Below are 144,179 nucleotides of genomic sequence, written 5' to 3'. Positions count from 1 at the left end.
TCTTTATGAAGATAGGGCTTCCCTTTAGGACTCTTCCATAACAAAAGAGAAGAAAAAATGGATGAAAAATTTCTACCTTCATTTATTAATGAACTGTTTTTGTTTGTGAAATAGTGCAGAGCAAGGTTTTAAATATTGGTCATCATCACGTTGCAGTTTCGTTGCGATTGTTGATATCGCGGCAAATTAGGACAAATGTGGCCGAGGTCCCAGTTGTGATCATGGACAGTTAAAAAAAAATCTTGATGTTGCAACCGCAGACCGTTCTTGGTGCAGAGTGTGAGTTTTGGCACTTTCATTTTGCTTTCTCGACCCGTGCCACCTGTTTGTCTTGGTGTGTGAAGAGAAAAAGGTGACACCTGGAAAAAAACGGTTTCTCTGTGGGTCAGCAAGTTTTGGAGATTTGCTATTGATGAGTTTCTGAATGTATGGCAGAAGAAATTTTGATTTCATTCAATTGGGTCCACTGTGCAAGTTCTCAAGGTGCCTAAAGACTCATGCTTTTTTTTCTTCTTTTTTTTTCTTTTGTTTACTTTGTTGTGTGTTTGTTTGACTTATTTGTTCTTCAGATTTTGAATTTGGCTGAAAAAAATGAAATGTAATGAAAAGATTTTCAGATTTTTCCACCTAGATTGAGTTCATAGCTGGTTATGGAGGACTCATTGGGAGTTTTTGGTGATTTTGAATGAAGCAACGAATGTACACATTGCATTCTAAACACTGCTACGCTAATAATAATACTCGTCGATTTGTTTATTTACTGAGTTAGGGGTAAACTTTTTCTAATGTTAAGTTATATCATATTCATATCTAAACCTTTTTTAGTGGTTCTACCTTTTCTTAAGTGGTTGAAGAAATTTGGCTCTGAATAACACAGAATATTTAGTTTATTCGCACTCAGGATTATAATACACCATTCTTTCAATTCAATATATTCTTGCCACTTTCTTATGAATGCCTTACTGGAATTGCAGAGAATCTGCTTGTGGATGTGAAGGAGAACCAAACTTCAGTTCTGAACAAGATTGTAATCTAGAGCACGTTCTAATATAACAAAACCTCCCTTGTCTTATAATGGGAAATAGGCTCTATCTTTCAGTGTTTCTGGTTTTTGTAACAGTTTTACTTTCAATCTTTCATACAGAGCAACTGCAATCCTCTGACTCTAAAACCCTTCTAAGAATTCAACAGCAATTGAACTTTCCACCAGTTTTAAGCAGCTGGAACAAAAACACAGACTTTTGCAGCACAGATTCAACATCTTCTCTTACTGTTGTGTGCTATGAAGGCACCATAACTCAGCTGCACATAGTTGGTGAAACAAGAGCTCTACTCCTCCCTAGAAATTTCTCAATAGATTCCTTTGTCAGAACACTGGTTAGGCTTCCAAGTTTGAAAGTCCTCACTTTGGTTTCTCTTGGCATATGGGGTCCATTGCCGGGTAAGATTGCTCATCTGTCATCACTCGAAATAGTCAATGTGAGTTCAAATTTTCTGTATGGTTCCATCCCTTTACAGTTCTCATTACTGTCACATCTCCAAACACTCATTCTAGATGACAACATGTTTTCTGGCCACCTTCCTGAATGGCTGGATTCCTTTCCAGCCCTGACTGTGCTGAGTTTGAAAAACAACTTGTTCAACAGCTCCCTCCCAGATTCGCTAAATAGCTTGGAGAATCTGAGGATTCTTTCACTTTCTCATAACCATTTTTATGGACCGGTGCCTGATTTGGGCCGTTTGGCAAATCTTCAAGTGCTGGAATTGGATGATAATGCTTTTGGACCTCGGTTTCCACAGCTTGGTGACAAATTGGTTACTATAGTACTAAGAAACAATAAGTTCAGGTCTAGTATCCCTGATGAAGTGAGTTCATATTATCAACTTGAGAAACTTGACATCTCAGCAAACACATTTGTTGGCCCATTCCAGCTAGCACTGTTATCACTTCCTTCTATTACTTATGTGAACATTTCTGGAAACAAATTAACAGGAATGCTTTTTGAGAATCTGTCCTGCAATCCTGGACTTGAAGCAGTGGATTTATCCTCAAATCTTTTGACTGGGAGCTTACCAAAATGTTTAATGTCAAATTCCAATGACAGGACTGTCTTGTATGCTAGAAATTGTCTAGAGACAAATCAAAATCAGCATGCACTGCCCTTTTGCCACACTGAAGCCATAGCTGTGGGAATTGTGCCTGAGGGAAAGAAGCACAAACGAGTATCTAAGGAAGTTCTCTCCATTGGGATAGTATGTGGAACTTTTGGAGGAGTAGCAATTGTTGCACTGCTTTTCTTTATTATCAGAAGAGAAAGTGTCAAAAGCAAAATCAAGAATCCTCCAACAAAATTAATATCAGAGAATGCAGCTTCTGGATACACCTCTAAGTTAATCTCTGATGCAAGTAACTCCCTCACTCCTCACCCTGAAATGCACATGCCCTCTAACTAACTAACTTATACAATTTATGCATTTCTCAACTTGGAGAGTATTTTGAAAAAACTCACAAGCAAGTCTTTCTTAATTGGTGTGATGAATTATTGAACTCTGCAGTCTTGGCTATATAGCCTATTACCATGAGGAATAGGATTTTTGTGTAGCCAAAAATACTGAAGTTATATTATCACCATAGAAAATAGCTATACTTGAATTGTATTTATAAGTGCTAAAAACTATGTTATCTGTACGAAATTTGGTAATTTAACTTTAGATGCTTGAGTTTTGCTCAATTCTCCCCGTATTGGAAATATAAAATTGCATCCTGTCTTTATCTTTGTTTGGCATCCCTGAGCTTTTGATAAAAAAAAAATGATATTTTGCATCTGAAATCTACTGGTAATAATTATTGGAAGATTGGGATGATAAGAATTAAGAAGAAAGCCTAAGGAATATTCATTGATTTTTGACAATTATACCCCTTGACATTTCTTATTGTGCATAACGTTTACACCAACCTCCTTGTGGGGTACATGGTGTAATGTTTTTCAAACAATTAAGGAGGTTAATATAATGTATAAGGGATGTCAATGTGATGTTTTTCAAACATTTAAGAGGATTAGTGTAGGGGTACTAAAAGGAGGAGTATTCACGTAATCTCAAGAAGTGTCAGTGTAATTTACTCTTAATTTTTTTTTTTTGTTGAAATGTATTGATTAGTTGAACATAGGATAAAGTTAAACTCTAATTATGAATAGAAAACGCTAGCTCCCAGTAAACTATATGTACTACTAGGACTTCATAAACAGATGTTTAATTGCATGCCAAGTTATCAGAATATTACAGTAATATCAATGAAACGCCACAATGGTGGCATTAATTTCTTGAGAATATGATATAGAAGAATCAAATTTGATTCAAAAATTCCTTTCTATCCTTCCATATTAAAGATAGATGACAACCATTTATTTTCCCTATACTAAAGGGTATATATCTCAAACAATGAAGTTCGGAACAGTTGGTCTGCCTCCTTATCGAGTTTTCTCACTAGAAGAGATTGTAGCAGCTACAAACAACTTTGACTCAGCTTCTTTTATGGGTGAAGGTTCTCAGGGAAAGGTATGCTACTTGTTTTAAGTTAATGTCTATATTTATTATAGAGGATTATTTCCTTTGAACCATAAGCTTTAGTAAATGTGCTCTTGCACTACTTGTTTTGATGAATTAAGCCCAGATGAAAGAAGGGATTCTTCAGTCCACACAGTTTTGTAATTTGGTTGTTTGAATTATTTTGTCATAGGAAAATACAAATTGTTGATAAAGTGCTTATAACATGAAATTCAAAGATCAAAATGATTAAGAGGGCATTTGGAAGAACTTTCACAGAGCTTTTTTGAGCTTCTCTTATCAATTATTGTATGAACTCCTAAATTTAAAATTGAAGATGTGTGGTTAAGCTTATGATAATGGCTTATGGCCCTTCTATAAATTCCTTCTTGCTCATCAAAATAAGTTTATTGAATTAAGCTCTTATGATATAAGTTCTCATGGAAAAAAGCTTTTATAATTATATAAGGACTTAAATAAGCTATTTTCCCAAGCGTGCAATAAGTCCAGAGACAATTGGAAAGGTACAACAGAGGTGTTATGCCATATTAAAGAATTAATCTGTCTGTAAGTTTAAAATGTTATGACACATTACTTTTTCTATTACAAATATGCTATGGCTAATACATGCTGATCAGTTGATGTCATATATGATAATATACCATGCCTACCAGCCTGCATAAGGTAAGTACTTTATCCATGCAGCCATGGTTCAACTACATCACCATTTTATCTCTTTAACACTTGTTTGATTTGTGCTTGTTCTTAGAATTGTCTTTTTTATTTCTTATGTGCTTCAGATGCACAGAGGTCAACTAAAGGATGGTTTACTTGTTGCCATTAGAAGTGTAAAAATGAACAGAAGCTACAGCACTCAAGATTTCATGCATAACATAGAGCAGATATCGAAGTACAGGCATCGTCATTTAGTCAGTGTTCTTGGACACTGCTTTGAATGTTATTTGGATGATTCAAGTGTCAGCAGCATATTTGTTGTCTTTGAGTATGTACCAAATGGCACTCTCAAGAGCTGGATCTCAGGTGATTCTCAAAAACTATTTTCTCAGATAGGAGTGTGAAAATGGTATTATTCTAACAATAATTAGAAAAGAATGGATATTGAAATTTCTCTTGATGAAATTCTATTAGTAAAATCTTTCTCTATATATCACTTTCATGAAGTTCTAACTTTGTATCTTGTGAGCCAATAGCAATAAGCGTTTTCTTTGTTAAACCAGTCATTTCAGTCACAACATAAGATTGAAACAATAATTCCATTTCTTATATCCTCCACTTTAACATGTTATGTGACAGATGGACACTATAGAAAATCCCTGACATGGATGCAACGCATAGAAGCTACAATTGGAGTAGCAAAGGGCATCCAATTTTTGCATACAGGGATTGTCCCTGGTGTATATTCAAACAATCTCAAAATAACAGATGTTTTACTTGACCAAAATTTTGTTGCGAAAATCAGCAGTTATGACCTGCCTCTGTTATCTTACACGAGAAAGGTATGGACAAAATAATTATGAATGATAATGTGTTCTTTTCTGAGAAAAAGGAAATCATGTTTTACTTGTAAGTTTGGTCTCTTTTGTTTTGCTTGATAGAATGACTTCAGTTAGTATTCACCCTTGCTTATCCTTTCAGGTTGGGCAAGTTAATCCTTCAAGTGGATGCAGAAGTCCTAGCATTAAGAAAAGGTGCTTGATGGAAATTTAACTTGGTTTTGAGCAACATGCACGTGCACTCAGTTAATGAAAAAGAGGACTGATTTTGCTATAATTTTACATAACATATGCACGGAAAAGTTTATATTTGTGATTCCGATTACGAAAATAATTATGAAAGATGTTCACTGAAAGCATGATGTGATTTTGCAGAGTAAAACATGAAGACAAGTCTGATGTATATGATTTTGGAGTAATACTGCTGGAGCTCATTCTAGGAAGGACAATAAAGTCAAGGAATGTGGACACTTTAAAGGATCTGGTAATGAAGGAGATTCTTCTTTATTCAATATTTTCCAATATTATTTTCCTTTTTAGCCCTTCAATTAATTATTCAAAATTAGAGAACTTTGGTATATATGATCCGCACATCCAGGTAAGTACTAATCCGATGCTCAAGTCAGAGTACTTTGAAACAACCATCAAACTGAAAGTAGTTGATTTCCAGATAATTTTCTAGATCAATGGCGTATTTTGTTTCACAAATTATATTTATTTAATTTTCTGTTTTACTAGATTTTTCTCTAAATCACCTGCCTGCTATATGCTGCTACACAAATCTAAGACTTATAAGTAAGCATACTGTTGGTATGGATTTATTATGTTTGAATACATTAGCTCACTTTATTAATCAAATGCAAGAAGAGAGAAAATGAAATCAAACAAATCAGGGAGGAAAGTTTAGGATATAAATTAGCTATGGATGAATAAGACTTTTAGAATAAGCAAATTCAGACTTACATTCACAAGCCCAAAGTGTATCATAGTAAATGATTCATTTCATCATTTGCAACATTGTAGCAGGTTCCATTAACAATATCATTTTAATATTGCTGAACAAATCTATGTATGTTTGCAGTTAGCATGAACTTGTTATATTTGAATACATTATATTACGGAAAAGATTATCAAATGTGTGTGTGTGTGTGTGCATATAAATCTTCACATACAAGAAGCTGAAAATTAAAGATATAAATTAACTATGGATGGACAAAGCTTTTGGAATGAGTAGACTTTTCTGACTTAAGTTCACATGCTCATAGGGTATCAAAGTAAATTATTACTTTGCTAGATAATAGTAGATTTCATTAACTTGCAATTTTATGACTTTGCTTTCACTGATTGAATCATGTGGCAGTTGCAAGCAAGCATAACAACTAATGGTGAAGCTAGGAGGAGCATTATAGATCCAGCAGTTCGCAAGGCGTGCTTGGATCAATCATTGAAGACAATGATGGAGATTTGTGTGAGATGCCTAGTCAAAGAGCAAGCAGAGAGGCCATCCATAGAGGATGTTTTGTGGAATTTGCAGTTTGCAGCTCAAGTCCAAGATGCATGGAGAGGGGACTCTCAAAGTAGTAGTAGTAGTGACGGTTCTCCCATCTCACCTTTAGCATCTCGACCATTGAACTTCCATTAGTGTCAATACAAGGGTTTTCACTTTTTGGTTTTGATATATATGCCTGTAAGGCTAATGTTCAGTTGTTTACATAATGTGAGTTTTTTTTTTATCCGTGAATTGAACACGGTATCAAGACACTCACACACCCTATTTAACTAAGTGAACTAGACTCCCTTGGTTACAAAATGTGAGTTTCCAATTTACAGCATCATAATAGTATAAGACTATAAGTTCTTGTAACATTTTTCCCTAAAATACCTGAGCCTGAGAAAAAAAAATACTGATAGTGGTGACTTGGTGCTTACACCATGTAACTTAAGGTAATGAAATCACTTTCATGTAACTTTTAGTGCAAGTGACACAGGAGAATGGTCAAACTAACTAAGAGAAAAAGAAAAAAAAAATCATCAAATTCATCCTTATAAAAATTTTACCCTCTCCTAAATGTAAAAAAAAAAATGTAATTTCTCAAATATTAAAAATCATACTAAGTAGTTTTCTAAATATTATTAAAGAATCCTTCAAAATGGTCCTTGAATTTTACTAAAATACATCAATATAAGGATTAAAGTAATGGATATTCGATATTTAAGAAATTAATCATATAGTTTTATTACTTTAAAGACTAGTCTAGAAACATGATAATACTTGAGGGATGAAATTAGTCATTTATTATAATAAAAAAATCAACAATATTAAAATAATTGTGTCATGATTCATGAATGTTATAAGGGTCCATATGATTGGCACAACCAAGAGGATTTGGTTTATCCAAATTACGTACTCTGCAACTAATCCAAAACAATCTTACTATGAACTTTATTTATTAAAACTATATCGACAGCAAAGGCCTCCCAAAAGGAGGGTACACAAGAAGGAATAGGAGAAACATGGAGAATCATGGCTGAAGTTGTATAGTGAAAGAAAGAAAAAAGAAGGACACTTTTTGGGTAGTTAGAAATTAAAGAACCCTAGTCTCTGGAACACCAAGAATCATTCTTGTCCTTAGTATTTCTTCTTCCCTAACCAGATTCAATTCGTCTTCATTTGTTTCCCATTTCAATCAATTGGTATCACAACTCTTGTGGGTACATGGAAAGCGATAGGTTATATTCGGATTAATGAAAAGACACAGAACGAAAATGAAATAAAACCACTATTCTTTGTTTGGATATGTTACAATAAATGGAACAACATTTACTTCCTATCTCATTCCTCCCAAGTTGAAGAAAAAAATAAAATAAAAGTAAATAATGGAATACGTTCTACTAGTTTTCAATAGTTTTTATCCTCATTCTACCAATTCAACAAATGAAATATAATATCTTATTTTCTTCCTTCTAATTCTTTATTTCTCCTTTTATCCTTTTATTAATCATTTTGAAAATAATAAAATAAAATTATTTTTAAAGGAAGAAAATAAATATGGTAACAATACATAAAAAAATTATTTCTTTATAAGATCAATTGTTATTATTAAAATCAATATTAATATATTATATTATTTTATTTATTTAATCTGTATTATTTATTTTATGATACATATAATTATTTGGTTTTTTATTTTATAACTAATTATTTTTTGTTTAAACGTTATAATTAATTTGATACGAATGAAATTGAATAAATAATATTTTTTTTCTTTCTTAAGTAGAAATAACAAAATAATATTAACATGTTAATATTAAATGTTTTTTAAAAGCAAATGGGATATTATTATTGAAATATGTCATTTTTTAAGTATAAGATGTGACCCAACCACCATACAAAAAACTTGTAATAACAAGTTGGTACAACAACAAATACAATTAGCTAGTTATAAAAAAATTCTTAAAATAATTTTAAAAAAATAACATGGACAAAAGATACAACTCTTATTGACCTACAACCAACTCGACATGAGAATCTGCTCCAAAAGTTAGAAACTTACCCTAAAGAAAAAAAATACAAAAAATAAATTCGATAACGCCAAAGAAAATATATTGATGTTTACCAAAAACTAAAAGAAGAAACTCTTGCAAGGGAAAAACTCGTAATAGTGGTATTTAGAAAAGTAGAAGAAGGAACTCTTGTAAGGTGGTTTGATGTTCAAAAGTTCAATGTTCACTCAATAGATTATTTATAATGTATATTAAATATTTTAAAAAGAAACAAAATTAAATCTTCAAATTATTATATTAATTACTTTAATTATCTACTTGAATATAGTAATTACCTTAATTACTCTTTTAATATATCAATTATTTAAATCAATTAACATATCATTATAGATTTAAGTTAATACATCATATTAACCTTCTTTTTTTTAAGAAAATGAGTTTGCCCTTAATACTACTTTTTTTTTAAAAAAAAATATATTAAATGAGAAGATATATTGTTATGGGGTTAGTATAGAAGGATTTAAAAAAATCATACAAGAGTTCTTACTATAAAGTTTGGTATAAAAGGATTATTTTTAAATATATATATATATATATATATATATATATATATATATATATATATATATATATATATATATATATATATATATATATATATATATATATTAAATGAGTTTGTCCATGATTGAGTTTTACGTTTCCAAGTTTTTTATTTTGTCCTTCATACTAATTTAGAAATGATTGATTTTAACAAGGAAAAATTAAATGTGATTTCATTTTTGTTATTGATGATTTTGTTTCTTATTTTTATTGAATTTTATTTTGCTTTTTAATGAAAAATAAAAATTAATTATGCAAGATATACTTTTATCATTATATATTTATCACGTGTGTAAACATGATGATCAGCAATTATATTTTATATAATATATCCATCGATAATAATACAATTATACTATTTTTAAGAATGTAAATTAATTGACAGAGAATATTTTTGGAATGGATACCCATAATCTATAAATAAATACAATTGTATTATATCTAAAATCAACCTTGTCTTATTTCGTGCATATATATGGTTTTAGCTAGCAGCGTCCCTTCCTATTGTTGGTTGAAATAATTCCCTTAATTTAAATTTTGAAAAATTATTATTAAAAAATGATTTCTGTTCAAAAATAATATTTGGATATAAAATAAAATAAAATCACTTTTGAAATATATTACTCTTTTAAAAAAATTATATACTGATTGAAAAAATTTAATTTTGTTTCTGAAAGTCAATTCTAATTATTATAATATTAATTTAGAAACCCAAGAATCAACCTACAATCAATTTTAATTTTTAATTTTTCTCTTTAGAAAGTCAAGTTTCATTTTTAATTCGGTGCTATTTAATTTTTTATGAATTAGAATGTTATTAGGTAGGGTTACGGGTGGGTATAGAGATTAGTCCGCAAAATAAACAAACTATTTTTAAAGGTATGTATCTGGCACGTAAAAGTTTGCAAATAAACGGAGTAACGGACTGATCAGCAAATTTAAATATTAATTTGGAAATAAATATTTTTTATAAAAATATTTTTAAAAAAGTGAAAAATGGATAAAATTAAAAGGAAAACAATTATTTTATTTTTTAAGCTAAAATTTATTACACTAAAATACACTAACATTTTAAACATAACAAATTAATAATACTTGCAAATTAAACTTAGACGGTTAGTCGACGAGTCCGGGGATAAATCTTGTTAGATCCGTCGACTTAGTAGCCTGGACTAAAAACTTGATATCGCATACTGAATAACAAACTTTTTTCACTGAATATTAAACTCTTTTTTTTTATCAAACTTAACTTTATAGCATTCTTTTAATTCAATCTTAGGCAAATTTTCCAGTTTGGGCCTCTTTTACAAAGTATTTCCCAATCTAGGGCTGTTTTAAAACTTATTCCCCAGAGGTATTGTTTTCTACGTAGATGCCATGCAAAAACACCATCTCCATTGGCGCCTTCGGGGAGGAGGTGACACGTGGCATGTCCCCACTGCAACTGGCGACACAGGCAGTGTTGTCGCCACTGGTATTGGCGCATCCAGGAGGTTGCATGGAAGCATTGGTTTGACCAGCGACTTGAGCTTTGCAGGCTTCAGGTGTAGGCTGCAGCAGCTGCAGGTGCTCAGGCGTAGGCTCAGGAAGGCGCCATCCATGCTAGCGAGTTGCGCCTTGGAGGATGTTGCCATCCGTGGTAGCGCTTTCAGCTTCAACTTGGTGGATTTATATATCCCCAAGTGCAGACGAGAGTGAAATGCTTGTGTCGAGAAGGTGAAAAAAGAAGGTGCTTGCTTGTGTCGACGGAGAGGTAGTTGGTGCTGGAACTTTGTGTTCTTCCATTTTCTAAAAAACTTGTAAGTTATATATTGAATATATTTTGTATGTTTTATTTATGTAGATGTTTATATTCTGATAAAGGAATAGTTTTAGGTACTGTAAGCTAATAATTTTGTATAGTTTAGTTTCAATTATTAATGTTATATGCTACATTAGATTTAGTTTAAAAATTTTATATGGTAAATTAGGAATAGTTTTACATACTCTAAGTTATTAATTTTATATGGTAGATTAAGAATAGTTTAAATTCTTATATGATAGATTAGGTTTAGTTGAAATTTTTTATATAATAGATTAGAAATAGTTTGAAGAACCGTAACTTATTAATTTTAGATTAGCTTTAGTTTAAATTTTGTATATGATAGATTACATTTAGTTTAAATATTTGATATGATAGATTAAGAATAATTTTATGTACTGGAAATTATTAATTTTAAATTAGGTTAGAATGAAATTTTTTATATTACGTTAGTTTTAGTTATTATTAGTTTCATATGTTATGTTTAAATTATAATAGTTTTATGTACTTAAAATTATTGATTTTGTATGTTAAATTATTTTACTCGTAATTATTTGAATTCATTAATTTTGTATATGGTAAATTATATTTAGTTTAAATATTTGATATGATAAATTAAGAATAATTTTATGTAGTGTAAATTATTAATTTTAAATTAGGTTAGAATTAAATTTTTTATATTACGTTAATTTTAGTTATTATTAGTTTCATATGTTATATTTAAATTATAATAGTTTTACGTGTTTTAAATTATCGATTTTGTATGTTAAATTATTTTACTCGTAATTATTTGAAGTCATTAATTTTGTATATGGTAGATTACATTTAGTTTAAATATTTGATATGATAGATTAAGAATAATTTTATGTAGTGTAAATTATTAATTTTAAATTAGGTTAGAATTAAATTTTTTATATTACATTAGTTTTAGTTATTATTAGTTTCATATGTTATGTTTAAATTATAATAGTTTTACGTATTTTAAATTATTGATTTTGTATGATAAATTATTTTACTCGTAATTATTTGAAGTCATTAATTTTGTATATATATTATTTTAATTTTTAGTCGAAAATATAAATATTATTTTATATATTTAAATTTATATTTGTATGTAATTTAATTTATTTATAGAATATATATGAATTAGGTTATTTGTATAATATATTTTGTTATTGAAATTAAAAAAATATAATTTTTTATTTATGTAAAGTTGTGTTTGAATGTGATTTAATTTATTTGTATAATACATTTAAATTTCCGTGATTGTATATTATATTTTGTTATTGAAATATGTAATTTTTGAAATATTGTATATTACATTTAATTTATTATATTTTGTTATTTATTTTAAGTTGTGTTTGCATGTATTTGAAATTATTTGGAGAGTATATTTTGAAATTATTTTAATTAATTTTTTTGTAAATATACTTAATTTGTGTATGTATAATTAATGTATAAATTTTATCGTCAATTAATTGTATTATATTTTATTTTGTAGGATCAATGACATCTTCGTTGTCATGCTCATCAAGTATACAAATTAGGTCTGATCCAATTGATGGTGACGTTTTGTGGATGCAACCCAAGCATGTTTCAGAACATGTTTGGAATGGGGAACCAAACAGAAAATTACACATCAGACGAGTAGTCCCGACGTATCAAGGTGAAGAAAAAATACCAGAGGAAATTGTTCCTCTGCTTCGGCAATCTGGGTTTTATTGGATAATGAAGATGGGATACCTAAAGATAAATGCGGCCTTAATTAGTGCGTTCATTGAAAGATGGAGGCCCGAAACACACACGTTTCACTTGAGATGCGGAGAGGCTACCATTACACTTCAAGATGTGTCAGTTTTATTAGGTCTTCGTACTGACGGGGCACCATTAATTGGTTCAACAAATTTTGATTGGGCCGATTTATGTGAAGAATTATTAGGAGTCAGACCACAGGAAGGCGAACTTGAAGGTAGTGTGGTAAAATTAAGTTGGCAGGCTCACCATTTTTCTCACATAAATATTGATGGCGGTAACGTTGAACAATTACAAAGGTTTACCCGTGCATGAATCCTTCGATTCATAGGAGGTGTCATCTTTGTTAACAAAAGCAGTAGCAGAGTTTCCTTAAGGTACCTACAATTTTTACGTGACTTTGAACAGTGCAGCACGTATGTGTGGGGACCTGTCGTGCTTGCGTATTTATATAGAGAGATGTGCAGTGCCACCGATTACAAAGTTAAATCAATCGGAGGTATGTGCATCTTAATCCAAATGTGGGCATGGGAACGATGCACAACTTTGGCTCCAAAGAGGACGCCTCCCGTAATAGAAAATAAACCACTCGGACACAGGTTTGTCGTTTAAAAATTAGATTTGAACTGAAAATAATTAATGATGGAACGTGTTGACAATGATAATCAACATATTGGCAATGATGATCTTAGAGTTTTCCATTGCAAATTGGATCTCATGAAACGACATGAGGTAAGAAGATCGTAATGTATTGGTTAAATGAAATGTTAATATGTTATGTTTGAATGAAAATTGACAAGTGTGTTGTTATATGCAGTTTGTCTAGGAGCCATACACGGCAACTATGATGGCAGCGTTGCCTCCAATTTGTGTGGTTGGAAGTGTAGCCTGGTTTGCGGTGGTGCCACTGATTTGTTTCCATGTTGTTGAGTGGCACCAACCCGATAGAGTTTTACGACAATTTGGATTGCAACAACCTATTCTCGGGTGTCCTTCGCAACCGCAGAATCTCCATGGCATAATGCTCAAAGGAAAACAAGATGAGAATTGGTTCCACCTGTTGGCCCCAATGATTAGTCAGTGGAACAATCGAGTTGAGTTTAGGGTCGACGTTTATCCTCGATAGGAAGGCCTACTGGGTTTTAACTCGGACTACATGGTGTGGTATAGGCGTAAAGCAAAGATGTTTGTCGACCCAAACAATGCAAACACAACTACATTGGTATTTATCTGTTTTTCAATGTTTAACTTTAAATTATTTTGTTAAGCATGAGCATTAATTTCTTGACGCTAATAATTGTAGGGTGAAATTGTGGAGACTTTACAGTATATGGTGTCACCACAAGGGAGGAACACATGGACAGTTGATGATCTCGTGCCTTACGTGGAAAAATTAGCGATTATATCCAAAGAGCAAGAGAGAATCACTGAGCCAGTGTCACATGGTCCAGCATTAGAGCTTGAATTCCCAGCACAAGAGTTTCACATTCTTTAGTCAAGTGTTGAAACTCGGGGCATAGACAGACGAAGGGAGCTTGTTGAAGCGGAACAATATTCCCAACAAATGATGGAGCGTGGTCATGGAATGTATTACACACCAGCTACATTTTCCCAATATTCTTCACAGATGTATCAGTATCCTTTTGAAGGTCATCACACTGATACTTCTACGAGCGAACATTCATTCGGTGGTGTTGCGGAAACACAACCTCATTTTTCATGGCCCACTATGACTCCTTCACAACAACACGATGCCCCAATGGCAACACCTAACGCCCCATTTGCTCCGTAATGGAATGTACCCGGAGCAATACCTGATATGGGCGACTTATTAGGTGTTGATTTGCGTCAGGAGTTTTCTGCTGAGACTGAGCAAGCAGAAGCGGGGAGACAACGTGGCAGAATAAATCCTTATCGTCAAGCGCGAAGATGGGATCGACCATGTGGCACATCCTCACGACATCACGGACACCATAATGACTGATTTTGATGTCTCTGTGTAAATTTGTTGTTGTATGTATGACATTTGATTTTGACAGTTAATCTATCGCATCTCATTTATTATGCCTTACTAATGTATACAGTTTATGTGGCACATCAAACTATAATAATAAAGAAAGTTTAAAAACAAAACTAAAGTAGACAACCGAAAAATAAGTAGTTTTAGTAACTAAAGCCGAACACCAACGCCATATGTGCAGATACTCCACATTGACTAAGTCCATAGTTCATCATTGTAGATAGTTCTCCTTTAGTATCAATTTGAATACCCTTAACTACAACATTGGACTCCCCACTTTCACTCAACCTAGGTTTAGGGTTGAGGGGTTATGGTGTAGGGGTTATCGTTTTAGGGTTTGAGGGTTAGTGTTTAAGGCATAGGGTTAGGGTTTGGGGTTTATGGTTTTCGGTTTTGGGTTTAGGTTTAGGGCTTAGGGTTTAAGGTTTAAGGCATAGGTTTGTGGATTAGGGGTTAGGTTTAGGGCTTAGGGGTTACGGTTTGGGGTTTAGGGGTTAGGGATTAGGCTTAGGGCTTAAGGTTTAGGGTTTAAGGCTTAGGGTTATTTAGGGTTTAGTGTTTACGGTTTAGGGTTTAGGGGTTTTTGGGTTAGGGTTTAGGGCTTAGGGTTTAAGGTTTAAGGCTTAGGGTTGTGGATTATGGGTTAGGTTTAGGGCTTAGGGGTTACGGTTTGGTGTTTAGGAGTTAGGGATTTTGCTTAGGGTTAGGGTTTAGGTTTTAAGACTTAGGGTTGTGGATTAGGGGTTAGGTTTAGGGCTTAGGGGTTAGGGTTTGGGGTTTATGGGTTCGGGATCAGGGTTTAGGGTTTAGGGTTTATGGATTTATGGTTTAGGATTTAGGGGTTTGTGTTTAGGGTTTAGGGTTAGGTTTTATGGGTTAGGGATTAGGCTTAGGGCTTGGGGCTTGGGGTTTGGTGTAACGACCCGCCTCGTCGCTACGGTATCCACACTCTAATATTCGATAATTTCAATTTTTATAAAAAGAACTCCCTTAATTTTTTATTATGAAAATAGAAGTGATTTTGTCACAACATAAATTCATCCAACAACACGTCATTACTTAAGTGATTATGCATAATTACATAGAAACAATAATTCGGTACATGTCATACACATAACGAAAATTAAATATGTTCATATATATATATAATTAAAATTCCAGTTTTACATCTTTAACTCAACAAAATAAAACTTAAAAACCAACTACGGAGGAGTTGATTACAAAACACAACTCTCTCCCAAAATAACGCCAACGTCATCACGTCGGCTCGGCGGCTCCTCACCAGAATCTTACTCCCTACACCCTGCCACTGTCATTCTGCTCCCACGAACAAGGTTCATGATCATCACAGGTATCAACCACACGATACAAAATTGCAAGGGTGAGTTTATTATAAAAGAACCAATACCAATTCCAAATAACCACAATTAGCAAGGAACATAGGCAAACATGATAAGCATACACAACAATCATTATTCAACACTAATATGCAACAAATATTCATCATTCACATCCAACAATTACTCATCATCCATCCATGGACCCAATTAAGACTGCACAGAATGATGCATGCACCTAACTCAACACTCAGATGCAATGTGGTATGTACCAACAACAACCAAATATCAGGAAATAGCCTAAGCGTGTCCACACGACACTCTCACTTAGGGAACTGTGCTGAGTTTGTTGAGACCACCCGGTTGTGCACGTAACAGCCCCCCTCCCATAGGTGATCAGCCTGGGAGCCCAAAGGTGTTCCCTACCAGGTGATAGCCCCCTAGTACAAAGTACACTTGGCCACAGTTACTCTATTTCCTGTGTCGTATGAGCTATGATCACGGCCAAAAGTAAATGCCAAAGACCATGGACCAATTAAAGCACCTAAGCATCCCCTCAGGAATGCTTAGATTCTCTAACCACGCTAGTTACCCACGTCTGGGCCATCCGACAAGGTCAATGCACTCTACCCCCCATGACATACACTTCATACGACGTATGATCGTGGCCAAAAGCTAGTGCCAAAGACCTTGGAAGGTCAGTGCACAGTGCCCCCCACGATCATACACAACATCCAACGTATGAACGTGGCCAAAAGCTAGTGCCAAAGACCCTGAAAGGTCAGTGCACAAGGCCCCCTACGAACATACACAACATGCACATGCCAATGCATTTCCAACATCAATGAACAAATCGTATTTCCATGTCATTCACAACATAAATATCATCTCATCTCAATGACGTTATCAACAACAACAACAACCTCATTTCATATTCACATATTCATCAATAATAACAATTCATGTTGACATGGTCTTTATTAACAATGTCATCTCAAATCAATATCATCATAATCATCATTATCATCACATATCAATTTAAAATCCTCAATAGCAACATCAACAACAATTCAAACAAACACAACAATATCATTTCCACACGCACAGTCTTCAAACAGCCAAAACAATATCATTCATCACAATACATATATATATATATATATATCGCATTCCATTAGTTAAAACGTAATTTTCTTTGAAGAAAAATCAGCATGCAACAGGGACAGGCAGATATCCTCATAGCTAGGTTCCCTGACCCTAACTATGGTGTTAAAATGGTAAATTTTATAATAAACTCCCCTTACCTATAGTGAGCTACCCCACGGATTCCTCGTCGCGTCACTTGAAGATTCCTTTTTGTCCTTGCTTGTCGATTCCACACAAGCCTCTACCATGCCAAAACGAAGGAGACTTAGTATAGATTTAAGAAAACAAAGCTAGTAACAGTGCTCTGGGTCAAACACCCACATCACTACATGAAAGAGCTGAGAGTATTTCGAGTTTTACAAAGGAACATAATTTGGAAATTCCGACCACGCCAATGTGACCGGGGTTCAGTGTAGGTTACAAAAATAACATGCATTTCATGAAAGGATAATGTTTACAAAGTCTCTTTCTCTAAGGTTTTTCAAAGGAAGCATACGACATGCAATGGCGGTTGCAAAGTTAGAAAAGATGCAAAGACAAGATGAAACTAACAAGAAACAAGCATAGAACCATGGTTACCCCGAAAGAAAACGAAAGATCAGATTAGGGTTTTCGTTCTCTACCGAAACCGCAAGCCAAGTTGAAAGATTCCGCTTCGGTTGAAGGGTTTCTCTCGGTGTGGGTTTTCAATGGAGAACAATGATGGTTTGTGGTAGCTAATGGTGGCTGTGGGTGATGGAGAAAGTGCTTGGAACTTTAGAAATGGCTTTAGAAGAAAGAAAGAAGAAGGAATGACGTTTTTCCTAAGCTACACGAAAGCAAAGGCTGAAGTGCTTAAATAAGAGATGCTCTCGGGAACGGAAGCTTCTAGAAAACTCCAGACATCTTCTCAAAGATCCCAACGGTCAGATCATGGACAAGTGTCTTGTGAAGTTACAAACCAAATTTCGAGAAGATCCAACGGTTAACAAAGGCTGGGAAGCGTATTTACCGAGGCAGCTTCATGTAGTTTTCTCTAGAAGCTTCATTAAGAGGCTTCCTCTAGAAGCTTCATTAAGAGGCTTCTAGCACACTCCAGAGATCTTCTCAAAGATCCCAACGGTCAGATCATGGAAAGTTGTCTTTTGAAGTTGCAGACCAAATTTCGAGAAGATCCAACGGTTAACTAAGGCTGGGAAGCATTTTTACCGAGACAGCTTCATGTAGCTTTCTCTAGAAGCTTCATTAAGAGGCTTCCTCCAGAAGCTTCCTCGTGGCTTCTTTGAGAAGCTTTCTCAAGAGCCTTCTTTGAGAAGTTAGATCCTTATCTATCCACACCCCTCTATTAACTAAATTAACTTCCTTAAAAATAATTACGGATGAAAATAACGCAACAAATAATCAAACATCAGACATAATTACTAATAATATATAGATATATATATATATATATATATATATATATATATATATATATATATATATATATATATATATATATATATCAGGGTGTTACATTTGGGGTTTAAGGCTTAGTGTTTTGGGGTTTGGGTTAAGGAAGGTTTATGGTTTAGGGTTTAGGGTTTAAGGCTTAGGGGTTTGGGGGTTAGAGGTTATGTTTTAGGGGTTAGGGTTTATGGTTATGTTTTTAACTAACGAATTCATTAAGCCCCACAAATAACTATTGTACACGAACCAAAATAAGTAATGTTTTTAACTAACAAATTTATTCAACCCCAGAAATTGAATACATGGAAGAGAACTTAAACAAATACAAGTCACTCGACTAACATACATAAATCAATGATTTGAACAACTTCCACGCTCAGATTGCATTGGACAGTGACGTCTGTTATGCCCTTCGGCTCCACATCTACTGCATTTTTATCGGTGCTCAGATGGTTCGACCCAATCCATCTCATTCCTTATCCTTGTTGATTTTGGCCGACCTTTCGCACGAATTGTAGTTGGGTCAGGGATAAGTGTTCATGCGTCATTAGAAGGAGGAATAACCGGTTCATTCCCAAGAGGCCACCATTATGCGGAGTAAGCTTTTAAGATGTGCTCATTTGTATAAACAACATCTATATATTGGTAGTAGTTCAGGCTCACGTAACCACAAGCTGCAATAATATGTGAACATGGATAGTGAAGCATAGAATACCTTCCGCATTGACAATAATGACCATTCAAGTTAACTGCCCACTTTTTTTTGCCACGTTGCATAATAGGATTGAAGGTCTCCTCTACTTCAAACCTTGTGGAGTGGATATCATACACGCGAACGATGTGCGAACAAGCTTGTTCTTGATTTTTTCTAAGTTCTTTAACAAGCTTTGAACAATATACTTATCCTTCATTTAACTGTCTTTGGGCTTGGCGGCCACGTTCAACAAAGTACTTTCGACACCTGCTGTACGTTGATTTGACCAATGCTGTTATGGGAATGTTGTGACAATCCTTCAAAACCTTATTGATACATTCTGAGAGGTTGGTTGTCATGTGGTCATATCGACGTCCTTCTCTATCATAAGTCATCGTCCATTTTTCCTTTGAAATGCGATCAATCCATGTTGCTATGGCTGGACTCAGTTCACGAAATTTTTCTAAATTTTGATAAAAAAAAATGTGCTTGCAAGGAGTGTAGGCTGCATAAAATTAGTTATGAATAACAATTTTAAGTATATATGAAAGTTAAATAAACGTGACCATCAAATATAAAATCTTACCCAATTTCGTCAACATTTCTTTTTGTTTGGCATTATTGAATTTCTGATTGAAGTTGCTTGCTATGTGTTGCACGCAGTAGACATGATAACCGTGGGGAGGTTGTCAACCAAGTGCTTTGTTAGCGACAACGGACTTTATACTCGCGTGTCAATCAGATATCAGACAAATACCATTTTTATCTGTGACGTGTTCACGCAAGTGTGCCAAAAACCATGACCACGCTGTCAACGTCTCACCTTCGACCACCGCGAATGCTAGAGGAAGGACACCACCATTTCCATCTTGTGATGTGGCCATTAAGAGGGTCCCACGGTATTTGTCGTACAAATGTGTGTCGTCAACTTGTATGATTGGCTTACAGTACTTGAAAGCCTCTTTATATTGGCCAAAAGTCCAAAAAACTCTATGAAATTGACGGTGTTCATGACTAACCGTATTCCCAACGATAAAATCGTCATGTAGTATTTGAAAATATGATCCAGGAGAATGATTTTGCATGTGTGTTAGCCACGATGAAAGTTTCACATATGACTCATCCCAATCGCCATATTCAATTGCAATGGCTTTCTGTTTCGCCAACCAAGCTTTTTTGTACGACACCTTGTACGCAAATTCACTGTTAATCCTCTCTTGAATCAAAGAAACTTTTATTAATGGATCTTCTCTGATCATGCCTGTCAATAACATAACAAAATTTAAATGACAATTAACAAAAAATGAACATAATATGAACATAAAATACGTACCTACTACACAAGTGGCAATTAAATCTGAATCAAGTTTCTCGTGATCTTGTGTCATGGTCATATTCAGGCATGTGTGTGGTCCACCCCATTGTGTGACTTTCCACGTATCTGTTTTTTTTAGATAAAATTGCCCTCATATAGAAAGGGCAAGGACACTCTGCACTTTTATTCAAGCAATAAACCACATACTTGTTCGATTTGCTTTCAACAACTTTGAAACTTTGATGCACCTTCATAACATATTGTTTGACTGCATTTTTGACCGCATCTTTACTATCAAATTCCATGCCAACATATAATTCTTGGCCAACATTAAAGGTCAACGACATCTCCAAACAGCAAATGTCCTCCTTATCAGGATAACTCCAATTGATATTGTTATAATGTAAAGCATCATTCCAAAATGGATTTTCAATTCGTTGTGCACCTAACAGTTCAAAATAAAAATTCAAATCATACTTATTTAGCATTAAATACAATTGTCATCAAATAATAAATGTATTGTCCAATTTTTTTATACAGCAAATTATACCTTCTGCTGGGTGAACAATTCTTATTGGTTGAATCATGTCAGTGACTTCATCGTCTGTATCAGATATACCGTCAACACTGTCATCTTCGTCAACATGTAAATTGCTCATATTTGTTGATGGTTGTGTCTCATCATTAGATAAATAATTTCCACATGATGTAAGTGAATTTGCAGAATGAAACATTGAACCACCAGCCTCATCATTTTCTATGTACAATTCCAGAACTGACATTTGGTCTTGTTGTTTAAAACTTTCCAGCATCGTTTCAACGTCTTCGTCATCAAATAACACTTTCAAGTTCAACGTTTATAAATTTTTAACACACCAACAAACCAACCTAATCTAATTAAAAAAAATACTACAACTTCATATTAAAAAAAATTGTACTCAAAATACTAACTTCAAATAAATATGATCTACAAATTTTTTTTATTCAAAGTTCAAATGTTCATCAATTTTTAACACACTAATAAATCATCAACACCAACCTAATTTAATTAAAAAAATAATACAAATTTCATATTCAAAATATTTTATTTTGACTGAAAATATTTTCTTCAAATAAACATTGTTACACAATTTTTCTTTTATTTTTGACATTTAAACACACACTAACAAGCCTATCAAACATAAAAGCTAATTTAATTTTTTTAAAAATAAATACTTCATACCATAGAAATTTTCAAAGCCACGAAAACGAAAGCAAAAATCAAGTTGAAAGGGAAAGCACTGAAAAAATGAAGAAGGTGATGGGGTATTTAAACACCCTAAAACGCCAATGCTGGTGGCGTTTTCAGGTATTCTCGTGGAAACTGCACCTACGTAAGTCGCAGGAACGAATGACGCCTCCCTCTTGCAACTCGCAACCCCCAATGGCGCGTCCCAACCCTGCCACGCTGCAACCCAACCCTGCCACTGCACTCTGCAACGTTGCAACCTAGGGCTTTGTGTTTGACTGGCCATGCTCAACTCGCCATTGTTGTTGGCGCTTCCAAAGCCACGTCAGCAAAAGGGGAGGCACTGGTGGGAATGGCGACACCAGCGCCACGTGCCACGTCCCTGTCGAAGGCGCCAGTGGTGGTGGCGCCATGCATGGCATCTACGTAAAAAACAACACCTCTGGGGAATAAGTTTAAAAACAGCCCTAGATTGGGAAATACTTTGTAAAAGAGCCCCAAACTGGGAAATTTGCCTTCAATCTTATATTTATAAACTTCAATTTAAACATGCACTTAGCTTATACGTAGTCTCCTCTCAATAACAAAAGCTTGTACATAGTCTTGTGCTAGTTTTTATGTTTTTTCATTTTATTCTTTTTTTGCTTATATCTTTCTTGTATAAATGAAAAATGCATATTGAGAAGAAGACATTAAAGCCTTAAAAAATAAGGTCAAAATCTAACTTAAATAACCAGATAACATAGGAACCTAGGGCAATGATGATTATAGGCTTCAAAACACGCACCTAGAAAACAAATCACAGAACAATTTGCAAAGAAGAATGAAAACTATAAACTTCCAACCACAAGAGAGCGCACCAGTCACTGGAATTACCCATCAACAGGGGAGAATAGAATTGCAAAATTCTTCTTCTTCTTTCTCTTCCTCAATCTACATAAGTACATAACCATTGTTTCTCTATTCAGTTTAGCGAGAACCAGATTCTGATCAAACCCGAATTAAATCATCACTTAATTTAAAATAAAAACTTTCTCTGCTACTGAATAGTGTTATTGTGTGGTTAGTTGAGCCAAAAAGAGAAACATAAAGAAAAAGAAAAGAAAAGTTATGATGGGGAGGATTTGGGGTGATTCAGAAGAGGGTGGTGAATATGGAGGACAGTGTTCATGGAGTTTCTTAACTGGGAGGAAAAGGGTCGATTCTTCATCTAAGAGCAATTCTCAAAGCCAACTTGCCAAGGAGTTAATTGTGCCTCATCTCATGGCAATTGGTAGTTCAACTTTTTTTCTTTTTCTTCTCTTCTTCCTTTTATTCCCTGGTGTGTTAATCATTTTCAATTACTTTTTTCATCTGGGTATGTGTGGAAAAGGTTTTTTAAATTACATTCATGGTATATATTTCATATTGCAGGAAAATTATAGATAAATGCGATCACAACTGTGGTTGCAAAGTCTGGGGCAAAAATCACGGTCGTGGTAGTTATTTAAATCCTTGGATGTGGATCCGTTCAACATTTATTTCAACATATTGTTTTCACAATACCAAAATTTCCTGTGTTTTTCTTTTTTCTTTTTGGTTTCTAATTCTTGTTATGAGTACTTTTTCTCATAAGATTTTCCTGTTTGAATTTCTTCAGTTTTTGAGTCAAAGGATTATATATATATATTAAAGGAATGGTGGGATAATTATTTCACTAACGATGAAAAATAAAAAATTTACAACGCTGTCAAAACCGATCTCAATGAAAAAGTCATTACAAATGACGATAATAAAAAGATTTCTGACACAGTTTTTAGGTTTAGAGATAGGAGAGAGACACTCTTGATAAGTTTTTCTTTCAAATTCAATGAATTTCAAGTTTTCTTTCCATCTCTCTTCTTCCTCTTGACTGATCTTATGCAGTTCTACCGTCGCTTCAGTTTCTTCCCTTCTTCCCCCCTTACAGATTTTGTTCGGCTCTGCCGTCGTTTTTGTTTCTTTTTAATCATACTTACGTTTTAATTTCTAGTACACTTAATTGTTTTCGTTAATTTAATTTTGTTTAATTTCCTGTTTATCACTTAATTGTTTTTGTTAAAGAAGAACACACACACACACACACACAAGCATGTACCAAAAAAAACCTCTAGTGATAAACGTTTTTCTTTCTTTCAATATTCTAATTTTTGTGGTGGCCTCTACCTTGAGAATGGAGGCAAGCGAGGTGAAATTTCCTAATACTCCCTCCACATGTGTCTACTAGAATACACAAGGTTATTAGAATAGGCGAGAACCAAGATTGACAATAGGCTCTAATATCATGTTAAATTTCTGTTTAAACAAACTTGATCAATGTTCCAAACATGTTTCGCATTTTCCTTTTGTTGGTTTGTACTTTGATTGCTTGTTCCAGTTGTCACGGTTCTTTCTTTGTTCCTTTTTTTTTCTTGAAGTTTTCTATTTGCCAGGTAAAATTATCAATGTGCTTTGTTTAATTTAATGTGTCTAGGTAACATCTCATTTTTTATAAAATAAATTAAAAAGGATTTTTATTTAAAAACAAATAGAGTTTTAGAAAAATTTATGAGGTTTTTTATAATTATATAAATAAGGAGAAATAACATTATTAAAATAATGGTTTGAAGGAAAATAAAAAGAATATTTTATTTATTCGGAAATAAAATAGAGTTTTTTTTATAAAAAAAATAGAGTAAATAAAAGGTCGAGAGTACATTTACGGTCCTCTACCATGTGAATGCTATGACCCACCCAATAACTTTTCCCCTCTTACCTTCATGTACATCTGCACCACAAACACATAGGAGCAGGGAGAAAAAATAACTGGTGTCAAATGACATTAGGAAAGGCAAAAGAAAAAAATAATAAAAGCAACATATTGGTTTAGTGGCAAATATTTCAGTTTTCAAGTTCTCATACATTGATAATCTCTAGATATACATACTCAAATTCCTTGAGTTTTAAAAATATACTCTCTAACACACTTCCTTTAAACACACTTTTTATAATTGATTAAAATTTATTTAAAACTACTATTATGAAAGAATTCTTTCCTATACTCTAACAACTACAAAGTCAAAAGAGAATCATTATTTATGTGGGACCTATACAATTTGCCATTTTTTTGATAAATTTCAAGCAATAAAACAGAGTGTATTCAAAAAAGTATATTAGATAATATTTTTTTAGCATTTCTAATCCCTAAAACAGTATAAGCTGATTTGAGATGTTAATAAGTGTACTGTAATGAGACTTGGCCTTATCTCTATGTACATTAAATTTAGGCTTAATCATACTATTGATCCCTTAATTATATTAAGACTTAATTTGATCCCTCAATTATTAAAAGGTTTAATTTAATCTCTCAATTATTTTAAAGGAAAGAATTATATCCTTTCCATCAGATCTATTAATTATTTGACATAAATTAGAACTTTTTATATTGGTTGTCAATACAATTGATATAAAACGTTATATTTTTTAAATCAGTTACTTGACAATTAACAACCAATGTAAAAACATGACCTGAAGCTTAAATTACTTCACTAATGTTTGTGATGCCACTTGGACATTAATTTTATGTTATGACCTTTTAATTAAGTATTTTATGTCGGGCATTACTAGTTATGTTCGCTTTGTATTATGTGGAGTTGGTGACATTCTTCTTTTGTCTAGTTTTGTCTTCCTAACCTGTATGGATCAAGATGATGCAAGACACAACTTTGGGCACTCTGCAGGTATGGCTTGCAATTGTTATCTTATGGCAAATAAACTTATATGGCTTGTGTGAGTGAGTTCCTTGTTCCTTTACAACTAATGGGATATTGAATGTAAGAGCATATGTCATATGCAATAAAAACAAATTATGAAAACTAGACTAGTGGACCCGCTTTGCATGAGCTACAGAAATAAAAAATTACCTGTGTTTAAAATGCAAAAGAATCCAATAAAAAATGTAAAAGAAGAAAAGTAAGAATGTATCATGTGTTAACACATGTAATTGTATTTGGTGGCTAGACAGTTTTATTACTTTATATATATTATTGATAACTTGACCATAAATACTATATAGCAAGATTGTAGGAAATTTTACACTGTAGATTCTATTGGAACAAAACTATTTAATTGGGGAGGGAGTTATAATATTATTGGACTAAAATATGAAAAGATTGGAATTTCTAACTTAGAATAGTTTTTATTTAGTTGCCTAAATTCATTGCAAGATGTTTTGTGGTGTGAAAATAACTGTTTGATCCGTTTTCTTGTTTCACTTGCCCGTGTTTGCCTCTGCTTCTCATAGCTTGCATTCTTATCAATTCCTATTTACTTGTTAATCTTGGGTAAGTATTTATATTCAATTCTGGAAGTACATGGAATTTTCCCTTCAAATTTTTTAAAATTAAATATTAGTTAATCTTAAAAAGTTAAGTTGACATTAATTTGGTTCCAATATAAAGTGAGAATAATTTAGCTTTTCAATAATGAAAAAAAGTTACATAAGTTTTTAGTCCTTCTAGAATTTGAAATTTTGAGATTTAGTTCCTCTAAAAAATTATTTATTTATTGTTATTCCTTTATTTTTATTGTTCAAGGTTAGTTTTTTCTTCGTTCCTTTTTATCCAATTTTAATTCCTCCAAAGGACTATTTATTATAGCAATAAAAATAAACAAAATCTAAAAATTCGACAATTTTTTTTTTAGTTTTACCTATATTAATTCATGTTTGTAGGCAAAAGGCATTTGCGGGATAGATCATTTTTCTTGTAGTGTTAATTAAACTTGTTGTTTTTATCACTATAGTGCACGAGCTATTTTTTATGATAAATGACCAGTATAGGTAAATATAGATAAAGTGTATCATTTATTATAGATAAATCCAAAGCATTTCATATTTATAAACTTAACCAAAAGAATAATAAATTCAATGTAAAGTGTATCATTATAACGAAGTATTAAAATGAGTATAATTTATAATTTATATATTATATAAATTATACACACCATGTTGGTGTTTCTTGTTTGGCCGTAAGACAAAGGAATTCTTAATGTCATTATAAGAGGTTCATTTTCATGCACATTATGGTCAGGTTCAGCAACATTTGCACCTTCTAAACACAATTCATAAGCCTTCTAAATTTAAGCCTACAGATGATTTTACCTAACTGTATTCAGGAAAAAAGGTTCGTAAAGAAAAACAATTGAAGTAAACTCAAGGCTAACACGAGTCACTCATAAATGATTATAAACTTCAAAACTCAAAAAAAGACTCAAAGTTTCCTTAGTTGTGTACTACAATGAAGTCAATGTAACACCTTGACGAATCACATCAAAAAGAGAGGGATCCAGAGGTTATGCAGGTATGAGACAATACTACTGAAGATGACTTAAATGAATTAATTGATACTAACTATATAAACAAGATGCATTTACTTTTCGGTAGTCCATCACTTAAGAACTCCATAGTTAAGCACTACCTATATAAACAAGATGCATCTACTTTTTGGTAGCATATCACTTAAGAACTCCATAGTTAAGCATGTTTGGCTTGGAGTAGTTATAAGATGAGTGACCTTCTGGGAAGTTTCCTGAAAAGCGTGTAAGTGAGGACAAAGTACACTGAAAAGTCTTATATTGGTTTGTAGGAACAATGATTGATCCTGAAAGCAGCTGAAGTAGATTGTCGAGGTCTCTAAAAGGGCTACCTATATAGGGTTTTGACCAACGAGGAGTTAATTGAAGTGTCATCATGTGAAGTGTTATAGTGTAAGAGTTGCCAAGAAGTCAACAATTAGGGGCATTACAGTCAACATGCTCATTAGATGAAGATAAAACTTCGATACCAAAGAAGTAATCAACAACTAAAGTACAAAAGAGCATTGCTCTGGATGGAACAATTATGAGCAATTGTGAAGAATAACATTACTGCAACATACTCATAATGGAATTGCATTAGCAAGATAAGTTTATTCTAGACATCATATTTGAAGTTCTAGAAATGAAATTGATATGTTCTTGGTGGATATGGAAATCTTAAAAAAAAGAGCTTCAACTTTCATGAAAGAGTTATCGTCTGAAACAACCTGGATTATTGACAAAATTGAGCCTGAAGTTGCAGACAATGATCTGCCTAGATAACTTGATATGTGTGCACAAATTTGAAGACTTCTTGAGCTACAAAATTGAATTTGAGATGATCTCAGTGTCTATAGAAATCTAAGAGAAATATATACATCTTTCCTGAAAAAATTGATGATCAAGATAAAAATGTCACTTTGTCCTCTCAAATTAATGCAACTGTAATGCTTTGAAGATTGCTTATGTTGTAGTGGTCCAATTAACATGAGACTAGTGCCTGAATGTCTATGACAATGGTCTAATTGAGGACTATGAGAATGAGAACATCAAAATGATACTTTGAAGATAATCATAATCAAGACAAGAAAGTTCTGATATGACAAAATCAAAATGATGTATTGAAGTCAAGATCATGAAGGATTTGTGCATCAGAATGACGCAACAACATCATGTTTTCCACATGAAGCGACACACACAGAGGACTCATCAGAAGAGTGAAGTTGACATCAAAATAGGATACAAAGCAATATCACGTCATACATGTGCAGTCACAAAAGATAGTTGACTCATCAAAAGACTAAGGTTGATAATATCACATCTTCCATATACAGGAAGACACATAGAGGGCTCATTAAAAGATGTATGTTAACAACCTTTTAAGATACAAACAAAAGAAAGTTGAGACTTGTCCTTGAGAATATCTATTGTTCAATATCAGAATGAAGACTAAAGACACTTTGCGAAGTCTGAACCAAATTTAATTTAATTTCACATATGATTTAAGGTAATTATCTAACTTTTTTGGTATAGTGAACCTTGTTTTAATTCAATATTAAGAATTAACACCTACAATCTTTAGGTTGCTAGTTTTTAGAATCTCTTGATGTTTTTATGGAGTTTTTGCAAGAAATCGAGTCAAAATTACAAAGAGTTTTGCTTTCTTAAGTACGGCTTGTTGTGCGCTTAAGCGAGCCAAGATAGAACCAATTGGAGTAGTAATTGGCATGCCTCGCTTGAGCAAGCCTTCCTGATCACTTGAGCAAAAAGAACTTAGAGGATGAATGATGAATTCAAGCTTGCTTAAGTATGACATGTTATGCACTTAACTGAGATAAGTCAATGAAATACTTTTTGTCCCTCTATTGACTTGATTGCCTCACTTAAGCATCTTAAGCCTAAGCATCAAGATGCTTAAGCGAGGCTATCAAGTCAATGGAGGGACACAAAAACCTTAAGGGAGACATTTTGTATGCTTAAGCGAGTCAAAAGCTAAAGAAAATAAAAGCAGAAGGTCTCACTTAAGCGAGACATTACTCATGCATAAGCTAGGAGGCCGTGACAAGCCCAAGCCCATATTAGAATATAAAAGGCCTGAGGTGTGATTAAAGGGGCATGTTGGAACGTTTGAAGCAATAGTTCTCTGTGTGTGTGTGAGAAAGAGGGAGCACGATTCCTAGGGCTTTTAGCTTGATTATATTATGTTTTTGTATGTTGGATTTTTGAATTTGTAATCAAGTTATAAGAAACTAATCTCCTCATCTGTTGGGGTTGGAAACGACTGAACTCAAGTTCAAGTAATACTCTTCTTTTAGTATAGTTATTAAATTTTATTATTATTATTTTTCTTCTCTTAAAGCTTGTTCTAGATTGATCACGTATTGGTTGATCTTAGGAATCGATAGTCTAGTCGATAAACATTTGTTTGATTCTCGAAGTGAGAAAATTCTCTAATTGGGATTGATTCTAGATATAGGTCAATACCAATTAGGCTAAAGTCTGAACCAAGGAAAAAATACTAACACAATAGCAACAACAACCTTCACATGTTACCTATGCTGAAGTATGCTACTTTAGAATGATCTGCGTTGTGAAGAAGTGTTTGTATTAATGGAGTTGAGCTATCTACATTGTTATATCATGTTATCTTCATAAGAAGGAACCTACATAAAAAAAAATCCATTCCCAGCAACATCAGAATGCAATTCTGATGTACCTTCAAAAGCTTATCATATTTGTTCTTCAGAATGGAAAACTTCAAAATGAATTCAAATTTGTCAAGTCAAGTACAACTGGCATATTTCTACTTCTTTAAGAAGTTATTGTAGAGATAAGGGCCCCACTTCCAACAATTATTTTTTTGGACCATTTCAGACATGAAGGAAGTTTTTAAAGAGAGAGAAGAAGAGACCCAACTATCATAACGACTAGTTTGACCTGTGGGGTCTATATACTGATAAAAGACCACTATAGAACATGAGACAGAAGGTAGGAGACAACCTACATTGTGCAAAAATGTGATTCATCTCCTCTCTCCCCCTCCATGATCCTTTGTGATCCTTTTATGAGTAGAAATGAACAAAATAGAGTGAAGTACAATCAGAGCATCTATAAAGATCCAAGCTATGAGTATTGTTTAGCTGTAAAATGCCTTCAAGCACATTCTCCTTGTATGCAATCTGTATGTATCCCAAATTAACCAAGTGGGTTAAGTTTGGATGTGAGAGAAGTGATATAGGGAATCCATGGAAGGTGGGTAGCTTAGAAGGAGTCTCTAAGAGTGCAGCCTGAAAAGGCTAGAGTGAAATAATACTTATGTAACCTAAAGAGGTGAAATAAAATACTTGTATTGTCTCTCGATGTTGTGTTTGAGTGGGTGATCTCCAAGCTAAGACCTGTTGGAACAAGTGGCCTCATAATAATTAAGAAGGGGAGTTGAATTAATTATGAACGTGTCTTGACTAATTAAAAATTTATCCTTCTTAATGTTACTAGATTCAATTAGGCTTTACTACTAAGTTATGAGAAAGTAAAGAACAGAAACAATAACTTAGACAAAAGTAAAGCGGAAAAAAAAGTGCACAACGAAAAAGTAAAGAGCGTAGGAAAGAAGAAAGCAAACACAAGTTTTATACTGGTTCGACAACAACCCGTGCCTAGATCTAGTCCTCAAGCAACCTCTTGAGATTTCCTTTCCTTGTAAAAATCCTTTACAAGCAAAGGGCCACAAAGGATGTACCCTCCCTTGTTCTCTTTGAACAACCAAGTAGATGTACCCTCTACTTGAAGCGAGCCACAAAGGATGTATCCTCCCTTGTGTTCACTATTACAACCAAGAAGCTACCCGCTTCTTACACAAAATTCTCAGACGGTTAGTTCTTTGAATTCAGTGTTTGGGCAAAGAATTCTCAGACGGTTAGTTCTTTGAATTTTTTGTTTGGGGAATCAAAAGAATTCTCAGACGGTTAGTTCTCTGAATTCTTTTGGCAAGAGGGAGAAGAAATGAAGAATAAGAGAAAAACAGAAGGATAACACAATTTTTGTTTTTGTAGAATTTTCTTTTCTTCAAGGAAAGATTGAACAAAAACTTAGAATGAATTTGGCAAAGGTTTTTTTTGTGTTATTGTATATTGTATTGTGTATCTAAAATGCGTGTCAAGGTCTTATATTTATAGAACCTTGATACCTTTTGAGAAAACCATGTTAAGAGTTATTTCTCTTAATATTTTCTTCAAAAACATTCACTGGTAATCGATTATCATAATGGTGTAATCGATTACACAATGTATTTTATGAAAAGTTGTGACTCTTCACAATTGGATTTGAATTCCAACGTTCAGATTCACTTGTAATCGATTACTAATATAGTGTAATCGATTACACTATTTGAAAATCATTTTGGAACGTTGCAAAGCATTGAAACCAGTTTGAAAACTATCCTGGTCACTGGTAATTGATTACTACCAAATGATAATCGATTACCAGAGAGTAAAAACTCTGGTAACTTAGAAGATTTCTGAAAATCCTTTTTTAAAACAAAAAGTGTTCTATTTGATGTTTTTTGAAAAATACTTTTTACTACCTACTTTGACTTGGCTTGATGCTTCTTGATTTCTTCATTTGATTCTTGAATCTTTGAGTGGAATCTTGAATGCTTGATTCTTTAATCTTGAAACAACTCTTTGAGCTTTGGCATCACCAAAACATCTTGGTGAATCATCATGGTAGCTTTTCCTTTCTCCCCCTCCATGATCCTTCAATGATCCTTTAATTAGTAGAAATGAACAAAATAGAGTGAAGTACAATCATAGCATTAATAAAGATCCAAGCTATGAGTATTGTTTAGTTGTAAGATGCCTTCAAGCACATTCTCCTTGTAATCTGTATGTATCCCAAATTAACCAAGTGGGTTAAGTTTGGATGTGAGAGAAGTGATATAAGGAATCCATGGAAGGTGGGTAGCTTAGAAGGAGTCTTTAAGAGTGCAGCCTGAAGAGGCTAGAGTGAAATAATACTTATGTAACCTAAAGAGGTGAAATAAAATACTTGTATTGTCTCTCGATGTTGTGTTTGAGTGGGTGATCTCCAAGCTAAGACCTAGAATGGTGTTGTGGTGAGGAGATGTTGAAAGTCTAGCAATTAGCTTGCAAGGTGACAATCCAATAAGTTGTTTGTCTAGTAGTTAGCTAGTTGGAAGCCTAACAAGTTGTTGACAATGGTAAAAATCCAGCAGTTGGCTAGCCCAACATGTTGCTAGTTGTGTTAATGAAAATCTCGTTAATTTGAGTGAGAATTGGGCATAACCCAAGGTTGCGGTTAACCGGTATAAAAATTCATGTGTTGAATCCTTTCTTCCCTTTCTCTTTACATTATGTTATTTGTTATCTTATATACTGCATTTGCATCAGAACGTTTGAGCATCATAATGACATACACCATAATGCATACATAAGAAAAGTTTCACAACAAGCTTAACTGATTTGTAAAATTGAATGTCTAAACTAAATCATCTTTGGGATAACGAGATATGTTTTAAACCAGTTTAATTATATGCATCAAAGTATGAAATCTTTCATAAAAACATAAAAATGATTTTGTACATGATTACATAACAAGATCTATTCTATACAATGTCTTTCCGAGTACAACATTCAAAACATTAACTTTCTGAGTGCTGAATAATCATTACATAATTTGCTTTCATAATAACTAAAAGTTATATTCATTTATGTAATGATCTTTTGAACATGAACAAACACACATTGACATTAGTTTCTCCTAAACATATCAAATATTTAGTAATGAATGTTGTGACTAACCACTCAGAAAGCTTAGCTGCCTAAGTGTGTGGCCCTTTATGTCTAGACATTTTGAACATCAAGATACTCTTGAATAAAAGTTAAAAAAGTTAAAGTTTCAGCCAAAATTGACAAAGTGACAATTTACCCCCTTCTTGTGACATTCTGATAACTTCAATACTATCAAGAGTACATCATACAAATTATATTATATGTAATTCTATAATTATATATTCATCTTATATTTTTTTTGTTTTTTATTTATTATTTATTTAAAAATTTAGCCAGACACTCGGTGACTCTCTTGCCCTAGTTATTTTATAATTATCTTTCTTTAAAAATAAATAGTCTTATCAAATTAAAGGAGGGTTAGTTAAAATTAATATAACTTAATAAACTTTAGCTAAACATAAAATGTTTCTCAATTTCCTCTAAAAACAAATTTTTCTCAATTTATTTATCTGTGGGGAGCGTGTCATTTTCCCTCCTCATCTCATCCTTTCACAAGCACGCAACTTGTGCTGCTTAGCCGAATGCTACTCAGTGCTTCTTTTTCTTCTTCTTCTTCTTCTTCTGTTGCTGTGAAGTGAAACCATCAAGCATGTCTACGATGCTCTCTCTCTCCGCTTCTTATTACTCTTCTTCTCGTCTCTTGTGTCCCTTCTCTTCTTCGCGCAATCCTCTTCTCTTCTTCACGCGCTGCCGCCGTCGTCGCATTGCACTCTCTTGCACTCGCCGTCATCTTGCAGGTTCTCTTCGCCTAATTCCTCTTCCTCTTTCCAACAACAAAATTTTCTTTTTCTTTTCTTTTTTCAATTGTGAGTATCATTATTGTTTGATATCTTTCAGTTGCCGCGTCGGAGAGAGAGAATGGTGTCTTTACGTCTCCTGAGGTTGCCAAATCCTTCGACTTTGCCGCGGAAGAGCGCATATACAATTGGTATGCTTTTGAAATTAATGTTGAAATTAGTGGTGTGTTATTATTTTGACCAAGGTTTTAAATATCGGTCGCGGCAAATGGCGGATAAATGCGGTCAATACGGTCCCAATTGCAGTCGCAGACAGTTAAAGACCTTGATGTTGCGGCCCAAATCACGGTCGTGGACCGATAATTAAAACCTTGATTTTGACACACAGTGCAAAATAATCCTGCGTAGTGGAAAACGGCTTTTGCTGTTGTCGTTTTGCAGTGGCGAAAGAATTGGCATTCAAATTATTTGATTTTGATCCCTTGATGCTTTTGTATTGATATATAAAGCTTGGTTCTGGCTGTTTTGGAGTCATAATTGTTTCAATTTTGGTTTCTGTTTTTTTTTTTCTTTTGGCTTTTAAGGGCTCACACTTTGAAGCATGGATGATTGTGAGAATGTAAGTTATGTTTTGATTGTGATTATTGGATGCTAGGTGGGAGTCTCAAGGGTATTTTAGGCCGAGCTTTGACCGGGGAAGTGATCCTTTTGTGATACCAATGCCGCCACCCAATGTTACTGGTTCTCTGCACATGGGGCATGCCATGTTTGTGACACTTGAGGTTTCAATTTTTATTTTTTATTTAATTCATAGTTCATGTATATTACTATTACTATTAGTATTTATTTATGTACACTATGACATTTTCTGTATTTCGGTATTTCCCTATTGCTAAGGTTCCATTTTTTTTCTCTGTGATTTACTAAGGTAATTATAACAATGGATTTCTGATGCAACTCATTCAACTTTTGAAGTCATCAATTTTTTATGGTTGGTTGCTTGCTGGTTATGTGCACATGGAATTTAATATCAAATTGTGAAAAAAATAAGAAAAGATGTTATTCCTTCCTTTTCTGCTTGTTGCATTTTGTTAAGTGATGTTGAGTTGTGGTTTCTCTGTAAACTTTTTACACTAGTACAATACTACAAATGTGTGGGTAATATATGTATGTATTTCTCATCATGCATATTCATGTATCCGTGCAGGATATTATGATAAGGTACAATCGGATGAAAGGAAGGCCAACACTTTGGCTTCCAGGGACTGATCATGCTGGAATTGCTACTCAGGTTTGTCAATTGTGAGGCCAATTTTTGCCACCCATTTTTCTTCTCTCTCTCTCTCTCTCGCTCTCTCTTTGTCTGTAGGGTGCTCTGCATTTTGACTACAATTATTAAGGAGAGTTTAATGCTGTTCTGCTTATTCTGAGCTAATATTGTAATGTGCCTTGTAATGGATGTACATGACTATGATAGTTTAGCTTGTTAAGTTCTCTAATGTGTCAGCTTGGATTCCTTTTGCTTCTCTCATGCTTGTTATAGACTATTTTATTGAAGAAAAGAAATCAAGGAAATGTGTAATGTTAGCACTGATTTATTTTCACTATGGTTGGGTCTAAGACAAGCTGTATTTATTGGAGGATAGCATTGCCTATATGACTTTCCGCTACAGCTCTAATTTTTTGGATTTTTAAATGGCTTGCTATTTTTGTAGTTTTTCCATCCCTCATTCTTTTTCCTTACTATACAGTTTTATTTTGTCAGATATAATTTTATGATTCTTACTTTTTCTCCTTATTTCGTTCAGTTAAAGATCTTAGTTTTCCACTCAGTTTTATTTTCTTTCTCCCAGTTGGTTGTTGAAAGAATGCTAGCTTCTGAAGGGGTAAAAAGGACTGAATTGAGTAGAGATGAATTCACAAAAAGGGTTTGGCAGTGGAAAGAGAAGTATGTCTTCATGTCCTTGCTTATTTTTCTTCAATCTTATTTTTTGTTTTTGCACAGCCAATGGATTGCCCCTATCAAAAGATGTAGAATGGAAAAAATCTCATTATGTCCTATTACAAGAGATTAGAATCTGGAATATTATAAAGACTTAGGTGTATGAATTATATAAGAGGATAAATATTAAGTGATAAAACCTGTCTAAAAAAATTCATCTTTGGGCCATCCATTTTCACCTAAATCTGAATTATACTTTCCTCCTAATAACCTAGTTCCACTTCCATAATAATATAGTCTTAGAGGAATGTGATGTTGACCACTAATTAGGATTATCATTTCTCTTTATTTGACTCTTGATTTATTTTAGTTTATCTTGTTTCTTTATCTTTTCCTATCTTAATAAGATCTGGAATCTTGATTTTAAATCCTTACTTTATTAATTAGGATATTTTTAGATATGATCCTATTAATTAGGGATTTCTTTGTTTTATTTTAGATTTAATTGCACTTTTTGCCACCAAAGTTTCTCAATCCAGTGAATTTTGCCCTTCAATTTATAAAAAAGTTGTGATTTGTCTTAATTGTAGCAATTTTTCTACCCCAAGACAAACCATACTTTGTTAATTGAGGGCAAAATTTGCAAACAAAATCTTTGGGGAAAAATTTGCGAGATTGGGAAACTTTGGAGGCAAAAAGTGCAATTAAGCCTTTATTTTATCAATTAGAATCAATTAGGATAATTGTTAGCTATGATCTTATTAATTAGGAGTCTCTTTATTTTTGTTTTATCAATTAGTATAATTGTTAGGGATATCTTTGTAGCCTTTTTGAAGCTCAAATTTGATTGAAATTTTATCTACCAGAAAATATTTTCAGAAAAAACTTGTTAGTCTAGGAGGGGCTCCGTCGGAGATGAGTTTGCTTCTTGCTTTCACCATAGGACGCATGAAGGATTATTTCGTGTCTATGCGTGTAAGTTAATCCTATGCGAAGTTTCATAACAACTTAGTACAGAGTCAGCATGGCTGACATGGATTTAACAGCAAAACTGAATGCCTTCATAGAGCTGATGGTGGTCAGGCAAAGTGCACTAGAAGAGCATATGGCTGACCTTTCCATTATTATTTGAGGAGTGACTAAAGGCTCAGTCGGAGAGAACTCAGGAAACAAGCAGTGATAACAATGGAGGCAGTAAAGGTTCGGGAGGCAAAAAGGACTCACAATATGGAGGATCCATGGTTCCTCATTATTCCAAAATGGAATTCCCCACTTATGATGACACTGGGGATTCATTGGGATGTCTGAAACATTGTGAGTGATTTTTATAAATTAAAGGCTAGCTGATGGTGACAAGGTGGGATTAGGAAGGTTTCATCTAATAGGAGAGGTGCAGTTGTAGTTTGATCAAGTAGAAGGAGAAGAACCAGATCAAGATTGGGGGTGCTTTAAGGAAAGCTGTCATATATGATTCAGACCACCTGTGAGCAATAATCCATTGGGTGAGCTTTGTAAAAAGCAACAAGGTTTTGTAGAGAATTATCAACACTGCTTTAACTTGGTGCATTTGGTTTCATCGAAACAGAATTGTATTTGCAAATGAAAGGTTTAATGGTCAAAAGCTGATGGAGGATGCAATTTTCTTCTGCTGGAGTTGGCTCAAACATTTGGAAAAAGGATTTGATATTCCATTTCACTCATGGGCAAGCAACATAAGGGTTGGGTTTTGTAATCAGGGGGGGATTGTCCTATAGCTTTTTGATGGATGGATGTCTTTACTAATTCACACCTATGGAGTGTTAATTCTTGCAATAAAGCTTGAATTAGGTTTCCGTAGGTCCTCAAATAGTATGGACACAATGTACATATATCAGTCCCACTTGTACTAATCCCTTTATAATATTATAAATTAGTTTTGCTTACCAAAAAAAAAAACACTAGCTCCAATCCTTATTAGCCATAACTTTTAACCTCACCAACATATGAATCTTTTTACTGCTGGGCTGTTAGAATTAAGAATTGATATTGGGTTTCACCAACCATGAATTTTGGGTGTTGCCGTGAATATGGCTCGGGAGTTAGAATGCAAGCAAAGTGTCTCTTCAAGGGGGGTTGACACCACCTTTTACAAATGGGCTGTTTCTTCCACCCAGACAAGCTCAGCAACTAAAGAGGGTGGAGGGGACCACACAAATAAGCCTACTAGATCAGTAGTATAGTAGGTTCTACACCATTTATCAAAAAACTAATGAGGGAAAGAATGGTTGAAAGAAGAGCTAAGGGCCTGTGTTACAATTGTGATTAAGCTTATATGCAGTGGGACATAAATGTAAAAGGTTGTTTTGTATTCAAGTACTTGGGGAGGATGACAACTTAGACAAGGATGGCCGCAAGGAAACTCTTTTTAAAATTTGAATGTGAGCTTGAGTACACACTCAAAGTCGAGCTTGGAAGTGACAATGTAGACCGCTAGTTAGGATTATCATATCTCTTTAATTTAAATCTTGATTTATTTTAGTTTATCTTGTTTCTATCTTTTCTTAATAAGATTTAGATATCTGAATTCTTATTTGAGGTCATTATTTTATTAATTAGGATAATTTTTATATATGATCCTATTAATTAGGAATCTCTTTTTTATATCAATTAGGATGATTGTTGGTTATGATCCTATTCATTAGGAGTTTATTTATTTTATTTTGTCAATTAGGATAAATTTTAGTTATCTTTTGTAGTCTTTTTGAAGGGTAGGCTTGATTGAAATATTATCTGTGAGAAATGATTTTCAGAAAAACTTGTGTTAGTCTTGGACCGCTCTCGGTGGGACTCTCGGACCTCTTGGTGAGACTTTTTTAAGGACAAGTTAGCTTGCTTTCACCATAGGTCACAAGAAGGATTATTCCATGTCTAGGCCTATGACTTGATCCTCAGTGAAGGTTCATAACTGAATGTACCAAAACCATTTTAATATTTGAAATTTTGTTGAATATATTGTAGTTTGGTTTACATTCAATGTTCCTAGTTAGTTTGAACATAAATGGGGGCAAGATGGTGAAGATAAGGAATGACCTAGAACAGCTCTGATACATATACTGACTTGAATTGAAATGCTTGAATAGTATTGGAAAAACCCCAAGTTCTACATTGACTAGAGATAAAACCAAAATAGTGTATATAAGTGGGGGGCAACCCTCACCTCAGAAGTTGATTTTGTGAGGTTGAGTTAGACTCACCCAACTTCTAAGATGGAACATAAGAACCTACCCTAGATTTGTAATTTGGTCACATACCGTGTTATCCACGCACCAAGTCCAATAAGTGTTGAATGTGATTGAGTGTATTGGGAAAAATCCAAGTTCCACATTGGTTAGAGATAAGGCCAAAATAGTTTATATAAGTGGGGGACAACCTTCACCTCACGAGCTAGTTTTGTGAGGTTGAGTTATGGCCAAATCCAATTTCTAAGAAAATAGAAAGAGTCTTATTATTATTGATTGATTAGATAAAATGTCTCTTACTTACAAACATATAGGGATAAGGATATGCAAAAGTTCAGAAATAAGGATTTTAGGTTCTAAGGGCGGGTTTTATGTGTTGTATTTTGATGGGTGCCTGTATGGCTAATCTTCAGATGTAATTTCTCACTGTAACCTGTAGTACCATTGGTACTTCTAATTATCAATATAAATTATCTTTGCAGTTCAAAAAAAAATAAAAGGTTCTAAGGGGATTCTATCCTTATCAAGGTAATGATTATAGACCCATCTCTCTTATAGGGTGTGCTTATAAAATAGTGTCTAAAGTCCTTGCTAATAGGCTGGCTCTTGTTCTACCTCACATTATTGATGAAAGGCAAACTGCCTTTCTCAAAGGAAGGCATATCCTCCATGGTGTGATGATTGCTAATGAGGTCATAGCTGAAGCTAAATTCAAAAATAACCCCTGCATGGTTTTCAAAGTTGATTTTGAAAAAGCTTATGACTCGGTATCTTGGGGATTTCTAAACTATATGATGATGAGGATGGGATTTTGTGAAAGATGGAGAAAATGAATCTATGGATGTCTGTCTAGTGAAACTATATCAATTCTAATCAATGGCAGCCCCACTAGAGAGTTTGTGCCTGAGAGGGGACTAAGGCAGGGAGACCCCCTTGCACCTTTCCTATTTAACTTAGTAGCTAAGGGTCTTACTGGTTTGATGAGGGCAGCTGTCTCTAAAAACATCTTCAGCAGTTATCAAGTGGGGAGCCAAAAGGAAGAGATTAATATATACTGCAATATGCAGATGATACCTTGTTTTTTGGAACTGCAACTACAACTAATGTTAAAGTCATGAAATCTATCCTCAGAATTTTTGAGCTGGCTTCAGGGCTCAAGATCAACTATGCTAAAAGTCAATTTGGGTGCTTGGGTAAATCTGTGGCTTGGTGCAGGGAAACAGCTAATTATCTTAACTGTGGCCAGTTGGATTTTCCTTTTTCTTACCTTGGAATTCCAGTGGGGTCGACCTCTAAAAGCTGGAATGTTTGGCAGCCTCTTATCAGCAAGTTTGAATCTAAATTAGCAAAATGGAAGCAGAGATGCCTATCTATGGGAGGCAGGATATCCCTCATCAATTCTTAACAGCCCTTCCTATTTACCTATTGTCTTTCTTTAAAATTCCTAAAAAAGTGGTGCACAAGGTAGTATCTATCCAGAGGAATTTTTTATGGGGAGGAGGTTCTGAGGCAGCCAAGATTGCATGGGTAAATTGGGACACTGTGTGTCTTTCCAAGAACAAAGGAGGGCTCGGGATTAAAGACCTGTCCAAGTTTAATGAAGCCTTGCTTGGTAAGTGGGGATGGGAATTGGCAAACAACCAAAATCAGCTCTGGGCTAGAGTCTTGTTATCCAAATATGGAGGGTGGAATGCCCTATGTTCTGGTAGGGACAGTGCACATTTCTCTCATTGGTGGAAGGATTTAAGGTCTGTTTTCCACCAGCATCACAGCAACAACATCATTAATAATTTGAGATGGAAGGTGGGTGATGGGTTAAGAATCAAGTTTTGGAAAGATAAGTGGAGGGAGGGTGATTTAAGCCTACAAGATAAATACCCAAGCTTGTACCAAGTTAGTACTCAGCAGAACCATTCCATCAATTCAATGGGTCTTTTAGTTGATAACAGATGGGAGTGGAAGTTTCAATGGAGGAGAAATCTCTTTGATCACGAAATTGATATGGCAGCAGCTTTCATGGCAGACATTGTTGAGTTTCAAATCCAACCTTCAAGCAGGGACCTTCTCCTTTGGGGGCCTGATTCTGGTGGACCCTACTCCACAAAGTCAGCATACAACTTCCTGAAGGATGTTGACACTCAGGTTACTGAAGATAGTGCTTCCAAGATTATCTGGAATCTCAAAATTCCACCTAGAGCAAGTGCTTTCTCTTGGAGAATTTTCAAGAACAGAATACCTACCAAGGTTAACTTAAGGAGGAGACATGTGGAGCTGCCTTCTTATAATTGCCCGCTGGGGGATGAGGAAGAGGAAACTGTTGGTCATGTCATGTATTCATGCATAAAAACTAGGTATCTTTGGTGGGAGATTCTGAGTTGGGTCAATAGAGTGGGTCCATTCTCCATTGAGCCTAGAGATCACTTTAAGCAATTCTCTCTATGGAGTGGAAAAAGCTCAGTGGATAAAAGATGGCAAGTCCTATGGGTAGCTCTATCCATGACTATTTGGAAGCATAGAAATTCCTTGGTGTTCAACAACCAGAATTTTTGCTCCGAAAAAGTCATGGACGAAGCTTTATTTCACACTTGGTCTTGGTTAAATGGCATGGAGAAAAACTTCCATATTCACTTTAACCAATGGTCTACTAGACTGAAGGAAGAAATGTCTTAGGGGTGTTTGAGGTTTGGGTCTTCAGCTTATGTGATATACTTTTTGTAGTTGGGTTTGGCAGAATCTGCCTTTGTAATTACCTATCATTTTCAGTACATCTAGTACTGAAGTATTATTAATACTCAGATTTTTGCAGTGCAAAAAAAAAAAGGTAACTAGGTAACGTTAAAAGAATAAATATAACAAAATGAATCATTTTTTTTTTTGGAAGGCAGAAAATATATATATTATTAATATATAAACCAGTACCAGTGGTACCAGAGATAAAAGTTACAAGGCACCAAGGTGCTACCCTCCAAAATAACCATCCAACCTAAGCAGCAAAAACATACAAGCCCAACCCAAACTAGGCAACGGAATTTGTTATATTAGAAGACCAATGGTTGAAACTAGTACTAAAGTCTTTATCATTAGCCTTTAACCATGACCAAGCTAAAAAAATAGCATGGTCCATGACTTTATAGGGGTCAAAAGGTTTTCCTTGGAAAATCAAATGATTCCTATGCTGCCATATAGAGGTAGTTAAGGCAATCCACCACCCACATCTTGTACTATGGTTCACACTTGCCCCAAAACCATCACAGAATTGAGAAAAATGGTTAACAGGGTTAATTGGAAGGGGACCTACTACCCGGATCCAGCTCATAGATTCCCACCACAGGCCATTTGTCAGATTACAGTTGAAGAACAGATGGCCCACATCCTCCTGCACACATCCACACAAAGGACAGGTAGCTTCCTGAGTAATGGCATTTCTTCTTAAAAGATTGTCCTTGGTGGGGAGTCTATTTTTAAGAAGTCTCCAACAAAAGATCACTGCCCGAGGGGGGATTTTCAGCTGTTTAGGAAAGCTATAAAGGCAAATTCATGTATAGTGGCTTATCATTATCTAAGGGAGTTACATTTTCTATTTACTGCCATTTAATGTACATCAATCTGAATTATTATAAAAAAGAGATTTTGAGTGCTTCATTACTCAAACAATTTCATCAAATATTCTAATATTCAACTTGGTATTAGAGTGAACTCAAATAATTGATTAAAGGCCATTGACCGAATTCAATCATCTCTTGCCACTAGTGCTTCAACAATTTGTGTCTCTCAATCTACTAGCTTGTGTCTCTTTCTCTTAATCAACTAATATTCAATATCCATGGATAATTGATTTAGATGCTTCTTATCACATATTTGGTAATGGTTCTTCATTTTACTCCAAGTCTCCTAATATTCCTCAAGTCATTAGCGTAGCAAATGGATCTAAGGTTACTGCTAAGGAATTAGTCACGTTCCACTCTCTTCTTCATTGAACTTGAAATCTATCTTTTTTATCCCTAGTTGTCCTTTTATTTAATTTCTCTTAGCCAATTAACTCATTCTCTAAATTGTTCAGTGACTTGATTCTAATTCTTTTGTCATATAGGAATGTGGTACAGGTGAATAATTGGCCCATATGACATGAATCTCAAGGTCTCTATTATCTAGAATTATTAGAGTATTCTTACTTCCACTAATTAAAGTGTAATGATTTTTACTTAGTTATAGTTGACAACAACAAGCTAGCTAGGTTGTGATCCCCAACACGTTTTTCATTCTTCTTCTTTGATCTTCGATCCTTGGTCTTTATTTTTCCCTCCTCCACCACCTATCTCTGCTGTGATGATTACCGCTGGTGGTGGTGGTGGTGGTTTACCTTCGCCAAACGGTGGAGATGCACTGCCGATTCAGTCTTCCCCGATGAATACAAACTTCATATATTCCATTATAGAGAAGCTTGATGCAGTAAAGTACCTTTTATGGAAATCGCAGGTCCAACCTGTGATTCATGGTGTGATCGCCTTCATCACCTCATTCAGGAACTACAAATTCTGGAGCGTTTTGCGGCACTCGCTGATCGAGATGTTGGTCGCGTCATTGAGGCCTATTGCGCCTGGGAGCAACATGATCAATTGTTGCTCTCATTGCTTCAATATACTATTTCTACTCTGATGCTTTGCAAATTCATGGTTTGTGGTTGCTATGGGATAAAATCCACAATTATTTTCATGCTCATATGAATGCGAAGGCGAGGCAGCTTTGTACTAATCTTCGACTAATCTCTCTTGAAGTTCAATCTGTTTCCGATTTTCTCTCTGCAATACAAAATATCGTAGACTCTCTGATTGCTATAGGAGATCCGATTTCTGTGGAAGAGCATATTGATATTATCATTGAAGGCTTACCCGAAAATTATGACTCTTCTATTGTGTTTATCACTAATAAACTTGACCTTCCTTCTATTGATGAAATTGAAACCGTACTTGCACATGAATCTCAAATTGAAAAGTTTCGCAAGAAGAATGTTGCTTCCATTAATGTTGCGGCCACTTAATCTGCTCCTCTGATCTCTAATTTGGACACAGTGCAAGCTAATTTTGTGCAACAGACCTCTAATCAGAATCAAATCCCTAATCAGAATCAGTTTTTGAATTATCCCCAAACTGGTCAGAACCAAAATCAGCAGTCCAACTTCAGTGGTGGTCGTGGTGGTTGCTATGGTGACCGTGGTGGTCGTAGCTCAATTCAATTCAATGCTCTATCTGCTTCAAATTTGGATATGATGCTGCTAATTGCTGGCACATGCCTTCCTCCTCATTCTATGGTGCTTAACCTATCTTATGTTCACACCAATGACACAACCTATGTTTCCTACACAACAACAATATGCACCATCCCCTATGCAGTATGGTGCTGTGCCTATGCAATATGGTGTGTCCTATGCAGTATGGTGTTGTTGCTCCTCCTATGCTCAACAATTTACCTGCTCCACAACAGTTGCAGCACCAAACTTACTCGGGCAACACTTCTCAAGCTCCTATGATTGCCAATTATGCTTCATCACTACCACAGCCAGCTCCTACATCCTCCACTCCCCAAGCAATGCTTGCTGGAACCAGCACTAGTCCTTCTAGTAACTGGTATCCTGATTCTGGGGCTTCACACCATGTGACTTCTAATGTGCAGAACATACAGCAATGTGCTCCTTTTGAGGGGTCTGATCAAGTCATTATAGGCCATGGATAAGCTTTGCCTATTAAGCCTATTGGTTCTTCTTTCTTATCTCCTTTTAATTCTAATATTAGCCTTAATCTTCACCAATTACTGCATGTCCTTGCTATTTCTAAAAATCTGTCAAGTGTCAGTCAATTTGCTAAAGACATTTCAGTCTTTTTTTGAATTCCATCCAAATGTCTGTTTGGTGAAATCTCAGGGATCCAATGAGATACTTCTCAAAGGACGTCTCAGTTCTGATGGTTTATACACGTTTCCCAGCTTGCTGTCAAGTCCTTCTTCCAAAGTCAAGACAAACTCTCTTAGAACTAGTTCTATTTTACCACATGCTATTGTAAACTCTGCATCTGTACACTCTATTACAGCAAACACTTGGCACTCTAGGTTTGGGCATCCTAGTGCTGCTGTTCAAAAACTTGTAATGCAACTTTGTAAGATACCTTTTATCAATAAAAGTGAGCTTGATTTCTGTTGTTCATGTTGTCTTGGAAAAGCCCACAGATTACACTCCTTCTATCACTACTTATAATCACCCTCTTGAGTTCATTTTTAGTGATCTTTGGGACCAGCTCCCGTTTTTTTTCCTACTGTGTATAACTATTATGTTACCTTAAGTTTTGTAAGAGCAGACACAAGGGATGAGAGAGTGAGAGAGAGAATGAGAGTGAGTGGACCATAGTGGTCAGAGGGAGAGGAAAACAGAGGGAAGGGGAGAGACCGAGAGTGGATCCCAAAACGAATTATGACAACAATAAGCTTGGACAATCTCAAAGATATCACCATGTTAACTGGAGGGATAAGGATGCCATCACAACGTTTTACTTCACACGCTTCCATGAACACATAACAAAAAAGGATCTCTGGGCTCAGTTCAAGAAATGGGGGGACGTGAGGGAGATTTTCATCCCCAAAGACAGGAACAAAGGTGGAAGACGATATGGTTTTGTGAGGTTTAAAGGGGTATCCGACGAACTCAGATTAGAAAAACAGCTTGATAACATCATATTAGACGGACTCAAGATGTATGTTAATGTCCCAAAATACGGGAGAGGGAAGGTGAGGGTCGAGGAGCGTACCTCCAAACCCGGAATCTTGAAGGAAGGGCATAGCAAGGAAATGACTGCTGCGCGACATAGAGCAATGCAGAACAGCAAAAGACATATGCCAAGGTGGTCTCCGCTACCCAAAGGGATCACGGTCAGATGAAGCACCCCAAACCTCCACAACTGAGATACGTTGAATCCCACTCGTCACTCCACCTTCAAGTGGCAGCAGGGGAAAATAAATGATTCACAGACGCATGGGTGGTAGGCTTAAGAAATTGCGGGCTTTTGAAAGGATAGAGGATGACATACGTTGGGAGTTAGGCGTGAACGTCGTGCTGAAATATCTCGGTGATGACATGGTGCTCCTCCTTGGGATGGCGGGCAATAAAGCGGAGGAAATCATTGCCGAAGAGTATCAACACGGAACATCTCCGTTCCACTCGCTAGAGAGGTGGAATCCGACGATGAGACCGGGACACAGACTTGTTTGTGCCCAGTGTTGGGGTATTCCTATCGAGGTATGGGACATGGGGAACATTCGCAAAATCGTGGTGGGCATTGGAGACCTTGTAGAGGTCGACGATGATGTTGAAGACATGAGAAGGCTGGACAGGATGATGATGATGTTGAAGACATGAGAAGGCTGGACAGGGCTAGAATCCTCATCAGGACACCATGGAAACCGTTCTTCCACCACACTGTTGCAGTTACCATTGGCGGGGAGCTTCACCAAGTGAACATTGTCGAGGAGGGGGCGAGCGATGATGGGAGGCGCAATTTCTTGGGTCGAAGACCGTCAGACTCATCGGAAGAGCTAGATTCTGATGGTATTGATGGAGAGTCACTGATAGCCTTGCACTCGCCTCTGTACGAGCTCCGGCGTCAACCAAACAATCCAGATGCTGATCTGGTGTTCGCTGTCGACAACAATGGAGATCCCCTCACAGGCACCGGAACTCTCATTGGAAGATCGGCCAATCCATCGGACGTTAATCACTTCGACGATCTTGACGGCGGTCCTCCGATCGCAGTTCAGGTGCAGCTGATCTCGCGTTGGGGGAAGCCATTCACCCCTGACGGAGATACGGTTGCGGTCGCTGCCAACAATCCCGGGCCCCCATTATCCTATGGACCTCCATTCTAACACACAACGGATATTACCCAGGGAAGCTGGTTAATACCCCCCAATTTCGAAAATGGTGAGCGTACTTCGACCAAAAAGGATACGAAGTAGAAAGGTATAGGAAAAGGAGCAGAGGCAGTGACCAAAAATGGAGAAATACGCGTAGGTGATACACAAACAGGGAATGACCAGGGGGAAGGTGAATCACTGACAGGAATAGACGTACCCTTAGAAGATAAACAAAGGGAAGTAGCTGTTGGGGAGGTCAAATTTCAAACGAGTGTTGACCATGCAACCCCCATTGGGCTCCCCCACTCACAATCACCACATCAAAGCTATGATAAGGCACCTGTGTATTTTGAACCAGTGGGCCTCCCTCAACATTGTCGATCCAGCCCACTTCACCAAGCTAGGGACAGTGACCTCATTATACCACAAAAAGGGATCCGAGACTCCCAAGTAGCTGTGGATGGGCCAAATAATGGGGCGGGCTTTCCTGAATGCACCACTACAAACAGATTACACCAAAACAATGTTGGCCCAACATACCAAACAGTTGAGGGCAAAATGGAGTTGAAAGTGTTTGCCAGAAGAAAGGGGTGTAAACAGCAGGTGGCCCAAAAGGATCTTAACAGGGGAAAGGCCATAGAGTCAATCCTTACGGGATACAACTCTCACACAGAATCCAGGGGAAGAGCCATACCAAAACGATCAAAAGAAACCAACTCACAGATGCATGTAAAATCCATTGGACCTGATGAAGGGCAGATCGAGGAGGCATTAACCCAATGGGAACTTGCAAAAATCATGGGGGTGTCTATAGAGTCAGAGCAGACAACAATCATCCATAAAATTAAGGACATGGAGACCAGAGACAAGAAAGAGGCTGAGGAATTGGGTGACAACAAACCTGCATCATGAACATTGTCTCTTACAATGTTAGAGGGCTTGGGAGAGGGGTCAAATGGGCTGCAGTTAGGAGGCTCGTTACAAAACACAAAGTAGACATTTTGTGCATTCAAGAAACCAAGAAGGAGCAAATCGACAAACCTATGTGTCAAGCTCTGCGGGGAGACACGGATGTTGCTTGGGAATTCCAGCCAGCAGTAAATACAGCGGGTGGCTTATTGTGCATGTGGAATGATCAAGCCTTCAAAGTGGAAAGAAGAGTACAGGGTAGAGGTTACATTCTATTGGATGGGATCTGGACACACGAAAATCAGAGGGTATCCATAGTCAACGTATATTCCCCCTGTGATAGACAAAATAAATGTGATCTATGGGTATCACTTTTGCAACTAAGACAACAGGGCCATGAAGAAATGTGGTGCTTACTGGGAGACTTCCATAACATTAGACACCCTTCTGAAAGAGAAGGTGTGTTTCATAGGGGAGTGGAAGCAGCTAGTATTAATGAGTTTAATGAATGGGTATCTGACATGGAGCTTGTTGAAATCCTGAGCGTGGGGAGGAAACTCACTTGGTTCAAACCAAATGGGGCTTCGAAGAGTAAACTAGATAGATTCCTTGTATCCCATGAGTGGCTTCTTAAATGGCCAGACTACACTACCTCCATCTTGGACATGAATTTTTTTTATCATTGTCCCATTCTCCTTAGAACCACCAACACTGATTGGGGGCCAAAACCATTTAGGGTGTTCGATTGTTGGTTGAAGGATAAATCCTTTGATCAGACAGTCAGAGAGTGCTGGAGAAATGCTCAACCAAGGGGGTGGGGAGGTTATGTACTCAAAGAAAAAATTAAAAACCTCAAGGAGTCATTGAAGCTGTGGAACAATGTGCACTATGGAGATACACTCAAGAAGGTACAAAAGATTGAGGCAGAGTTAAACAGCTTGGAAGATGCAAGTTCTACTAGACAGTTAAGCTCTCAAGAGCTAATAACTCGCAAGAAACTACAGGAGGAACTTTGGACAGCAGCACACTCACACGAGTCCTTGATGAGGCAGAAGGCAAGAGTGAAATGGCTCAAAGAAGGGGATTGTAATTCTCGCTACTTTCACTTGATAATGAATTCCAGATGTACAAATAATGCAGTTAAAGGCGTATTGGCTAATGGCTAATGGGTAGATGATCCCAGAAAGGTAAAAGAGGAAATCTACAGATTTTTTGAGAACAGATTTATGGAACCTGAACAGCACAGAACAGTCCTAAATGGGACCAGATTTTCTAGGATTGGACAGCAGCAGAATGACATGCTGGTGGGAGCTTTCACCGAGGCAGAAATTAGAGTGGCTGTTTGGATTGTGGAAGCGAAAAAAGTCCGGGACCGAATGGTTTAAACTTCAAATTTATTAAACAGTTTTGGGAGTTGCTAAAGCCCGAAATCAGACGGTTCATTACTGCATTTCATGCCAATGGGATATTCCCGAGGGGCACCAATGCATCTTTCATTGCCCTGATCCCAAAGGTGAAGGATCCACATCATCTTAATGAATATAGACCTATTTCTTTAATAGGATGTGTTTATAAGATTGTGACTAAGCTCCTAGCAAGCAAGCTGAAAAAGGTGCTGCCACATATAATTAATGAGAGGCAGTCAGCTTTTACTGCTGGAAGACAGCTGTTGCACAGCGTTTTGATAGCTAATGAGGCGGTGGAGGAAGCAAAAAGGCATAATAAACCATGCCTAGTGTTTAAAGTGGACTACGAAAGAGCCTATGACTCGGTCTCATGGAACTTCCTATCATATATGATGTACAGACTAGGTTTCTGCCCTAAGTGGATTAGATGGATAGAGGGCTGTCTGAATTCAGCCTCTGTGTCTGTTTTGGTTAACGGTAGCCCCACAAATGAATTTAATCCTCATAGAGGCCTTAGACAAGGTGACCCATTAGCGTCCTTACTCTTCAATATAGTCGCGGAAGGCTTAACCGGCCTAATGAGAGAAGCACTGGACAAAAGTATCTACAACAGCCTCCTTGTGGGAAAAAACAGGATTCCAGTCAACATATTACAATATGCAGATGACATCATTTTCTTTGGTGAAGCCACAATGCAAAATGTGAGGACTATAAAGTCCATGTTGAGAAGCTTCGAACTTGCGTCTGGTTTAAAGATAAACTTTGCGAAGAGCAGCTTTGGGGTAATAGGCAAACCTGATCAATGGCTGAAGGAGGCGGCTGATTATCTTAACTGCAGAATTTTGTCCTTGCCATTCTTGTATCTGGGTATCTCCATTGGGGATAACCCAAGACATAGTGAATTTTGGGATCCCATTATCAGAAAGTGTGAGAGAAAACTAGCTTCATGGAAACACAGACATATATCCTTTAAGGGGAGAGTGACTCTGATTAACTCAGGCCTAACTGCAATTCCTATTTATTTTTTCTTTTTTCAAGGTTCCTTCAAAAATAATAGTCAAATTGGAAGCTATTCAACGCAGATTCCTATGGGGTGGAGGACAAGAGCATAAGAAGATTGCATGGGTAGACTGGAAGACAGTATGCTTACCAAAAGACAAAGGTGGGCTAGGCATCAAAGACCTTAGGACTTTTAACGCAGCTCTGCTGGGGAAGTGGAGGTGGGATCTGTTCCACAAGCAAAAGGAACCATGGGCCACAATGATCTACTCGAAATATGGTGGGTGGAGGTCATTAGAGGAAGGAAGATCGGGCACTCATGACTCAACTTGGTGGAAGGACCTACTATCAATCCACAACCAGCAGCATACCAGAGGTCTCAAAAAGGAAACGTCATGGAAGGTGGGCGGCAGTCAGAAGTTTAGGTTTTGGGAAAATCCATGGACAGTTGATGACTTGCCACTTATGGAGAAATACCCTAGGATGTATCAGATTTCATGCCAACAAAAGCAATTGATCATGCAGATGGGTAGTATCATGAATAATGGGTGGGAATGGAAGCTCATTTGGAGGAGGCCTCTCTTTGATGCTGAGGTAGCAATGGCAGACACTTTTTTAGGAGAGATTTCACAGCAGCAAGTGGATTCTCATAAGGAAGATACCTGGATTTGGAAATCTGACCCCTCTGGGGATTACTCAACAAAATCAGGGTATAACTTGATTCGAGGAGAAACTATGGGGGCAATTCAGAATTCTGATTTTGAGGATCTATGGAAACTCAAAATTCCAGCCTAAGCTGCAGTGTTTGCTTGGAGACTCATCCGAGACAGACTGCCGACAAAGAATAATCTTACTAGGAGACAGGTGACGGTAGAGGACATGTTGTGCCCTTTCTTCAGAAATAGAGAGGAGGAGGCTGCTCATCTATTCTTCACCTGCAGCAATATCCTCCCTCTATGGTGGGAGACAATGTCCTGGGTTAACTTATCAACAGCAATGCCACAAAGCCCAAGGGATCACTACCTGCAGCATGGACATAGTGTTGCTGGAACGAAAAAGTCTACAAGATGGAAGTGCAGGTGGATTGCCTTAGCATTCACAATCTGGCAACACAGAAATAAGATAGTCTTCCAAAATGCTACTTTTGATGGAGGCAAACTGATGGATGATGCGGTTCTCCTAATCTGGTCATGGATCAAAACAATGTAGAAGGATTTTGTAATGCATTTTAATCAATGGTCATCCAACCTCAAGGACGGGTTTAGAAACTAGGAGGGAATTGGTGTGTTGTTGGATCATGTAAAAAAATTTTACTATGTCTCCAGCTTGCTACAGCTTATAAGCTGCAATCCTGCTGGATGCATACCTACTCATATGTATTCATAGTACTACTGGTACTATTCAAGTTTATAACATAAGTATTTTTGCCGAGCAAAAAAAAACTGTTACCTTTGTTCATATACTAGGTATACCTGGAATTTTCTACTTAGGGCTAAATCGGATACACTTACTGTCTTCAAACAGTTTAAAGCTTTGACTGAAAAGCAATTTAATCTTGCCATTAAAGCAGTTCAAACAGACTTGGGGGGGGGGGGGGGGGGGAGTTCAGACCTTTTACCTCCTTTTTACAGCAAGAAGGCATCATGCATAGAGTCATTTGTCCTCATACTCATCACCAAAAAGGTGTGGTCGAGAGAAAACATAGACACATAGTTGTGCATGGCCTCACTCTCTTGGCTCAAGCTATTCTTCCTCTTACTTATTGGGACCATGCCTTTCTAACCAGTGTATACCTCATCAATAGACTCCCTACTTCTTCCCTCAAGTTTGAAATCCCTTTTGTAAAATTGTACAAACAGCAACCAGATTCACTTTCTTAAGGTTTTTGGTTGTGCTTGCTTTCACTCCTAAGACTTTATAACAAAAATAAACTTCATTTTCGGTCTCAAGAGTGTGGTTTTCTGGGGATATTCACCTGCTCACAAAGGATACAAGTGCCTTTCAGCAGATGGAAGAATTTACATTTCTAAGGATGTCGTGTTTAATGAGTCTAAATTTCCATATCCTGATCTTTTTTTTTCTTCTCCTACTTCTCACCCCTCTTTAGAGTCTCATGTACCTAATACTACTATTCCTCTTGTTTCTGTCCCTCAACCCCAATCACCTACTCCTTCACCTGTTGACTCTCCAGCCAACACCTCACACTCCAGTCAATCTCCTCCTTTACCTATTGACCCTCAACATGACTCTCAACCAGCACCTCCTACACCTACTAATTCATCTTCACAAAGTTCTGTCTTACCACAGGCACCTCTTATTCCATCCATTCCTCAAAACACTCATCCAATGCAAACAAGATCAAGTCTGGTATTGGGCAGCACAGAATTCACCCTACTCTTCTTCTTGCTCACATGGAACCTAAGTCTACCAAGCAAGCCTTGGCTGATCCTACATGGCTAGCTGCCATGCAAGCAGAATATGATGCTTTGATTAACAATGGCACTTGGTCCCTTGTTCCTTTGCCTCCTAACAAAGTTCCTATTGGCTGAAAGTGGATTTTCAGAGTTAAAGAAAACCCAGATGGCTCAGTCAACAAGTACAAAGCCAGATTAGTGGCCAAGGGGTTTCATCAGCAGTATGGAACCGATTATACGGAGACTTCCTCACCTGTTATGAAGCCCATAACAGTAAGACTTCTTTTCTCCCTAGCTGTCACATATGGCTGGCCACTTCAACAACTGGATGTGAAAATGCCTTTCTCAATGGCATTCTTGAAGAGGAGGGGTATGTGAAGCAACCTCTAGGGGGTTTGAATCTTCTACCAAATCAATGGTGTGCAAGCTTCATTAGGCTATCTATGGCCTCAAACAAGCTCCAAGGGCTTGATTTGATAGACTCAAAGAGACTCCTACTGAAGTTTGAGTTCATATCCAGCAAGTGTGATCCCACTTTGTGTACTCCAAGGGATCATCTACTATCTACATGCTAGTATATATTGGGAAACATCCAAGTCCCAAATCGACTAGAGATAAGGCCAATATAGAATATATAAGTGGGGGGCAACCCTCATCCTTTAAGCTAACTTTTAGGGTTGAGTTAGACTTGAACCCACATTCTAAGATGATATTAGAACTTATCTTAGATCTATTAAAAGGGAGTCACCCACCATATTATCCATGCTCGAAGCACAAACGTGTTGGGCGTGAGGGGATGTATTGGGGAAAACCCAAGTCCCACATTGGTTAGAGATAAGGCCAAGATAGAATGTATAAGTGAGGGATAACCCTCACCCAATGAGCTAGCTTTTGGGGTTGAGTTTGGCTTAAACCTACATTCTAAGAGTATATGTAGATGATATCATAATCACTGGGAATAATACTCCACTGTTGCAGCAACTTATCTCTAAGCTAATTAGTGTGTTTTCACTCAAAGACCTTGGCTCTTTGGATTATTTCTTAGGGATTGAAGTGAAACACCAATCTGATGGCTCTATTGCTCTCACTCAAAGCAAATATATTAAAGATTTACTGGCCAGAACCAGCATGTCAGAGACTAAACCTATTTCTTCACCTATGGTAACTGGCTGCAAACTCACTAAGAGTGGTTCTGACCCCCTCCCTGATCCATAGATGTACAGGTCAGTTGTTGGAGCACTTCAATATGCTACTATAACTAGACCAGAGATCAGCTTCTCTGTCAACAAGGTCTGTCAATTCATGAAGGAGCCTCTTGAATATCATTGGGTAGTAGTCAAAAGGATCCTAAGGTACCTCAAAGGTACTCTCGCATGGGGCTTCATCTGAAACCTGCTTCTGCCCCCTTCTCCATCAATGCCTTCTGTGAGGCAGATTGGGCCTCTGACCCTGATGACAGAAGGTCCACATCCGGTGCCTGTGTTTTTACTTTGGGCCTAACCTCATCTCCTGGTGGTCCAAGAAGCAGACAGCTGTGGCCCGCTCTAGCACAGAGTCAGAGTATAGAAGCTTGGCCCTAGTCACTGCTGAGGTGTCTTGGCTTCAGTCTCTTTTGACTGAACTTGCAGTTCCACACAAGCTGCCAGTCATCCATTGTGACAACACTAGCACTGTGTCACTTGCTCCTAACCCAGTCCTTCATGCTCGCACCAAACACATGGACTTAGACCCTGTTTTTTGTTCGGGAAAAGGTTCTGAACAAACTGCTTTAGAGTTGACACAGTTCATTGTAATGTGGCTTATTCTTTCAGATCAATGATAAAATCTACTTACATTTTCTCTCAAATTCTATCAAGAATCAACTTCTATGTCCTGTGTTGCTGGTGTTACATCTCCAAAGCTTCTTCATGATTGCGTGGGTCATCAAAATTTGTCAAAATTAAAGCAAATGGATGAATAATGAGTGTTTTGCAGAACTAGATGTTTTGTGTTATGCAGAACTAGATGTTGCCAATGATTAAATTACTACCTGTAAACTGTGAAGGCATTTCTTCATTGATATATTGTTATCTTCTTCCTCCATCCTTCTCATACTATTTGTTTACTTCATTCAGATATGGTGGAACTATCGCAAATCAGATCAAGAGACTCGGTGCTTCATGTGATTGGTCTAGAGAGCACTTTACACTTGATGAACAGCTAAGTCGTAAGACAGTTTTCTACTAATTAGAACTCTCGCTAACCCAGAAAGTATATGGGCACTTATTGGAAAAATTATGGTGATACAAATAAAGATAATTGGTGCTGTTTTGAATTTTTATAACTGTTTTCATTTAGATCTATTATTATTATTATTATTATTATTGTCATTGTCATTGTCATTATTATTATTATTGTTATTGTCATTGTCATTGTGATTATTATTATTATTATTATTATTATTATTATTACTATTATTATCATCCAATGTCTGTTAAATTTCCCTGAATTTTTCTCATCAATGTAAATCCAACATTGTTGTATTGTTAGCATTTGTTTACCCGTGCTGTAATGTATACTGATACCTTGCCTTATAATTTACGCAGAAGCTGTAGTTGAGGCATTTGTTAGACTTCATGAGAAAGGTTTGATTTATCAAGGTATAAACTGAAGCTACATTTTGGTATATAACTATATATTTCATTTGCACTTTGTTTTAATTTGTGTTTGATTTTGCATATTTTGAAAAAATAGTTGCTTATTTTGTCTAGTTTAGTGAGAGCTTTTTGAAAAATAACATTTATTTCCCTAAGAAACACTCTTACAAACATGCACGTAAGTAGTGTTTAGTCCAGTTTTCCTTTTGGCTTAAAAAGCTACTTTAAAGGTACAACTCATTCTTGAAGTTACAAGTCTAAATAAGAACCTTTAAAGTGAAGTAGCAGTTATTTGGCAGTTTTCATTTTTTTAGCTTAAAAAGAGATGACTTGAGAGAGAGCAAGGAGAGAGTGGAGAGAGAGAAAGAAAGGAGAGAGTGGAGTGAGAGAAAGAAAGGAGAGAGTGGAGAGAGACAAGGGTGAGAGAGAAATGTGGACATAAGCAATTGAAGTTATTTGGCAGTTTTCATTTTTTTAGCTTAAAAAGAGATGACTTGAGAGAGAGCAAGGAGAGAGTGGAGTGAGAGAAAGAAAGGAGAGAGAAATGTGGACATAAGCAATTGAAAATCTTCTCGTTGACAAAGAAAGGAGATATCAAACTAATAAACATCTATTTTGGTTTTTAAAAAGGTTTGATTTACACTTGACATTGATTTAGCTCCCAAAAGATTAGCAACATCATTATAACATTATAATCATTCAATTATGAAATGTGATCATGAAATAATCCTTTTATGCATAAACTCATATTGAAAGGGTAAATGTCATTTTCAATAAACTGTTTCTTCGAGTCAGCTCAGTTGATTAAATTGTGAGACATTCCAGCCTTCTCCTATTTACTCGTACTCTCTCCCCTTATAAGGTATATTATGAGCCTCTTGCACCAATGAGAGACTAAAAATTTCAACTTTTAATGTTTAAGAAACCTAATTGATATGTTTATTTTTTTCATTATTAAAAAGCTAAAGTATTCTCACTTTTATTTGATGGGAGAATTCTATGTACTTCTATAACAATATTGTTGAAAAGGAGAGCAGAGGACAAATTTGGTGAATACCGTGTCTAAGATACACAACGTTGACTTCATTATATAGACTCAAAATAATAAATACAATTGATTTATTATATAGACTCAAAATAATAAATACAATTGATTATAGAAGATTTTGTTCCTATGAATCAAATATTGTTTTCGTTATAAAATACAATAGTACACTAAATAAAGCATAATATATAATACAAAAATTATAAATAATAGTAATAAAAATATCATAAACTAAATAATAAAAATAAAAAAATAATACATAATACAATAAGCTAAGTAATGATAAAAAGAAATTCTAAATAGTATAATAAATTAGAAATATATATTATATATATATATGTTAAAAAATTAAATCGGTAAAGATATGTATGAATAATTCTAGGATACCGTAGAGATTTGTTCAAGATATCTGCCAATTGGTCAATAGAATTGGTAATTATAAAGTGGGTTTCTGTAATTGTGTGTTTGTATCTCACAAATGATCCTTTATTTATAGTGAGATTGGTTTACAATATATTCCCTAATAATGATTAGAATCCCTAATAATCAGCTGTGGATATTTCCTAATTACAAATCATATCTTTAATGCTCCCCTTAAGTTGGAGCATACATATAATATGATCCAAGCTTGTTATAAATGTTGTCAACATAAGGGCCCTTGAGTGATTTAGTGAACTTGTTTGCAAGTTGGTCACTAAAGCCGACAAAGTTGGTGATGATTTCTCCTGAAAGCACCTTCTCTCTCACAAAGTGACAGTCAATCTCTATGTGTTTAGTCCGTTAATGGAAGAGCGAATTTGAAGCAATGTGAATAGCATATTGATTGTCACATATTAGTTTAGTATCTTGAGTGTCTCCAAATTTTAGCTGTTGGAGAAGTTTCCTAAGCCATGTAATCTCACATCCAGCTGCTGCCATAGCACGGTAATCAGCTTCAGCACTAGATCTAACAACTGTTTTTTGCTTCTTGCTCCTACAAGGGATCAAGTTTCCTCCAATGAGAACACAATATCCTAAAGTGGACTTCCTATTTGATGGTGATCCTGCCCAATCAGCACTAGAATAGCAAACGATGACAGCATCACAATTTGTATGACAACATTCCAATGACTATCACATGCAAATGTGATATCTGGTCTAGTGACAATGACGTAATTAAGTCTACCGACTAGACGATGATATCTTCCAGGGACTTACAATGGCTCCCTTGACCTAGAAGAAGCTTCACATTAGGATCCATAGGAGTGCCTCTCGAGTGACAATCGAGCATGTCTTGGTCAAAATGTCTATAGCATACTTCCGTTGGGAAATGACTATGCCAGATGAGGATTAGGCAACTTCGATGCCAAGGAAGTACCTAAGTGGACCCAAGTCCTTGGTCTGAAACTAACTATGGAGGTGAGACTTGAGGCGGAGAATGCCACTAGAGTTATCGCCAGTGATGATGATGTAATCAACATACACAACTAGATAGATGCATAGGCCAGACGGTGAATGGAGGGAAAATACTGAGTGATCTGCTTCACAATGACTCATTCAAAACTCAAGCAGAGTGGCGCTGAAATGACCGACTAGGCATGAGGAGATTGCTTCAGGCCATAAAGAGAATGTCAAAATCTACAAACAAGGCGTGACTTGCCTGAAACTGTAAAACTAGAGGGTTGATCCATGTACACCTTTTCTTGCAAGTCCATCTAGGAAGGCATTTTTGATGTCCAACTGGTGAAGAGGCCAATGTTGGATGGTGGCCATAGTGAGAAAAATACAAACAAAGGTGATTTTGCCTCATGACAAATGTTGTTGCCATAATCAAGACCAAAATCTGAGTATAACCCTTAGCCACTAGACGAGCTTTGTAGCGATCAATTGTGCCATCGGGTGCAATCTTCACTATGTAGACCCAACAACATCATGGATTTGTTGGTAGGCAACAAAACGAGCTCCCATGTGTTGCTGGCATTCAAAGCAGCCATTTCTACCAACATTGCTTGTTGCCAATTATGGTCAGCCATGGCTTCACCGTAGACTTAGGAATAGACACAAAATCCAAAGAAGAGACAAAAGAAAAATAGAAAGAAGATATACGGTCACAATAGGCATATTTAGGATTAGCATTACGAGTGGACCGAATACCTTTGCGTAGCATAATGGGAAATTCAAGTGTTGGTGACGGTGGTGGAAGGACGTTTGGAGTAGGAGATGATGCTGGAGGATCAATGGGTGGCATTGCCAATGGTGCTTTTTTTTTGCACAGCAAAAATTTGATATTATTAATAGTTGATCAGTACTAGGTGTACTGAAATATATCAAAATATACAAAGGCATAAATCTGCCAGCCCCAACTACATAAGATATAACCACAATAGGTGGATACCCATACAGCAAAAGAAAACCCCTAGGACATTTCCTCCTTTAAGGTAGTAGACCATTGATTAAAATGTGTATGGAAATCTTTCTCCATGCAGTTGATCCAAGACCATGTGTGAAACAAAGCTTCGTCCATGACTTTTTCGGTGCTGAAATTCTGGTTGTAAAACACCAAGGCATTTCTATGCTTCCAAATAGTCATGGATAAAGCTATCCAGAAAGCTTTCCATCGGTTGTCTACATTGCTTTTTCCACTCCATTGAGAGAATTGCAGAAAATGGCATTTGGGTTCAATAGGGAAAGGACCCACCCTATTGACCCATCTCAAGCTCTCCCACCAAAGATGTCTAGTTTTCCTGCAAGAATACATGATATGGCCAGCAGTTTCCTCATCCTGATCACAAAGAGGACAGTTATAAGAGGGCAGCTCCACATGTCTCCTCCTTAGATTATCCCTAGTAGGTAGTCTGTTCTTGAAGATTCTCCAAGAGAAAGCACTTGCTCTTGGGGGAATTTTCAATCTCCAAATGATCTTGTAGTTGCTGTCTTCAGAAATAGAATTGGCCTCAGTATTGAGGAGATTGTAGGCTGACTTTGTGGAGTAATAACCAGCAGGATCAGCCCCCCAGCTGAGAAAATCCCGACTTGAAGGTTGGATCTGAAAACCTCAATGTCAGCCATGAATGCTGCCATCATATCAATTTCGTGGTCAAAGAAATGTCTCCTCCATTGTACCTTCCACTCCCATCTACTACCAATTAAGAGGCCCATTGAGTTGATAGTATGATTCTGCTGAGTGCTCACTTGATATAGGGTTGGGTACTTATCTTGGAGACTTAAATCATCCTCCCTCCACTTGTCTTTCCAGAACTTGATTCTGGTCCCATCACCTACCTTCCACTTCAAATTATTGAAGATGCAATTTCTATGATGCTGTTGGAAAACATATCTTAAATCCTTCCACCAAGGAGAAGAGTCAGCTCTGTTTCTGCCATAGCACAATGCATTCCACCCTCCATATTTGGACATTAATATTCTGGCCCAAAACTGATCCTGGTTATTTGCCAAGTCCCAGCCCCATTTACCAAGCAAGGCTTCGTTAAACTTGGACAAGTCTTTAATCCCAAGCCCCCCTTTGTTCTTGGGAAGGCAGATAGTATCCCAATTTACCCAAGCAATCTTGGCCACCTCAGAGCCTCCTCCCCAAAGGAAGTTTCTCTGAATTGAGACTAGCTTATGCACCACTTTTTTAGGAACTCTAAAGAAGGACAGCAGATAGATGGGAAGCGCTATTAATACAGAATTAATGAGTGTTATCCTTCCTCCCATGGAAAGACTTTTCTGCTTCCATTTACTAAGTTTGAGTTCAAACTTGCTAATGATAGGCTGCCACACATTCCAGCTTTTAGATGTTGTCCCCACTGGGATTCCAAGGTAGGAAAAGGGGATATCCAGCTGACCACAGTTGAGAAAAAGGGCTGCCTCCCTACACCAAACCTCTGATTTTCCCATGCACCCAAATTGGCTTTTGGCATAATTAATCTTGAGACCGGAAACCATCTCAAAGATTCTGAGGATAGATTTCAGGACTCTAATATTATCCATAGTTGCAGTTCCAAAAAACAGCGTATCATTTGCATATTGCAGAATATTAATCTCCTCCTTTTGTCTCCCCACTCGGTAACTGTGGAACAAATTTTTAGAGATTGCTGTCCTCATCAACCCGGTGAGTCCTTCAGCTACTATGTTAAAAAGAAAGGGGGCAAGGGGATCACCCTGCCTTAATCCTCTATGTGGCACAAACTCCGAAGTGGGGCTGCCATTAATCAGAATTGATATGGTTGCACTAGACAAACATCCATATATCCATTGTCTCCATTTTCCAGAAAAACCCATCCTCATCATCATGTAGTTTAAAAAGCCCCAAGAGACCGAATCATATGCTTTTTCAAAATCCACTTTGAAGATCATGCAAGGATTTTTTTTATACTTGGCTTCAGCAATAACCTCATTAGCAATCATCACCCCATGAAGAATATGCCTCCCTTTCAGAAAAGTTGTTTGCCTTTCATCTATTAGGTGAGGTAATACACGAGCCAGCTTAGTAGCCAGGATTTTGGACACTATTTTATAGACACATCCTATAAGAGAGATGGGTCTATAATCATGAAGAGTCTGAGGGTTAGTGGTCTTGGGTATGAGGGCTATGAATGAGGCATTGCTTCCTTTGGGGAATCTGCCATTGATATAAAACTCATCCAGGAACCTAGTAAAATCAGGTTTTAAAGTCTCCCAAAACTGCTTTATAAAATTGAAATTAAAGCCATCAGGACCAAGGCTTTTATCTCCTCCACAAGCCCACACTGCTGCTTTAATTTCCTCTTCAGAGAATCTAGCAATAAGGCATTCCTTGTCTTCTTGTCCAAGGGAAGAAAAGTGCACTCCATCCAGAGTTGGCCTATTTGGATTCTGCTCTGAGAATCTGTGTTTGAAGTGGTTTAAAACTGCAGTCTTAACTCTGTTAGGCTCTTGGACCCACTCACCTGCAATGAGCAGACCTTGAATAGCATTAATTCTCCTTCTGTGATTGATCACTCTGTGGAAATAAGCTGAGTTCCTATCCCCTTCTCTTAGCCACTTGACTCTTGATTTTTGCCTAAGCATGGATTCATAAGCAAGTGCTGCATTCCAAAGCTGTTCCTGTAGAGATTTCTTAAGCTCCACTTCAGCTTGAGATAAAATTGAAGCATTGCTACCAGCCTCCAAATCATTCAGCTCCTTCTTTAAATTCTGAATTTTAGAAGCATTGATAACACCATTTTGCGAGCTCCACTGCCTGATACATCCTTTAATGAACTTCAATTTCATCTTTAAGGCATAAACACCCCACCCACTAGGGTGATAATTGCCCCATCTATGAGACACCATTTTCTGAAAATCTTTGTCCTTCAGCCACCAGTCCATTATCTTGAAAGGTCTAGGCCCCCAATCAACTCCCAATCAACTGTTGGGCATAAAAGATATCACAACCTTTAACAGAGCGCTGTTGGGGAAATGGAGATGGACTATGATGCAGCAAAGTTCAGATCTTTGGGCTAAAATTCTGGATTCAAAATACGGAGGGTGGCGATCTCTAGTTGATGGCAGAAGCTCAAGCAATGGGTCCTTATGGTGGAAGGATTTAATGGAGGTCACACATGAACACCAGCTAAACAACATAATCCAACAACAAACAGTTTGGAAGGTGGGGTGTGGTGACAAAGCTAGATTTTGGGAGGATAATTGGGCTGGTGATGGGGAGATGCTAATGACAAAGTATCCAAGGCTTTACCAAATATCCAGCCAGCAACACCAAACTGTTCAACAAATGGGGAGACATACCGACACAGCATGGGAATGGAATTTTAGATGGAGAAGGCCTCTATTTGATTGTGAAATTGAGGCAGCTACCAGATTTCTAGAAGATACAACACATATTCATATTCATCCACATTTAACAGATTGCTGGAAATGGAGAGCAGATCCTAATGGACAATACACAACAAGGAGCGCCTACCTTTTGATGCAAGGAGAAGCAACTGAGGAAATTAATGATGGAGTGTTCACGGAGCTGTGGAAATTACAAATCCCACCAAAAGCAGCTATTTTTGCATGGAGATTGATTAAAGACAGATTGCCAACCAAGCTTAATCTAAGAAGAAGACAAATACAGCTAAGTGACTATCTATGCCCTTTCTGCAGGAATATGGAAGAGGATGCTTCCCATTTATTCTTCAACTGCCCAAAAATACAACCCTTGTGGTGGGAATCCCTCTCCTGGATAAACACATTGGGAGCTATGCCAGCCAATCCGAGGCAGCACTTCATTCAACATCCAAATGGTTTACTTGGGAAGAAACAATTTAGCAGATGGAAAGTTTGGTGGGTTGCCTTGAATCTCACAATTTGGCAACACAGAAATCAGCTCATTTTCTCCAATGAACCATTCAATGGCAGCAAGCTGATGGAGGAAGCAGTGTTTTTAGTATGGTCCTGGTTCAGACAGTTGGAGAAAGGGTTCACAGAGCATTATAATTGTTGGTCTAGCAACCTATCAGCTGCTTTTTGTAACTAGGATAGATGGGCTGGTTTTAAATATTGTAGTTATACTCCTAGCTTAGCTTTAATGGTGGACTAAACACCATCTCTGTCTCTATATGTATTCTTAGTACCCCTGGTACTCCCCTTATATATATATATATATATTACTTTTGCCGATCAAAAAAAAAAAAACTGTTGTAGACCTCAAAAGGATGGGGCAATGATCAGAAAAATCTCTATCAAGCACAAATTGGGTAGAATCTGGCCATTGGGACAGCCATTCATCAGATAGAAGAACCCTGTCCAGTCTACTCATTGCAGTTCCATTAGGTCTATACCATGTGAAGTTCCTCCCAACAGACCTGACCTCCTCCAAAGCCATATCGGAGATCCAAGAATTAAATTCAGAGATGCATGTTGAGTTCCCCACTGAATGAGATGAGCTGATCCTCTCATGCTGGTGTCTTATAGAATTAAAATCACCCACAATACACCAAGGGCCATCATGAAAAGAAGGTTTAAGGAGTTTAATCTCTTCCCACTGATCTCTCTTTCCCTGTAAATCACATGGAGCATATAAATTAGTGATGCAGACCCTTTTGTTTTCTTTAGTCCACATTCCTTCCAGCCAAATATAACCCCTTCCCACTACCCTTCTGTCCACCACAAAGGATTCATTATTCCATAAACACAAAAGACCTCCAGCTGCATTAGTAGAGGGGACAACCTCCCATGAAACATTAGCATCTCCCCATAAATATTGACAGAATGTTTTATCTATGGACTCCTTTTTAGTTTCCTGAATGCAGAGTAAGTCAACATTGTTGGCCAAGGTTAGCTTCCTAATGGTTGACCTCTTGACTCCACTACCCAACCCTCTAGAATTAAAGGACAAAATATTCATGATTCAAAGTGCTTCATTCCCATCACATCTGCTGGTGCATTAAAACCACTACTAATATTGGCCTCTTTCATCATGTTATCATTACTGTTATTATTCTCAACATAGGATACCCTCAAGTGTCTAACAATCTCCATGTGAAGGGCTTCCTCATTGTCTAAATAATCCTTGTTAAAACTGCTATTAGGGGCAGGACTGTGAGGTGGACATTGCAGCTTAGGAGTCAGCCCCTCTGGGTCTGAGATATGGATGTCCCTCCCTTTCAATTCATCTGTCATACTGTTTTCATTGATGGAATTCTGTGATACAAGCTTTTTTCCATTGTGACATGAATGTGGGCTACATTGTACATGGGTCTCGTGATTTACTGCTCCCCACTCCTTTCTTCTAACATACACCTTGAGGGTTGAAGAAGGCTTAATCCCCTTTTTAATTGGGCTTTTAGTTACCAAGCCCAGAGTCTGGTCCGAAACTTCCCCCTCCTCAGCTGCAAAGTTCCTTTGATAAGGGGGCGTTAAGTTTGAACCATGTTTGACCAGTGGAGAGGTCTCGGGACTAATAACTGAAGGTTCATCCTGCTTTGCCCAAAGGTTATTGGAATTTTTAAAAACAGTCTGGGGTGTGTCTTCAACGTCTACTTCCATAAAAAGCCTCTGTTGCTGGCTAGGACAGAAGGTCCTAGGTTCTGCCATGTCGACAGGTTGCATGTCCAGACAAAGTGGACCGTTGCATTCCTTTTGGCCCGCGTCTGGAGGTGTCAGGCCGACAGCAGTTGGCAGAGGCTCGTGACAGTGTTGGGAAGACACGTCAGCACCTGTCATGGTCTCCTTGCCTCTGCATGCAGGGTAAAGACCCACGGTCCGTCGTCTCCGGCGACGGTCCGCCATAGACGGCGATGACCAGGTAGAGGAACCGCTGACAGGACTGCCGAAGAAACGATCAGGAGAAAATCCATGCAAAATGTGGGTGTTCTGCTCCTCATCAGAATCTGCTAAGGCCGTGGAAAATGGTGATGGCGGGAATTGCTCCACCGCCGGCTCCCGCGATCCTCTTCCCCACCCAGACCCCAGCTCCTCACGCAAGTCCAGAAGGTATTGCCAATGGTGCTTGTGTCTGACGATAGTAAACCTGAAGTGGAGATGGAGTAAGAGCAACTATTGGCGCTGGAACAACAGGTGAAACCTCAAGAGGAACATTTTCAACGGTGGAGGAAAAGAAAGGAGTAGCCTAAAAAAAAAGTAACATCAGTAGAGACTAGATACCGTTGAATTTGAGAAGAGTAGCATCAGTAACCTTTTTGGAGACGAGGGTAGCCCAGAAAAGTACATTTAAGGGACTTGGCAAAAAGTTTGTTTTTACCCGGAGTGAGATCGTGGACAAAACATGTAATTCCAAAGACACAAAGGAATAGGGCGAAGGTCCTGTTGAGGATTCAATATGGAATAAGGAATCTGATTGTTGAGAACTAATGAAGGCATGAGGTAAATCAGATGCCAGGCTGTAAGAAGAGCATCTCCCGAAAAACGAAGTGGAGCATTATCGTGAAGAAGAGTGCATGCAGTTTCCACCAAGTGGCGGTTTTTGTGTTCAGCAACACCATTTGTTGTGGTGTATGGGCACATGATGTCTGATGAAGAATCCCCTGCGAGTTTAAAAAGGACTGAAACTAGGATGACAAATATTCTTGTTCATTATCAGTTTGCAAAATTTTGATTGAGAGGCCAAACTGATTTTGAATTTCAGCAGAAAAACTTTGAAAAATAGAAAAAACATCAGAATGATTCTTCATTAGAAAGACCCAAGTACAACAAGAAAAGTTGTCAATAAAAATTTCCTAATGTGGAACAGACTCTACTAGGACCATGAATATCATAATGAACTAAGGCAAAAGGTGGCAACACACTTATTGACATGAGACCAAAACTGGTACAAGTATGTTTACCTAGCTGACACAACTTGCATTGAAAGGACTTAACATTAAAAAGACTGAGAACTAAAAGATGCAATTTCTACAGATTCGGGTGCCCAAGGTGTTGATGTGAAAGAGTTGGAGATGCAGATGAGACACAGACAATTGGAGGCGTGAGCTGATATAATCCTCCAAACTCATGTCCTGCTCCAATCGTTCGTCTAGTGCATCGATCCTGTACAAGAACACATTTATTAACAAATAGGACCAAAAGATCAAGAGTGTGGGTTAGTTTGCTAATAGAGATTAAATTAAAAGGACAACCAAGAACAAATACGACATAATTCAATGAAAGTTGCAAAAGAGGATGTGTTTGTCCGATGGCTATCACAAGGGGCATTCAAAAATTGGCTTACCACATTGACTGCAAACATGATGTCTGGTCTGGTGTGAGGTAATTAAGTCTACCCACAAGTCATCGATATCTTCCTGGGTCTTTCAGTGGTTCCCCCTAACCTGGAAGAAGCTTGACATTGGGATCTGTAGGAGTACCACTAGGGAGACAATCAAGCATCCCTATCTCTGTAAGTATATCCAAAGCATACTTCCACTGGGAAACAACAATGCTAGAAGAGGGATAAGCAACCTCAATGCCTAAAATATTAGAGCGGCCCCAAACCTTTTGTCTGAAGCTGGTAGTGTAGATGAGATTTGAGCCGGGGAATATCGTTAGAGTCATCATCACCAGTAATGACGATGTTGTCAACATAGACAACAAGATAAACGCACTGGCTAGGTGGAGAATGTAGTGAAAACGTAGAATGATCAGTCTCACAACGAGTCATACCATATTGAATTAAGGTAGAACTAAAATGGCCAAGCCAAACACGAGGAGACTGCTTTAGGCTATAGAGAGAATGCCGATGGCACATGACATTTGATGTACAATTCCTTATGAGGTAAGAAAAGACTGAAATTGGGAAGACATGTATTCATGGGCATTATCGGTCTGCAAAAATTTAATGGTTGTCCCAAATTGATTCTGAATTTCATGTGAGAAACTTTGAAAGACAGAGAAAATATTAGATCGATTTTTCAGTAAGAATACCCAAGTACAACGAGAAAAATCATCAATAAAAGTGACAAAATAGTAAAATCCTAAAGAGGAACATACTAGATTAGGACCCCTAATATTAGAATGAACTAAACTAAAAGTTGATGCAGCACTCTTACTATAATGCATTTGGTGCCTAAAAAAGAAGAGTACCACTTAGAGAGATGAGAGGGAAAGGTAGAGAGAGAAACAAAGAGTGGGTGAGTGAGATCCGTGTTAGTTTCGTAGGTAGAGGACACAACTACAACAATGTGACGGTGAAAGATGATCGATGGAAAAACTCAGTCATGTTTGACTTGCGACAGGAAGGGAGACAAAACAGGAGAAACGCGTCGGTTATCTCCTCATTTTACTTTACACGATTCTTGGACGATGTGGGGGAGAAAGAGCTATGGTGGACGTTTAAGAAGTGGGGCGGCATAAGAGAAGTTTTCATTGTGCGAAACAGAAACATGAGTGGAAGGCGATATGGATTCGTAAGGTTTAAGGGCGTGGCGGATGTTAGGCTTCTTGAACGATAGCTAGAAAACATCATCCTAGGAGGCCTGAAGCTGCATATTAATCTACCCAAACACAACAAAGAAGAGAAGATAAAAGAGAAGCTTACAGAACCCAACAAGTCAAAACTTGATGATAGAGGAAAACGCAAAACAAAGGAGAATGCAACCATGTTCGAAAAAGGAAAAGAAAATGTTGTGGCTTGGTTCCAAGTGGGTGAGTCTTCAAGGGTGGCCCCAGATAAAAGGGTGGAGGCTTCGAATCGCAACGGGGCAAACTATGGCCCATATGCGAGTGTGGTTGTTAACAGTAGAAGGATTGAAAAAGAGATATAGAGGTGGTGCCTAAAGAGAACTCAAACAAAGGGGGTCCAACGGTACAAAGGTGGCACCCAATGGTACAATTAACGGTGCCGTTACAAAGAAAATCATGGTTGACAAAAGCATGGGTTGGGCATTTGCGGGACTTGGCGGTGTTTGATAGACTAGAGGAGGAACTTATGTGGAGTGGTGGAACAAAAGTAAAGCCAAAGTGTTTGGGTGGTGACATGGTACTGCTAATGGGCCTTGGGGAAGAGAAAGCTGTGGAGTTATGTAGAGAAGATGTTGACAGTGGGTTGCCGATGTTCCACTCATTGAAGAAATGGAGTCTAGGGCTGAAAACAAGGCTTAGATTAGTGTGGGTGGCATGTTGGGGAATCCCTCTGCATGCTTGGGACATTTTGAACATCAAGAAAATTGTAGAATGTATAGGTGATGTCGTCGATTTGGAGGAGGTGAATTAAGTAGGGCTAAAGAGGAGGTGAAATAGTTTTTTCAAAGTAGATTAATGGAACCCACAGATGATAGGCCAAATCTAGATGGGGTTGAATTTAAGTCGATTAGCCAGCAAGACAACTCTCATCTGGTTGCTCCATTTGAGGAAGGGGAGGTCAAGGCTGCTGTTTGGGAATGTGGTAGCATGAAAAGTTCAGGACCAGATGGTCTGAATTTCAAGTTCATCAAGGAATTCTGGAACGTAATGAAGATGGATGTTATGCACTTCCTTGGGGAATTTTATGCTAATGAAATTTTCCCAAGGGGAAGCAATGCCTTGTTTATAGCCTTAATTCCTAAGGTGCACGATCCACAAGGTCTCAATGAATACATATCTATTTCACTCATAGGGTGTATTTACAAGATCGTTGACAAGATCCTATCATCTGGGCTTAAGAAAGTGTTGCCTGGAATTATTGATGAGTGACAAAGTGCATTCATAGAGGGCAGACACTTAATCTACAGTGTTGTTGCTAATGAGGCTATTGATGAAGCAAGGAGATGTAAGAAAAGATGCTTAGTCTTTAAACTAGACTATAAGAAAGCATATGACTCAGTGAGCTGGGAGTTCCTCCTCTACATGCTAAAGCATATGGGCTTCTATGTAAAATGGGTATGTTGGATAGCTGGGTGTCTGAGATCATCATTTATATTAGTGCTGGTCAATGGGTCTCCCACCTCAAAGTTCTCATCACAATGGGGTCTTAGACAAGGGGACCCATTGGCACCATTCAAGTTCATTATTGTAGCGGAAGGCTTAACATGTTTGATGCGGGAAGCTTAGAAGATGTTTGAGGGTTTCTTGGTTGGAAGGAAGAAGGTAGAAGTCAGTATACTACAATACGCTGACAATATTGTGTTTTTTGGTGAGGCCACGATGACTAATGTTGCTGCCATCAAAACCATGCTTTGGAGTTTTGAGATGGTGTCAGGACAGAAAATTAATTTTGCAAAGAGCTGCTTTGGTGCTTTTGGGATGTCAGATGAGTGGGTAAATAACGCCGTTGATTTTCTAAGCTGTCGCTTGCTATCTGTGCCATTTACCTACTTGGGGATCCCCATTGGGGCTAACCCATGGCGAAGCGAGACATGGGAAACCATCATTGCAAAGTGTGAGAAAAGACTATCAAATTGGAGACAAAGACACCTATCCTTTGGAGGGAGTGACTCTAATTAAATGTGCTAACATCTATTCCTATTTTCTATTTCTCTTTTATTAGGGTCCCAATGGTGGTGGGTAGGTTGGAAAGGTTGCAGCGGTGGTTGTTATGGGGAGGGGGAGATGACCAAAAGAAAATATCATGGGTCAGTTGGGAGGATATCTGCACATCTAGGGAGAAAGGAGGATTGGGGATTCGAGATTTGAGGAAGTTTGATATTACGCTGTTAGGAAAATGACGTTAGAACTTATTTCATAACCAGGGGGAGTTATTGGTAAAGATCTTGAAATCAAAGTACGGAGGATGGAGACAGATGGTTGAAGAAAGAAAGAATCAAAAGGAATTGATTTGGTGGAAGGATTTATGCGCTGCGCGTGGGGCAATAGAGGAAGGCAAGTGGTTTAACAATGTTGTGAGGTGGAAATTGGGGAGCGGTAAAAAGATAAAGTTTTGGGAAGATGGTTGGGTTGGAGGAGGTGAGTAGATGCTGGGGAAACACCCAAGACTCTATAGTATTTTAGAACAACAACATCATGAGGTACATCCAATGGGTTGGCTGCGGAAGGGGTTTGGGAATGGAGTTTTAGACGGAGAAGGAACCTGTTGGAAAGTGAACTAGAGATGGCATCAAACTTCATGCAAGAAGTAGAAGCGATACTAATACAACCTCTATATTTTGATAAGTGGGTGTGGATGGTGAATCCAAGTGGGGAATATACAGCCAAAAAGTGCATATGGTTTGCTAAGTCAAGAGGGTCAGGTGGAGGACAACAACGATAAGGAGGTTTTTGTAGATTTATGAAAGATGAAAGTGCCCAACAAGATTCAGCATTTTGTATGGAGACTGGTTCGGGACAAGTTGCCAATTGGGAAGAACCTAAGGAGAAGGAATGTAGAGTTAGATGTTCGTTATGCTTAACACAACAGGAGGATACATTACACATTTTCTTTCACTGTAGGTGTTGCCTATGTGGTGGGAATGTCTATCTTGGGTACAAATCAAATTTGTTTTCCCAGCAAATCCAACATATCATTTCGTACAACATCCATACTGTCATCTGCCTGGGCTAATTCATAATAGGTGGCATACCCTGTGGGCTTCTCTCACCTGGTGTATATGGTATCAAAGGAACAAATTGGTCTTTTCAGGCGAAGCATTTGATGGACAGAAAGTCTTTGAACAAGCTCTACTTTTCTGCTGGCTGTGGCTAAACAATTTCGAGAGAAACTTCAATATACCTTTCCATTACTGGTCCAGCAACATTAAGGCTGTTGTTTTGTATAGGGGGGAGGGTTATACTAACTAATTTTTTGTTGTTGTTGGGTTCTCAGTTGTATTATTGGTTACTGGACTCTGTACACCAATATGTACTTCATCTGGTCCATATTAGGACACCATAGTTTGATGTATTGACTAGTATGGCTGAGCTGTACATATATCAGTACAACTTGTACTGTTTTACTATTTTATATATATTACATGCTTATTTTTGCCGATAAAAAAAAAGTGATGCAGCGGTTTTATTGACTCCATGACTATAAGACTGATGAACATGTTTTCACAATTGACACTCACATTGTAATGACTTAAGAGTAGAGAGACTAGGAACCAAAAGACGCAATTTGTCCAAATTGGGATGACCAAGGCACTAGTGAGCTAGATCTAGGGAGGCAACGGAGACGCAGGCAACCAGCAGTGAAAGTTGATACAATCCTCGAGACTCATGTCCTGTTCCAATAGTTTGTCCAATGCATCAATCCTGAACAAGAACAAAATTATTAACAAATAGGATAGAAAAGTTTAGTGAGTGAGTGAACTTGCTAATTGAAATTAAATTGAAAGGTCAACCAAAAACAAACAAAACAAAATCTAAAGAAAGGTTAGGGAGTGGATGAGTCTAACTAATGCCACAAACTTTTATTTGAGAAGCATTTGCGAGAGTAACAAAAGGCAATGAATCCGAAAAAGACATTGAGTGAAAAATGATTGGTTACCAGTCATATGATCAAAGACACCCGAATCAAGTATCCAAGTGCCAAGGGCAGAGGATTGGGAGACAAAGGCTATATGATTACCAGATTGAACCACAATAGTAATAGGTGAGGCAGGTTGCTTGGGAGTTCGGAATTGAAGAAAATCTGTATAATCAAAGGTGGAAATAGTCACATTGGTAAACAAAGTGGAACCAAATGGATTGAGGGATGTTTAAGATCCGCATCTCTTTCAATACTAGTGAATGGAAGCCCCTCGGCTGAGTTCATTCCACAAAGAAGACTTAGGGAAGGGGATCCATTAGCATCTCTTCTCTTTAATGTTGTTGCTGAAGCTCTAAATGGATTGATGAGGAATGCTATGGAGAAAAATTTGTTCAGAGGATTCCCAGTGGGCTCAAACAATGTGAGAATAAGCATCCTACAATATGCGGATGACTCAATTTTCTTTGGCGAAGCATCAATGGAGAATGTCAAGGCAATCAAAGCTATCCTGAGGACCTTCGAACTCGTATTAGACTTGTATTAGGCCTCAAAATTAACTTTGCAAAAAGCTGTTTTGAAGCAATTGGGGTGTCAAACCAATGGAAGCAAGTTGCAGCCAATTACTTGAATTGTAGTTTGCTGGCCATTCCTTTTGTTTACCTGGGCATGCCTATTGGGGCAAACCCGAGGCGATGTCAATTGTGGGATCCTATCATTGACAAATGTGAGAGAAAATTAGTAAAGTAGAAGCAAAGACACATTTCTTTTGGGGGGAGAGTGACCCTTATTCAGTCAATGTTAACATCAATTCCCATTTATTTCTTTTCTTTTTTCAGGGTCCCTAATAGAGTGGTGGACAAGCTGGTGAGTTTACAACGCAAATTTCTATGGGGTGACGGATATGAGCAAAACAAGATTGCATGGATCAAGTGGGAGACAGTGTGCCTCTCAAAAGAAAAAGGGGGATTGGGCCTCAAGGACATTAATACTTTCAATCTTGCATTGCTTGGCAAATGGAAATGAAATCTATTTCAACATCAAGGAAAATTATGGGCTAGGGTGTTGGAGTCAAAATATGTTGGTTGGAGGTGCTTGGATGTACCATCTCGAGACACCAATGAATCAATATGGTGGAGGGACTTAAAAATGACTTTACAACATTCGCAACAGGGCCTAGCTCTTCAAAATGGAACGTTGTGGAGGGTTGGATGTGGTGATAGAATCAAGTTTTGGGAGGACAACTAGGTTACTGGGGAGGAAACATTATTAGCAAAATATCCCAGATTATATCTCATTTCTTGTCAGCAAAATCAGGTCATCCGGTAGATGGGAGCTCATAAGGACACAAGGTGGGAGTGAGATTTCATATGGAGGAGGCCACTTTTCGACAGTGAGATTGTCATGGCTGATAGCTTCATAAGAGATGTTGAAAGTAAGATAATACAACCACATAGAAGAGATGAATGGGTGTGGAAGGCAGATCCAAGTGGGCAATACTCAGCACAAAGTGCTTATAATATGTTAAGGGGGAAAACATTAAAGGGGAATCATGATGGATGTTTTGAGGAGTTATGGAAAATAAAGATTCCAAGCAAAATTTTAGTCTTTGCTTGGAGGTTACTTAGAGATAGATTGCCAACAAAAACAAACTTGCAAAGGCGACAGGTTGAGATCAATAATATGTGCTGTCCATTCTGCAGAAGCATGGAGGAGGATGCAGCCCACTTATTTATCCATTGCAGCAAAATCCTTCCTATATGGTGGGAATCCTTGTCTTGGGTGAATATCCAAGGTGCTTTCCCGCAAACCCCAAGGCAACATTTCCTTCAACATGTAACTGGTTTGGCTGGTGGTTGGCTTTGACATTGGTTCATATGGCAGCAGAGGAACAAAATACTGTTTTCCAATGAAACCTTCAATGGCAACAAATTGTTGGATGATGCAACATTCTTACTCTAGACATGGTTTAGAAGTTTGGAGAAAGATTTTACAACCCATTTTAAGCAATGGTCAAATAATCTTAGAGCTGGTTTTGTGTATTAGCCGAGGATAGCAGCCATAGGATAAAAGTAGATATAGACTCTTGTATGTAGCCAGCTTTTGCTTCCTATCGAGACTGTATTAAGTCTGATATCCGAAACCAATTGTATGGACTATCACAATTATGTACTCTTTGTACCTCTGGTACTTCGATATATATATATATATATATATATATATATATATATATATATATTATATTTGCTAATAAAAAAAAAGAAAGTGGAATCGTTGTAGCTGCCGATGTGGGCCATAAATAATAAGGATAAAGGGCTTGAAAACTTTACTGGAGTGAAGGGAGGTCAGTGGTAGGGTCGTCGACGTTTGGTTTTCACTGAAAAATGGGCGTCACACCACTGTTTGGCTATTGGTGTGAAGGAGCAGTAGCTAGAGGGGTTGCCAGAGTGTGGGTGGTGCCAGAAAGCTGCAGGTGGGGGTCACCAGAAGAAGGCAAGGCTGGCAGAAGCATTGGAAGTTGAACAAAAAGGGAGGTTTAAGTGTTTGGCTGCTAGGTGTGAAGCAGTAGTTGTCATAGGGTTGCCAGAGTATGGGATGTACCGGAAAAGGGCAGGCAAGGGTCACCAAAGGGAGGCGAGTGTGGCACTTGGGTTGCCAGAAGGTGTGATGTGTCGAGGAGGTCGTTTCGAGACTGTTTGGTTGGAGCACGTGAATCTAACGCGCCAGAGAACAAAGGCGCGTGGCAGCGTGTTTAGTAGAGAGGGGGTTGCCGGGAAGTGGCGACAAGGGTCGCTGGGTCAAACCAGCGAAGGTGGGACACGGTAAATGTGAGAGGGGATCAAACCCTAATCACTGATACCATAAAGAATTTACTAAATGTGTCTGAACAACATCACACAGCTCTGAATTTATAATATATTTACAATGAATACAAATAAATGTGATTGCTTATTCTAAGCCTAATCAGCTAATAATTAGGGATTCTACCACTAATTCTAACAATATCAAGTTTCCCTCGACAGGTACACAAAACCCAGAGGTAGATCTCCTAATAGTGGGAGAACCAGCCTAATCGACATTTGAGTAGTCAACTACTTGAGCATGCATGACCTCTGTCTTTGTTGAAAATCAGAATATAATATTCTGATTCTATTAATAATAGCGGTTATGGGTACATAATACTTGACTTAGAGGAAACATAATATCCTCTATTTATGTATAACTAATGCAATCAACCTGTATAAACACACATCCACTATGTATTCAAACACTTGGTTTTCACTCAACTATCCCTCTGTTTTCTCCTATTTTAACATCTTGGAAGTAATTTATCTCTTTAGAAGCTAACTTTATTCTTTTCTCGTAATGACAATAACTTTGGTTTTAAGAGTGACTTTCAATTCAGCACCTGTTAGATTTTATACACATGTACATGTTGTATTCACATTTTACATTATCTAGAGGTGTATGACGTGAATCTCTTTGGCTTCTGCTTTCTTCAGGTTCGTATATGGTAAACTGGTCACCTACTCTACAAACTGCTGTTTCTGACTTGGTAAGTTACTTTTTCATTCGGATTTTACATTACTCTTGTTAGTTGTTACTACTTATTTGGTTCTTGAATGTCCGGATTGAACCTTTCCCTTTATGCTTAGGAAGTTGAGTATTCAGAAGAGTCTGGATATCTTTATCATATCAAGTATCGTGTTGCCGGAAGGTACATAGTAGATGGTTCCTTAAATTATTCAATGGTGTATATATATATTGTAAAAGCATATTGTCTGAGCCTTTGGGGAAACCTTTAAGTTGTTTTGATAATATTTATTCAAATGTAGATGTAGAGTTAACAATAGTGAACTATGGTGACCCCTTGCCACTATATGCACTGTCATAGCATCACACTTCACTGTAGCGGCTGCAATAGCGGCATTTCATGATGCTTTAGCACTGCTATGCTGATGGTGTCCAAAATCCTGATAATGGCCTCCAATAATAACATTAGAGAGGCATTTTGTGGAGCTAATTTTTGGAATTTGGATAAAAAATGCATTTTAGCTTGTAGAAAACCCTTTCAAAGTTCTTAAGTATCATGTCTCACTTGTCTCCTCTCCTACCTTGAGACCGTTCATTGACCACTGTGTGACCCTTCAGTGACTTTCTACCAACCCAGATAGCATTTTTTTTACTTATCTCTTGTTCTCATTCTCAGTTTTTTTTCCCCAGTTGTCTCTGGTAATCTTGTTCTCATAAATCTATGTTTTCTGTGTTTTAGTCTCTCTACTCTGAGTTCCTGTTTTTCCTGTTTTTCCTGTTTTTCCTGTTTTCTGTTGGTCTTTTTAATCCATTAGTCTATGTTCTCTGTTTATTGTGTGTCTTTGGCCGTCTACCTCCCAAAGAACCAAACCCATTCATTCCCTCTCTCTCTCTCTCGTCATGACATCCTTTGTTACTATTTACTTGTATGCTTGCTTAACAGCTAATAATAACCTTTAACTTTTTATTGTTAATTATGAAAATGTCAAGATTTTTAAGTTTTTATTTATTTATTTATTTTTATGTATAGTATGAATTTTTGTTTGTCATCACACCAGGATGCATGAAATTGAAATCTTTAATCTTCAATATCTATTTTAGTGATGACATAAAAACTGGCATCATCATCTCTCCATTTGAATTTGATTAATTTGTGTAGGTTTTCTTTTATTTTCATACTTTGGAATGAGATTTATTTTCTCTGTAGATGCACCTTGTGGATTTTCAATTACTGTTAGCATTGATGTTGTGGAGATTACTCATTTTGTAGGAGTGATTTCTTGACTGTGGCTACTACACGACCGGAGACTTTATTTGGTGATGTGGCATTAGCAGTTCATCCAAAGGTAGGATGAATTTAGTTAAACATATGCAGTAAATTTCGCTGTGTGCCATGGTAATTGAAAGCCATTTGTGTGGCATGCTTCCACAACACGTGGAGCATAGTTGAGCATTCATATTTTCTTTCCCTCTATGTATGAAATAGTACTTTAAAATGGAATTATTTTTAACCATCTTCTGGCTTGTATAATGTACTTTATATTTCGAACACGGACAAACATAATATTTCCATTTTTTTCACTATTTACTATTTAGTAATACTATAGTAGCTGATTTCATAAATCTATGAAATTCCCTAAACCAAATAATATATTTTTCTTATTATTTATTAAGAATTACTGTATAGGTAGAAGGGCCCTCAATAATTGCAAAACCTAATTTGTTAAAAATTTATTGGATTGAAACTATTTGCACTGGCACAAACATGATATATATATATATATATATATATATATATATATATATATATATATATATATATATATATATATGTATGTATGTATGTATGTATGTACTTGTTTAATCATTCATTTGCATGTGTGTTCACATATTTTGATAGATATAATGAGTAACGAGAGAAGTGATCACTGTAGTAAATTGAGACGATTTCCTTGAAGATTGTTTGGTATGAAGGAATCCTAAGTTTCAGTTATCTAGCATATATAGTCATATAGGACGTATTGAAGAAATGAGAAAGATAAATAGTGTGTGTTGTTTTAGGGACTGATAGGGAAAAAAATAACTATATGGGAGGAAGAATACTTCTTGTATATTAATTTAGGTTGGGTTGTCTCTAATTACGTATAAATGCAGAATGGAAAGTAAATAAAAGGGGGATCAGATCAAATCAGAGAGATTTGATTTTGACCCAAAATAATATCCGAATCAGATCAATTAGAATAATCTGATCTTGATCTTAATTATTCAATCTTCTAGAATACTAATTCAAAAACAAGCATACAGCTGTTGACACCCCACTCAAGTTGGTGCATAGATGTCGAGCATGCCCAACTTGCTTACAAGAAACTCAAAGTTGGGCCTAAATATCCTTTTGTAAGAATGTCAACAACTTGCTGTGAAGTAGGAACAAAGGGCATGCAAATCAAGTCGGCATCCACCTTTTCCTTTATAAAATGTCTATCAATTTCAATATGCTTGGTTTGGTTATGTTTAACAGGGTTCTAGGAGATACTAATTGCAGCCTTGTTATCACAATTCAGCTTCATTGGAAAAGTTATAGGAAGCTGGAACTCTTCTAGAATCCTTTTAAGTCATAAAATCATACAAACACCTTGGGTCATTGCCCTATACTCAGCCTCAGCACTGGTCCTTGCTACTACATTTGGCTTTTTGCTCCTCCAAATAACCTAGTTTTCCCAACATGTATCCAAACAGCAGTAGATCCAAATAGATGATAGGTTGCATCAAAAGCTCAGCTATCCATCCAACCCCTGAACACTTTGTTGAAGTCTCAGCCAAAAAAGGTAGCACAAGAAAATGAACCAGAAAAATGCTCAACCCCAATAACAAAAGAGAACACTCTGATGGACAGATACAAATGGTAATTCGCAGTGCTTTGAGAATAAATCATTACAGGGTGATAGCAGCTGGAGGTGGGGCACAGCTTTGCATGAGATGTCAGTTGGAGATTGACATTGATAGAGTATACAATAGCTTTGCAGTTATAATCACTTAGTTAAGTTTGTAATCACTTAGTGTCTATTGTAACAAAGTATCTGTTGTAACTAACTAACTGAAGTCAATTATGCTGAGCTGTAGTCTAGTCAGTATAAATATCCGTACCTGTACTTCAATAGCACTAATTTAATATCATTTTCAGTTTACACAAATCTTTCTCTCTTTATGTTCATCTTTTCAGTTTTTTTAGTTTCTTCAGACATGGTTGAAAATGTGGTGGCCACTACAAGTGGCTGGGTTCAATCTTGGATAGTGTTTACAGCAGAGAAAAAAGAAATCACAAAACAAAGGTACTGGGGGATTATCTCGCCTGAAAAGTTCACTGGTGGCTGAATCTAGATGTATATTTTGCTGTAAAATTCAACAGAAGTTTGGTGGCTGTTAAAGGTCACTCGCAGTTGTGGACAGTGGGAAGGGGTTGAAGCCAAGCTCTTTGGATGGGAGCTTGGCTGCTTGAGGCAAGAGGGAATAAAGCTACTAAAAATTAGAACCACATAAAATCAATCACCATACAAAGTGGTTCTGCATCTTGAGACTTGAGTAGTGGAATGAATTAGGTAAAGGAGGATGGTTTTGATATCATATCATATTGAAATGAGAAAGAAATGGGATGGAATTATTTAGTGAAAAGACACTCGACTTCATAGTTGCACGCACACACATACACATACAGTTCATGATAAAATTTACAAGGCTAAGTGGGTGATATGTCCTTGACACTAATTCATATCAACGCTAAATGTATTTAATGTGTGGTGCATGTGATTATTCTAACAGGATACATAAAATTCCAAATTCACCCATTTAGTTTATAATTAATAACGAAAATAATGGACTTTTAAATTTTCGTACATTAATAAAAAAAGAAAAAAAGTATATTTTGTACCCTAACAGATGCTTTGCCTTGGCAATTTAGATTCTTGCATATCAAACCAATTTATGTCTGACCTTATAATCTAAATTTCCCTGTACAGTTTGTTATCAGAAATTAATGTTTATGATATTTTGTCCTTTCAAATCCTAAAATATTCTATTTTCCACTAAATTGCAGGATGATCGATATTCCAAGTATATTGGTATGATGGCAATTGTACCTCAGACATTTGGCCGTCATGTTCCTATCATTGCTGACAAGGTATAGAAGTGCCAATTTGTTCAACTAATGTAGTTCTTTTTAATATTATTATTATTATTGTCGTGCTTGATTACTGATTATGCTGTTTGCTTTGATTTGTTATTAGAAATTCAATTTATGTAAAGATTGTTTAATGTTTACTAGACAATTAGAAGAGAATAATAAATGCATTTGTTGCTGTCATTTTATACGTATTGCTTTGGTGATCAGTAAATGAGTCTTTTAAGATGTTACTTTATGTATATTCTTGACTCTTTCCCCTTCACCTTTTCTCTAAATCCATGTTTTTTTTAATAATAGTATATGTACATATAGTGTTTGTGAATCAGGATAGAGGCAGAAAAGTGAAAACTCAACTCTAGGTATCCTTTTAGTACAATCTACTAATTAGGAAATTAAAATGTGAGTTGCTCATCGATGGATGCATAGTAGGTCTCTTAATAGACTTAAAGTTGATTGACAAGTAAGCTATCATCTAGTACGTTTCCAATGCATATGGTTTCTTCTGATTTTCTTATCTTCCATGCAAAGGTTTTGTTTCTTTGTGGTATGATTGCTGATTACAATTGGTGAGGGCCTTTTCTCTTGCTTTTTCCCAATCTGGATCTCTTTTGTAATTAGCTGTTTGAATTTCATATATCCTTATCATACATCAGTTTTCCTTCTTGTAAAAGAATACTAAGAGAGAAGAAAGGAAAGGAGGAAAGTATGTTTTCCCGTAATAGTAGTTAGATTTAGGCATTTCTAAAATATGTTTTTTACACTAACTATAGTTGAATCTATATTTTCAGTGAATGATTTACAGCATTTGTACCCATATCTAATCTTATCAAGATCATGCAATTTTCGATCAAATCAATTATCTTATCAAAGGCTAATATAAGGAAACTAAATATCGAATTACAATCAACAACTATATTTGTTTCCGATCAGCTGATTATTAGGATGTAATTAGTCCTGCAGTTATTTCTTCTCTCTATTGTAAATACTATGTAAAATACTTTAGAAAAACACACTTTTTGCTTTGGCATATCTAAATTAATGAACTAAGTCAAGTTGATGTGTAATACAATACAACTAGTACAATCCCAACCTGATAACACCCTGTATGTTCTAATAGCTACTGTTGAAAGAGGGAAATGAGAGACATAGAGCTGCTGAATCCGTGTGCTCGAATGACACCATGGATTTTGAATTATATTGGCTTATTATAATAATACACATAATTAGAGGAGATTTTGTTCCTCTAAATCAGTTAGGACTTGCCTATAAATCATCTATGCAGTAAATACAGAATATTTGAATATGATTTTCAGCAGCTACTTTCTAAATCTAACTTTTCTGCTTGTGGCAATAAAATTTCCTTGTTACAATTTATAATACATTTTTTAAATGTTGCTACTTTTGCCACTAATGATTTTGCAACCACTGTTTCATGGACAATTCTAAAGTGAAATTTTTGTCATTATTCGTCTATATTGATTTATGTTATGTGTCACAGCATGTGGATAGAGAATTTGGAACAGGAGTATTGAAAATTAGTCCAGGACATGATCATAATGACTATCTACTTGCTCGAAAGCTTGGTCTTCCGATACTTAATGTGATGAATAAGGATGGAACACTAAATGATGTTGCTGGGTTGTACAGGTATTTGTAGAACTATCTTATTAAGCTGTTGTTTACCATATGTTGTTGTGACTAATATATGCGAGCCACATCTGTCATAGTGGTCTTGATCGTTTTGAGGCTCGAAAAAAACTATGGGCAGAGCTTGAGGAGACAAGATTAGCTGTGAAAAAAGAACCACACACTTTACGAGTTCCCAGATCTCAGCGTGGTGGAGAAGTAAGATTTTCTTAGTTGATAACTTGCATTATTTTTTTGCTGATTTGTTTCTCACTTGGAACTTTTCTTCATATTTTTTAATCAGGTGATAGAACCACTTGTTAGTAAGCAGTGGTTTGTGACTATGGAGCCTCTTGCTGAGAAAGCTCTTCAAGCAGTTGAAAAAGGAGAACTGACCATAATTCCGGAAAGATTTCAAAAGGTTTGCATATAAATTTTTAGACATACACATCCAATCTTAGATGCATATAGTCAAGGGCTGTTTTATTGCTTAAAAATAATAAACAATGATTTTGCTTGTGTTGAAAATGTTTTTTTCATAGGGGCTTTCCCATGTCTCTAATCAATCTACCTAGTCTCAACACCCCCATAAAGAACTTATATTCTATTACATTTGGGGCCCTCACTTAAACTGTCACTTACTCTTTAGTAGAGATTTGAGTGATAAGGAAATTAGCCTACCATTTCCAAGTGAAAACACAACCTTATCGTCACACCAAACAGCTGAACTCACATGTATTAAACGACAACAAGGCCATTAAATGGTTGCATTTTGACTTGGAGGCTGCTGGTTCAAGTATTAGAAATAGTCATTGTGTGGTAAGGCCATGTACATCTCCACCCTCCCTGAAACTCACCAGGTGGCAGTATTGTACACTAGGTCATCCTATCACATGGGCTTGGTAGTCCATGCCCTATTTTTTATCAGAATAACTATTGCAGCATGCAAGATGTGGTTTGTTCCATTGACTGTCACATAAAGATCCCAATCCAGCAGTTCTGGTGGAATCAATAGGCTGATCAGATTGCTCAAAACCCAATGCTTTTTTGGCCATCATGAGGCATATCCACCCTCCAATACTCAGCATGTGTACAGGTCATTCTCTTTGTGAGTGTATAACTCCTTTATTTAGTATTAACTATAGTTAGTCTACCTTAGTTAGATATAAACTGTCTTAACAGTTGTAACTAACTTCTAACTGAGTCTCTGTAGTGTAAATACTTTCTGTAAACAGAGACTCAGTGGCTTCTTGTAATCTCCCATTCATAATATACAAGTTTTGTTTCTCTCTACATGGTATTCAGAGCACGTTGATCCTTTTTCATGGCTGCCGCCAACAATACCGAAGTTCCAGTTTGTGCAACTCTGTTCCATACACATCCTCCACATGGAGATGATGCTTCATCTTCGTTTTCAAATTCTGCTTCAGCTACATTTGCTCATCAAATTACAGAAAAACTCACTGATCAAATTTTTTTGTTATGGCGTGAACAAATCGAGCAAGTTGTTATCAAAGATCACAACCTTCATCGATTCTTAGTTTCTCCTCAAATTCCACCATGATTTCTAACTGATGAGGATTGCAATCTTGATCCAGTTAATCCAGAGTATAAGGCTTGGGAAAAACATGATCAGTTCCTTCTTGCATGGATGCAATCTATGTTATCGTGTTGAATGCTATCTCGCGTTCTTGGATTGATTCATTCCTATGAGGTTTGGGCTAAAATTCATGCCTATTTTCATCATTAGGCGCAGACCAAAGCTGAACAACTCAGGTCTGAGCTTTGAAAATCTTCTCTTGATAATCGTCCAGTTAATGAATATCTTCTACGCATCAAAGCTCTCATTGATGCGCTTTCGTCTGTCGGATATCTTGCTTCACGTCGTGAGCACATGAATTCGATTTTGGAAGGCTTAACTAAGGATTTTGATTTTTTCTTGACCCTTATATCTACACTAAGACCTAGCATGACAGTAGAGGTTTTCTTCCATGCTCAATCACAAACAGATCCAATGTGCAGTCTCATCCACTCGTGTACCTCTTTTTCTTTTTGGTATTGTGTTTTAGACAATACCTCACCCTCATTCTTGTGTGCTTTCTGTTGTTTCTGATAAAAATTTTGTAAAACAAAAAAAATAATACAATGTAATTTATGTTGATGGCAGATTTACAACCATTGGCTTTCCAACATTAAGGATTGGTGTATAAGCAGACAACTATGGTGGGGACACAGGATACCTGTATGGTACATTGCTGGAAAAGAGAATGAAGAGGACTATATAGTTGCTAGGAATGCTAAGGAAGCACTTGAGAAAGCTCACAAGAAATATGGGAAGGATGTAGAAATATATCAAGATCCTGATGTTCTGGACACTTGGTTTTCTAGGTAGTTTATTTTAGATATCTCTTTCAATTTGAGATGCATCTACATGACTTTCTTTTTGTACATAGAATGCTGTCATGTTGCTAACTAGTGTTTGTAAATGTATTTAGACATCCATTAAGTAGTATGCCGTAACATATTGGATTTATGCTACTGGACCTGCTGTGTCCTTTCGTACTTTATAGATAGATTGGACAAATTTTTGTTTTTATCTTTCTCTTAATTCTTTTTGCGTATATTTGTGCTTTTTATCCCACCCAATGCATTGAATTGTATGCCATTGCCCAGCTAATGACTGATAATTGGATTCATCTCTTTGAAGCTTTCATCTATCTTTATGTTCTGAATGACAATTTCACCTATACTGTCTCTTTACGTCTTTGTTCTTGATCTCTGTGCTAAGATTATTTCAGTAATGTTTTTAGTGGTGTTTCCAAATATACATGTTGAGGGATTAGGCATCTTTGCTCCTTTAATTTCCTCTTTTATCTTTGTTGTTTTTCATTTTGTTCTTATATCAATGGAGGATTCCTTATTCACCCATCTCTTTGTAAATTTTTGTTTTCATCTTTGTACATTTTTACAAATTCCTCCATATATGTCTATATTATTTTGCCTTTTGGGGTAAAGCTGTGCTAGCATTATGTATCCACATGATCTGTTTAGAAGTTTGAAGTTTGACATTATTTTTGCTCATGAATATCTTGGTGTTCTTTGAGATTTTCATTGTGACAATTGTTGGTGTTCTATGGAAGCATGCTTTGCTTTCCCTTAGGAGTTTCTATTTTCTAAGCCATCATGTTTATGTTAATTGTGTTGCTTGCCATAGCTCAAATCATTTGCTGAAAATATTTTAACTAATTTTTGGGCAAATCTTAAACCTGATGTGGTCATTTTCAGTTCTGAAACCTGCTCTACATGACATGTTAGATTTCTTGTAATTATTTTCCGTCAATCGTATGGACTAACTATAGATTCATATTTTATCAGTGCGTCAATCGTATGGACTAACTATAGATTCATATTTTATCAGTGCGCTGTGGCCTTTTAGTACCCTTGGATGGCCAGATTTATGTGCAGAAGATTTTAAGCGATTCTATCCTACTACAATGCTTGAAACTGGGTATGTGCTTCTGATCCTTCATGACAGTGAAGCTTTTGCGTATTGCTTTTAGCCTGTTGATATTTGAAATAAGATAAACTCTGGTGAAATTAGAAAAGGATAATTGAAAAGAAAGTGAGAGAATTTGTGAGATTTATGAATTCTAATATTATTCCCAACTGTTTTTTATTTTGCTCAGCAAAAGTAGATATATATATATATATATATATATATATATATATATATATATAAACAAACAAACAAACAACAACAATGCCTTATCCCACTAGGTGGGGTCGGCTACATGGATCAACTTCCGTCATAATGTTCTATCAAGTACCATACTTCTATCCAAATCATTAAGTTCGAGATCCTTTTTGATAACCTCTCTTATAGTCTTTTTGGGTCTTCCTCTGCCTCGAATTGTTTGTCTTCTCTCCATCTGGTCTACTCTCCTCACTACAGAGTCTACCGGTCTTCTCTCTACATGCCCAAACCACCTAAGTCTATTTTCCACCATCTTCTCTACAATAGGCGCTACTCCAACCCTCTCTCTAATAGCTTCGTTTCTAATTTTATCCTGTCGAGTCTTACCACACATCCACCGCAACATCCTCATCTCCGCTACACCTACTTTATTCTCATGTTGGCTCTTGACCGCCCAACATTCTGTTCCGTACAAAATCGCCGGTCTTACCGCAGTCCGATAAAACTTTCCCTTTAGCTTGATCGGTACCTTTGCATCACATAACACCCCCGATGCTTTTCTCCATTTCATCCATCCTGCTTGAATGCGATGATTCACATCCCCTTCAATTTCCCCATCATCCTGTATTACAGACCCAAGATATTTAAACCGTGTGACTTGAGGGATAATATGGTCTCCTATTTTCACCTCTGAGTTAGAAACCCTCCTTCTTTTGTTGAACTTACATTCCATATACTCCGATTTGCTTCTGCTTAGGCGAAAGCCATGTGTTTCTAGAGCTCGTCTCCAAGTTTCCAACCTCTCATTCAACTCCTCCCTCGACTCTCCAAGGAGGACTATGTCATCTGCAAAAAGCATGCATCTCGGCGCTATCTCTTGGATTTGTTCCGTGAGGACATCCATAATTAAGGTAAAAAGGTAGGGGCTAAGGGTTGACCCTTGATTCAAATCAATTGTGATGGGAAAATCGTCTGACTCTCCACCCTGTGTCCTAACACTAGTCGATACCCTATCATACATATCTTGGATAGCTCGAATATATACAACCCTAACCCCTTTCTTCTCTAGAGCTTTCCACAAAATCTCTCTAGGCACTCTATCATACGCTTTCTCCAAGTCAATAAAAATCAAGTGCAAGTCTTGTTGGTCCATGCGATATTGCTCCATCACCCACCGTAATAAATAAATCGCTTCCATGGTCGACCTTCCCGGCATGAAACCAAATTGATTCTCAGTAACTTGAGTCTCCTTTCTTAATCTCTGTTCGATCACTCTTTCCCATAATTTCATGGTATCATGAGCTTGATTCCCCTATAATTTGCACAATTTTGTATATCCCCCTTGTTCTTATAGATTGGCACTAACGTGCTTCTCCTCCATTCCTCCGGCATGCGTTTTGACCTCATAATTTCATTAAAGAGTTTGGTGAGCCACTCAAGACCTCTATCTCCAAGAGTTTTCCACACTTCAATAGGTATGTTGTCTGGCCCCACCGCCTTACCGTTACTCATTCTTTTCAACGCTTCCTTTACTTCCTGTTTCTGAATCCGACGATAGTACTTATAGTTCCGGTCCTCTTCTCTTGTGTCTAGACTGCTAGAGTCATATCCATATCCATCATTAAATAAGTTGTGGAAATACGCCTTCCACCTTTCCTTGATATCTTTTTCATGCACTAAGACTTTGCCTTCTTCATCCTTAACACACTTTACTTGATCCAAATCTCTAGTCTTCCTCTCTCTACCCTTAGCAAGCCTATATATAGATCTTTCTCCGTCCCTGGTGCCTAGAGCTTGGTATAGTCCGTCAAAAGCTTGGGCTCTTACCTCACTCACCGCCTTTTTGGTTTCATTTCTAGCTATCTTATACTTATCCCAAGTTTCAGAATTTTCACACCTAGACCACTCCTTGAAACACTCCTTTTTTACTCTAACTTTGCTCTGAACACTTTCATTCCACCACCACGATTCTTTACCCCTAGGTCCAAAACCTCTAGATTCACCCAACGTCTCTTTAGCCACTTTAATAATCTCTTGAGACATCTTGTTCCACATATCATTTGCACTTCCTTGTGATTGTCCACACCATCCCTCCCATATCTTTTGTTGGAAGATTCCTTGTTTCTCACCCTTCAAGTGCCACCATTTGATCCTTGGTGCTACCATAGGACTTCTTCTCTTTGTCCTATCTCTAATTCTTACATCCATAACCAAAACTCTATGTTGGGTAGTCAAGGTCTCTCCCGGGATAACTTTACAGTTCAAGCAATACTTCCTATCAGACTTCCTGATAAGGAAGAAATCTATCTGAGAACATGTCCCTCCACTTTTGTAAGTGATAAGATGTTCCTCTCTTTTCTTAAACCATGTATTGGCTATAGAAAGATCCAAAGCCTCCGAAAACTCCAAGATGGATTTACCCTCCCATTCATCTCCCCTAGGCCAAAACCCCCATGCACCCCCTCAAAACCTCTAGCCACGCTACCTACATGTCCATTGAGATCCCCTCCTAGGAAAACTTTCTCTCCTTGGGGTATATCTTAAAGTACCCCTTCTAGATCCTCCCAAAATTTTACCTTAAAGTGTTCTGCTAACCCAACCTGAGGTGCGTACCCACTAATAACATTAAAGGTGTCCTGTCCCACTACCAATTTTAAGGCTATGATACGATCTCCTACTCTTCTTACATCCACGACATCCTTCTTCCACTCCTTGTCCACAATAATCCCTACCCCATTTCTTGATCTGATTTTTCCCGTATACCACAGCTTAAATCCCGAGTTGTCTAATTCTTTCGCTTTTTCACCTGTCCACTTAGTTTCTTGTAGGCACATAAAATTGATCTTCCTCCTCACCATAACATCCACTATTTCCATAGATTTTCCAGTAAGTGTGCCTATATTCCATGTACCAAAGCGAATCCTTCTGTCATGAACTAGCTTCTTTACCCACACCCTTTCACGAAAATGTGGGAACCCTTGCTTACTTTTCACTACATCCGGGCGGCGATGCAGCCGCCCTTGCTCTTTTGACACTGTACTCGAGCCATACAGCGCGTTGCTTCCGGGCAACGACCTAGCATTCACATTATTACGTAATTGATCCATGTCGTAGAGATTCGACAAAGTTTTACGTTGGCTGTCGAAAGCCTAACACAACCCTCTCCTTTTATCCGGGCTTGGGACCGGCTAAGAATAACAAAGCTATCCTAGGCAGGATTATATATATATATATATATATATATATATCTAAGATGTTACAGAAAGCCAGCATCACCTATCCCCACCTAGTTACAAAAACCAGCCTTTAGATTAGAGGACCATTGGTTAAAATGTAGTACAAAATCCTTCTCCATGGCTTTGATCCAAGTCCAGATTAGGAGTACTGCATCGTCCATCACTTTGCTTCCATTAAAAGTTGCATTTTGGAAGACCACTTGATTTCTATGCTGCCAAATTGTCCATGTTAGAGCAACCCACCAGCATTTCCATCTTTTGGATTTCATTCCATCAGCAAACCCAGTTCCATGCTGCATGAAGTGATCCTTAGGGTTTTGTGGCAATGCTGTCACAAGGTTAAACCATGACAGTGACTCCCACCATAAAGGGAGGATTTTGCTACAATTGAAGGATAAGTGAACAACCTCCTCCTCTTTATTTCTACAGAATGGACACAACATATCATTTACCAATACCTGTCTCCTTCTAAGGTTTGTCTTTGTTGAAAGTCTGTCTCTGATTAGTCTCCATGCAAACACTACTGACTTGGCTGAGATTTTGAGTTTCCATAACTCCACAAACTTAGAATCCTGAATTTCCCCCATTAATTCTCCCCATAACAGGTCATATCTGCTTTTCGTTGAATAGTATCCGCCTGGTTCAGGTTTCTAAATCCAGTTATCTTCCCTTTGAGCTTTTTTCGCTGCCACATTCCCATACCGCCGCCCTTAGTTCTTCCTCAAGGAAACTTCCCACCAACATGTCATTTTGCTGCTGTCCGATACCACTGAATCTGGTGCCATTAAGAACTGGTCTGCACTGCTCAGGTTCACTAAATCTGTCATTGAAGAAGCTGCGGACCTCCTCTTTCACTCTTATGGGATCTTCTACCTATGTGCCATCAATGTGTACCCCTTTGACTGCATTATTTGTGCGTTTAGAGTTCATCAACAGATGGAAATAGCGTGAGTTGCAGTCCCCTTCTTTAATCCATTTTACTCTCACCTTTTGTCTCTTCAAAGACTCATGTGATTGTGCTGCTGACCATAATTCCTCTTGTAGTTTTTTCTGGGTCATCAGTTCATGAGAGGTCAGCTGTCTATTAGTGCTTACATCTTCCAGACTGTTTAGATCTGCCTCTATTCTTTGTACCTTCTTGAGTGTATCTCCATATTGCTCCCTATTCCACACCTTCAGTGCCTCCTTTAGTTTTTTAATTTTTACCTTGAGTGCATAACCCCCCCAGCCCCTTGGTTGTGTGTTTGTCCAACACTCCCTGACTGTCCAGTCAAAAGATTTGTCTTTTGGCCAACAGTTAAACACTCTAAATGGTTTTGGGCCCCAATCAATGTTTTTAGCCCTAAGCAGGATGGGGCAATGGTCTGAAAAATTCCTTTCCAAGATGAATTGGGTGCAGCCTGGCCATTTGTTGATCCATTCATGGGAGACAAAAAATCTGTCTAATTTGCTCGTAGCAGCCCCATTTGGTTTGAACCATGTGAATTTTCTCCCCACACTAAGTATTTCTTCAATCTCTAGGTCAGCTATCCATTCATTGAAATCAATGATATTGTTGGCTTCCATTCCCCTATGAGACACACCCTCTCTTTCAGATTGATGTCTGATGCTGTTAAAATCTCCCAGGAAGCACCACAATCCATCAAGACCATGATGTCTTAGTTGCTTGATTGATTCCCATAATTCCCTCTTATTCAGATTATCACATGGGGAATATATGTTTACTATAGTTGCTTTTTTGATTTTCCAGGGTCCAAACTCCTTCCAGTAGGATAAAGCCTTTTCCACTTTTTTTTTTTATCAATAAAGATAATATTATATATATAGAATGAAGTACCAGAGGTACTGATAATACAAAAAGAGACCATACAAATGGTTCCATAGTCAGACATTCATATTCTGAGAGGGAACCAATCTATGGATGCAATTTGCATATGAATTTACATGTATAAAGCTCATAACTATGCATCCCTTGCTGATACATAAAACTTTGTGGAAAATTACTTGACCATTGATTAAAATGCACTGTGAAATCTTTCTCAAAACTCCTAAGCCAAGACCATAGTAGGAATATTGCTTCTTCAAACAGTTTATTAGCATCGAAAGTTGCATTAGAGAACACTATACTGTTTCTAAGCTTCCAAATGGACCATGTTAAGGCTAACCACCAGCATTACCATCTATTAATCCTTACTCCAGTAGCTTGAACACCCAAATGTTGAAGGAAATGTTGCTTTGGGCTTAATGGGAAAGCACCTTTAATGTGCAGCCATGACATAGTTTTCCACCAAATGGGTTGTACTTTATTGCAGTGGAAGAATAAATGGGATGCACCCTCCTCTTGAATTCTGTAGAGAGGACATAGTGTATCCGTGAGCTGTACTTGTCTCCTCCGCAAGTTTTGTCTTGTCAACAGTCTGTCTCTTATTAACCTCCACGCAAACACCGCGATCCTAGCTGGAATCCTTATTCTCCATAATTTCTCAAAACACTCCTCCTGACTGCCAGCTGCTGCTTCTTCTCCTATCATATTGTATGCGTTGCGTGTTGAGTATTGGCCTGCTGGATCTCCAGACCACTCCTAAGCATCTGAACCCTGTTGCTGTATTGTCTTATCTGCAATATATCTAAGAAAATTAACCGCTGAAGTAACTTCATTGTCAAACAATGCCCTTCTCCAAGTAAGATTCCACTCCCACCCTATGTCTTTATGCATTCCCATCGATCTTATGAGTTGATGCTGTTGTAGTGATATTAAATAGAGTCTAGGGTATTTCTCAGCCAAAGATTCCTCCTCCCCGGTCCACTTATCCTCCCAGAATTTGATTTGATCTCCGCTTCCCACCTTCCACTTCAATCCCTTTTGAATAAACTGTCCTTTATGTGAGCTGAAAAGAGCCTTTTGTAAGTCTCTCCACCAAATGGATTTGTGGTCCACCCTATCCACTTCAGCCAAACCTCACCAACCTTTGTATTTTGATTCCAACACCTTAGCCCATAGCTCCCCTTTGTGTTGCATAAGATTCCACTCCCATTTTCCAAGTAATGCCATATTGAAGCTGTTGATGTCCTTTATACCCAAACCTCCCTTCTCTTTTGGCAGACACACTGACTCCCAGCTGACCCATGCGATTTTGTGTTGGTCGGGTCCTTTTTCTCATAGGAATCTACATTGTAATCTCACCAACTTATCCTCCACTGATTTAGGCACCCTGAAAAAATAAAAAAATAAAAAATAGGAATCGAAGTTAGGATTGATTGTAGGAGTGTCACTCTCCCCCCGAAGGATATGTGTCTCTGTTTCCACTTTGCTAACTTTCTCTCGCATTTGTGGATGATAGGATCCTACATGTTACATCTCCTTGGGTTTGCTTCTATGGGTATTCCCAGGTAAGTGAAAGGAAGAACCAGCAAATGACAATTCAAATAGTTGGCTGCCTGCTGCTTCCAAAGATCAGATTCACCAAAAGCTCCAAAAGAACTCTTGGCAAAATTGATTTTAAGGCCTGAGACAAGTTCAAATGACCTTAGAATAGCCTTGATTGTTTTGACATTCTCCATATTCGCCTTCCCAAAGAAGATTGTGTCATCTGCGAACTGTAAAATGCTAATCTCCACTTTATTGGAGCCTACTTGATAGGCCTTGTACATATTTTCATCCTTAGCTTTCCTCATCAAACCATTCAACCCTTCAGCTACCACATTAAACAAGAACAGTGCTAGCGGATCTCCCTGCCTTAATCCCCTTTTGGGAAAAAAACTCCACCGTAGGACTACCATTGACCAAAACAAAAATGGATGCAGATTTTAAGCACCCCCCAATCCATTTGATCCATTTGGAGCTAAAGCCTATTCTTTCCAGCATGTACAACAGAAATTCCTAGGAGACCGAATCATATGCCTTCTCGTAGTCGACTTTGAATATGGGACATGATTTGTTGCTCCTTTTGGCCTCGTCAATCACCTCATTTGCAATGAGGACACTGTGAAGTAAGTGTCTTCCTTCGATAAATGTAGATTGGGTCTCATCGACAATAAAAGCCATCACCTTCTTCATTCTATTGGCCAACACCTTAGCAACAATCTTATACATGCATCCAATTAGGGAGATAGGTCGATAATCATTCAAAAATTGGGGGTCAGCCACCTTAGGTATCAAGGCTATGAAGGATGCGTTACAGCCCCTTGGGAAAACACCATGGACAAAAAATTCATCTAAGAAGCGAAGGATGTCAGGTTTAAGAAGCTGCCAAAATTGCTTGATAAATTTGAAATTCAAACCATCGGGTCCCAGGCTTTTGTCACTCCCACAATCCCATATGGCCTGTTTAACTTCCTCCTCTTGGAAGCAGGCAATCATCCTATCATTCTGGTGCTGACTTATTTTCTGAAAATAGATGTCATCCAATCTAGGTCTGTGGTAATCAGATTTTAGAAATCTTTTGAGAAAAATGCTCTAACTTCCTCCTTTACCTTAGATCATGAACCCAAGTTCCACTAACCATGACACCCTTCAGATAATTATTCCTACGATTTGCATTCATCATCAAGTGAAAATATCGAGAATTGCAATCTCCTTGCTTGATCCATCTAACTCTCGCCTTTTGCCTCAACAATGATTCATGAGCTTGGGCAGTTGTCCACAGAGCTTCCTGCAGTTGTCTCAATTTCAACTCTTCTTGAGTAGATAGCTGTCTTTGGCTTGTATCCTCTTCTAGTTTGTTTAGCTCCTCTTCAATCATCTTGATCCTCTTGAGAGTATCACCAAAATGCTCCCTATTCCACATTTTCAGTCTTCGCTTCAAAGTCTTTATTTTTTCTTTGAGGACATATCCACCCCATCCTGGTTGCTGATTGGAGGTCCAGCAGTTGATAATTGTTTCCTTAAAAGATTTGTCTAACAATCAGCAATCTAGGATCCTAAAAAGTTTAGGACCCCAGTCTACTGATGTAGACCTGAGCAAAATTGGGCAGTGGTCTGAGAAATTCCTAGGTAGAGTGGATTGAATGCTTGCAGGCCATCTCTCTAGCCACTCGGGAGAAAGCAAAAATCTGTCAAGCTTACTCCTGGATGTCCCGTTTGGTCTAAACCAGGTGAATTTTCTCTCCAACCATGGCGGCTCTACCAACTCCGGGTCATCTATCTAATCATTGAACTCCTTGATGTCATTAGTCCCTGAACCCTTTTGGCAGATCGCAAATCTCTCAGCAAGATCCCTGATGCTATTAAAATCACCCAAGATGCACCAAAGGTCCCCTGATAAAGACTGTTTCAGCTGTTTGACCTGGTCCCACAGTATCCTCTTATTTTGTATTTCACAAGGGAAGTAAATTGTAAGTATACTAATTTGTTGAGCTTCCCTCACCCACTCTCCTCTCAAGAAAATAAAGCCACTGCCAACAACTTTCATTTGTAGTTTAAATGTTTGTTCACTCCACAAGCATAAAATACCACCTGCTGTAGTAATAGCGGTCTGCATCTCCCAGTTGACTTCAGCATCTCCCCACAATGACTGCCACATTGTTTTATCAATTGACTCTCTCTTTGTCTCCTGTATACAAATCATATCCACATTCTCCTTCTTGATCAGTCTATGAATAGCTGCCGATTTTACATCCCTCCCTAATTTCCTGACATTCGCAAATCTCTCAGCAAGATCCCTGATGCTATTAAAATCACCCAAGATGCACCAAAGGTCCCCTGATAAAGACTGTTTCAGCTGTTTGACCTGGTCCCACAGTATCCTCTTATTTTGTATTTCACAAGGGAAGTAAATTGTAAGTATACTAATTTGTTGAGCTTCCCTCACCCACTCTCCTCTCAAGAAAATAAAGCCACTGCCAACAACTTTCATTTGTAGTTTAAATGTTTGTTCACTCCACAAGCATAAAATACCACCTGTTGTAGTAATAGCGGTCTGCATCTCCCAGTTGACTTCAGCATCTCCCCACAATGACTGCCACATTGTTTTATCAATTGACTCTCTCTTTGTCTCCTGTATACAAATCATATCCACATTCTCCTTCTTGATCAGTCTACGAATAGCTGCCGATTTTACATCCCTCCCTAATTCCCTGACATTGTAGGATATTATATTCATGGATAACCATTGCTATTTCCCAACCTTTCTGCTTCCTTCTTATCTCTATCCTCCATTTCCTTTAATCTGTCAATAACTGGATGCAGATGATCACCTTCTATAACCCCTAGTTTTTTGGCCTGATTCTAGATGTCGGAAGCCTCTTGAAAGTGCAGTAATTCATCAGTTTCCTGTATGTCTTCGTTGAGAGCTGCTTCCTGTGTTGTGGAATAATTTGCTTCCTGTGTTGTGGAGTAATTATGGCTCATGGCAGCAGTCCCCCCTTGTGCCATTCTTTGGAGATGCTGGGTTTGGGATTTATCGAACCTCATGAGTGTCGCCTTAGTGGATGAAGGCTGACCCACAACAGCTTTCTTTTGGGACCATCTTTTTCTTGCATACACCATGCAGTTGCTTCCATATCCTCCGATATTATTTTGCAATGTTGGGCCCAAAGGGTGTTTGTACTGTGGGGGGTGCAGATACAAAATCCCTTATTATTATTTGGGCCTCCTTCCTGCCCGTTAGTGACCTCCCACTCCACATGCAATGTTTTTTCACACACTTCCACCTGGGCCTCTTTAATTTTGAAATTGCCTGCCCCAGATTCATTAGCTTCTGCCACGTTGCTTGTAGATGCCACGTCACCATCTGCTTTATCAAATACCGTCAATACGTCTGCTTCCCCTCTTGTTTCTCCCTTACCTTTCTTTCCTTTAACGTGAAACATATATCCCCCTCCTGCAGTGTTTATGTCCCCGACACACTTCACCATTCCCTGTGCGGTTCGCATGTTAGCGGGGTATGTAGCCGTTGAGTCTGCCCTGCAATTTCTGGTATGATCTGACGAGTGCTGGTTGTTGAATGTTGGCTAACACCATTTCCCAGTGGGTAACTGCAAACACGGGAACTGCTGGGTAATAGGATTGTTTGATGGACATCGTCGACATCGTCATTCCTCGAGTCAGGCACCGATGTTCCACCCCTATCCTGGTCGTTGGTGCCACCTAACTTCGTCGGAATGGTCCACCTATCATCTCTGTGGTTCCGGGAGTTGCTTGATCTCCGAGTAAGATGCCCGAGAGAGCTATCGTTGGAAACAATCTCTTCCGACGACCCACTCAGGCTACAGCGTCTTCGTCGACAATCGTGGCTGCCTCCTCCACTTTCCTCGACAACAAACACCTTAAAGCTTTCGCCGCTTATGTGAACATCAACTGTGTGGTTGATTATCGGTCTCCATGGTGTCTTTATGAGCACCCTAGCCCTGCCAAGCCTCCGTTTCGCCTCTGTGTCATCATCCACATCCACCATGTCCCCCATTGTTACCAGTATGCGCCTAATGTACTTCAGGTCCCTAGCCTGAAGTGGTATGCCCCAAACTTGGACCCATGTCAACTTGAAACCTGTGCGTAAGGTTGGGCTCCATTTCTCCATTGTATAGAATAGTGATGCCCCTCCATGTTGTCCGCCATTCGTGAGTTGTTTAGCTCCCTGTCAGTAAGTCAAAGTAACAGGATTAGCTCGTCGCCTATATACTTAGGTGATATATCCAATCCAGTTTCCCATAACAGCTTGTCCTCAACTCTATCGAACATGGCAGGATTTGTTAGCCGCCCTATCCACACATCCTTCAGCCAGTTGGTGTCGTTGGGGTCTATGTTTAGGTGAATTGAGGACATGGAACTTTGATGTCCTTGGGAGTGGCTGTTGTAAGGCGTCCGTGGCCCCTTAGGGCCAATATTTATTCTCAGTGCCTCACCATATGATCCCTGGTTTGTGTGATATTATTTATGAATACGGTCAACTACAACTTGGTTACTGTCTTCTCGATCACGTGGCTTGTTTCCTGGATCCCTCTGCCTTGGCCCCTCCCTATTGTACCTAGAGATGTTCACATACATCTTCAACCCCCCAATGATGATACCATCAAGCTGTTTTGCCAGGTGGTGAGTGTCTTTAACCCCTTTGAATCTGACAAATCCATACCGTCTTCCATTATTATTCCTTTTGTTGGGTATAAAGATTTACCGCATGTCGCCCCACTTTCTGAAGTGATGCCAGAGCTCCTTCTCGGTGGTGTCATCGGAAAATCAAGTGAAGTAAAAGGATGATATATCCTTTTTATCCCCTCCAATTTGAAATGTTGGTTTGCCGGTTTCTTCCTCTGTTTCCTGGGTCTTCCCATCGTGAGATCCCCTTAGAACTTACTCTGTCTCTCTCTACTAGTTGGCCTCTAATCCTAACCCTCTCCCACCCAGTATTTCTCTCTCTCTCGCTCGCTCGCTCTCTCTCTCTCTCTTGCTCTCTCTCGCTCTCTCTCTCTCTTCCACTTACCCTACGTTCCACTTGGAAAACTTGTTCATTCCAAATACATAATAGTCCTCCAGTTGTATTTATTGCTGGTTGAAATTCCCATCCGACAACCAAATCTCCCCACAAAGCCTGGCACGTAGACTTATCATTTTGTTCCTTCTTGGTTTCTTAAATTCATAACATGTCTACTTGATGTTTCTTGACCAACCTCCTGGTTGCAGCCCATTTGACCCCTCTCCCAAGCCCTCTAACATTGTAGGATACAATATTCATGATAGGGTGTTTCTGTCTCCCAATTCCTCGGCCTCCTACCTGTCTTTGGCCTTCATAGCTTTAATTTTGTTGATGATTGTGGCCTGGTCTGAATCGCAAGATACCCCCATGATTTTTGCAAGCTCCCATTGGGATGATGCCTCTTTAATCTGGCCTACATTGGATCCCTCAGTTTCTAAAGACAACATTGGATTATTTTGCATGCCTTGTTGTGATGTGCCTCTGTCCATGGATGAGTAGCCCGTAGCTGCTGATGCTGTGACCATGCCCGATATGGGGTCCTAGTGAGGAAGTGGGTTAACAACTCCCAATATGTGGTGCTTCTCACTTTGTTGGGCCTCCTTCTGTTTGCACCCCCTGGTCTTAACATACACTTTCCACTCCCTTCCTTTCTCGGTTGTTTGATGGGATGGGCTGGCATTGGGGTAGTGAGTTGGTGGCTACGGTGTGATTAGTAAGGCCCACCTCAATAGTTGGCCCAGCCTCAGTAACTTGAGTATCATGTGCCACTTTGGAAGACATTAGAGGCACGTTGGGGGTTTCATGGTGTGGTGGGCTGGCATTAAAAGGTTGTGATGTTATGAATGTGGTGTGGTTAGTAAGGCCCACCTCAGTAATTGGCCCAGATTCAAAAACTTTGGTGTTATGTGGCACTGTTGAGGTCATAAGTGACCCGTTGGGAGTTTCGTGATCATCTCCCCTTTGTGCAGCAGCTCTTTCCTTTTCCACGTATCCTGGGCCCCCCTTAGCTGCTGACGACGTGGCTTTGCTCCCTTTTCCTTTCTTCTTTGGTGACTTTCGTGTACTATCTTTCCCGATATGAGCCACTGATTCTACCTCAGAACGCGTCACAGGGTTCTACTTCTTTTCCTTCTCCGTTTCTGACCGCGCACAAATGTCGATATTGGGGAGATGTGCCCAGCTGTCTTGTGCATTACCCACTGGATTCTCCATGACACGAGGACCATCGGGTAAAGGCGAGAGCTGTTGGTTGTCGGCAACAACAATCCAGTCGCCGTTGAGGCTGTTTGGCCGGTGCCGGATATCGGAGATTGTCGCCATCGCTGCGCACAGTATTCCGCTGTTGTTGTCGTCGAAGTCAAGCTCCTCCGATGAGTCCGTCACGCCTCGACGAAGGGGGATGCGCGTTCCGGCGTCGCTCCACCCTTCTTCGACTATATGCACCGTGTGGACCTCCCCGCTGATATGAACTGCAACTGTGTGGTGGAATAGTGGTCTCCATGGAGTTCTGATAAGGATTCTGGCCCTATCTAACCTTCTCAACTCTTCAACATCATTGTCAACCTCGATAAGGTCTCCAACTGCAACCATGATTTTTCGAAAGTTCCTTATGTCCCATACTTCTAGGGGGACTCCCCAGCATTGGACCCATACCAGTCGATGACCCGGCCTCATCGTCGGATTCCACTTTTCTAGCGATTGGAACGGAGATGTGCCGTGTTGGGATTCTTCCAAGATAATCTCCTCTGCTTTGGAGACCGATAGCCCGAGGAGGAGTATCATGTCATCACCGATGTATTTCGGCACGACATATACTCCTAGCTCCCAGGGTATGTCTTCCTCAACTCTTTCGAAAGCCCCTAGATTCTTTAGCCGGCCCACCCATGTGTTTGTGTACCATTTCCTTTCCCCCTCTGCAACTTTGAGGTGAACCGACAAATGGGACTCGACGAATCTGGGGTGTGGAGGTGCCTCCTCTGCCCGACGTCTGTTTTGGTAGTAGACACCACCTTTGCGTAAGACATGAAAAGGGTCCTGTGGCGTATTCCCATGTGTCGCCATCTGCCACTTCATTGCTGTGTCCTTCCGATTGGGTGTTATGTTTGGCGGTATGCTCCACGAACCTCACCTTTCCCCTCCCATACTTTGGGACATTGACATACATCTTGAGTCCCCCTACTATAATATTATCAAGTTGTGTTTCTAATTTGTGTTCATCGGAAACCCCTTTGAACCTTACAAAGCCGTATCTTCTGCCCCCTTTGTTCCTATGGTTGGGGATGAAGATTTCCCTTATGTCCCCCCATTTCTTGAACTGGGCCTAGAGATCCTTTTCTGTTATGTGTTCAGGGAACCTCGTGAAGTAGAACGTTGTGATATCATCTTTCTCCCTCCAATTTTCATGGTGATACCTTTGAGTTTGTCCAAGCCTAGTGTCGATGTAATTCGTTTTGGGGTCCTCTCTCGTTCTCTCCCCCTCTCTCTGTTTGCCTCTCCCTCTGATCACGGTGGTCCACTCACTCTCCCTCTCTCTCTCTCTATCGCTCTCTCATCTTTTTATCCAACTTCTTAGTTTGTGATCATCTTATTCCCAACTGTTTTTAGTTACACTGTAGTTTATATAGAGCTGTGAGACTTGCACAACAAGCTTCTAGAGTTAGGTGCCAGCTGATTCTGAACTGAGTACAATACTCAAATACCACCCCCCTCCCCCCCACACACACACACAAACTTAAGATGGGTGAGCTTGAACACCTTCAGTTTGTCCCTAATGAACTGAAATCTTGTGGATGAGAGGGGCTTTGTGAGAAGATCCACCCACTGATCCTGAGCTGGTATGTGAATTAGAAAGCTTGTTGCTGAGAACCTTTTCTCTGACAAAAAAAGAGATCAATCTCCATATGTTTGGTCCAGGCATGAAGAATAGGATTATGTGCTAGTGCAACAGCACTTTGACTTTTATTGTCACAGAGAATGAGAGGTTTGGAAGAGGGCACGCCAAGTTCTTGAAGTTAGGTTTGAAGCCACAGAATATCAGCCAAAGTCTGAGCTAAACTTCTGTACTCTGCCTCAGTGCTAGAGCGAACTACCACTTGTTGTTTCCATGACTACCAGGAGATCAGATTTGGACCTAAGAAGATGGCTGCACCTGAGGTGGATCTCCGATCATCAGGGTCAACTTCCCAATCAGCATCACAGTAAGCATGCAGACTGAGAGGCTGATGAAGAGAGGCTGGTACAAATCTGAGTCCAAAGTGCGGAATACCTTTTAGATATCTGAGGATTTGCTTTAGCAGTCCAATGGGATTCCAAGGGTTTGGACATGAACTGACAGACTTTGTTTACAGCAAAGCTAATTTCAGGTCTGGTGATAGTGGCATATGGAAGGGCCCCCACCAGTGACCTGTACATAGTGGGATCTGAGAGAAGATCATTACCATTTTTAGAGAGCTTCAAGTTAGTCACCATAGGAGAAGAAATGGATTTTGCCTCAGCCATGTCAGTTTTGTATAGTAGATCACTAATGTATTTGCTTTGAGTGAATAACACAGAACAAGTAGGTGTATGATGAACTTCAATGCCAAGAAAGTAATCTAGTTGACCAAGTTGCTTTAGAGCAAAATTGGAATTCAGGTGACGAACCAGAGACTGGATGAGATAATTGGAGCTGCCAGTGATGATGATATCATCAACATACACCAAAAGATACACCACATTTCTGTCCTTTTTGTAGATAAAGAGAGAGGGGTCTCATTTACTGGTGTGAAAACCATATTGCAGTAAGGTGCTTTGAAGCCTCCCAAACCATTGCCCGGGGGCCTGTTTGAGCCCATAGAGTGCCTTGTCCGGTTTGCAAACAAGAGATTTATCTTGGGAGGAAAAGTCAGGAGGCTGTTGCATGTAGATGGTTTCCTGATGGAGCCCATTGAGGAAGGCATTGTTAACATCCAGCTGATGTAGTTTCCAGTGATGACTAAGTGCCAAGGTGTGAATCATGGTAGAAGGTTTGACCACTGGAGAAAAGGATTCATTGAAGTCATACCCCTATACTTGATGAAAGCCTTTAGCCACCAACCTGCTTTGTACCTGTTAATGGAGCCATCAGGATTCTCCTTGATCCGAAATATCCATTTACAGCCTATGGCTTGGCGGCCAGGAGGAAGAGGAACCAGGGTCCATGTCTTGTTACTAATTAAAGCATCAAACTCAGCTTGCATAGCACTGTACCAGTTTGGATCCTGAAGGGCCTGTTTGACAGACTTGGGCTCAGTGTGTGTGAGAAATAAAGATGGATGTAGACGAATTTGCACAATTCCAGACTTAGCTCTTGTTTGCATGGGGTGAGAATTCTGAGGAATGGGATATTGGGAGGCTGACTCAGGTAGACTCAGAGGAAGTTGGACTAGACACAGTGGAAGTGGAAGAGGGATCAAGAGGAGAAGAGGAAGTGGGAACTGACTGAGTGTCAGAACCAGAGTCAAGAACAGGAGTGTGGGAATTTTGAGGAATAGGAGAAGTGGGAACTGACTGAATGTCAGAACCAGAATCAAGGACATGAGTTTAGGAAGTTTGAGGAGAAGGGGAAGGGGAGTTAGGTACAGTGTTTGGTAAGGGAGTGACAAGTGGAGGACCAACAAGGGGAATGTTTGCTAAAAAGGAGGACATGTATCTAGAAAACAGATTGGTATAAGGAAACCTGGTTTCATTGAACACCACATCCTTGGAAATGAATATTTTCCAGTAGGAGACATGCACTTATAGCCTTTATGGTTTGTAGAGTATCCTAGAAAAAGACACCCATGAGACCTACAATCCAGTTTGTGAGATAGGGCCTGAGAAAAGGAAAACAGGAACACCCAAAAGCTTTAAGATGCTGATATGTGGGAATTTGACCAGTTAAGACTGTAAGGAACAGAAAACTGCAAAGAGGCAGTGGGTAGTCTATTTATAAAGATGAACAGCTGTGATAAAGGCATGATCCCAAAACTTTAGAGGCATAGACGCATGACTAAGAAGCGTAAGACCTAACTCCGCAATGTGGCGATGCTTCCTCTCCACTACACCATTTTGGTGATGAGTGTGAGGACAAGAAAGTCTGTGAATAACCCCTAAATCTGTGAGAAATTTGTTGATAGGTCTGAACTCTCCCCTCCAATTAGTTTGCAAGGCTTTAAGAGGGTGATTATATTGCTGCTCAACCATGGTTTTAAACTGTTTAAAGACAGTGAAAGTGTCAGCTTTAGATTTTAAGGGATATATCCATGTAAACCTTGAGTTGGCATCAACAAAGGACAAGTAATAGCGAAAACCACCAAAGGAAATGATAGGAGAAGGTCCCGACAAATTTCTGTAAACAAGTTCCAAAGGCTTATGATAAGTGGTGTTAGACAAGGGAGCATGCAATATGTGAGATTTGCCAATAGCACAAGCAGAGCAAAAGAAAGTAGTCTCTTTATTTGATGTGGGTATATTACAATTGTTCAATACAATTTTGAGAGTATGATCATTTGGATGTCCTAAGCGGACAAGCCGCAGAAATTTAGAGCTAGGAGAAACAGCAGCGGTTACACATGAAGTTTGTAAACTAGAATTGGTTGCAACAGGTGTTTGTAATCTAGAATTAGAGACTAAACAATGTGCTGGATAAGACAGCTTGGACTGAGGCTGCTAGTGTAGGCTTGGAAACTGGTATAAACCATCAGGACCCACTGTGCCTTGAAGAAGAACCTCTTTAGTTGCCTGAGATTTCACAAGACAAAAGTCACAATGAAACTCAAAGAAAACTGAATTATCCTTGGCAAAACGACTGACACTGATTAGATTTTTGGTGATACAAGGAACATGAAGTAAATTGTGTAGAGACAAAGAGACATTGGACTTAATAGGTGATTGAAAGTAAGATGAACTGGAGGAAGAAATGTGCAAACCGTGGCCATTACCCCTGTAAATTTGGTCTGGACCTTCAAAAGAGCCAAGTTGGCGAATATTGTTCTGATCAGCTGTTACATGATACAAGGCTCCTAAATCTGGGAACCAAGTACTGTTATAGTTGTAGGACATGGACCTAGTATTCCAGAGTTGGTAATCATAGCACCAACATTATGGTGGAAGTTGATCCATGTAGCCGACCCCACCTAGTGGGATAAGGCGTTGTTGTTGTTGTTGTTGGTAATCATAGCACCGGGCAGATTTTGTGCTTGTTGTTGAGGCTTTGAAACTGCTGAGGAAATTTCCCTTACTTTGGCACCATTCTCCATGAGTTGACAGAGGAGAAATTGTTAGGCTGATAAGCTCCATAATTTTGTGGTATAGAATTCCAATTGCTAGGGTTCGAAGAAGGCTGAAACCCTTGAAAGTTGCGAGGCATTTGAGGTTGATAGTTCTGATCGTATCGATAGCAGTTGGAGGCAGGATGTCCAAGTTTGTAACAAACTTGACATTGCACATTGGGATAACGACCACCACGACCTCAGCCACAACCATTCCGACCATCGCGACCACGTCTGGAGCTGCAATACCCAGAATATGAGTTGTAGTTCGAATTAGCATTTTCAGATGCAACATTCGCTTGAGCAGAAGATGACTGTTGCTGTTGCGACTTCGAGGAGGGAATTTCCATGAGATTGAGTGAAGCGGTTTCAGAGGCGAGCTTCTTCTGTGATTTTTCCAGTCGCATCTCATGCGCAAGAAGAGCTTCCATTTCCTCAATTTGCATCAGTTGAAATTTGCTCTCAATTGCGGAAATTACAGAGTTGTTGTCAGAAGACAAACCTTCGAGGATGACATCAACATGTTGCTCTGGTGTAATTGGATCTCCGACGGAAGCTAGCGCATCAGCTAGGGCTTTGATGCGCAAGAGGAATTCTGAAACATTTTTGCTATTAAGAGTAGTGGACCGCAATTCTGCACGAAGTTGACGAGCTCCTGCTCGAGTTAGCTTCTGAAAGTGATCATGAATCTTTTCCCAAACTTGAAAGGAGTGAACAGATCCTAGAACGCACGATAGAATCGAGCTGGAGAGAGTTGATTGTAGTCATGCTAGGAGCATCTGGTATTGTATTTCCCATGCTGTGTACCCAGGATTCACAGTGCCAGAGTTCTGATTGGCTTTATTTGCATATCGAAGAGGAATATTCAGACACACCTAGTAACGGTGTAGTTGATGCGCTTTGATCACTGGTTCTACTTGTTGTTTCCACAGCAAGAAGTTTGAATCGGTGAGCTTCTTAGAAATCGAGTGCGAGAAAGCTGAAGATGAAGAGAAAGGAGTAGCAGAAGGAGGAAGAGGAGACTCTGCCATTGAAGGATCTTTTTGGCTCTAGATACCAAATTAGAAAAGCATAATCAAAAATAGAAAGAGAGAGAGAATTTGCGAGATTTATGAATTCTAATATCATTCCCAACTGTTTTCAGTTACACTGTCGTTTATATAGAGCTGTGAGACTTGCAGAGCAAGTTACCAAACTTCTAGAGGAAGATTCTAAGGCTTGCACAGCAAGCTTCTAGTTAGTTAGGTGCCAGCTGTCAAGGACAGCTGGATAACTAGCTTACATATTCTGAACTGAGTACAATACTCACAGGTGGGTTTTGCATATGAATTGTCTTCTATGATGTTTCTTTTATAGTTATTTTCAGAACATAAATTATGCATATAATGTTGATTTTGGGTGATAAGTATTAGTAGTTTTTTTCATATGTATGTGTTGGGAGGAGAGAAAAATGTGAGGCATGGTGAAAACCTGTGGCATTTACATGACAGTGACACAATCATATATAGCTGATTCAACTATATATAGGTGATACAATAATCACAAGGATCCCTAATATCTTAACTACCATAATTACATCTCCCTAATATATTTACATGTACTCCAGCAGTATGCAACCTGGTCTGCACCTGTCAATGCTTAAAGGCCCCAATTCTCTCATATGAGCAGATTCAACTCCCTCTCAACACCCTTTCTTATTTGTAGGAAACATGCCTTAACCAAACTATATCACATAACTAACTAACATATCTAACAAGTAGTTAACTAGCTAACCTATTGTAACTAACTACCAATAGGGGTTACTTAACATTTTGTGAGAATATTGTTGCTCAAGCATGTACTATTTTAACCTTGTGTATGTATCAGGTTTTATACAATTTCATTTCATATTATAAATTATAATCCATTTCCCTGAGAATTGTTTCCTTAACTGAAGTTGTATAAAGTGATGCTGCTTTTTAACTTTTGACAGGCATGACATATTGTTCTTTTGGGTGGCAAGAATGGTGATGATGGGGATTGAATTCACAGGGACTGTTCCATTTTCTTATGTTTATTTGCATGGACTAATTAGGGATTCACAGGTGACTTCTAGTTATATATATTTTTTGTATTTACCATGATTTTAGCTAGATTGCTTTCCTCTGTTTTATGATATTAAATCTTGTATTTTATTTAATGCTCAAACTCTTGTGATTTGACAAACTTTATGCTGCTATTCCTTCATGAAATATATGAAGGAACAATTGAAACTTGGCATGTCATGTGTCTCCATTTTGCTTTTGAATATGCAAAACTTAGTTTCAAACTTGGCATGTCATGTGTCAAGTATCAATGTTCATTGGTTCTGGAATCTGGATTTGTTCAATTATGAAACTAGTTAGGTCTGGAATTTCCCAGAGCTCTCTAATCTTATAGGGTTTAGCTTGCGATGTATCTTTATTTTGACTTTTTCTCTTGGTTAATGCAGTAGTTTTCCATTCAGATGCAATAATTAAAAAAAATGTCTGACATCAGCTAATTGTATTAGAATCTTTATGCTCTGTTTTTGCTAATTGTATTAGGATCTTTATAAGTATTAGGCACCATATGCATTGGCTTTAAAACTGTTAAAAGAAAGTTGTATCAATTTGTCCTGGCCACAACATGTGTGACTTATTTGTGCATGACGTTAACAAGATAAACAGTGTGGGGTTAAGATTTTGTCATATATTTATCATTGCTTTTTTATTTATTTTTCTGAAGAAATTGTTAATATGATTAGAAACTGTAAATAAAGGAATTACTGTTGTGATTAAAACATATCAAATCATATATTTCACACTCCCCCTCAAGCTGGAGCATATATGTCATATGAACCAAGCTTGTTACAAATGTGGTAAACCCAACAAAAATGAAAATAAAGATGGTTCTGGTTGTGTGGTTGCGTCGAAAAACCTCAATGGCATCCAACGGAGGCTCGTAGTTGCAACGGGTGTTCACCCGTAAATAAAGCAAAGCACACCCTTAGGTGGAAGGAGGCGATTTCAGTGTGACGCTTGCTGGAGATGTGTCACGCATCGTGTGCGTCAACTTCTCTCGCTGGAAAGGGGTCACTGTGGCAGTGTGTTGAGTTGGCTGCGCACGTGGATGGCGTGGTGTTCTTGAAAGGTCGGTGATGCTGACCGACAAGAGAGCAGCATACTGGCGGCCAAACAGGCCCAACAGTGGGCATGGGTACTGTTCACTCGCAAAGAAAGTTGCACACAAAATGCATTTGTGCGAGGGACGTTGGTGAATGCCGTTGCAGAAGCAAAGTCCAAAGGAATCTCAGTAGCCATGAAGGGAGAGGCGACGGTGGTCGCTGGTGGTCGTTTTTCGATAAGCTGAGAGAGAGAGAAATAGAAAGAGAGATAATTGATATTATTGATCTCAAAAGTTGATTTTAGTTAGTTACAACTGAGGTATTTAAAGACCTCTGAACAATAACTAACTCCTAACTAATCCTAACAGAATGCAACTACCTGGTCCTAGTAAGGTGCCGATAGTGGAAACTAACAGCCCTTATAACTTATAACTTCTATACTGCTGACTAATCACTAGATGGGTGCTGTTAGCAAAAGCTAACAGCCCTTACAATCATGATACAAAACTGTTTTTACAGTTATGCATTTGCATACTCCAATACCCCCCCCCCCCCCCCCTTAAACTCAAGGGGAAGAGTTTTCAAGAGAAACACTCTTCACATTGAGTTTGCCTTGAAGAGCTTCAAATCTTGATCCAAAGAGAGGCTTAGTCAGAACATCAGTCCACTGATCCAAAGCTGGAATATGAACAATAGAGAGCTGCATGGCCAAAATCTTTTCCTTGACAAAAAACGCATCAATTTCCATGTGTTTAGTTCTGCTATGGAAAACTGGATTATGAGCAATGGAGACAGCACTCTGATTATCACAGAAGATAACAGGAGTCAGGACTGGTGAAAGGGACTTGTAATTCTGTTAGCAAAGCATGAATCCAGGTCAACTCAGTGAAAGTCTGAGCTATGCTGCAATATTCAGTTTCTCTGCAATCGAGTTGGGAAAAGATTGAGAAACTGGATTTGAAGGAGCAGAAGCCATGAACACACAGCACAGGACCTTGCAGAAGAACAATGCTTACTAAAAAATGGCTCTGATACCATTTTCGATAAGCTGAGAGAGAGAGAGAAATAGAAAGAGAGATAACTGATATTATTGATCTCAAAAGTTGATTTTAGTTAGTTACAACTGAGGTATTTAAAGACCTCTGAACTGTGAAACTAACAATAACTAACTCATAACTAATTCTAACAGAATGTAACTACCTGGTCCTAGTAAGGTGCCGGTAGTGGAAACTAACAGCCCTTATAACTTCTATACTGCTGACTAATCACTAGATGGGTGTTGTTAGCAAAAGCTAACAGCCCTTACAATCATGATACAAAACTGTTTTCACAGTTATGCATTTACATACTCCAATAGTCGTCAGCGAAAGGATGCCGAGACAGCTGCCAAACAACAGCAAAAGTGTGCGTATTTCACGAATGTTTGTGAAGAGAAGGAATGTAACCTTAGAAGGGCAGAGAAAAGGTCCTCAGCATTATTCCTCTGTGCCCCTGCGGAGTACGACTTTCATTATTCCTCTGTCAAGAATAACCTAAGCTCTTATAACATGTTAGAATGTGGATTTGAGCCTAACTCAACCCCAAAAGCTAGCTCAAAAGATGAGGGTTGCCCCCCACTTATGCACTCTATCTTGGTCTTATCTCTAGCCGATGTGTGACTTGGTTTTCCTCAATACTTTGCAAGCATTCAGTTTAAATATTTAAGTTTGGAATCTTTTTGTCCTTTGAGTTTACTACTCATCCCTAAAGAACCTTAGGAACAAATATTACTAAGTCATGTAATTTGCTTCATACTTTTCTTGATTCTCTGTTAAAAATGTGTTATTTAAGATCTTATAAACTGTAAAATAAATGTTACAGCAGCAGTCTCAAAATTGCAGTTGGAAGTAAAATAGGGAAACACAAAGTATGCAAACCTTTCTTATTTGCCATATCATGAAATTTATGTATTATCTTGAGATATAAATTCGAGACATCCTATTGATTGAAATTCTTATTTTAGTGTATGAAAAACTAGAAATTGATTTGAGAAAATATAAAAGGACTTTGATAGATTTTCTGGCCAAGAGCATAAATGAGTGACATACTCAATTATGTAATGGTTAGGTTTTTGTAAATATTTTTCAACAAAATGATTGTGTAAACATGGTCAGGTTTTAAACTTACATACTTTCAGTGTATGAAATCTTACCTTTTACAATTGTGATTTAGGGTTTTACTTATATTGGTAATTTAACCCTGCTTCAAACCCATGCCATGTCTGTAAAATGATAGTCTAACACTTCTATTATTTTCAGGGGAGAAAAATGTCCAAAACATTGGGAAATGTAATAGACCCCCTTGACACTATCAAAGAATTTGGTACAGATGCTTTGCGATTCACACTAGCTTTAGGAACAGCTGGCCAGGTTTGTTTTGTTGTATTCTAATTGTAGACCAATGTTTATTCCTTGAGGAAGTTGATTATCTTATTATGATGCGGATGATGGGATACTGTTTTGTTCTGCCAGGACCTTAATCTGTCTACTGAGCGGTTGACCTCCAACAAAGCCTTCACAAACAAATTGTGGAATGCTGGCAAATTTATATTGCAGAACTTACCTAACGAGAATGATACTTCTGCTTGGGAAGAAATATTGTCATATAAGGTAAGTAGCAATCTTAGCATCCAAGAGTTAGATAGCTACCTCCATCCCCTCCTTTTGATGATTTGTTTATGTTTAAAAGGATGACCCCCAGTTAGCACTTTCTTATTGCATTACTTATATAAAAAAAAAATTCTCTACTTTTTCTCTTTAGATAAAAGAAGAAATTAAGATGGGGGAGAAGAAAATTACAAAGAGAAGTGAAGATAAGAAATCCCCCTTTACAGAAAATAAAGAGAAATGAATGTAAAAGTGTTGCCCAAGCCCTCAACATATCTGCTATTTTGAGACCTCATTTAAATGGCCATGTTCCTTGCACTAGATAGAATCTGAAAGCCTACTTTTATCCCATACCAAGTGGTTATGCCATCAAAACCATTTAAAAAATACTAGTTACACATCAACTAATTGCATCAAAATCTAGCATCTGTTGCACATCATAACAAAAGTTGGCCTTTTCTACATTGTTACCTTGTGGCCTCAATGTAGCATATGAAGTGAATATGTGAAAGTGAAACAAATAATAAACAACAGTTCCAAGAATGAAAATTTGTGAGTACTAGTATAGTTTAAAGGTTGGGTCTTGTGTTTTTTGTAGTATTGGGTAAAAGAGGCAGCCAAGTTAGTATGGTCAATTTATTGAGACACTATCATTTTAAGAAAGGAAGTTTAGTTAATATTGGTATTGCAGTTCCTTCTAGTTTGCCTGATGTTTACTTAATATTTGTCCAACATATTCTGACGTAAGACTCTTTTTATTGTGTTTAGTTTGACAGTGAAGTCACTGTGGTTAATCTTCCTTTACCAGAGTGTTGGGTGGTAAGGCAATTTTTTTTTACATTTTTTATGTTGCTAATTTTGCTCAGCTCTGAAAATCTTGATTTAAATTTTTAGGTATCAAAACTTCACTTGCTCATTGACTCTGCCAGTGCAAGCTATGACAAATTTTACTTTGGAGAAGTGGGACGAGAAACATATGATTTCTTTTGGGCTGATTTTGCTGATTGGTATGTTTCTTTTATACTAGTAGTAATATGTGTTTTTATTTCTATATGGTGATCTTTGTGGGTCTTTGCCTTGATTTTGAGTAATGCTCTCTGATCTTTTAGGTACATTGAGGCTAGTAAAGAGCGTCTTTACCAGTCTGGAGCTGGAGGCAAGTCTGTTGCTTCAGTGGCACAGGCTGTTCTATTATATACTTTTGAGAACATACTCAAAGTGCTGCATCCTTTCATGCCATTTGTAACTGAGGAGCTGTGGCAGGTAAATTTGGTGCAGACTCTATATAGTGCATCACAAGCAAAATTATAGTGATGATTTTCTATGTTCCTACAATTTGTTGCTGTAAGTTTGGTTTGGCTTATTAGGGAACATATTTACAATGATGATTTCAACATTGAGTTAAACTATGGTTTTTCCCATATAAACAAATATGAATGGCATTGAATCTGAAGAAACCTATGTTTGAATCACAGTTAGGTTTCTTACCTTCTCCCCTATGAGGAAAATTACACATATTCCTACTAGGGTTTCATTTGAAAATAAATACTTGTGTTAATGTGTAATTAGTAGTGTATGAATTTGTTAGAATGCAATTAATTTTTTAGGCTTGAGCAGTCATGCATCCAGGGGAATATCTATTCATTGGAAAAATTGTATCATAGGAAATAGCATAAATTCTTTTTTAGTGTCTTGTAAACAGGAGATGCATTTACTCTTAATGTATAAAAATACCATATGCTGAGTGTTTACTGAAGCAGGTTCAGTATACTTTTCCTCTAAATCTCTGATTTTCTAAATTCAAGTTGGTTCCAGAGCTGGTTTTGACCCAGTTCTGTACAACTGTTCATCGATAAAAATTTATCAGCCATGCATCTTGTTAAATATGATTTGATATGATTTAATCTTCTGTAAATAGGGATCTTGTATAGCTGATAAATTAGGGATTCTTCTACTCATTATTTCTTATGTTATTTATGTATCCTTACTGATTATAAATAAAGATTATTCATGTGTGGTAAAACACACAACACAGTAAATACTTTTTCAATATATGGATGCTCTGCATAAGTAAGAAAGCAATTTCACTCGAGCAATTCCATTCTATTTCTTTATATCTATCTGTCTTTAAATTCAACAGTATTTTTTTTAAAATATTAGTTTAAGTTCAGTGATTATATGGTGAAATTTTTATTATGTTTTGATTTCTTCTTTATCAATAGGCACTCCCTTATCGAAAGCATGCTCTTATTGTATCGCCTTGGCCAGAGACTCAACTTCCAAGGAACACCTGCTCTGTTAAAAAGTTTGAAAATTTCCAGGCTTTGGTGTGTTCATATCTACATTTTCTTCTCTCATTCATCCTATTCAATACTTATTTGGAACATGATTCTTTTACAATCATCGTACTGCCGATGTTACAGAACCATGCCAGCTTTTGATCAGTTTTTTTCTTATTATTTAGGTTAGAGCCATCAGGAATGCTCGGGCAGAATATTCTGTTGAGCCTGCAAAGCGGATATCAGCATCTGTGGTTGCAAACAATGAAGTTATAGAATATATTGCTGTAAGTGTGATAAATCCTCATTTCTCAACCCCCAATCTTTGGGAAAATTTAATTGAATTGCAATTTTATTTATCATCTATTTTTTTTAGTTTTAATCTATAAATCATACTAATTATGCTTTTGATATAGTTTTTGGACTATTTCTTCTTTCCATCTACCTGCTTACAACATGAACTGCCACATTTTTGGACGAATTACTTCATTACTTCATTTCTAAGCAACATGAGAACTGTTGTTACCTTTATGAAGTTCTTAGATTTTGTCCTCTGCTCTTTGCTCGAGATATACTTAGTAATGTTTTGGTGTATCTTATGTTTCATCAGGAAGAAAGAGAGGTTCTAGCACTTCTCTCTCGGCTGGATTTACAAAATCTGCATTTTACAAATTCTTTTCCAGGCATGATTTCTACTACACTTTGCACTCCCTGATTGGGAATTGAAATTTCATTTTTTTCCTCATGTCAATTTTTTGTTGGTTCCAAATAAGAACTGGTGGCTGAACCAATTTCATGTAATATGATTCAGGAAATGCTGATCAGTCAGTTCATCTTGTGGCTGGAGAGGGACTAGAGGCTTATCTCCCTCTGGCCGATATGGTTGATATTTCCGCAGAAGTTGACCGTCTTTCAAAGCGCCTTTCCAAGATGCAGAAGGAGTATGATGGATTGATAGCTAAACTCAATTCTCCTCAAGTATGAGACAATATATTTCTTACCTTCTGTATACTGTTTATTTTTGCCTAAGCATCAAAATCAGGTAATATAGGAAGACTCAAAATTCGTCTTAACACAAAAGTGGGTAAAGGTAGAAAATGAGTTTATCAGATTTTTTTTAACACTATTTGGGAAGATAATATAAAATCTAAATCAAATATTTAGATATAACTGAAGTGCTGGAGTATTATCTGATAATAATTTTTGTATAACAGCTTTTAAGCTCTTTTAGAACTAGCTTCAATATTTGGTTTCTCTTCACAAATATGCCAGGGCTAAGATCTATATGCAGACGGGGTCAGTTGGTGACTTTTGAGTAGCTGGACAAAATATCAGGGACTTCGGAGGATTTCCATTCTGAATACTGATTGCTCGCTTCTCTAAACTTTAAATATAGATAATTACAGTAATGAAATTATTCCATTTTTAACTTTCATTGGTTCAATATCTATATTAAATGGTTAATTTTGGTAGTATGCATAATGTTAGTTATGGTGAGGTGCCCATCGTTATTTTGGCACTATACTAGAATAGTCTATGTATAGAAATAGAATGCTAATGACACTCCGAACTCCTTCTAACTAACATTGTTTTTCCAACACTCTTATGATTGGTAAAATTTATTGAAAATTATCAATTTTGGTGAGTCTCACTTTTAAATCGAGAGAGAAAAATTAAATGAGAGGTGAAACTTACCACTTGGTAGTTTCCAATAAATTTCAACCGATCACAGAGTGTATTAGAAAATGTCACCAGCATTTCTCATGTATAGAACTTTTCTGAAATGTTTGCACAAAAGTAATCTTTGTCAATTACTTATTGCTATAACTTGTATAGTTTGTAGAGAAAGCACCAGAAGCTGTGGTCCGTGGGGTACGAGAAAAAGCCACAGAAGCAGAAGAGAAAATCAATTTAACAAAGAAACGACTTGAATTTCTGAACTCTAATGTTCTAGTTTCACAATAGGCTTGATCAGGGTTGCCTGCACGTTCCAGCTATCGATTAGTGCCTATGGTATCCAATTTCATGCCCTGCTATGAACAACCAACATCTTGGCTTCTGTTTCATGTTGCATTAAGTGCCCTATTCGGATCACCAACAAAAATCCCAGCTCCTCTACTATGCATCATCGCAAGCTGATATGGATCTGATGCCATTCCCTTCTCTTTTTTGTCTATAATACCAGGGATTTTTAATCTTGCTAGAGGGATGAACAAGGAAACACAAAGGGATGCTGTGACCATCAGATGAGCAACAATGTTGTAAATGTAGAGTATAGCTAACTTTATTCTGCAACTGTATCCCAAGACTCATTATCCTCAATTGTATTATTACAAATTACATACTAGGTGTCATTGCAAAGCACCAGGCACAGTACTGACGCCTGTGTTGTTGATATTGATACTTTATTTATAAAAAAAAGGTTTCTTGGATTTTTTTTTCAAAGCAATTGTGAAAAAATAATACCTTCTACAAAACATTTTAGATTTCCTCGGATACCATCAATATTGTACAATCATGTAAAATAAAAAAGGCCAAAATCTTTTAATTTATGATAAATTAACAAATTTTGTTTTGGGTCTCTAATAATAAAAAATTGTGGAGTACCTAATAAAACAAAAAAAAATTAATCCTTGATAAATTAACATTTTATTTTGTCTCTAATAAATTTTGTTCATTTATATTATAGTCCCTTTGAAAAATATTGGATAGGAACTGATTTACAAAATTTATTAGAGATCCAAAATAAAATTTCACTAATTTATAATTGAATAAAACATAATATCAAGGATTAAAAATATTTTTGTTTTATTAGAGCATCTTTACTGTAGGGTTCTTGTTCTTGACACAAGGTCCCTAGGTATAAAAACCGTTCTTCAAAGAACTACCACTGGAGCGGAAGGGAGATTCTTCATGGTGGAAGAGAAGGGTTTCTCTAAAAGAACCTAACATTTTCAATTAAAAAAATCAATTGTTATTATCTTAGTATAATTGATTTAAGAGGGGAAAATTAATAGAATAAAGCAAATGAAAAGAGGGAGGAAATTTCACAACAATCCAATCCATCCCAAGAACAAATTACAAAATAAAAAACTTGACAGATCTGGAAGAACCACTCCTATTAATAGAAAGAATTTTTGTTGTCGTTAATCACCGTGCCTGCATGCGAATCTCCGTTGTCGATTGTCGTTGGCGCGATCTAGTTTGGACTTGTGACCATTTAATAGGGAGGTCAGAGATTCTAATCCAAATCGCCAACTTCCTCCCTACTGTCGTATTTGCTGGGAAGAAAAATCTTCATTTTTGTACGAAAATGTAATAACTCGCTATCATCCAAGGTCCGTTGAAAAAACATTATTGTAATCTTCTTTCGATGTTAACAACACCTGAAAATAGTCTCGTGGTATGTCAATAAGAATTGATCATTGTACAATTTTTAAACGTAGAGCTTAACCTCCATACGGATTTATCATTGTACAATTCAATAGGGAGGTCAAGGATTCTAATCCAAACCGCCAACTTCCTCCCTACTGTTGTATTTGCTAGGAAGAAGGGTCTCCAGTTGAAAAAAACATTACTGTAATTTTCTTCTGACATGAACAATACCTGAAAATAGTCTTGTAGTACGTCAATAATCTTTGCCCAATCCAGCTTCATTTTTTATTCCAACATACAAAACCCTACCCTTTTGCCTAGCATAGTTATCATCAAAGAGCCCTTCCATGGCTTACATCAATCACTAAATTCCTCGTCAAATATAGGCAACTCTTTAAAGTGTTCCACATCCTCCTTCATGATAGGGGCTGGAGGTACCTCCTTATCAGGATTGTCATAACACCTTCCATCAAAGGCAGAAAAAGGAACTACTCCCTTTGCTACTAGCAATTTTTCCTTGTACGAGTCACCCTCCTCTTTGTCATTCTCTACCTCCATCTCCAACGAGTCATCGCCTTCATTAGTTTTCCTTTTGACCTTTTGGTTAATTCATAGAGAAGATCATCTTCCTCTTTCAAAGAAACCCCAAAAACTAGTAGAACTCTCGTTTACCTTCACCTCCATTTTTTTGCGTGTGTGAAAAAGTAAATGAAAATCCTAGATTCTTAGTGGTCTTCACATAACATAAACTTTTCTATGTTAAGGGTCTGGTATAATCTTAAAAAGTTAGTTTAGCTAGTTTATACTGTTATATAGTTTTTAAGAGTTTCTTTTTTATAAAAACAATTATACCTTTCCGATTACTTTTTAAGAAAAGATCATCTTCCTCTTTTGAAAAAATCCCAAAAATCTTAGTAGAACTCTGATTTTCCTTCACCTCCATTTTTTTGGTGTGTGAAAAAGTAAATGAAAACTCTAAATTTTTATTGGTATTCACATAATATACACTTTTCTATGGTAAGGGTATGGTATAATCTTAAAAAGTTAATTTAACTAGCTGATTATGTTTTATAATTTTTATGAGTTTCTTTTTATAAAAACAATTACATCTTTCCCATGATCATTATATCTAACAACTACTTGACAATATATATAACTCTTAATTCCTTAGGAAATATATAGAAGCTCAAAACTCCATATATATTCAGTTGAATAAATCATCATGTTTCTGGCTTCTATTTGTGAAATGCTGTCGATTTTTTAATCATTTAAAATTTGCAAAAGAAAGATTAGAAAGAATTGAAAACTTCGAAGAGGTAACCTTTAGTTAATCATTAATGTTACACTTTGGGTTTTTATCAAAAAAATTTATCCCTTTTCTTTAAACTAAAATACACTACTACAATCAATAACTTCTTTAACATTTGAAGCTACTGTTTAGTGAATGATTAATTTTTTTTTCAGGATTTAGTTATTGATTATTATCCAAAATTTATATGTTACTCTATTGGCATATATACACATTGGCTTATAAAAATAGATAAATTTATGCAAAGTAATGACAAATCTTACAATAATTTACATAAATGAGTGAACATTTTATAATTGTCAAGATGACTTTGCCTACCTTTATGTCGAGGCTATTAAGAAGAATAAACGTTGATGACGAAGAATATATGCGAGAACACGTGCATATCACAAAATTTGAATTTTTTTTAATACTGAGAAGAAAAAAAAACAATTTTTGTGAAGTTCTAAAGTCAAACGCCATGATTTTTCACCAATTGTTCATCTAATCTTCTCCAAGTATCATAAGTTATCACTTTAGAGTGTCTTTAACATTTCTTTTCTTATTAAGGCACGTAATTTCTCTCGTATTTTGTATCTAGATTTATTTCTTTTATTTATAATTTTTATTTTTGTCAAATAATATTACTTAAATTTAGTTAATTTTAATTTCATTTAAATATAAAATCTTAATACAACATATGACATTAAAGATATTTTAGATAAATTAAAATATAATAATAATAATAATAATATTTATTATTATTATTATTATTATTATTATTATTATTATTATTATTATTATTATTATTATTATTATTGTTATCTTAATTGTTTAAATATCTCTTTAGTCCTTACAATTTAATTCGTTTTGGCTTTTCATCCTTTAAAAAAAATTATTGTTATTCTTTATAAATTATGTTTGTTTTGTTTTTCATTCTTATGGTAGGTTAGATAATGCTTATCTTAATTAATAGTAATTTAATTTTAAATTTTAACACATAAATGTGGTGACATATATCCTGTCTCAATAGTTTATACTTTATGGCAGGAAAAAAAATTCTAAACAAGGTATTCAACTTAAAAGAAGATATGAATACAACTAAAAAAAATTAAATTAATTAATACCAACTAATTAAGAAGGTATTCAACTTAAGCAGGGAATACGTAAAAAATGAAATCTAACAACACAACCATTAGTATTAATTATACCAACTAATAATGTTCTGTAAAGAATACAGCCGATCTATATCCATAATATTACAGAAACAAGAGCAAAGGTGCAGCACCATGCTAAAGAAAGCAACCACCAACAAGAGAAAATGCACTCGGTCCCCTTTCAAGACGTCCAAATTAAAGATAATTGCATAAAAGTAAAAGAGAAAAGTAAGAGAAAATTGATTGAGGAATTTTGTGAAACATTTGGTATATGTAGAAAATTAGAGTAATTTCAATGAGTAAAATTGTTGGGATTTAATTTTATTAGACTTTCTAACATGTAATCACTATGCATTTATATTTAATTAAGTTAATGTTATCATCAACCCATAAATTTATCCAAATTTTAATTCATTAAACAAAAGGATCTAAATCCCTTGATTATACTAGTTGTAACACCTTAAATTATTTTTTTTTGAAATTTTACTTCAAAAACTATTTAAATAATAAATATTGTAGAATACGTGTGGTTAATTTATAATTTCTATTTCTAATTAAGTTGGCAAAATATCTCATCAATTGTTCTTTGTTTATATATATATATATATATATATATATATATATATATATATATATATATATATATAAAAAAGATAAAACAAAATAAAGTAAAATAAGTGTATTACCGGGAAAGCATTAAGTGTAACGCCCTGACAAAATACCATGCTTCTTTTGATGACACATGTCCTAAAAAGAGGGTTTTTTCGCATTCTATTTTTATTTCTTTTTTCTTTTATTTTTCAAAAATTTTACACATTTTTTTTCTCTTGGCCTCACCCCTTCCATCCTCTGTCTTTCTCTCTTCCGTCCCCACTCTCCTTCTCTTCTCTCTCACTTTCTTTTTTCTTTTTCTTTTATTTTTCAACCACTTCCTCCTTTTTATATTCTATAATTTATAAAAATTATATTTACATAAAAATCATCTAATTAGTTAATATATTTCTTATAAAAAATTTGACTCTATGTTTAATAAGTTCATATACTTAAAATTTGGTTGAATAATAATTATACAATAATGCTAATTTTTTACATGAATATAAAATAAAATATTAAAATTAATTTTTTAAATATACTTTCATTACAAAATAGCTCTAAATTTTTCTTATTAATAATATAATAATTAAGTTACTTTTAGTTTATTTAATGGAAAAATCTAAAGGATCACGAGAGACAATAATGTTTCATTCACAACAAATAATTCTGATAAAATTTACTTTTACTAAATGGTATAAAATATTTGTTTTGAATAATATTTATATCATGAAGTGTAATTTTTTATACCAAACATTAATTTAGATCAAATTAGTTATTTTGACTCTGTTTAATGAGTTCATATAATAAAATTTGGTTCATTAATATTTATGCAATAATGTTATTTTTTTTAAAATGAATATTAAATAAAAAAATATTAAAATAAATTTATTAAAAATATTTTCATTACAAAATTATTTTAAATCACTTCAATAATAACATAATAGTTAAATTAATTTTAATTTATTTAATTAAAAATATAACAAGTATCATTTACGGGGACAATTTTGTTTCATTCACGGGAGATAAATCTTTCAAAAATTAATTTTACTAAGAAATGGTATAAAAAAAATTGAACAATATTTATATCATGAAGTTGAATTTTTTATACTAAATATTAATTTAGATCTAATTAGTTAATATATTTCTTATAAAATATTATTTTGACCCTATGTTTAATAAGTTCATATACTAAAATTTGGTTGATTACTATTTATACAATAATGTTATTTTTTACTTGAATATCAAATAAAAATATTAAAATCAATTTATTAAATATATTTTTATTAAAAAATAGCTTTAAATTACTTTATTAGTAATATAATAATTAAGTTTATTTTATTTTATTTAATGAAAAAGATCACAAGTACCATTCTTGAGAGACAATCATGTTTTACTAAGAAATGATTAAAATATTTTTGTTGAATAATATTTATATCCTGAAGTTTAATTTTTTATACTCCACATTATTTTAGATCTAAATAGTTATTTTGGCCCTATGTTTAATAAGATCATACACTAAAATTTGGTTCATTAATATTTATAAAAAAATCATTTTTAATTAGAAACCATATAAAATAATTTTAAAACAATTTCATAAATATTATCCTAATTATGTTTATTTCAATGAAAATATCTAATATCATTATTTTTCATTTTGACATATAATATCGTTATTATTTTTTTTGAGAAAAAAATGTTATGAACTGATAATGTAAAAAATTCTACACAATCATCTAATCACAATTCATCATATATAATAAGTTTGTTGATTTTTAAAATAATTAAATAATGATTTATGATTGCATGACAGTGTAAGATTATTTTATGTTGTCAGTGTATAGATATTAAACTTTTTTTTTTGCCATTTTGAAGAGCTTTATTAGCTAATTATGTTTATTTCAATAAAAACATTGAATTTTATTAACATATGTATATGTATTTCGAACATGTGTTACAACAAGAATGACTCGTGGAAATGCATGTGCACCTGGCTAGTTACTGGTATAAACGAATGATGTGATATTTTAACGATGAACTGAAACTTATGTAAACTAGTGATGATGTGATTAAATAATTTATAATTTAAAAAATATTATATAAATGGTAAAGAGTCTTTTTCTTCTCCTTCACAACCTAAACCGCTCAACAATTTTCTTTATTTGAATTATATTGGATACAATATTATATATATATATATATATATATATATATATATATATATATATATATATATATATGTGTGTGTGTGAATATAAAAAGTATATAATTTATTATATATTTTCATACAATTACTGTTGTCATTCATTTTTTTTTTACCCTATTTTCCTCAAGAGAAACAATATTTAATTCATTGACAAAAGTATATCTATCATCATCCTTTCGAAAAAGTATCAATCGTTATCTTTTGTTTGCATATATTAAAATGTTATTAAGTACAGGAATTTTTTTAGAAAAATAAAAAAAAACGAGATAGTAAATGTTAATACAATAAAAATATAATCAAACATTTAAACCAATTAAGTGCAAAGGTCCATTAGGAAAACTTCGATGGTGTAATTTGGCTATATTATATATTATGATATTAAAATTTGAGTTTAATGTTCACGTATCTAAAATAATTTTATATTATTATCCATTATAATTCACTGTTTAAATTATTTTAAAATAATTCTTTTAAAAATTAATAAATTTATCATACATAGTACATTATAATCCGATGATTTTGTAACTTTTTACATTATCAAGGCATAACACTTTCTCTCTTAAAATATATTACATGAATTATTGATTTGGTAAAAAGATAAAAGAGAAGATAAAAGTGATTGTATTAAAAATATTTTAAATAACAATTATATAATTTATTGTTAGCTTAAATACATTTTTGGTCTATGTAAATTAGCATTTTTTATTTTTAGTCATTGTAAGTTTATTTTTCTAATTTTAGTTCTTGTACGTTGATATTTTTTCAATTTTGATTTCGGTAAGATATTCTGCTCATTATTAGTCCTTATAAACTAATACAATAACGTATATAATAATAATGTTTCTAGTAAGTTCATGTAATAATAGTGCAAATGGCTCTTACCATCTTTGGCATATTTGTGGTATGTTAAACACCCTGCGTCGGGATCCCGCCTTTGGAAGGGAATTTGGAAAGCTGATGTTCTAGAGAAACTTGGGTTCTTTCTTTGGCAAATTGCTCATGCAGCATTGCCAACAAACTCCTAGAGGTTTGCTTGTCACTTAACCGACCAACCAGGTTGTGGAAGATGTTCTGCTCAAGAAGAGAACATATTTCGTGCTTTAAAAGATTACCCCCACTCGAAGGAGTTATGGTCTCGGATCAGAATATCCGGGGTGTTGTTAGGTGCACCCAGCATTATTGCTGGTGCACCCAACATTTGAAGTGAATGGGCGAAAATGTCCTTCACTTAAAATATAAATTTCCTCCCTTCGCATTATTGTTTACCGCGTCTATACTCCTCCTTGCGCTGCTTCCTTTTCTTCTCTGCGCCTTCGACCTGTTGGCTTGTTCTCTTCTTGAGTGTGAGCATTGGAGGACATCCCCTTTACTTGTTGGTTTCTTTTCCGCGCATTAGCTGCTTCTGTTGAGACGTCTCCGCCACTTCTGCCGTCAAGGTAAGCTTCTCCTCCTTCGTTAATGGCTGCTGTAGGGTGAAGCATGGTGGTTGGTTCATATAACGCATACGGATAATCTAATCCGTATAATTCATACAGATCATGTGATCCATATAACTCATATGGATCATGTGATCCGTACGTTATTTTTTAATTAATTGAAAAATAGTTAGTTTATTTGTAATTTTAAATATAAAAATTTAATATAGTTTTAAAAATAATTATTGTTTGAAAAAATATGTTTTCAATTATGTTTTTAAATGGTTAGTTTATTTGTTAGTTTTGTTTTAAAAAAAGGTATGAATTTTAATTGTAAATATATTAATTTTGTATTTGTTTACAAATATTTTATTTGTATGAAATATAAATATTTATTTTTTATTATTAGTTTGTAAATAGTTATTGTTAGTTTATAAATGAAAAATATAGTTATTGTTTGCATTTTGACCAAAATATATGTACGTATGTGAAAATTTTCAGATTATGATTAGAACTAGAGGTTTAGGGCGTGCCTTAGGCTGAGTTATAGGTAGAGCCCTGGGCAGAGAGGATAATCTTCATTTAAATGATGTTCCCCAGGGGCGAAGGCCCATAGCATCCACACGTAGGCAATGGAAAGTTGTTGCTGCTGAGGATGCTTCTCGCGTGGATGACGCAACTGAAGATGTATTCCAACATGCTGAAGAAGTTGTTGATGATGTTGAGGCCAGGTGGGCCGCGTGACCCATTAGTGTTGACTGCCTATGGTGACCATGTTGCAGTCATTGTATGGAATGGAGAGGTATTTATAATTTTAAATGCATTATATTTGATAAGTATTTGTTATTATTGTTAAAATTATTTAAATTTTTTTCAGGAACGTCCTGAATTGAAGTTATCCTCCCATGGAAGGAAGGTTCAAAAATTTAGGAGGTCTGCTGCTGAAATTGAAGGACTAGTCGCTGCCACAGAATTAAGTCCTTTGATCGCATGTTCATTGGACACTAGCGGTCGAGGACTCATATCGGCTTTTGTGGAGAGGTGGTATAAAGAGACAAGCAGTTTTCATCTTCCAGTAAGAGAGGTGACCATCACCCTCGATGATGTGGCCTCTCTGCTTCATCTTCCCATCATAGGCGCATTCCACATCTTCGAGACTTTTCATGTTGACAAAGCGGTCTTGATGTTGATCGAGTTACTTGAAGTCTTTGGAGATGAAGCTAGAGCTGAGACAATACAATGTCATGAGGCATACATACGCCTATCATGGCTACGAGAGATTTATCAAAGTAAATGTGAGGTCGAACATTGGACTGTAGTAGCTCGTGCTTATTTGTTCCATTTGTTAGGTTCCACTCTTTTTGCTAACAAGAGTGCAACACATGTACGATAATTTGAATGATGCTTGTAAGAGCGACAACCGATAGCTTGCTGGATATATCACACTATTACAAGTAATTATTGTCAATTATTGTTATTTAATCGTTTTTAATATATTTTTAATATGTTCATTTGAAATTTGTTTTCTTCTGATCTAATCTATGTAGTATTGGATTTATGAGCATTTTTCATCTATTGTTGAGGCTTTTACGGACCCAGACTATGATGAAAGGTCACCACGTGCCTGCCGGTGGACTTATACGAAGGCTTCTACGAAGTCATTACCAGCATCGACATATCGAAAGCGTCTAGATCAACTAACAACTGCTGATGTTTGATGGATGTCTTACGGTGACCATCGGGCAGTTCGAGAGTTTAATATCATTTCATGTTTTTTTGGACATATCTGATGGGGTCCCGTTGTCATTATACACTGACCAGAGAGGGTGGTGAGGCAATTTGGGTACGTTCAGACCATTCCTCCACACTCTCCGGGTTCAAGGTTATCCTTGGAAGATATTGACGACAGATGGATGCATTTCTCTGAGTACCTTGCACCAGTGGGGCAGATTTGTGTTGTGCCAGAACAATGTGCACACGACTACATGGAGTGGTTCTACCTAATTTCACACCCATTCATGAGACCAACATAGCCTGGTGATCCACCCAGACATCCACCTGTCATGCAAGATGGGACATATGTGGAACCAGAGATGCCTAAGATCCCGTTGGCGCTAGCATCTGTGGAGGAAGCACCTGCACAAGGACCTTCTAATGTGGAGCATCCTAGACATGTAGTGGTAACATTTTAATTCATGTTATTCTTAATTTATTTTCATTTAATTATGCAATATGGAAATACCTTATCCGTTGTTGTCAATGTCATAAGATGCTTGTCAAGCAATTGCATAAAGGTTAGAGCAGTTACTCAACCTAAGGATAGTCACTGAAGGCACAGAAGCACATGATGTGATGCAAAACTGCATACAGATTGCTAGGAGTGTCATTGTGGATGGCAATGTATATGTCAAGTCACGATGAAGGCAACGCATGGATCACGCATGAACATTATGTTAATCAATTATAGACTATGTTTATCATTTTATTTTGTCAAATTTATTTTTTGGTGTTGCCAATTTTATTTGAATTGTTTTTAATATTACTAATGCCAAACGTATGTCATTTAACACCAAAGCACAACACTAAACCTTGGTTTACACGTGGCGGTTAACTCTAACAACACACATAACAAAATCTAAGTAATATATTAATGTAACAAATAATTATATATTAATGTAGGACATTACAAAGTCAGTGGAACCTAAATGTTCACTCTTCACTTAAATCAACATAGTCTACATCATCAAATTTCTATACTGATGCATTCTACTAATATATGGAATTGGTCACTGCTTTACCTGAGGATGACACTTGCTTGACCATAACAAAGCTAGAGGCGGTGAGAGAAAACGGTCTCTTAAATAAACTTGTTACACATGCACAAACAATTTTAAGTTATTATAACACAATTAATTGCATAAATTAAAAAATAGGATTATGATGAACCTACCTGAACAAAATGATTGTCATGCACGTGACCAATACATATTATGCGATGCACAGAAGAATCTGTTGGTGGTTGACTTCTAAGAGGAAAGAACGTCATGCTTTGTTGCAGAGACAACGATACAAGGATTACATTATACCATGATGCAATGACATATCCCATATCGGTTATATTCATCTACTTATGCATAGTAATCTGCATGAATCAAGTATACATATGACATTTATTTAAAGTTAATTCTAAAAAAACAAAACATTAATTACATACCATGGATAATCGATCAACAAGTAGGGACCTCTTTAATTCCTCAGATCCATGTGCCACCAAAGAGGTTGATATACTCATCAGACCATTTGGCAAGTTCTTTAAGCAAATGGTTGCACACCAAGGACCATGAATCTTCACCCATATCTAATAAAGCAGCAATTGCACGATATCTAAAGTTATCGTCACCTTTGACATCCACAATGTTTTCAATGAAATCGTGAATGAACGGATGAAATTGATCCAACATTGGCATGGTCCTTCTTGGAATGGCCTGGTTAGAAGATGATGCACTACGCTTGACTAAAGAATTACTATTTTGCACAGAATGTAAAGCATCAACATACTCCCAGTAAGATGGATCACGCTTTATTGATCTTTGGTTTTTGGTCATTGATTTCTTCTATGCACCATTAGTGTTGACCTTTTCTGGAGAAGGACACATAGAGTTTTGATCAGGGTAGGCAATTTCCCGAAGTTTACTCTTTAGAGTTACTTTGCCACAAACATCAAGCTCCTCAAATCGCTTGGATATGGTTTTCATCTCTTCCGTTATGGTCACTTGGGGCTCAGATAACCCTTGGTCTGAAAAACTTAGCCTCCGCCAAAACATATGGATTGAATCAAGTGGGATGGTACCAAGAACATATTTGGATAGCTCACATGCACATGAAAGACCGTGAGTAGTTCTCATCACACACCCACAACCAGAAGGATTCTTGCCAGCATAATGTACGCGCTTATACTCAGCAACAATTTGATTTAAAGCATATCTTGAAACTATGCCAAGAAGCCTCTTGTATAAGGTAACTTTAAAAACATGTCCAACCACATGTGTACTTGTTTCAAAGGATGCTTTAATTTTAGTGTGTTGTAGCCTAATCATGTTGTTCATGGCATCCCAAACACTACATAGGTCTCCAATGATATTTTGTAATAATCTTTTTAAAGCTCAATGAGCATATTCAACCCTACATTTCAAATACACAAAAAACAATAATTAAAATCCATCAATTCATTAACCCTAATAAAAAAACATTAACATTTTCATACCTGTTTGTTGTGTTTCTTAACTGCATCACCTTATTCGTCTAGGCTTTAACAAATTTTTCCTTGTGGGGAATTATCCATGTTTCGTTAACATAGTCAACAAACATTCATCATGGTGAACAAGCAATTTCAAACTTCTTAAGGCAATCATCGAACTGATGCTTGAAACAATAATCAACCAAACTCCCCCAGGCATCCATGACATACTCCCATGCATTTTTTTGACCTATTAGGGATTTACATTTTGCCATGACATTCTTGTCGATGTGAAACCTGCACAACAAGTTAGTACACTCAGGGAATACAGTTTTCACTGCATTCATCAATGTTAGGTCTTTGTCGGTCACAATAACTCCAGGTAGGGAATCACGTTTTAGAAAAAGACCTCGAAACCGTTCTAGAGCCCATACCACATTGTTAACACGTTCATCCTCCAGATATGCAAAACCAGTAGTGAATGTCATCCTCGTTGGTGTCACACCAACAAAGTCAAGTAACGAGAGTCTGTACCTGATTGTTTTGTAGGTACTATCTATCAAAAACACCAAATTACATGCATTGCATAACTTTACTGCATCAGGGTGACACCAGAAGATATCATGTACCACATCTTTATCCTTTAATCTATGCCAATGAATATATTAATCTCGTTCAAGAAGTTTCATTCGATGTTGCATTTCAGTATCACTTTCTCTAATGGAAGAACAGTATGCACTTCTTGCATTGTATATTTGTTTGATTGTTGTACAACTATTGGCATTGTGCTCCTTCAACATTAGCATAATGTTTTTTGGTTTCACCATTGACTTTATCATATCAGCAATAATTGTCTTTCCATTCTTAGTAAATCGACCAACATATGGATGTGCAACTAATGACTTGGCCAATTCATGATTATGACTCCCACACATCAACTTCACCATCCAACCTTGCCCTCTAGCCACTGGTTTCCCACGAAGCTTGAAGGGACACCCACATTTCCTACTACCACTATCTCTTCTAACAAAATCTTTCTTCCTACACCTATACTGACCACTCCTTTCACAACCAATTAACACAAATGAAGTTCTTCCTCTCATATCAGTGTTTGTGTCTGACCTCACAATCACCGCCACAAATCCATTTTCATAAGCAAATGATCAATGTGAATCATGTATGTTTTGATGATGTCTAAAAAAAATCACTTGATTGTCATCATCAAAAAGGGGGAGAATGTGAATGTATGTATACATGATTTTGATGATGCCAAAGAAGAATCAAACAAGGTCGCTTCAAAAGGATAAGCACTGCTTCAAGATTAATACAAGATTATTTCAACAAACAAAGTCTTGCTTCAAGATTTCTTCAAGATCAAGCCTTGCCTCAAAACAAAGGGTTTCAAAGACATGCAAGGCTCTGGTAATCGATTACCAGGAAGTGTAATCGATTACCAGAAGGGAAGTTTGAAAAATAGTTGTTGAAAAGGGTTTTGAATTTGATTTTTGAACCTATAACCGATTACTAGATGTTTGTAATCGATTACCAGCAACGAAACTCTTGAAATTCAAATTCAAAAGTCATGACCCTTCAATATATAACTGTGTAATCGATTACCAGGGAAGAATTTCAGAAAAAACTTTTTGAAAAGACACATCTCTTCAAACAATTTTGAAAAGGCACAAAGGGCCTATATATATGTGTGTGTCTGACTTCAAAAAGCAATGAGAGAGATATTCCAAGAGAACTTCATTGCCAAATGCTTTCTCAAAAGAAACTCCTGAGCAAGCACTTGCAAATCCATTAAAAGTTCATTCATGGACTTCAATTGTAATATCATTCTCTTCAAGAGAGAATTCCTCTTCTTTCTTCTTATACAAAGAGATTGTTTAAGGGACCAAGGGTCTCTTAAGTTGTAAGAATTCTTGAACACAAGGGATGGGTTGTCCTTGTGTGGTTCAGACTTTGTAAAAGGGTTTTACAAAGAGAAAGGAAAATCTCAAGTGGCTTGCTTGAGGACTGGATGTTGGCACAAGGGTGTGGCCGAACCAGTATAAAAATGAGTTTGCATTCTCTCTTCCCTTATCTCATTTATATTATTGCAATCAATTTTGTCTTGCATGTTTAAAGAACATTATTAAATTGATTGTTGCTTCTACTTCTGCATTCTGAGCCTATCATTTAAAAGGGGGTTAAAAGTTTGTTAGTGGGAAATTAATTCACCCATTCTTAAGTTATTGAGGCCACTTGATCCAACAATCGAGCCCACTACAAAATATCATCTCGGATAACAAACACCTACAACGCAAGCCACACAATTTTAGTCTTCAAATGGACATTCATTTTATCAAATTATAAACAATAAATCACATTATTACCTGAGAAGTATTGAACGCATCCGAACAATCAATATGTTATTCTTCATTCACACCAGCTTCATGTTCATTTTCATCATTCATATCAACTTCTTCAGACATTATATTGTCATACATCCATTGATCTTCGTCTATCTTAACAACAAATTTAAAATTTTCCACATCACAAACAAACAACACCTAACCGCACCATACATATACTATCACACAAAACTCTACGTAATTCTTTATTGTATACCATTTTATTAGAGGTGTCAGGCCAGGTTCGGCGGGTTGGCCCGGCCCGTTCTCCAAAAAAAGCTGGGCTAAAATTTGAGACCCGTAAACTGTTTAGGCTCGCCCTGTTTATCCTACAAGCCCGACAGGCCAGAGGCGGGCCGAGAGGGGCAGCCCGAGGACTAGTGCTTTTTTTTAAAAAAAAGATTATGGACTCTAAAATGGCCCAAACACACTCTCGCAGTCCAAATGGCCCAAATGCACGCAAGTCAGACCAGACCCTCACGGCCTCTTGAATTGAATCTCATTTCTCATTCTCTTGAATCTCTTCTCTCAAGACCCTCACCCTCAACCTCGAGCCCTCACCCTTCTCTTTCGATTTCGAACCCCAAGGTCATCTAGATTCTAGATATTGAAGTTTGTGATAGGTTTTATTCTTTTATTGCTTACTACTAGTATATTATTATTTTTAGTTATAAAAAATTATAAAGAGACAAGAGTTAGATTCAAAATTGATATTACCAACAACGATAAAGGACAATGCTAAATTGATGTTACCAACAACAATAAAGGACAATACAAAATATGGAATAAATAAATAAATAAATTGGCGGGCTAGCGATGGCCCGCAGGCCAACTTGAAATGGGCTGGGTTGGCCCGTTTATGGCGGGCCAAAACGGGTCGGACCAACCCTTATTGACAACCCTGCATTTTATAAACACTAGAATTCATAACCATATATATTAAAAACCAACAACCCTATATAAATAATAGCATACAAATTATTTCAAATACACATATAAACAAATAATTTTTATTTTAAAAAATTAAATACTAACATATTTATAATTTAAACGAATTAAAAATTTTAACAAGTTTTAAAAATTTAAAAATCCGAATAAACCATACGGATCACTTAATCCGTATGGTTTATACGGATCATGTGATCCGTATAAACCATACAAATTAAGTGATTCGTAAGTTCAAATTTAACTTACGGATTACATAATCCATATAAAAAATAGGGATCACATAATCCATAAGTTAAATTAAAACTTACGGATCACTTAATCCATATGAAACAAAAACCAAAACTACAATTGGGGTACCTTCGACAATGTCGCAATCGAACCAACCACCGCAACAATCACCACCGACTTGTAACACTTTCACCTTGGCCGAAGCGGCACCTCTCTCAACGGGAAAAACCAACACCAAAGGAGAAACCAAAGAAGAAAGCAAAGCACGCGAAACGTAAGTGGCAGAAACAGTAAACGAAACTTATTAAATGAAGAAGACGCAGGGGTATTTCTAGAATTATCAAAAATTGTTGGGTGCACAAGTAATAATGTTGGTACACCTAGCAACACCCGAATATCCTCCGGCAAACTCATTTTGGGTTTGGATCTGCACACTTGGTGACCCCAACAAATGGACGATTCAGCAGGTACTAACCATAATTCCAAGTTCCAGCTAGGAGATTCATTTATGCATTCGCCAATGGTCTCTTGGACACCCCCTTCCCACCCAGCGATGAAGCTGAAGGTGAATGGATCTGTGGATTCTGGGATGGGATTGCAGACGGAGACCCCTTTCTTGCAGAGCTGGAAGCTCTCCATAATGATCTTATGCGAACCTGGAATCTCGCATATATAACAACGACTAGTGGAGGCCATCACATCGTAGGATAACTCCATAATAGTTATGCATGTGCATGCAAATAGGATTTGGAGCACATAGTCTCTCATTCAGAAAGACTGAAATCCATGAGATCCGCGTACATTCAATTCTCCTCCTCCGTGAGCCAAGGATATATTTCTTAGATCACGAGATCCGCGTACTTAAGTTTTTTCTACTGAAATATATGACGTGAAATTGCTTACATAAGCACTGTTATTTATATAAACAATCATTGTTTAATAATACTATATCATAAATAATATATTTTCAATTATCACAGGACCCACAAAATTAATTTAAGTATTTACTTTAACAATCTTAACATTGGAGTGAATTTTTGTTTAAAATACTTAAATCTATATGAAATTATAACGACTACAAATTATGATAAACAACTCATAAGTAACTATGCATTATAGATGCAATTAGAGAGACTTAGTAGTTATATCTTAAGTTTTTCTTTTTTAGCTTTCCCAATTTACCAAAAAAAAATTGAAAGAGAAGGAAAGAGACTTTGGTTCTATTCCCAACATGATTAATGGTCAACAACAAAAGAACTAAAATTACATAATTTTAAAATGGAAGAACCAATATTGGATAAGAATTATAGGAAAATTACAATTTAGTCAAAATAAAAGTATAAAAGGATGAAACACTTAAAATTTGACTTATCAGTCCTTTGGTTCACGTCCACTACTATGAATAAATTGATGTTTTTACCACCTAAAATTTGGCTTGCGTCAGTTGACTATCGCAAATATTTATACAGGTGTATAAATTTCATTCAATATTTGAGTCAAATTACGAAGTCAATAATACAAACCGTCGTTCCAAAATTAAGTTGATAATATAATGTTGGGTTGGGCAAGAGATCAAGCATCATGCAAAGTCTACGCAATTTAAAAAAAGCATAACACCTTTACAAAGCGAATCATCATTCAGTAACAATTGATGCATACATGAAGAGAAAACCAACATGAGAAAACTCCATTATGTTAGTTAATTTCCAGTACATAATTCTTTAACATGTTGAGTCATGGAAAAGCAAAAACCATCATCTGACCTTCAGCCGAATGTTGAAATAAGGAAGGATTTATAAATGCTCATGAACTTGGCCACAAATGCTGCCAATGTAAACAAAAAACGAGAAAAAAAAAAAACAAAGTGGTCAGCAAGCAATTTTTGTTAGGCCAACTCGTATTAGAATTTATATTCACTTTGCAATTGTATAAATGCATTGCTTTAAACAAGTAGATTTATTGAGCCCACAAAATAAATATAAACAGGTTCAATAAAAGAATTCATAATGATCAACCATAAGATGTAACTGTCAATCTGACTACAACATTAAATAAATACCTTCAATGTGAAAGATCGCCTTCTGTCCAAGACGCATCCTATATTCCTGGTTCGATGAAGGGGAAAAATATCAGGAACCATTTCGAAAAGTAGGAGGTGAAAATGGCTAGACAATATCTTCACTCTTCCCCTTGGTTTGGTTGAGATCAAATAGGTAAGAAAGGAGAGGAAATTTTCAGAATTGTGTGGGTCATCTTTACCACACTACTTTAATTCAAAAATTTCTTTTCAATTCTCTGTCCTACACGACCAAACTCACCCTTCAGTCTTCAGTCTTCAGTCATTAATGTGTTATATAATAGTTATTTCCACACTAATAAGTAATGACTAATGAGGAAAATAAAATGGGGAAAAAAGATAGATGAATGCTTATACCAAAGTGCAATAGAATCACACAAAGGAGAATCAGTTGGTTAGGCTAACAAATTAGGAAAAATAAATATAGCAGGCCTGAACTCTTCTAGAAGACACGTTACAATATTAATTCCAGATGCTGATATGAAAAATAATACTGATAAAGCACTTACATAATATGCAGCCCAATGACATACTTCATGCTTTAGTTCTGCATCCAGTTTCCTCAATAGCTCATAAAGAAGCCTCTGAGCCAACAAATATAACATCAAAGTCAAGAAAAAATAAATAAATAATTTACAGGCGGAGTTGTAAGGAACACATTTACCTTCAAAATTATCTCTGGAGGAATGCAATTGATTAGCAGCTCATAGAGCTTTCCTCGAACTTGAAACAACCTAAGGTAGATGAGACAGACAGAGATGAAAGAGGCATTGTACACCACATAAGTCACTCAGATAACTAAATAAAACATGAAATTAGATTACTACACCAGTCAAAAGGCAATCCATGAACCAGACAATTTTCAAGGTTCAGTTGAACATTCAATTTATCACGGTCAATTGTAACAAAGCAAACCTTTTTGGGCTCTGTTCCTTCATTATGTCAGATGCAATTTCAGAAATATACTCTTCCCAGTCCATTGGAGGAATTGTTTGTTTGTTAGTGAAAGGATACCTGCAAGTATCACAGATTCACATGTGACGACAATATGCAAAAGAGACAGAAGTCAGTAGTTGACTATTTTCCCCTTAAAGCAAAGCTTTGAAAAGGAGATGAACTTACTGTTGGACACGACAAGTCTCAAATGACAATATGGCCCTCCTTAAATTTCGATTTGATTTCTCCACAATGCGAGCAGCAAAACCAGGAGGAAGTTGCAGCCCTTCCTTCTTACCAATGAATTCTAAAACTTCAACAATCTGCCATATAGATTTACAAAGATTCAATACAGATGAATATTGAATTCAAATAATGGGTAAGCTAAACAAGATCACTATATATTATAGTACATTTTGGTGGATGCCAATCTGTTGCATAATACTACCTCCATTCCTAATTATAAGACATTGTTGACTAACTCACGCATATTAAGAAAGTTGGTTAATTTAACTATTAACATTAAATTTGTCTGTAATTGTATTTGTTTTCAAAATTACCCTTAAATATTTAATGCATGGAGAGAGAATAACAGTAGTGGAGCTTTAATTTTTAAAACTGAACTCTTCTATTCTCCAATCATCATGAGAGAGAGAGAGAGAGAGAGAGAGAGAGACGGAATTCATAACATTCATTAAGGGTATTTTGGTAATAAAAAAAATAAAGCAATGGACAATTAGAAAAAAGTCTTATAAAAATGGACAAAGAAATTTCAAAACAATGTCTTATAAAAAGAGAGAGGGAGTATATCATAAGGCCTTGGATGCCATTAAAATGCCTTTGGCATACCCTTAAAAGCAACAAGGAACAAAAGGTGAAAATAAAAATAGATTGAGAGACAAACAACCTAATTATGGCTAATCCAAGCTTTTTTTAGTTTTCAAGGAAGTGTCAGGCCTAATCATAATGTTTAGTTTTTTTTTTTTTTTGATCAGCCAAAATAATATATATATATATATATATATATATTAACAAGTACCAGAGGTACTAAAATACAAGCTACATTCTGGTCTAGTCAACACCATAACAGATTGGTTGATGAACCAGAATAAACATATAGTAAGACTATTACAATTAATAAGCCTAAATTCGAATCCTCATCTACGAAGAAATTCTTCACTTAGGTTTGATGACCACTGATTATAGTGGGTGGTGAAGTCCTTCTCTAAGTTTTTGAGCCAAGTCCATAGCAGAAACACTGCATCATCTACCAATTTGTTTGCATTAAAGGCAGAATTGGAGAAAACTATACTATTTCTATGCTTCCAAATAGACCATGTCAGTGCTAACCACCACCCTTTCCATCTGTCCAGCTGTATCCCTTCATATGCTCCATATATATGCTGCAGAAAATGCTGTTTTGGGTGATGTGGAAAGACACCCACCAGATTTACCCAAGACAGCATTTCGCACCATAAAGGAAACACTTTGCTGCAATGAAAAAACAAGTGACTTGCGCTCTCCTCCATTGTTCTGCAGAAAGGGCATGTAAAATCTTGTAATTCAACATGCTTTCTCCTCAAGTTGTCTTTGGTTGGTAACCTATCTTTAAGTAACCTCCACGCAAACACAGCTACTTTAGATGGAACCTTCACCTTCCATAACTCCTTGAACTCACCATCCTGGTCCTCCTGCATTAAGTCCTCTCTAAGCACAGTGTATGCACTCCTAACCGTGTACTGGCCACTAGGATCTGCCACCCATACCCACTGGTCAGCACTGTTGGCCCGAATTCTGTGCCCCTGGATATCTTCTAAGAATGATACCGCCAAATCTATTTCGCTGTCGAACAATGGTCTCCTCCATTTAAAATCCCATTCCCACCCTGAATCTTTGACATCTCCCATTTGCTGAATGAAATGATCTTGCTGAAGAGATATACTGTGTAGCCTAGGATATTTCTCTAGTAAATGGGTCTCTTCCCCTATCCAAGAATCCTCCCAAAATTTAAATTTGTCCCCACGTCCTACCTTCCACACTATCGATCTATTCAGCACTTGACCCTGTTGAGGGTGCTGAGCTACAATCTTCAAGTCCCTCCACCATGTAGATTCATTATTGGCTGACCTTGCTTCACTTAGATTCCTCCACCCCCCATACTTTGACTCAATTACCCTAGCCCACAGCTCTCCCTGATTCTGAAAAAGCTTCCATCTCCATTTACCCAACAGAGATTGTATTAAAAGAGCTGATGTCTTTGACCCCCAAACCTCCATCTTCTTTTGGTAAGCACACCGTTTCCCATCGGATCCAAGCAATTTTATTTTGCTCCGACGCCCCTCCCCATAGAAAATTCCTCTGTAGTTTTATTAACTTATCCTCCACCTTTTTAGGTACCCTGAAAAAAGAGAAAAAATAGATAGGAATGGATGTTAGCACTGAATTTATTAAAGTCACTCTCCCCCCAAACGACAAGTGTCTTTGTTTCCATCTCACTAGTTTTCTCTCACATTTAGTAACGATAGGGTCCCATGTCTGGCATCTTCGCGGATTGGCCCCAATAGGTATACCAAGATATGTAAACGGAAAAGACATCACGCTACAATGGAGGTAATTGGCTGCACCACTTATCCACAAATCCGACACTCCAAAAGCCCCACAACTACTTTTAGCAAAATTAATTTTTAAACCCGAAGCAAGCTCAAAGGCCCTCAAGATAACTTTAATAGTTCTAACATTCTCCATAGATGTCTCCCCAAAAAATATTGTGTCATCTGCATACTGGAGGAGACTAATGTCCACTTTGTGTGTGCCCACCAAGAATCCCCTGTATAGCGTTTTCTCTATCGCTTTGGACATTAATCCATTAAGTCCTTCCGCAACAATGTTGAATAGTAAAGGTGATAATTGATCCCCCTGTCTGAGTCCCTTTTGGGGTAGAAACTCTGATGAAGGACTGCCATTAACCAAGACCGAGACCGATACGGATTTTAGACATCCAGCTATCCATTGGATCCATTTGGTGCAAAAACCCATTCTTGTCATCATATAAGTCAGAAACTCCCAAGACACAGAATCGTACGCCTTCTTATAATCGACCTTGAAAATAATGCATAGCTTTTGACATCTTTTGGCTTCTTCAACCACCTCGTTTGCAATCAGCACACTGTGGAGCATATGTCTACCTTGTATGAATGCTGACTGTCTTTCACTAATGATGAGATGCATAACCTTCTTCAGCCTGTTAGCCAGGACCTTAGCAAGTATCTTATAGGTACACCCTATCAAAGAGATTGGTCTGTAATCATTCAACACTTGAGGATCCGCTAGCTTCGGAATTAATGCTATAAAAGATGCATTCAAGCCCCTCGGAAAAACTCCATTGACATAAAACTCATCAAAAAATCTTAGGAAGTCTGATTTGATGATATCCCAAAATTGTTTGATGAATTTAAAATTAAGACCGTCCGGGCCCGGGCTTTTATCATTTCCGCAACTCCATACTGCCCTTTTGACCTCATCCTCTGAAAAACGCTCCACCAACATGTCATTCTGCTGACTGCCCATGGACTGAAAGCAAATACCATCCAGCCTTGGTCTTTCTTGTACACTTTCTTGGAAACGTTGTGAGAAAAACCTTCTGATTTCCTCTTTAACTATTGCCGGCTCATCCTTCCGTGATCCATCAATCAGCACTCCATTCAGACAATTAGCTCTACGCCTGGAGTTTATCAGCAGATGAAAATATCTAGTGTTACAGTCACCCTCCTTAATCCACTTGGATCTCGCCTTTTGTCTTAGTAAAGACTCGTGTGCCTGAGCTGCCTCCCATAACTCCTGTTGAAGCTGCTTTCTGACTATCAATTCATTGTGATCTAGCTGTCTGTCATCTGATTCTTCTTCCAGCTTATTTAAATCATCTTCAATCTTCTTGTATTTCTTGAAGGTATCCCCAAATTGTTCTTTGTTCCACACCTTGATCTTATCTTTGAGAGTTTTAATTTTCTGTTTTAGCACATATCCCCCCATCCACTCTGATGGTTAGATGTCCAGCTATCATGTATCAATTTCTTGAAGGAATTATCTGAAAGCCAGCAAAGCACTCTTGGATCTAAGCAGAACAGGGCAATGATCCGAGAAGTTCCTATGTAGTGTGTGTTGGGATGACCCGGGCCATTTAGAAATCCATTCAGGGGAAACCAAGAATCTATCTAACTTGCTCTTAGTAGTACCATTTGATCTGGACCATGTGAATCTCTTTCCCACCGATGGCACTTCTTCAACCTCCATGTCCGCGATCCATTCATTAAACTCCCTGATACTTCCATCCATCGACCCCCTTTGACATGAACCCAATCTTTCAGCAGGTGACCTGATATTGTTGAAATCCCCTAAAATGCACCAGTATCCTCCAGGATTTTGATCCTTCAGCTGCTTAACACTATCCCACAGTATCCTTTTATTTTGGAGATTGCACGGTGAGTAGATGTTAACATGTACTGGTTGTGTCTCCTGGCGCCACTTCCCAATCAGCAATATAAATCCAGCACCTGTAATTCTGCTTTCTACCTTAAAATGTCTGTCATTCCATATACAAATAATTCCACCTGCTGCATTAGATGCTGGGTATGCTTCCCAGCTGATTTCTGTATCCCCCCATAATGCTTGGCACATTGACTTCTCAACATTCTCCTTTTTTGTTTCTTGTAAACATAACATGTCAACATGATGCTCATTGACCAGCCTTCGGATTGCTGGCCACTTAACCCCCCTTCCAAGGCCTCTTACATTATAAGAAATAATATTCATTGAGACCGCATCCTGCTTCCCAATCTAACTGCCTCAATTTCATCTCTTTTTTCCATTTCCGCTATCTGCTGAACGTAACTCTTCTGTGGCATTTCAGTAGTTACCCCAATTCTGTGGCCAAGCTCCAAATCTTTTTTGCATCTTGAATAAGATTTCTTTCATGAGTTTCTTCCTCTAAACCTTGGTTATGTTTTCCTGCATGATTTTCTTCCTCCGACTTTACTTGTGTTAGAGGTTGGGCTTCCTGCGCTCTGTTATTACCTTGGGCTCTTGCTTCTTTTTTATCTTTCTCCTGCTGCTTTGGGTGTGAAAGCGTGTCCGCTGAGTTTATGACAGGCCGTAGTTCATGGGCAGCTCCCCTATGGGCTAAAATCTTTTTGTCACCACGCTTTCGTGAATACACCAGCCACGAATTGTTTTGGCCTGTTAAGTGACTTTTTGGGCTTGGTTGGTGGGGAGAACATATCTTAGTGGGGGTGTAAATATCACAGCCCAAATCCGCTACTCCTCCCACTTCCTTGTCACGTGACTGGTCAGCAACAGATTTAAAACTTCTCTTGTCTTCAACGTTCAACTGCGCCCTCCTATTTCCCTTTTCGTGAAAGTTCTCTGAGTTATCAGAGATGCCACACTTCTCATTGTGCCAGCTTCCCCCATTTAGGTGCAAGGGTGTTTGGTTGGTCTCCGCCTCCATCCTATCACTCATCTGCGACACTACAAAATCAGGCCGCACTGTGTCAGACTGTGCGTACACCTGACGGGCATCACCGTTGTCCTTTGGGCAATATCCACTGGTTCCCTTCTGTGTATCCGCTCCCACCATGCCCAGGTTAGTACCGTCGGCCAGATTTTCTGGTGACTGTTGCATTGCGGCGGTCATCCACTTCGATGCGTCCTCTTCGTTCTTGCCCGTCGCGAGGCCTTCTTTTGAGTTTTCCAACACCCCTTGCAAGCCGTCGTTCCACCGCTTTTGTGATTCATCTCCCCCCATGGTCGATGCGCGATCCTCTGTTGGAGTTTCGGACGATCGTTGCATATCGCCGTTCGGCGGTGTTTTTGCGCTCGCCGACCTGAGATCATCCACCTTCCCTTCCCCCGACACACTGACACCCCCCCTAACTTCCCCGAAGGTACCCGCTATGCTCAGGGTTCGCATCATGTTCCTCCATGCCTTCAACCTAGCTTCACGCGACGTTCCACCTTCGCTTTCCTCCGATTGGATCTCCTCAGAAGAGCTAAATTCATTCTGCCGCCAGCACTGGCATCTGGCGCATGAAACCCCACTTTCTTCCACTATGTTTACCGTGAAAATCTCCCCTTCTATCTGAACATTGACCACATGCTGTATGAGAGGCTTCCACGGCGTTTTGATTAGTATCCTTGCCATGTCCAACTTCCTTAGATCCTCTACATCGTCGTCAGCCTCCACCATTTCACCGATGGACGACACTATCTGCTTAATATGAGGTATATCCCAAGCCATCAAAGGTATACCCCAGCAATGAACCCATGTCAGTCTGTAACCGGGCCGCAACTTTGGGTTCCATTTCTCCAAAGAAATGAACAGATCGCCCCATCCTGTGTCTTCTTCCTCCATGACTTTCATCGCTTTTTCTTCATTAAGACCCAGGATCAAGACCATATCATCCCCAATGTATTTCGGTGATAAGTTTTCTCCGATATCCCATAACATCTCATCCTCTATTCTATCAAACATAGCCAAGTTTTTTAATCTCCCCACCCAAGCCTCCTGAAGCCATTGCTGCCCTTTCAGCGAGATGTCGAGGATCATTGTTGACCGCGAGCTGTCTCCAGTATACAGCTCCTTAGCTGGTGTTCTCCTCTGTTTTGTTATTGGGATATGTCTCCTTACGACCTCCGCATACGACCCTTGCTGTGCTCCCACGTTCAGGTCTGGTTTCATACTGAGGTACGTGTCTCTATTTACCTCCTGTTGTTGGTTAGACTCAGCGCGTCCCCTAGCCGTTGTTTGTGACTTGTCCCATCTTGCTCTCCCAAATTTAGGAGTGTTGGCATACATCTTTAACCCTCCAAAAATCATACTGTCTAGCTTCTTCTCCATCTGATGCACATCTTTCACCCCTTTGAACCTTACAAACCCGTATCGCTTTCCATTTCTGTTTCGTTTCCGGGATATGAAAATCTCCCTCACGTCTCCCACCTGCTTGAAGTGAATCCACATATCCTTTTCTGTTGCGTCGTCGGGAAATCTAGTGAAGTAGAAGGAAGTTACATCCTGCTTGTCTCTCCAATTTGCTCGCATGTAGCTGTGATGGTTTCCTATGTTTTTACGGTCGATGTTCAGACACGGGACCTCCGTCGTTCTCTCTCTGACACTCTCTCTCCGTTCTCTTCTATTCCTAACTCTCACCCACCCACAGTCTCTCTCTCTACTGTTTCTCTCACTCATCTCTCTCTCTCTTCGTTCTTGTACCAAGATGACGTGAGTAAAATACTGATCCCCTTTACATGATGCTAATCATAATGTTTAGTTGATTACCAAAGGAAATTTTAGCATTGTTTGATAATTAAACATTTGTAAATTTCTCACTGGACTACTGGAGAACTTGTCACGTAAGTTTCAGAAATTAATGTTGCTATTCTTCATTATATTTACGAAAGTGCAATAAAAATAAGAATAAAACTAAGAATTAACCTACTATAATGCTCACAGCAGCAACAAACAACCTGGTAGAACATCATTCATCTACTGAAACTGACTACCAAGCAATAGTATATAGAAGAATGAAACTACTTTGATTCACAATTGTGTCAGAGAAAAACAACCGCCTCTTATTGCAGGAAATTGCTTTTCTTATAGAAACTCAAACACAGACACAAAGGAAACAAACTCCTTACTTTCCTTGGCCATTGTATATGTTGAAAATATTTACCTGTTCTTCACTTGGTGCATTTATTCGCACATTGAGACATCGAGAGCGGATTGCTTCTGTAACTCTAGAAGAACTATTGCAACATAGAATTAATCTGCAATAAGCACTGTATTTCTCCATGGTTCTGCGGAGAGAATGTTGGGCTTCTCTAGAGAGTTTGTCAACGTCATTGAGCACAAGTACTGATAAAGAATACAAAATCAAACATTGAGAATTTTTTTAAGAAAAAATATAAAGATGAAAAATGCTTGTAATCTTCACATTTATTATACAGGACAAGGTGGAGAGATTGCTTATTCGACAATTGATATGGACAAAAAAAGGAAGAAGAAGAAAAAGGACTACAGTACATAAATAAATTAGACACTACAAAACTAAACCACACAGTACACAATCAAGGAGAAAATTGAAAGATAGCACTTACATTTGCAAAAAAAAAAAAAAAAACACTCAAAAATATATGTTTAACCATGCAAAGGTGCACTTTTCTATTTGCTTAAAACAACACGTGTAGAGGTTAAAAACAAAGACTTTCAGTTACCTTTAAATCCTTTCTTCCCCTTAGTATCAATTGGTCTGTTCTTAGCCATTTCTTTGATTACTTCCTGAACAATGTATCTGTCCTGAAAGCCTGCATCACTCGGACTCATTTCAATGTGATTGGCACTTGATAATGTTGTCAGCTCTAAATCAAGAGATCTACTCCCAGCCTGAAACCAATCCTCAAGCATTTCAAAACAAAAAACAAGCAACTAAAAATCACCAACAATTCAGTTTACTATGTAACAAATCCATCCATTGGAATACAATTCAAATTTATGTCACAGCACAAAGGATATCAACATAAAGTTGTACTAGAGAAGGGCACATATATGTAGTTCACTTGATACATCTAAACGAAAAAGAGTCTAAAAAAATGTATGTTTGTGGGGTTACATTGAAGGCATTTACTATATACCAAGCCATGTCCTACAGTTAAAAAGTTGTAGTCAAAACCAGCTCCTCCATCAGAATATTTTTCACAACAAAACACATTTTTAATTTTGTAAATATAATAAAACCTTGTAAAAACACATATTAGAACCAAGGAGGTCTAGCTCAGTTGGCTGAGCAAGGTGTGTGAGTATTCTAAACCCCCTGGTACCATGTTCAATTCTTACGGATAAAAAAAACATATTAGAAACATGATACATCAGCAAAGTTTCTCGGGTGCCCTTCCCTTCTGTCAAGGCACCATAACCAATTAAGCTATTGGCAGCCACTAATCAAAAAGGGTACCGTTAAAATCATAAAAAGCCGAAAATCATAATAACTAATAAGCCACAAAAAAATGGAAGAAGCTTACATCCACTTTCCAGGTCCTATTATCCACCTTCACCTGCAAGGTCAAGAAGGCCAGATTAGAAAGAAATCAAAATGAGGTCAGCAAGAAGAAAATAAACTACATTATACTCCAATACACATTTTTCTTTTCGTTGTTTTTGCAGTGACACTCTAAATGACTTGAAACAAAAATAAATAAATATATAAATAAACGAGAGAGAGAGAGAGAGAGAGAACCTTTTCGGCACCAGGTCCGAACATTTGGCGGAGAAGAGCCATGATTAGGGTTTTCTTGCCGGAGCCAGATGGGCCATAGAAGAGTAAATGGGGGCAATCCTGTTCCGTTACCTGCGATAACCCAAACAAAAAATCACAATAAAAAAATAGAAAAAAGGGGATAAAAATGGTTGATTTGATAGAGAGAATAGCATACCAATTTCTTGAGATTGCGAGCGATGTCGGTGTGGACCATAACCTGGTCGAGGGTTTTGGGACGATATTTGTCCACCCACAACATCTTCTGCCTCTTTTGTTTGTTTCTGTTTCTTCAACTGATATCGCTGCTGAGTGCTGAGAAGTGAGAAAATACACCTCTGCAGTGGCTGTGGAGGGAAAGGTAAGGCATTATATACCCTAGTCTGGTTTTCTTTACGGGTGAATTATCAATTCTCAAATTATTTTAAAAGGTTGAATTTGATCTCCATTTTAAAAGGAAAGGTATTATTTTAAGAGAAATTTAATCCTTAAACTTAAAAAAAAAAATTAGATTTGGTCCTTTTTTACTTAGATCAAATAAAAGTTTTTTTTATATTTAAGGATCAAATTAAATCTTTTAAAAATTTGAAAATAAAATTAAACTTTTTAAAATAAATTGAGTCAAATTGATAATTAAGCTAACTCAATTTTATCTTAAGCTTAATGTCATTTTAGTTTCATTATGTTTTACAATTCTTTTGCTTTGGTATAATAAATTTTGAAAGTTTGTTTCTCATCCTTTATACTTTCGAATTGTATCATTTTGATTTTTTATTTTTATTTTTTTGTTAGAAAAGTTAGTATTCGGTTAACTTTTAAATTTTAAAATAATTTAATGTCATTTTTGTTTAATTATGTTTCGTGGTACATTATGTTTTAAAAGTTTGATTATGATCTTTTATGTTTTCAAAATGTATTATTTTTGTCTTTTTTTCAATTTTTTTGTTAGGAACGTTAGTGTATGTAGTGTTTTAAATTTTAAGATAGTTAAATTAACATAGTAACAATTAAAAACCGTCACTATTTTTTATTTTAAAAAATTAAAAATCACTAAGTAAATGGAGAAAATATGGATTTAAAATCACAAACAACAACCTTCACTCTCTCATCACATCATCATTATTATTATTATTCAATTTAATCATTTAATAACAATAATAATTACATTCATAAATTATTCTCAATCATATTAAGTAAGGACCCTTTCTCCTTTAGTCACTCATCCTTTTGTCGTCGACCCAAAAAGATCATTGTCTCACCTTTGCTTTTGTCTCCTCCCCTACCACTCTGCACAATCGACATTGTCGCCTCACTTAACCACAACAATAGCCTTATCATCGTCGCTAACAACAGTATGTTGACGAAGGTGAAGGAGAAAACTAATAGCGCTCGGTTGTGGATGAGGTTTGACCAATTGGGCCAATCAGAATCATCTTCTAATGAAACGTATTGTTTGGCCCCTCTTTGCATTGCTCGTCTTCACCCGACCTGGTTGTAGATGTTAGATGGAAAATACTCTACTTGTCTGACCCAATCGTGCGCGACAGTGGAGGTCTTTGCTCTCAGACCTCACAAACAATGACATTGTGACTTCCTCGTTCAAATCTGGGTTAATTGACGAGTTAGGGTCATGTTTTTATCTTTTTGTCGAAGACAGCTCTAGCTTTGATATCCCCTATTTGTGTTTCCAATAGCATAGTTGCATGAAAGATTTTGGTTTTCCGGTGAGGAGTATAAGAATTCTTTGTGGTTGTAGCGAGATTATGTGTTGAAGTCATTTGATCTATGTGGTGCTGCATTTTTTACCTTTTCAAATCTGAAAAAGGTTGGAGGAGATGATGATATTTATAGTTGTCTATTTTTTTTAAAAAATAAAATAAAGATAGTAGCAGTTTTTAGCCACCACTATGTAAAGTTAATTATTTTAAAAGGCTTAATGTCACTTTTGACCCATTATGTTTCACAATTATTTTGCTTTGATAATTAAGTTTTAAAAGTTTTTATTTTGGTCCTTTATGTTTTCAAAATGTATCATTTTGGTCCTTTTTTAAAATTTAAAAGTTAACAAAACACTAACATTTATAATGAAAAATTGAAAAAAGTATCAAAGTGAAACAACTGTCAAACATAATGGACCAAAAGTGACATTAAGTTCATTATCATTCCTCCTCTTGAAAAATCCTTGGACTAAAATCCTTTGAAAAATCATCCACACCCATATTTTGCTCTACACACCCTCTATTGTTTTCTTTTATAAAAAGAGATATAGGTTAAATTAATGAGCAAATTACACACCTCCATTGTATTTGGGGTTTTTTACACTTGCAACCCCTATCTTAAATACACCCCCTAAGTTAACACCATCAACTAATACAATTAGTGTTTTGTGACAGGTGAAAAATAAAAAAACGTCCACTTAACTTTAACAGTCTACCTATTCCATGTCCATTTGTTGGAATATCTGAGAATCTAAAAGGGGTTGAATAGATTCCTTTTTAAATCATTACCTATTCATGGTTTATGTTCAATTAAAATCACACCCCTTAAGTAATCAAGGTTTTCTCATAAACTTTGTTAAGAAATATTAACAATACATTGAACACAAGAACCTTTGGAGAGAAAAAAAGTTTATGGCCTACTCATATCAATTTCACTATCAAGATTGACTCATAAAACTAAGAATTAGAGAAGGAGAATTACACACAAAATTTATACTAATCCAGTCCTCAAGAGGACCTACACCCAGTTGTTCTAAGATCTCTTAGAGCATTCTATTATTAGAGAACCAAGGTACAAATACTATGCACATGCAATTTCCTAACAATATACTTTTCCCTTGAACCCTACAAGAGAAAATTCAAGAGTTAAAAACCTATCAACTTATAAACCATTGGTAACCATAACCAAGCTTAAAATCTACAAAGAAAACCAAAACTTGATTAAATACACCTTGATGTGCAGATCACAACATCTTCAAGCTCTTCCATAGATGATTAACTCATGATGAATGATGAGTGAATCTTGATCAAATTGATTCTCTTAAAGAAATGCAAAGTAGTGTTTGTCGGGTTATGGCATCAATTGTCTCGTGGTGGAGGCCCAGGTGAATCCAGTCACAGTCAACTCGTGGCGCTTGGGCTGTTACGCTCTTAAGAAGAAAGAGTTGTGCCCTGACTATAAGTTATAGTTGTTGGCCTAGTGGTAAGCGATCAATCCAACAATTGGTATCAAAGCCAAGGTCACGAGTTTGATTCCAAGTAAGGCAATTGCTGAGGGGAAGATTGTTTGTCGGGTTGTGACATCAATTGTCCTATGGCGGAGGCCTAGGTGGGTCAAGTCACAATCAACTCGTGGTGCTTGAAATGTTACACTCTTAAGTAGAAAGATTTGTACCCTAACTATAAGCTATAGCTTTTGGTCTAGTGGTAAGCGCTCAATCAAACAAGTAGATCCCTTTTGAGAAAGAATTTTCTAAAAGATAATATCATAACAAAAGTCACTAATGAGAAAGAACAAGTAAGGGTATTTATAATTTTAACTAACAAATAGATTTAATCGATAGCCAAAAGTTGTAATTAAATCATTCAAATATCCCTTGTTCTGCAATTCCAGAAAACATGGTAATCGATCATTGGATGTGGTAATCGATTATCTCGTTTCACAAAGCTCAATATGAGCTTCTGAGAATTGGGAATAATCAATTACGAAATGTGGTTATTGATTATTTCATCTCACAGAGAGCTTCTTAAGTTTTTTAGATGCAATCTAGTCGATTACGAAATATGGTAATCAATTATCTTGAAGCCCAAAACATTCCTTCTCACGAAACTTGCATCATAATCGATTACTAAAACTGGTAACCAATTGATTCGATGATCTTAGTCAAATTTCAAATAGAAGTCAGTTTTGTTGCTTGTTCTAACATTTTGTAATTGATTACTTAACCTTGTAATTGATT

General features: G+C 37.0%; 4 protein-coding genes across 8 annotated transcripts; 3 read left to right on the top strand and 1 right to left on the bottom strand.

The window, feature by feature from the left end:
- Positions 1-26: 26 nt before the first annotated feature.
- LOC114392284 (probable inactive leucine-rich repeat receptor-like protein kinase At3g03770) lies at positions 27-6,922 on the top strand. 3 transcript variants are annotated; one of them, XM_028353351.1, is made up of 8 exons: positions 27-483; positions 975-2,407; positions 3,425-3,558; positions 4,347-4,587; positions 4,861-5,063; positions 5,203-5,255; positions 5,436-5,544; positions 6,421-6,922. In XM_028353351.1, exons 2-8 carry the CDS (start codon positions 1,075-1,077, stop codon positions 6,700-6,702), a joined length of 2,355 nt encoding a protein of 784 aa, XP_028209152.1. In that variant the 5' UTR covers positions 27-483; positions 975-1,074; the 3' UTR covers positions 6,703-6,922. The 3 variants fall into 3 exon arrangements, with proteins under 3 accessions (XP_028209152.1, XP_028209154.1, XP_028209153.1); XM_028353353.1 differs by lacking the exon at positions 27-483 and adding an exon at positions 531-771; XM_028353352.1 differs by lacking the exon at positions 27-483 and having other exon boundaries at positions 798-2,407.
- A 26,591-nt stretch (positions 6,923-33,513) lies between these two features.
- LOC114393018 (valine--tRNA ligase, chloroplastic/mitochondrial 2) lies at positions 33,514-112,510 on the top strand. 3 transcript variants are annotated; one of them, XM_028354277.1, is made up of 27 exons: positions 33,514-33,787; positions 33,888-33,978; positions 34,443-34,569; positions 34,995-35,078; positions 35,641-35,735; positions 54,686-54,777; positions 55,157-55,210; positions 74,574-74,626; positions 74,727-74,788; positions 75,875-75,950; positions 78,695-78,778; positions 80,280-80,428; positions 80,509-80,626; positions 80,712-80,828; positions 82,575-82,795; positions 83,826-83,915; positions 103,990-104,101; positions 107,439-107,549; positions 107,652-107,789; positions 108,555-108,605; positions 108,681-108,793; positions 108,896-109,049; positions 110,009-110,113; positions 110,251-110,352; positions 110,676-110,748; positions 110,877-111,043; positions 111,338-111,886. In XM_028354277.1, the coding sequence occupies exons 1-27, from the start codon at positions 33,640-33,642 to the stop codon at positions 111,341-111,343; spliced, it is 2,793 nt and encodes a 930-aa protein (XP_028210078.1). In that variant the 5' UTR covers positions 33,514-33,639; the 3' UTR covers positions 111,344-111,886. The 3 variants fall into 3 exon arrangements, with proteins under 3 accessions (XP_028210078.1, XP_028210079.1, XP_028210077.1); XM_028354278.1 differs by lacking the exon at positions 111,338-111,886 and adding an exon at positions 111,902-112,510 and having other exon boundaries at positions 33,515-33,787; positions 54,686-54,769; XM_028354276.1 differs by lacking the exon at positions 111,338-111,886 and adding an exon at positions 111,902-112,510 and having other exon boundaries at positions 33,515-33,787.
- An 8,257-nt stretch (positions 112,511-120,767) lies between these two features.
- Positions 120,768-121,815, top strand: LOC114391583 (protein MAIN-LIKE 1-like). Its single transcript, XM_028352574.1, has 3 exons — positions 120,768-120,899; positions 120,993-121,481; positions 121,645-121,815. Exons 1-3 carry the CDS (start codon positions 120,768-120,770, stop codon positions 121,813-121,815), a joined length of 792 nt encoding a protein of 263 aa, XP_028208375.1.
- A 7,597-nt stretch (positions 121,816-129,412) lies between these two features.
- On the bottom strand, positions 129,413-140,588 carry LOC114394040 (replication factor C subunit 3). The gene is made up of 11 exons (XM_028355588.1): positions 140,400-140,588; positions 140,204-140,314; positions 139,989-140,021; positions 139,185-139,353; positions 138,644-138,825; positions 131,106-131,242; positions 130,899-130,997; positions 130,648-130,717; positions 130,493-130,567; positions 129,966-130,011; positions 129,413-129,730 (listed from the first exon to the last, which is right to left on the bottom strand). The coding sequence occupies exons 1-11, from the start codon at positions 140,481-140,483 to the stop codon at positions 129,672-129,674; spliced, it is 1,065 nt and encodes a 354-aa protein (XP_028211389.1). The 5' UTR covers positions 140,484-140,588; the 3' UTR covers positions 129,413-129,671.
- Positions 140,589-144,179: the final 3,591 nt, after the last annotated feature.

The sequence above is a fragment of the Glycine soja genome, chromosome 17 (assembly GCF_004193775.1).
Source record: "Glycine soja cultivar W05 chromosome 17, ASM419377v2, whole genome shotgun sequence".
Classification (NCBI taxonomy): Eukaryota; Viridiplantae; Streptophyta; class Magnoliopsida; order Fabales; family Fabaceae; genus Glycine; species Glycine soja.
This window is presented reverse-complemented; position numbering and strand designations above follow the sequence as displayed.

What these genes read in the sequence shown, in the direction of transcription:
- LOC114393018 (XM_028354276.1), top strand. Translation starts at nt 33,640, where the DNA reads ATGTCTACGATGCTCTCTCTCTCCGCTTCTTATTACTCTTCTTCTCGT. An exon ending in CACTCGCCGTCATCTTGCAG is followed by an intron (nt 33,788 to 33,887) that starts GTTCTCTTCGCC and finishes GATATCTTTCAG; the next exon opens with TTGCCGCGTCGGAGAGAGAG. An exon ending in TTTTACAAATTCTTTTCCAG is followed by an intron (nt 110,749 to 110,876) that starts GCATGATTTCTA and finishes AATATGATTCAG; the next exon opens with GAAATGCTGATCAGTCAGTT.
- LOC114394040 (XM_028355588.1), bottom strand. Translation starts at nt 140,483, where the DNA reads ATGTTGTGGGTGGACAAATATCGTCCCAAAACCCTCGACCAGGTTATG. An exon ending in TCGGACCTGGTGCCGAAAAG is followed by an intron (nt 140,022 to 140,203) that starts GTTCTCTCTCTC and finishes TTGACCTTGCAG; the next exon opens with GTGAAGGTGGATAATAGGAC. An exon ending in GTCATTGGGCTGCATATTAT is followed by an intron (nt 130,012 to 130,492) that starts GTAAGTGCTTTA and finishes TCATCGAACCAG; the next exon opens with GAATATAGGATGCGTCTTGG.
- LOC114392284 (XM_028353351.1), top strand. Translation starts at nt 1,075, where the DNA reads ATGGGAAATAGGCTCTATCTTTCAGTGTTTCTGGTTTTTGTAACAGTT. An exon ending in TCTCAAGAGCTGGATCTCAG is followed by an intron (nt 4,588 to 4,860) that starts GTGATTCTCAAA and finishes GTTATGTGACAG; the next exon opens with ATGGACACTATAGAAAATCC. An exon ending in TGTTATCTTACACGAGAAAG is followed by an intron (nt 5,064 to 5,202) that starts GTATGGACAAAA and finishes TTATCCTTTCAG; the next exon opens with GTTGGGCAAGTTAATCCTTC.
- LOC114391583 (XM_028352574.1), top strand. Translation starts at nt 120,768, where the DNA reads ATGACGCAACTGAAGATGTATTCCAACATGCTGAAGAAGTTGTTGATG. An exon ending in TCATTGTATGGAATGGAGAG is followed by an intron (nt 120,900 to 120,992) that starts GTATTTATAATT and finishes CCTGAATTGAAG; the next exon opens with TTATCCTCCCATGGAAGGAA. An exon ending in CTAACAAGAGTGCAACACAT is followed by an intron (nt 121,482 to 121,644) that starts GTACGATAATTT and finishes TAATCTATGTAG; the next exon opens with TATTGGATTTATGAGCATTT.